General features: G+C 31.3%; 2 protein-coding genes across 3 annotated transcripts; both read left to right on the top strand.

The window, feature by feature from the left end:
- Positions 1–38,934: 38,934 nt before the first annotated feature.
- LOC130448685 (lipopolysaccharide-induced tumor necrosis factor-alpha factor homolog) lies at positions 38,935–87,938 on the top strand. Its single transcript, XM_056786158.1, has 4 exons — positions 38,935–39,067; positions 68,270–68,421; positions 73,288–73,438; positions 84,376–87,938. Exons 1-4 carry the CDS (start codon positions 38,991–38,993, stop codon positions 84,476–84,478), a joined length of 483 nt encoding a protein of 160 aa, XP_056642136.1. The 5' UTR covers positions 38,935–38,990; the 3' UTR covers positions 84,479–87,938.
- Positions 87,939–88,028: 90 nt separating this feature from the next.
- LOC130448684 (E3 ubiquitin-protein ligase RNF216-like) lies at positions 88,029–106,191 on the top strand. 2 transcript variants are annotated; one of them, XM_056786157.1, is made up of 8 exons: positions 88,029–89,557; positions 89,759–90,020; positions 90,414–90,606; positions 91,738–92,077; positions 94,515–94,799; positions 97,431–97,720; positions 97,779–97,928; positions 100,438–106,191. In XM_056786157.1, exons 2-8 carry the CDS (start codon positions 89,816–89,818, stop codon positions 100,571–100,573), a joined length of 1,599 nt encoding a protein of 532 aa, XP_056642135.1. In that variant the 5' UTR covers positions 88,029–89,557; positions 89,759–89,815; the 3' UTR covers positions 100,574–106,191. The 2 variants fall into 2 exon arrangements, with proteins under 2 accessions (XP_056642135.1, XP_056642134.1); XM_056786156.1 differs by having other exon boundaries at positions 88,112–89,557; positions 89,759–90,143.
- Positions 106,192–144,179: the final 37,988 nt, after the last annotated feature.

The raw sequence follows: 144,179 nt of genomic DNA, 5'->3' as shown, positions 1-144,179 counted from the left end.
TTTTGTTGTAGTAAGATATCGAACTTTGTTTATTGTGCTACCTCTCCACCACCCTCGACACTAAAACTAGCGCCCATAGTTGTTCAATGAAATATTACCTACTTTTGGATCTTTGTGTATATTTTGAATTTTCTATAATGAAATTGAGCTAGATCATAGATATATGATTTGATATTTTTTTTCTTCAAATTTATGATACGACAAACTAGAAACCATAATTGAATTAAATTTTACACTAAAATACTTTTCAATTTAAGAATGGTTAGGTTGGGTTGGGTTAGGTCAGGTTAGATTAGGTTAGGTTAAGAGACTATGACTATAATCGCATTGATACGAAAGTATTAACTCAAATTTCTTTTCTTTATTTACGCTCAATGCACCCTCCTATATAATCCTAACCAGTGAGTTTGAAATACAGAGATATCTAATTTTTTCCTTTTCCCCCATATATTTTGAATAATAGCAAATTGTTCTTGCATATAATTGACCCGACAGTAAGAAATTAACGTATGCTTATCTATATCATACACCGACTAACCCCTACTATGAAAAAAAATCTAGAGAAATTATGCACTGAATTTATTATAAAATGTCAGATTTTTATGTGGCTTTCCTGATAACACCCTGTACTTAATACATTTAAACTCTATAAAGCTTTTCTAGTTGTTGAATGGACTAAAAAATAAGCGTTCATTAACAACTTTTTCCCGGAGAACATTGATTTGACCCTGGGTAGTAGAAGAGATAACGAGCTCAATCTACGATAGTCACGGCTTTAACGTTTCTGGATAGTTTTCCGAAAAATTGCACCTAATGTGACCAATTACTTTTTCCTGGTTTATTTTGTACATAATAAAAATAATAGTTATTTTCGTAGTATGAGCTAATCATCAAGAACACGATGTAGGAATTTTGTTTGAAAAATTTCCTTCTTAAAAAAATGTGTACATTTTTCATCATAGTCTTATTTTACGTTTATATACGCTCTCATCTGATGGAAATCTCTCTTCTGCAAGTAAAGTTAAGAAACAGCAAAAAGTTACTGTTGGCCAGATCTGGTGAATATGGTGGCAGGTCAACCAATTCGCAGTGCAATTTTCATCAAGCAATGGTGCGCAATTAGAGGATTCGATCCCGGTCGATTTTTCTAGTCCCGGGATTTCGGGATTATCAACAGTTAATAGCGGGATTCCGGGAGTGTCCTGGGATTGTATTGGTAATAGAAAGTGGTAGCAAAAAGAAAGTAAAATATATCAAAATCAGCTTAAAATTTGTCAAAAGATATCAATGTTAAATCAAATAGACCAGAAACTATAATTTACTTATTTAAGCCACGAACATAAAATCTAAGAAATAACAACGCATCCAACGTCTCATCCGAAAGCATACTTCTTAATTTGTTGCACAAATATGAAGCAGCGGAAAACGCGCGTTCAGGCTCGATGGAAGTTGGCGGAATCGTCGATAAATTTTTATAAGCCTTCTCCAAATTATAACCTCGTGTGGAACTAGCCTCATAAAGATTCATTTCTTGCTTAATGATCTTAGAAACATCAGTTTCTTTATGTGGTTCAGGATTTATAGTTTTCATACTGTTTTCTATTTCGTTCTGAAGCTATTCTTTTAATTTTAAATCAGTTTTACTAGTTTGTCTATTTTCAATTTTCCCAGTTAACAGAATAATCTGTTTTTTATAGTCGTCTTGCTTGGACATGAAAATAACTCCTTTACATCACAATCAACCTCCAACTCGGTCTTTTCAGTATGAGGATTTTGTAGATAGTTTAATACTCCACTTAACTCATTTCGTTGACGATCTTTCAAGCGGTTCAATAAATGTGTCTTCAATTTAGAATTTGGAAAAGAAACTTGGGTGTCACATCCGCCGTGCACAAATTGGCATCAACGACAAAGTGCTTCTGACAGATAATTTAACTGGCGCCAATACCTTGATTATCTCACTAATGAGTTGAAAATCTGACTCTTCAAATGGTACAGGATTATTAAGATCAATAAGTGCTAGTTTTTAAATGATCAAATCGATCCAGCATTGTAAAGAGACTGTTTCAACCCGTTTTACAGTCGAGTATTAAATTAAGCTCTCTTCCATTTTTAACATATTTCTGAAGTATTGTATCATTTTTCCAGGATGCTTTTTTGAAAATGAGAACCACTTTACGAACTTTCTTTACTAATTCATTAATATTTCGATCATCGTAAGTCAAATCCCGACCATTTTCAGTTTCAATGACTAATCCTGAATCATTATCATCATCCGAGTCATCAATATCATTACATTTGGACCATCAGTTACTATTGCCACAATATCTGTAGCTATGAAACTCCAAATGCCGCTTTTTTGAAGTATGAACATAAGTTTCGGCGGTCAGCGATTTATAAATTCGAATAAGTCCCTAATTCCATTTTTTGTTTTCTGAATAAATATTTAAATTCATATATCTCTTATTAGAGGTAGAAGTCCATTCGTCAAAACTCAGACTAAATCGTTGTCCTTCTATTTTCAATGTAGATAGTTCAGCTGTAGTCTCGAAATCTGTTGCGGATTGTTGAAGCAGATTTAGGTAAGTTTGAGTATCCTTTTGCTTATAGTAACGATCTTAAATCGTTTGATGTCACAAATGCGCTAAAAGGAAAACCAACTAGCGCAGTCATACGGGCCAAAACATCGTCATTTTTCTGTTCAAGGGTGATCCTTCATTATTTTGGCTTGTTGAGGAAGATGCCGTAGCATCTACTTTTACGGATGAGTATGTAGATTTGGTTGATCCTCCTTAGGTTTTTAAAATAGCTAAACAACGCTTACATTGTGCTGAGCTACCCGTTTTGTCGACTAAAAAATGACTCCACACTGACGTAACGTCTTCATCTTTTTTATGTTGGGCATAAAAACTTTCTTTGGAGAGTGACATTGTTTACTTCTTAAACCTAAACAAAAAAGGAACATTTAAATCTATGTACAACATAAACATAAGCTCTTAGATCAACAGAAAAAACATTCGCTGTTTTTCATCTATATTTAGTCATACACATAAATGCATTGTTGTTCTTTTAATAAATTAATTGTTTATCACCAATTAACAAAATAAATATCAATACTTACACGATCTGAAGCGTAATATTTACACTATTTTACACACATACTTAATCCGACACCGTGTAAACAAGATGGCCGGCACCTACAGTTATGAATTGAGGCAAAGAATCCGCGTCATTTTGCTTAAACCTCATCAATATCATCTAATGTGCTTCTGGTGCAAAGATGAGCCCAAGTGGCACCTGACGGGCCGATAGCTTACGTATACATAATTCTTCAATCAATATATGCCAAAAGCGTTCTTTGGTTGTGTTAATAACCTCTTCCATCTCTCTAACATTACTATGGGGATTGTTCAGTCCATTTGTTTTTTTTTTCGTTTACAGCGCTGATTGTCGTAGCTTTTAGCTCTGACTCGTGAGTCAAGCAGAAGTTTGAAGAAGATAAACAGAGAAAGCCCTGGAGAAAAAATTCCAAATTGAAATAAACCGCGCTCTTAATCTGGTAATGGCGAAATTCATTTCAATATAATGTTTATTTTTTTCCCTCCCCCATTACTGCTTTATGCTTGTCAAAAATGAAACATATGCGTCCCTGAAATTTTTTGACCAAAAAATATGAACGGAAGCCGAACAGGGTCGATCTTAGAGACTCGCCCCTTCAAATTGACTCCACAATAGTATATGCAGCCATTCCCTTTCCCCGAATTTGGCCCGATTCTTGTGAGTAGGCCACCGATCTGAATAATACCGCCAATGTACAGAACCGACGTTAGGTACAAGTTTAATATAACTTTTGTATTATTTATCAATCTTTCTTGTTTATTATTCCCAAAAAACGATTTTATGAATCTTTTCAGGGAGAAACTTAGTTGGTTAAGGAAAACTAAACATAGAATTAACATAAAACTCATAAAAATTATTTCACTACACCTATACGACAAATAATTATTGCTTTGAAATTTTAAGAATTCACGAGTAAAATAATAGATGAAAGATTTTGATTTTGATAAAATGATTGAAGACACGCACTGCATATTTAATGAAATCGACGATGATGATGAAGAAACTATAAAAATTGTCTATGAACTTATGCAGTATTAACAGTATTAACAGGTGAAGAGGCTTTCGGCTAGTACAAGGTTTATTGTAGCAGCTGCCTTAATTTGCTTACGAAAATGTTTATTCTTCTATCATATTCATTATAGCATTTACATGACTCACCTGCAACAACTACTTCGCATCTGTCACTGAACCTATCACCTCTTGGATCTCCTCATCTATCGTAGTTTTATAAAAAAATTGTTTTCCAATCAAAACATTTTAGAAAGTTGTTTTTCAAATTATCCCATTTATTTTTTAAATTTATTGCGTTTCAATCGAAGGCATCATGATTTTTTAATGCTCATAATTAATTTTCCTTGTTAACTCCTCCCGATCTCTATAGTTTTTCATGGGTTCGGTTCTTTCTTTATATTTCTATCCAAGGTTGTCAAATAGTTAAAGAAGTATCATAGTTCTTGTTATTTGTTCATTATTGTTCATTCACATTTATATTGTCTTGAAACAATTAGAATATATTTCCGGACGAGTTACATCTGACAAAAAAAATGTCTGTTTGTAACCTGTAAAATAGAGCAACCTTGTTTTGACTTAAGCTAGAATTCAATCCGTAGCTTAAATTAAAATTAAATTAAATTGTGCCTAAACAAGACATGTCACCCACAACAACATAGCAGGTCTAATAGGCCTGTTTCTTGATGTCTCTACACTGGTTTTTTTCAATTCCTTTGGTTCACGCCAATTTGCTATCTGTCTTCCTTATATAGAGCAAGTCATATTCTACGTGGGTGCCCTCTTCCGTTCTGGCTATATACCCCAACCAATACACATTTCCCCCATATAACCTTTTCATTTCAGAATTCCTTTTCCTTCTCCATTCATTTCGCTCCACATTACTGCAATATAGACCAAAATCGTGCAAGGGTAGAAGCATCGCGTTCGATCTGTGCTCGATTTGAAATCGATGTAGACTTCTTAAACCGAATTGTTACTATGGATGAGACTTGGTTACATTTCCACGATCCAGAAACAAAGCAACAATCGATGGAATGGCGACACTCTGGTTCTCCAAGACCTAATAGGTTTTGTGTCCAAAAATCTGCTGAAAAAGTTCTTGCTTCAGTTTTTTGGGATTGCCATGGAGTAATCATGATTGATTTTTTGGATAAGGGTAGAACAATAACTGGAGATTACTATTTGACATTACTGACCACTCTACGTGGAAAAAATTAAAGAGAAAAGACGCAGAAAGCTATCCAAAGGTGTTTTGTTTTTGCAGGACAACGCCCCTGTACATAAATCTTGCCATGCGAAAAATTCATAATTTACGGTTGGAATTACTAGAACACCCCCCTTATTCACCAGATTTGGCTCCGTCTGATTATCATCTCTTGCCTCAACTGAAAAAAAGTTTAAAAGGTCGTAAATTTTCTTCCAACGAAGAGGTAATAAAAGCTTTGGAGGTCTGGTTTGCAGAGGAAGAAGAAACATTTTTTTGAAAGGTCTAGAGACGTTGCAGGTTGGCTGTAATAAATGTATCCAATTAAGAGGAGAATACATTGAGTAATAAAATATTTTGACATTGAAATTTTGTTTGGTTCTATAGTAGGCTAAGAATTCTTCAATATATCCTCGTAAATGTAGGTACGAGAAAAAGATGAGACTAGAAAATTCTCGAGCTCATATAAAACTATTAATTTAAATATCTAAAAAATATTTTTGTTAGTTCTCTCTATAAACGTATTGAGATTGCGACTCTCACTTATTGTTTTCTCTTACATGTACTTGTATCTGAAAGTTTCATTATTTATTTCTTGATATTGTATACTTTGTTTTGTTGTTTTGTTGTTTTGTTGTTTCTTAATTTGATTGTTTTGAATCCACAATCTCGTGACACAATTTTGATTTAGATTTTGAATTACTATCAAAAATACTTTTCTTTGTTATTAAATTCAAATTGTACAATCAATATTGAAGGTCCCATGTAGGAGCCTCCAGACTTGAAAGACGGGGCTTAGCTTGTACCAACGCTGGGAAACCCGGCCTTGGTAAACCGATAATGGCCCAAGTTTGGTTGAAGTCTAGGCCAAGCCGGGCTGAACTCTGGGTAACCCGACCTTGGCTATCCTAAAGTTTTGTTTAATATCTTATCCATAATAGATATCTTAACATTAAAAGTAATTTTTTATGAATAAAATTCTTTGGTGCATAAAGACAATAAATAGTATCATTTCTTTATATGTATAATTATTTAACTAATATTTTTATGTTCAATAATTAGGGGAGTGCATTAATACAAATTAGTCATAAAGCTAATTTTATTAACAATATATTAAAAATTTATTTTCACAAGCAACCAGCCTGGCATGGCATTCCAGAACCCCAAGTCTGGGCCAATAATGGCTTCCAAGCTAGGGCCAGATTTGTACATACTTGACTCAAGCCCGGGCCTATACTGGGCCCTTCATAAAATCCTATATGGGGTACTGATCCATTCGAGGTACTTGCTACTAACGAAGCAGTCTAATAATTTTTATATAGAATATATGTTATTGCATACTTATTACTTGATTATCTTGACTACGAGATAAAATTCCTTGAATAGTAATTCCGTCCAGAATTATCCTGTTTAATAATATAAAATCATCAATAACAAGTCACAATGTAAAATAACAGAAAAAGTGTTATTTATAAAGTGGTTAAATATTTTTTTGCTTTGCATAAATTTGTTTGGATTATACTATCTAATTTTTTTTTATTATCTGTTATCTGAAGAGTAAAGTAACCATGGAGAAACAGAAAATTAATTTTCAATTCTAAGTAAAATCTGAGCACACTATGACTGCTCCAATCCTGTTTCTCTAAAAGATTTATTTCGTTTCTGCTGCGGATTGCAGGATACGAAAACCTATTTCTAGAGCTTACTGATGCCATAAATTCGTTCTCATTTTAAATAGGTTAAATTTTTGTGTCTCTTAGATTTCTAATTTTCCAGTCCTCCGCATTTTAGGATAATTGCAGATTAGTGAAAGATCAAGTGTTAATCTGTTGTAAGTAGATGCTAAAATCTTTTAAATGTTTGTATAGAATATTGGCAAGGACATTGATGTATTTAACAAAGAAGAATGAGTCTTCAATAAGTATTGGAGCTGAAATATGGTCTTTAAGCGCCTTCTGAACGAAGTAATTCATGGGAGGGGCACTACTTTCGAACAATTATTTTAGAAGGACCGCACTGATCTATATTGCAGAAGAGATTATTACATTACTTTCAAATATGACCTACGGGATGGATCACAAATATTTGTCTTTTTGAAATTGCTCCGAAAACAAAAAACACATTGTATGCGAACCAATGTTCATTTGGAATAAAAAACATAAAATTGAAATTTATTTCTTATAAATGATATCGTCAAAGTAGTCGCCATCTCGCCGCTGGCATTCCTGAAACTAGGCCTTTAAATTTTCGAAATCTCTTCAACACATAGCACCGGGGTATGTTACCCATTTCTGGACTATTTTTCTTGGTTATATTGCCTTAACCATCAAATGATGTAAGTGTAGTTAAAAATAAATTTCGTAGCATTTTTACATATTCTGAGGTAACAGTTATTGAACTCCTTCTAACATATTGCCGCCAAAACTATCAGTTTTGGAGAATGTCAAGGTCTTTGATGTTTTAATTCAGGGCTTCTTCTACCCCATAATCTGCAACTCTGCTTTTGATCGAAAACTTTCGATAATTTCTATTATGATGCCGAGCCCCAGAGTTGCACTCCGTATGACCAGATTGGTTAGAGAATAACTTTATTTATAAAGACCTTGTTCTCAAGAGATAGCTTGGACTTTCGTCCGATAATGCAGTAGAGATTATGCAGCTTGAGGTCAAGAGAATTTTCCATGTTATTCTTCGGTCCAAGTAAATTAGGGGGGTATTTTACGTCTTCCCGTTGTGGTATTTCCTTGCCGTTTAGACTCACGGGTGGGCAATTTACTCTTCAATTGGTGAATGTTGTATGTACCGATTTTGTTTTATTGACTTTTATTCTGCACAATTTTAGTCATACTTGTAGACTATCCAGGTTTAATTGTAAAAGTTGGGATGCTATTTAAGGGACTTGGTGCGAAGATAAATCGACAGTATCGTCGACAAATGTGACCGTTAAGGCGTTGCTAGAAGTAGGCAAGTCTGACATGTATAGTGTTTTTTTTTTAATTTTATTATTCATCTCTTGGACACTTGTTGAAAGTTGAGGGTCATCATATAAAAAAACTGTTGTTGTGACTGTGTTTGAATGTAAATTTATTATTGTCGTCTCTATATTCTCAACATTTTCAAATATCAAATTATTTATAATTGTCTGAGGTTCAGTTGACAAAATGGAGGGTTTGTCGACGGCTCAGCTACTTCAGTGACTTGAGAAGGCATATATTCTTCAGGAAAAATATCTGGATCAAACGGACTAATTCCAATAACTTGAAACTTCTTAATAACTTCTCTAGAGTAGCAATCCTTATAAAGGCTTTACCAAATATTTCTACAATATAATAGAATGTAATTTTTGGAGAAAGGCGGTATGCTAGCCACAAATCACACTCTCGGACATACTGACTTTTTAATGAACTATTACTACAAGTCAACGTTTGTAATCGATGACTGGTGTGTGGAGGTTATGTGTTTTAATACCTCCTGTAAGTATTTTCTATAAATAATTACAATTTATGATAATTTTCTTCAGAATGTCCCTTTATGGCAAACGGTTTCCTTGGTATCTAAAAATCTACTGATCTCCTAAACTATTAATTTTGTCGAGTTAAATAAATTGTACCTGTTTGTTAAATAATCTAACGAAAAATTTATTTTCGCTATTCTTAATTGTACAGGTTGTCCTTGCATAAGTTTCGAATTAATCCTTATAAAGGCTTTACCAAATATTTCTACAATATAATAGAATGTAATTTTTGGAGAAAGGTGGTATGCTAGCCATAAATCACACTCTCGGACATACTGACTTTTTAATGAACTATTACTACAAGTCAACGGTTGTAATCGATGACTGGTGTGTGGAGGTTATGTGTTTTAATACCTCCTGTAAGTATTTTCAATAAATAATTACAATTTATGATAATTTTCTTCAGAATGTCTCTTTATGGCAAACGGTTTCCTTGGTATCTAAAAATCTACTGATCTCCTAAACTATTAATTTTGTCGAGTTAAATAAATTGTACCTGTTTGTTAAATAATCTAACGAAAAATTTATTTTCGCTATTCTTAATTGTACAGGTTGTCCTTGCATAAGTTTCGAATTAATCCTTATAAAGGCTTTACCAAATATTTCTACAATATAATAGAATGTAATTTTTGGAGAAAGGTGGTATGCTAGCCATAAATCACACTCTCGGACATACTGACTTTTTAATGAACTATTACTACAAGTCAACGTTTGTAATCGATGACTGGTGTGTGGAGGTTATGTGTTTTAATACCTCCTGTAAGTATTTTCTATAAATAATTACAATTTATGATAATTTTCTTCAGAATGTCCCTTTATGGCAAACGGTTTCCTTGGTATCTAAAAATCTACTGATCTCCTAAACTATTAATTTTGTCGAGTTAAATAAATTGTACCTGTTTGTTAAATAATCTAACGAAAAATTTATTTTCGCTATTCTTAATTGTACAGGTTGTCCTTGCATAAGTTTCGAATTAATCCTTATAAAGGCTTTACCAAATATTTCTACAATATAATAGAATGTAATTTTTGGAGAAAGGTGGTATGCTAGCCATAAATCACACTCTCGGACATACTGACTTTTTAATGAACTATTACTACAAGTCAACGGTTGTAACCAATGACTGGTGTGTGGAGGTTATGTGTTTTAATACCTTCTGTAAGTATTTTCTATAAATAATTACAATTTATGATAATTTTCTTCAGAATGTCCCTTTATGGCAAATTTTGTCGAGTTAAATAAATTGTACCTGTTTGTTAAATAATCTAACGAAAAATTTATTTTCGCTATTCTTAATTGTACAGGTTGTCCTTGTAAAAGTTACGAATTGTTAACTATTGGGCATGAGCTGTCTCTGGCCCTCAGATAGTAGCGTAGAATTATTTATTTTGTTAAACATACAACATGGACATACGTAATGATCCATTAAATTTTTTTTATTTTCGGAGATGTATAATTTAAAAGATATAGTCAAATATATGATTTAGCAACTTTGAAGGCATGAAATTCGAGTTAATAACAAGAATATTTTTTTTTATGTCACAGCATTATTTTTACATCTATTCACTTCTAAATTTTTTATCAAGTCCTGGAAATGTTTGCCAAATTTGACCAATTTTTCTTTAAATACAGTTTGTTAATGAATTTAACTGATAACTTTGATGAAAATAATATAAAATTAGAGAAATATAGAAAGTATTGCTAGTATTTGAAAACGTGTTCAAAATAAGAAAGTCTAGAATATATTAGACAAAAGAAATGAGTACGGCGTTAATGTAGTTGAAAAATGACTGCTAGTTAAGAGAATAACTAAAAAAAAATAATTTATTACCGACTGATATAATTGTCTATAAAATATTTATTGGTCGATGTCATGTTTTTAGAACTAATTCCTAAACACTATGATGAAATATACTATAAATGAACATTTAATCGACTTATATGGCACCTGTAACGTAAAAGACATTCAATAATTTATTTCAAAACGTCGAGTGCTCTTCATTGATTAGCTACTACCTATTAGGGCTTTTGTTCGATGTTATGTACTAACTGAAAGCCCATCAAGAATAAGACACAACGGCACTTTGTGGCGTTACTAAAAGTCACTGAACGCAGTATGGAGTGAAAGTGTGACAATGAAGGTAACGGTTGAGATACAAGAAAGTTCACTGACATCAAAGAGGTCGAAATACTGACCAAAAATAATAGGATCTTGGAACGTGCGTATAAATGAACTCTGAGTTAAAAGTTTGATCTGTATAAAATATAAATTATCTCAAGTAGAAAATCACGGTCTGTGAAAAAAATTGCCTTCAAAAAATATATAAAATAACGCCTATGTTTATATGTACAATATTTTTTAAATGACTTTAAAAATGATTAGGTGAACCCCAATAGCACATCACAAATTAGTCGCAGAAAATTTCTAAAGTAAAATGTTTAGCATTATTTAATATTCGGCTTTTTCCTTAAATATAGTGAAGTACTAATTCATTCTACTTCTTGTTTTCCAGACATTTTAATCAACAAAAAGTAAGTTTGTATCAATTTAAGAAGTTCTCAGCTTTTTTAGCAAGAAAAATATTTATAATCGTCAGTGATACAGATAGTAAATTATTTTAGTTATGAATTTGTATTTTATGATTAAAACACTCAAATAATCGGTAATATGAAGCTAAATAAACTAAATTATTCGTACAATAAAAATATAATCGTCTATCTATACTTTTGTGAATATAAAGGGTAATTTAACCGTGCATATGGAAACTTTAATAATAAATGACGTTCTTGTACATTTCTAAACATTTATTTCCGACCAATTCTGTAATAGTTTGAGATTAAAGGAACCATTACCTAAAGTTAACGTGAAAAACAAAAACTTTCCCATTGGCTGTTAACCAAAAAAAATTAGTAAGAGAAGAGGGATTAATTAAAAGGAGCTTTTGCAGTTATGGAAACAATAATAACGAAAATATAAAACCACTATGAACTATTATGGACTCACATGAAAATATATGTTGGAAGAAACAATATTTAAACTTAAATATGTTCGTCAACTATTATGTTACTCCATATAAAAAATTTCCCTGGACAAACATGATATTTTAATTAAGGATACAATTACAGTCGTAGATAAAACAAATTCTCCTGCTATAACATGAAGCTGGATAACTGGATAAAATAGCCTCAAAAAAAGCTGTAACACTTATTTATTTCAAATATTTTCTAGCTTTCGGTGTACCATAACTTTATTTCTAGCAATAACCTGCAACAAATATCAATTTTCTAGAATTTATCATCCCCTAAGATATTTTATACTAACCAAAAAAAGTATTTCCGAATCCAAATTAAAAAATCCTATAATAACCGTTTTATAAACAGGATTTTTTATTGCCTGAACAGATTGGAGATTACTCACCTATCCCCCATTTTGGTACGTTCAACAATCTACCGAACACCCTAAATAGTATACTATTTTTATAAAAATAAATGTGGGTAGGTGCTTAATATTCACATTATATTGATATTACAATCTTTTTCTTATTTTTCCTATTTTATTTAAAGTGGTGGGTGAATTTATTGACACTGTCTCTTATTCACTTAATTTATTCACACACTCACAATAAACTTACTCACTATTTATAACAATTAACTATTCACTACTTATATAATTTATTTAAATTTACCGGTTAATTTTCGCTATTTCTATTTGTCCAAATGACATTGAATTATGTTCTGACTTCTCGATGCTAAACAAGCACGTATTTATATCGAAAAGAAAAGGTCTTCTTAGAAATTGGTTCTATAAAACAATATAGTTGGACAAATCGACGTCGCGACAAAAACATTTAAAGCAAAACAATATCAAAGATCGCGATATTCACCAAATTTTAGACTCTTCCATCATAATCGTATAGGACCGACTCCACGGTCTATGCCTATACCAGTTCGTAACAATATTAGAGTAGAATTTTTCCTGACCCTGATATATGTGGATTATTCCTTACAGTATGCCCATTGATATTTCCGATGTATTCAAGTTTTCATAGAGTAGTCATAGAAAATCTAGTGAATATGAACATAACAAGGTATCAATATTCACTTTTTCTTCGCTTCACATTGTTTTTATACCTTTAATATAAAAACCGTGCTATTATTCCATTAGTCACAAAAGTTAACAGCCAGGTTACAATGTCTAAAAACCAAACCATAAAAAAATTTTTTCTACGACCGTGCGTTTTAACCCACTTTCCCGCACGCACTTTAGTTTTGAAAGTGTCACTTTCCGGCACTAGTGCGGGAAAGTGACATTCTTCAAAGGAGAAACAACTATCAAACCACCCGGGTTTGATATCAGTTGCTATGACAACCCAAGCGTGTAATTGTTACTAAAACGTCAAAGTTGTTCAAAACGTTTCGGAAGTGACCGAATAACAACAATCTTCTTCTAAATTAAACCACATTAAACCGGATCCGATACAATAATATTAATGGATTCATCCGTCGAAGAACTTCCCGAAGCCATTTTGAAGCAAATGAAGCTAATTCCGAGCTGTTACCTGCCAAATCTCATACCAGAAGGTATGAGAAGCAATACGACTATTTTGTTACATGGTGTAAGGAGAAAGGGGCCAAAACTTATAAGGAAGAGGTATTTTTGGCGTATTTTTCAGAACTAAGTAAGGTTTTGAAATCTAATGCATTATGGTCCTGCTATTCGATGGTAAAAAGTTTAGTAAAAATAAAACAAAATTTGGATATAGGAAACTTCCATAAGCTAACGACGTTTCTTAAACAAAAAAATATTGGTTTTCGAGCACAGAAAGCACAAGTTTATACCAAAGAAGATATATCCAGGGTTATGCTAGCTCCAGATGAGGTATACCTGATGATTAAAGTGAGTACCATTTTTGCACTGGCTGGCGCTCTCCCCAGATCCGAGCTTGTAAATATCACTGTCGACAACATTCAAGATAAAGGCAACCTAATTGTTGGAAAAATTTCTGATTCCAAAAATCATTCGTCAAGATCATTTGTTTTATCTGAAGAAATAAATGATGGAACCTATTTGACGCTGTACAGAAAGTACGCAGATTTACGACCACCTACCATTCCACACCTCCGATTTTTTATTCATTATAAGAATGGAAAATGCTCAGTTCAATGTGTTGGCGTAAACACTTTTGGTAAGATGCCAGCAGAGATTGCCGCATATTTACGCCTACATTATCCGGAATTTTATACAGGACACAGTTTCAGACGTTCTTCGACAACGTTCCTAGCAGACTCCGGCGAAGAAATAACCATCCTAAAGCGCCTGGGTGGCTGGAAGTCTACTACTATCGCTGAGGGCTATTTGGAGGACACCGAGAATCAGAAGAAAAAAATATCAAATAAAATTCTCTGTACTACAAATGACTTAAAACCGTTGCCGTCACCGTCATCGTCATCTTTATGCGACCTGCAACCGATGCCATCCTCACCAACGTCATTTACCTTCCAGTTGAAACCAAATAACTCCACTGGGCCGGAAATTCTTACTAGTCTACAGAATGAAACAAATTGTGTTTTCAATATTAATATTTATAATAATTAGTAGTTTTTAGTTATATTTTTGTAGTTTTGTACAAAGTTTGTATATTATTATGTTTGTTGGAATAAAATAATTTTGGAAAAATGGGTTGGTATACTTTTTTGTATATAGGGTCGTAAAAAAAATAATGTTCCTAACTCATGCGTAAAGTGTCTTTCCCGCACTTGACCGCTTGACAACTGCAGTCACGTGCGGGAAAGTATCACTTTCCGCACTTGTTAGGAAAATAACTATTACATTTCCCAATCAGGTTCGAACATGCGACCTTTTGACTAAAAGGCGACGACCTAACCACGCATTTTCGTTATAAATCGTTAATGTAGAATTAATACTAATATAATTACTCTGTTTTATCGTTTTCAATTTGATATCTAATGAATATCACTCTGAAATAAGAAGAAGAATATCTTTTGGTGGTACTATCAATTTACTTCTTTCTAAATATTTCAAGCGATAATGTTAAATATTTCCAATTTATTTATCGAATCGGGTATAATCAATAGGTTAATTAAAAATTAATTTAAGTTTGATTAGGAAATTAGATCTAAATAAATAAATAACAACAAACTAACCGCGTGAGTAAAAAATGGTTTCGTCTAATGCGGTGATAAAAATTAGGGTTCTCATCAATCTAATGTACATTATGATAGTTATGTAAACCATATAACATATATGGTCACTATGAAGTGAATTGTTTGATGCGATTTGGAAATTGTAATCAAAATATAGTAAACTATCGTAACTGACATTTTGTAAACTTAACAAGAGAGCAGTTTTAATGTTGAATTTTCCTTTTTATTGTTGTTCACTGTTTTCAATGATAATTAGAGGTCATCAACTTGTAATATTCCTTGCTCTTATTATTTTAACTAAATAGTAGTGAATATTACCATATGATTTCTCCCACCCAATTTGATGAGAGCAGTGACGAGTTTTTACCTCTAACAGCAAATAAAATTTTAAATGTCTTAAGCGCTTAAATATTAGAAGAAGGTTATAAAAACTCATTTAATTATAAGAAAACTGTACATACATAAAAATATAAAATCCTTAGTGTTAAGAATAATAATGCATTAATAATAATTTTCATATATCTGGGCAATCTGGGGCAGCCACAGAATAATATATGTTTTTATAAAAGTGCTAAAAATAAGAAGGAACCCATGTCAGTATTTTTTGTAAATCTTCAAATTTATTTTTGTTGATAAGCCATAACTGGTAGTTCTTGGTGGGACTCCTTCCTCTGCCGATTAAGCTCTAGGTCCATAATTTCATATTCTTCTTGGAAGTTGGTTTTATAGAAAAGCTTGTTTGGTTCAGATAATCTAAGTTGCATTCCTACTGCTTCACTTATTAAAAACTTCTCTCTATTGGTGTTAGATTTGTTGTTTTTAAGAGGTGCTTTGTTTTTTTCATAAAGTGACTCGGAGTTTTATAAGTCTTTGAGGGTCATGTCATACACCTCTATCAAATCTTTGAATCGGCACTGGCGAAAGAACAGTTGCCAGTCCCATGGCACCATGATTTGTGTCTGATCAAGCGGCTTTTTGGCCCTCTCAATCACGCAATGAACTCCATGTCCTTTTAATAAATATTTGTATTGTATTTAATGAAGGCATTGTTCTCAAAATCCACACGTAAGCTGACGTTATAAAATTTCGATTTTGAGCTGCGCAATTATCTGACTAAACTGTCAGTTCCACTATTTCAGCACTTAAATTTTCTTGTGTCCATTTAAAAATGCATGATGTGCAGTGGTTTTTTCACTTATTTTGAAAACAATAACTTAGCTGCTTTGTTACAAATATCAAACAAATAATAAATAAAGATTAAATAATGGAGTATAATTATTAATATTTAAAGCTATTTGTAAAACAAAACAGAAACACCATAAAACATGTAAACAAGAAAAGTAGTAGCAATACCTCCTATAACTGTCACTTTCTCGACATATGTCAGCTATTGACAGTGTTGTCTTTTTTCTCGGGGGATAAACTGTCTTAACACACTTGCATCTCCTTCACAATCAGTATTTAATAGGGGTATACAATGGTAACTCAAGTTACTTGAGTTTACGTCTATCGTAACATGACAGATACATTAAATTCACATTGGCTATGACGCCATTCATTAGCTGTGCAGATACGACAACTATCCACTAAAGAATATACACCTCGATAATGTAGTAACATCAATAACTCCAAAATGGGGAATTTTGTAGTTACGACTGTTTACCTCTCAGGTACAGATATATTTATAATGTCTACACAATAAAATAAAGTAAATAAACCACTTTAGAATGATAAATGAAAGATAAACTTATATATTTATTTAATAGATTCAAATTTAACAAAAGAAAACAACCTAAATTTCATATATCTATAATTATTTTACGTAATATTGAAGATGTAAAAGAACACTGAAGTAGACTATAATTTATGTCATACACTTTATATACGAGAATTGCATGAAATGTTATGCAAATCTGAAGTTCATGCTTCTTATTCACACATACATACTTACTAAAATGATACACGACTGATTATCTGGGAAATCCAGTCTCTTTTATCGCCGTTTCGCTTTCTTTTCGTCAGAAATTTCCCAGCATGACAAGCATCATTCTTATCTTTTATGCATTACGTTTCTGTGTTATGCATAATTTTAAATTTTCAGAAGTTTCATAGAAAATTCTCGACTTAGGTAAACCCAGTAGTCATAGAAAATTTTAATTTCAACCGAACGCAGACAATTAGAACTAGAGGGGGTGTATAAGATGAAAAAGTGAAAATTTTATGATTTCACCGTTCGGAATAAATTTCATTGTTCGGTATCGACGCACAGGAATTGCGCATGCTCGTTAATAGGCGACCTCCCGTTGAAATCCTGGAAAAAAGGATATTTCTGTAAATTTAGGTCAAGGCCTTCAATTCATTAGCGTAGATATTTTGAAGGTAAATAAACCTAAAAACATTGTTTTTCTAAATTGCCCCGATATAGTTGTATATTTTGTATATTGCTTTATAGTTTACTAAAATAGATAATCATCTGGTTGAGAATGTTTGCACCGCATTCAAATCATATTTTCTCACGATTTTTTTGATGTAATTAAAAAATTTTATGACAAATTTGATTTATAACACCGGATCTACTACGTTCTGAGCTACGTGAAGGACAGGGTCTACTTTGAATATCCGCACATAAACATATATTGACTAATGAGTGTAGAGATTCCTATCTTATAATCATATAGTCATATTTCTATACGATTTCTGCAAAATGTTGAGGAGCACTTAGGTCAAATCATTAGTTGTACGTTTTCTCAATGAAAATTTAGAGGCAAAATGAACCCAAAAATTGAAAATGTTTTTTAAAACCATAACATAATCCCACAATTATTATTAAACATAGGCTGATGAGTTAATTTCTTTGACACTTTGGATTTATTTGGCACTAAATTTAAGAGACATTATTTTAAATACTGATAATTTTATACATAGTTCGGTAATATTTGGCAGAAGTGCTTGTTGTATCTCTACAGTTTCTTATTCATTCCCCATTATCAGATGATCAATTTCATCATGAGATATCTCATTCCATGCCACATCTATGAGGAGGACGCTTTAAAATTTTCAACCTGATACTGAAGATGTCCTTGATATGTTCACTTGGTGACAATGTAGGAATTTTGAGGACCCAAGGTAAGAAATGAATGTGGGACTAGTGTAAGTAGTCCAACATAACTGAGATCTATCTCGCTGAAAAGTTGTATTTTGAAATAAACTGAGGTAAAGAATCAAATGAGTTACAAGTCTTGGATGTATCGGTGTATTCATATGATCCCAAATGAAGATTAAAGGTGACCTTGAGCCATAAGCCAAATTATAAATTTTGTCACCACAATACCCAAATAAACAGGTGAAAATAATAGAGAAGGGTAGGGATAATCACTGGGAACCTTTTTTGTTTATACAATATAAAAAACCCTGCTGTAACATACATTCAATTTAATTGGGATATGTAGATTTTTACCCAATAAAAACTTCTACATTGTGTTCAATTTTGATGATTTCTATTATTCCTGTCGATTTATTCCTCAACCTCTTTCACTTTTTATCGTTTTGTTGGATATTACTACAGCAGTTACTACTATTCCTGTATAAAGAAATCAATTATATAAAAAAGGAAAGTTTTCCAATGTAATAGATAATCAATAATAGCTCTTCCTTTATTTTTACTAATCTTTGATTAGTGTATGTTGTGGGTAATTTAAAAAGTTACATTTTTTGGTTTCACCTTTTCTACTTCTTCTCTTATATTTACAAAAGAAGTTTGATGGAAGAGTGACTTTTAAAGGTGGGCAACAATTTCGCTAAGGTGATTATATTGTTAATCAAATTATTTCCCTATCCCTCAGCTGAAATAGCTAATGAGAAAATATTTCAATCGAAAAGGTATGCAATATATGAAAGAATATGATAAAGTTTCATCTAAGGTGGGTGCCGCGATTGCTTGATGCTGAGCAAAAGCTCTCGCTATCATTATAAATTCAAACGAATGTTTAGGTATCTTTAAACGTAATCCAAGTGAATTTTTCCATCAATATGCTAGAGATGAAACTTGACTATTTTTCCGTCAATAGCACATGACTAAAGTGTTTTGTTGTTTATTATTAATTGATAAAAACGAGAAACGATAACCAGCCAATAATGCTCCCTCCGATTATTTTCTGTTACAAAACTTTAAAAAAATATCTTGGAGGAAAGGAATTCACACAAATGAATAATGGAATGTTTTATTATTAATTTTTACGTCCCGGATTTTTTATATGTTTCTCATTATGATTTCTGGTTTCTTTTGATAGAAAATAAGTTCAAAAAATAATAGGTGAACATTAGACGATTCGTCCTAAAATCAAGATAAATCATCCCGAAAAATATTATTATATTTATCTAGGAAAAATAATAATTTCATTGCAAAGTGACTCAGACTGGGTATTACGTATATATACAACAGCTTTATTTTCAATAACGTACCATTATTATATAGAAAAAACACATGCAAAGGCAATTTTATAATTTAATTTTATATTATGTAGAGTTTTAAAGCTAGATTGTTCGTTAGTATCAGGCTTAAGATGTCCTAAGCCTAAAAAACTGCAAAAAAAACATTGAGAAATAAAATCTGAAGAATAGATATGAGTGCCATCTAGCTTTGAAAGAGTTAACCAGCCATTAGGTTAAGACAGATTTCTATTTTAATAGTTACAATTTTTTCAAATTAGATAGAGTAATAGAAATTAATACATTAATCCCTTGAAATAGGAATCGAAATTAACAATAAAAGTATCTAGAATATAGAAAAGTCTAAATTAACCCTAATTTGATTCTCACGAAAATTAAACGAAAGTGAATACTATTGCCATCTAGGTTAGAAAACAATAGTTAACATGCCTCTAGCACGTTAGTCAGCGTAGATATCTTCAATATTTTATTAATGAAAAGATAGACCGGTTAGAATTGAGAAAACTTTATAAAAATAACTGTAACGATTATATTATAGCATATTATTTGATATGTTTACCTTATATAAAATATTCAAAGGATTGATAATTCATAATTGTAATTGTATATAATTGTATAAGTGTAGTAATAAGAAATTAGTGAAAACAATTAAATAAAGTGAAATAAGTGAGAATACTCATAAAGGGACAATTTCCAAGATAAAGAAGTTGGGAAAAGGAAAAGAACAGGAGTGGAACTACAGCGGAGTATCTGTTTATTCTGCAAGGCCGTAACAATTTCCAATTAAAAAAAAAAAAAAATTAAAAATACAACATAACAAACACTTGAGGTTCTGTTCTATTAAGTTTAAGTATTTCTTTTAGTATATAATATTCGAGTTCACATTTCCATATAATTTAGTTTTATGAGTGTAATTACGAGTATGAATGAATGAATGTATGTTTGTAAAATAAAATAATTGTAATAGCTAGTTAAGAAATTGTATATTTTGTTTATTTTATTCATTATAAAGAACAGACCCGGTCTTAAGACTATTATCATCTGACCTTATAACCATAACAATTTATCGCAATAAAATTTTTTAATTTGACCTCACAATATAATACCCTGAGAATAAAAAAAATAATAATAACATAATAAAATAAAGAAATTCAAATAATTAATAATGGCGCCCAACTTAAAATCTGATTTTATTTAAAAAAAAAAATTAAATATTAAAACATTAAAAACATTACACATTATCATACCATAACAATATATATACAATACAATACAATCTTTATTTGATTACTAAACTAAACATAATTTCAAATGAACTATTGAAATTCTAAAAAATTTTAACACACAGTTGACAGTGTTGAGTCAAATTTATTTTGTTTCAAAAGCTATTTCAATTTAGAAATTGTTTCATAAACCACGGTACGTTAACAACAGATATACGTCAAACACATTCATGTCGCTGACAGCTCAATGTTAATATTCAATGATTTCAAATTGGAGGTCACGGTGTCGAATGAACCATTAATCACTGCTGTCAGATGCTTTCTTGATTTAGCTATATTATGCTGCTTTCTAACTAAAAATCTATGAATTTATGAATTAATCATTTAAAATGATATTAAATATTTCCAATTTAGTTCTGTACACATAAAAAAAATAAAAAAAAATTTTCTTAGATTAGATTCCATACAGGAACCTCCATTTTGACGGCATAGAACTATAACACCGAGCTGTCAACGACAGGAATGTGTTTGACGTAAAACTGTTTCTTAACGTACCGTGGTTTATGAAACAAGTTATAAATTGTTGCCTAATCAAATTTATTGCAGAAAAAGGAAAGGAAAGTATATAATTTGGCATATGAATTTTGAACTGACAACAGGGACTATTAATAATTTTAAATAAATACCGTCATATTGTAAGATTAGATACCCAATATTTCTCAAACTAATACATAGATTTTTGTGTTGATTATTATGGAGATATTATATGATGATTAAAATTTTCGATAACTATGTACTATGTTTAAATGAACAATAAATAATATATTGTATGGAGTATTTGTTATTATAAAATAATAGTGCTTCTAATAAGGTAATAAAATTTCTCAATAAAAAAAAATCAGCAAAAACATTTTGTAGTCTGTGAACTTCATCTCGTGAATAATATGACATAACATTTGTATAAATATAATAAATATATCGGGTGTGCACTTATATTCTCACCTAATTAACCTGTTGACTTGTAAACAACTGAAGGTAAAAAGTGCAATTGTGAGAATATTGTGCCTTACTGGTTATAAAGGTTTCTTTATTTCTTCTGTTTTCAAAATATGATAGTGACACTGACAATTTGTTTATTTATTTTAATCAGTAGATCACTTTCATTATGAATACCAAAATAAGAATAAAATCAAAATAGACATTTGTTTTACTAAGAAAAATGAATTTTTCCTTAGTTCACATATGTAGCAGTAATCAATTAAATTCCTTGTAGTTTTATTAGAATTTATATTTATATTATGGTTCGTTATTACAGTCTATTTTTTTATCGTATTGATGACCTTTTCGTCTATTTTCTAAATATTTTCATCTATTTTCTGCCCTATGAAGACAGCGTCACAATCACTACAAGGCACTTGATATATAATATTACTTCATTCGTTTTTTAGTGTTTTAGATTATAATTTAGCGAAATATTTGCATAATGTATAATGTCTTTTATGACTTATACTAATATCATATTTATTCAAATAATTCGATAGGTGTTGGGAAAGTCCTTGTACATATGGTAAAGAAAAATGTTGTTTCGTTTCTGTTTTTCTTTTTAATTGATTGTAGTATCTGTTTATCCTTTTCGTGAATATATTATTTATCATTTTTTCTTTGAATGCAGTTTTTGCTTTTTGAATAGCTAAGCATCTAAATTCGGGATCTGATAATTGGATGGATCTATCTATCAGCCAAACTTATTACCACTGATCTTTTTTGTGACATAGGATGATATGAATTGAAGTTTAAATATCTTGAGGACCAAGTTGGTTTCGTATACCATTCTGTTCTTATGTTATTGCTAATTTTATATAATGTAACATTAAGAAAATCAATTTTATGATTTTGTTTAGTTTCGATTGTGAACAGAAGTTTTTTATGATAAGAATTTTTTATTTATATTTTCAATTTGATTTGTTGGTACGTCAGTAATGTAATATTTATATCAAGTTTGCTTGTGACAGTTTCTTCATATACAAATATTCCTATTTCCATTGTGAAGAATATATTAATAAAAAAATGGGAGAAAATTGAAGAATATACAAAAATACCTCAAAATGAATTTATAAAAGCTATAAAACTCACACTTACAACAATATATTTCAAATAAGTAAATAAAATATGAAAACAAATAAAGCTATGGGAGTTTCTATTTCAAGTGCTATAGCACAATTAGTAATGGAAGAATTTTGACAAAATAATTAAAACGAGTTTATTGAGAAGAAGTTTCGTTTAATATAAAAAAATATAAATAAAGAGGGTTATGTTAAATTTAGAATTAGGTTGTAAAATTATAGTTTGATTGTAATATTCACTAGGATCATATACTATGAATCAATGAAAATTATAAAGTATGTATTAAATAAAGTGAACCAAACATACTTATATTTTTTAAAAAACAGGAAAATCTATTATTGTATAAATATCTATCGTTTCTATAAAACATTAGATGGTTACAATTGGGAAAAAGACACGAATATATAAAATTGAAAGGAAAGTGAGGGAAAGTAAAAAGATTGTCGATTGGTTCCCAAGTTTTGAATTATATGGAGGAAAGCTGTTAGTGAAATTTAACTATTGGTACCAATAAAAAAAGAGCGATTATATTTGTGTATCGAGATGTTCATCAAAAAATTAAATCAAAATAATTAACCCTGTTAAATTTGAATGAATTTTCTTTTGTTTTTATTGTTATTAGCATTATATGGTTAAGTTAATTTCAAAATAATGTAATGTACCACTTTATATTTAAAAAACATTTATTAAAAATTACTTAATTATCATCCATTAAATGTAATACAAAATTATTTAGCAAATCTAGTTAATTTATAGTTATAACCAACATAAACGCCGAAACTCAAATAGAAACAGAATTTCATGCCACTGAATTAAATAAAATAGAACTAGCCGTAGTAATAATTAATAAAACTCATAAATTAACAGGGGTTGAACAAAATTGTTGTATTGTAAATAATAGTTTCATTATAAAAACTCACCAGAATGAGTAGAGCTAAGTTTTGGATTAGATTAAGTATAATTTTCAACAAATACGATGTGTGGTCAAAAAGTACGGTGATTTATTTTATTGAAGATAAAGTAGAAAAGTAATATAACATTTAAATTCGACTTATTTAAAGACTGCTCATTAGTTAAAGCAAATCTGTAAGGCTTCTTTCATTATGACCATTGTTGTAGCCTTCTCATTGTCGCGAATAGTATTCAAACGTTACTCTTTTGGTAATTTACCGAAAAACCAGAAGTGTATGGTATTAATTATTGCAATAATACGTCAAGCTACCCTGTATCGTAAGTTTTAAGGTTTCAATATGCTAATTAAAAAATGAGAGACCCTATTCATCTCGAAATGATCATCCCAACAAACCGAATACTTGTACTTGATAAAACTGTATTTCTTTTATTCTTCTTTTTCATTTTATCACACAATTTTTTCCGTAACTTTTCTCCCTAAAAGAATACTTCAAAATACTATATGGTGTAGTAATAGTGGTGTTGGTAAATTTTGGTACAATACAATGTTTATAACGAACCAAATGTCGATCCAGGCTACGACATCTTTATAAAAAATACAACTAATACGACGCGATACGATGGTAAAACAAAACAACGTAGTGTGGATGCTACTGTAGCTTATCAGCAGTGTTGCCACAATTTAAAAGCTGAATGTAAAAATTGAACTAGAAAATGTACTAGATTGTACCAACTTCAAACAAATTTAATAAAATTATAGAAAGATGTATAAACATAAGTTTAAATTAAATTTTTTTTCTAAAAATGTTATAGACTGTGTTTATTATTATATTAAGGATGAAAAATTTATATAAAGTTTGCCGATAAAATTAGCAATGCAGTACAAAAATCTCACGATCTAAATATAAATCAACTTGGCTCTGTTTTCTAATTATTGTTACAATCTAGTACAATTTCTAGTTTATTTTATTAAACGAAAATATAAGATAACTTTATATTTGCAGAAATCACCGTAAAGATAAAAGATAAGTAATGAAATAAAAAAATAAAATTTCAGACTCAAAAATAAAATGGTATTCTATTATAGAATAACTTATTGGATATCAACGCCTCTGGTATAGTACATGCTCCCAGTGGGAGAAATTGGGAGAAAACGAACGCAGGGAAAATGTATTAGAAAAAAGGAAAAATGTACTATCGTATAAAATACACTAAAATGTACTAAAATTGTACAATTGTACTAGCTCTGGCAACACTGCTTATCAGGCGAAACTCGATCGGCGCTGGTGACGTAAGCAAGCGATTGGCGCGTTTCAAGAAGAAATTAGGGAGGAGTATTAATATTACACTTTTGAAAATTTATATTAGCACTATTATGAATGCTAGAGACTTGCGATAAATTGCAAAATTTATGTTAGGGCGTGCCCAATCATTTAGAAATTTAAATCCGACATCGTTTTCAGGCCGGTTGTATCATTGAAACTAATTGACTGTTTCTATTTCGTCTTATTTTATGATAAAACTGAAATGCGAACGGAGCACGGATTTTTAATAAAAGCATATTTAATGAATAAAACATTGATTTAGTAAAATAGTAAAAAAATAATTCAAATTTGATTAGTTCAAAAAAGATTCTATTGTAATGCATCAAGTAGTATTTATAATGAGTTGAAAGGGTTAATCTTCATCAGACGCGATAAAGAACATGTGTAATAACTGGTTTAACTAGTTCATCACAAACATTGTCAACTTTCCACATAAAGATTCTTCTTCTATTACGTACTCGATACATTTTATTCAGATCTCACTTTTTACGCCACATTCACATTACAGTACGTTCAAACAATAGTTTTAGATCATTTACTAAACGATGTATTCTTCGCGAAACTGCGACCATGTTAATTCAAATGTATTTGAATACATTACTACGATGGCAGTCAAGGCAAACGATGTGCTACGTAAACTAACCATTTCATCCATAATATACATTTTAAATATGTTTAAGCACCAATTGAATAGAATTCAGGTTTTAGTGCGTCACTACTAAATGGTATTTTTTTGAATTTGAGTCAACCGTGGACAGTTCTTATTTACGTCAACTACTTGTTGGCAATGATTCCTTCAACTTTGATGATAAATTGATGTTGAAATAGAAGCATAGTAAGTGTTGTTATAAATATTAATTCATAGTATTTTATTATCACACCTTGTATTTTAAAGGCGACTTGATTGAACTTTTGTGACCAATGATTGAATTCTGAAATCATATTATTTATAAAGAGAAGAAATTGGCATAATTTTCTGAAACTGAACATTCCCAAGCTTTGGCTTTTCAGATATCAATGACTCCAGATTAAAATTTATATCGGAAGTATTATAAAGTTGTTTGACGTATTTGGAAACTTGGAAATAACTAATTATAATGTCAATAAAAATTCCAACCGTAGAAAATAGCAAATGTATAAATGGCCGGGCTTTTATATAATTTATTAACAAAAACTGGTTTAGTAAGAATATTTGAAACCAGTTCCTGAGACACGAAGATCAAGGCTAATTTAATAATAGCACGAGGGTGTTGAGAAAATATACTAAAAAATTAAAAGATTTTGCTTATTAACAATAACACCCGTGGGATATTCTTCCAGGGGAACAATCTGTTATTTTGTTCGGTGCGTTTGGAATACCAAAGTGTCAAAGTTATCTTTTCATTCTCTGAAAACAACTGAAATATATTTATCTAATGTTCCTACAACTTCTTAAGCAACTTTTGAACTGACAAAAAACAAAATACACAATAGGATTATCAATGAGAAGACTATGATTTATATATAATAATTTACATCACAAAAGTTTTGAAGAATATCAATTTCAAAAATATATATCATATTTAGAGAGACGATGTCTGATATATTAGAAATTGTTACATTTTTCATAGTGGTATTAAATTAGATTTCTTTGAACAGCTTCTCTAATTTCACTTTATAGTAAGATGTGCAAACAAAGAATGAAAATCGCACAATAAGTGAATATATGTACACTAATAGAAAAAATATAACCGAATCCATATTTACAAAACAAAATCCAAGAATAATAAACATAAAATAAAGAAGGTTAAAGAACTATTTGATATTTGTAGCTAAGAATGCTTCAAAATTTTATTACAACACTACTAAAATGTTCTTTACCAAAATAGTACTACATCATCAACAAGTGCTTTACACATTAAGTGTTTTCACGATTCCCATCTCAGCCTTATTCTTTCCTATGGTAATGTTCTAAAATATAGCAATGATCAATAAAGGGGTGCATATTCATATAAATAATGAATGTAGGGTAATAAATTAATGTTTAATAATGTAGAGAATATATTTTAAATTAAAATTCTTGCTAGTTATCTAAATATCAAAAATAATTATTCATATTGTAACTATCAATTATGGCAGTTGAAAAAAAAATTAATCTCTTAGCGCAATAGAGTGTACAATATTCTTGGTTAGTCCGTCTTTAGCCAACACAAACAAACTGGATGGTTTTCCCACGCGAGAACATGCTACATATAGTTGTCCATGGGAAAAGCATGGTGTTTCCAAATCTAAGCCACATACAGACAATGTCTGGCCTTGTGACTTATTGATCGTCATAGCGAATGCCAATCTAATTGGAAATTGAGTGCGTTTGAATTCAATTGGCACATCTGTCGGAATCATAGGGATTCGTGGCAGCAACACATTTTCGCCTTGAAACTTGCCATCAAGATGATGACTTCTATAATGTTTTTCATTAATGTTTTGATGACTAATCGTCTGCCATTACATAGCCGTGGTGGGTTTAAGTTACGAAGGAGAATAATCGGTGATCCAACACACAATTGTAAATTGTGTGGTGGCATGCCTGGCAAATCCAACGAATTTAAAAACTCAATTGGATAATTCACAGTCTCGTTGGTATCACAAACTGCATCGATAGATTTATATGACATCAAGTCCCCAGGTAACAACTATTGTATCTTTGAATTTAATCCATTGACGTCCACATTTTGACTTGCCAAAATCGCTCTTTCTGCCAGCCACTTATGAATGATGAATCTGATGTAAATGATCGAAGAACTTGTTGGCGTTGTTGGTCAATGCCTCTATGTCTTTTTACTATGAATATGCACGTTTCTTTTCGTTCTAATTGTCTTTGTTGATTTCGTTCATCTCGCGCCTCTTGCGATAGTGATTCACGTAACTGCGCCATGCTTGCACGCACATCTGTATTACTTTGGTGGATTTGTTCGCCAGACCTTCGTGCTCGTATATCTCGCATGACTGTTGAATTGGTTGTTCTACGACTCAAATTGGCTCCTTTATGTCTTTTTCGCATTACTGACTGTACTGAAATTTATTAAAATTTATTTTCTATTTTTGAGTTGGATTTTCTTTAAAGCGTGTTTTTTTTAGGTTTTTTAAACTATTATTTATATCTGGTAATAAATTATTATTATTATTATTATTATTATTATTATTATTATTATTATTATTATTATATTGTATTCATTTGTTTATTATTTGACTTACCTTTCACAATAATGAAAAAGATATATTTATTAAACTCGTACACGCTTATTAAAACTATTTTCAAAAAGCGTTAAGTACAATATATACAGGTACGGTAATGGCCGTTGTTGGCGGGAGATCACAACACGTGTTTATTTAATTAACTAATAGTTAAAACTGACTTTATCAGTTATTAATAAAATATGAAAAAATAATTATTGCACTGGAAATTAATAATAAACTCACGATGAGAGTAAAATTAACGTAATAGATGCACAGAAAAATTAAAATAATACATATAAGTCATTGCTACGATCGATACTATTATTATATATATATATATATATATATATATATATATATATATATATATATATATATATTTCTTAGACCTCTTGATTTATTAATGCATCTAAATGTTCTTGATTTTAGTTAGATTTAATTAAAATCATTATATTCTATTTTGCAAATTCTAATAAACCTACAAATAATTTAATTGATTACTGCTATATATTTGAGATGTAGGGACCAAGGAAAAATTAATTTTTCTTATTGAAACAAAGTTCTGAGTTGATTTTATCCTTATTTTGATATTCATATTGTAAGTGATCATTATAAATAAGCAAATTGTCAGTGACAATATCATATTTTGATAAAGAATTAAAGAAAAGGTCAAAACGTCAAAATTTATCTTTCTTTTAAAGATTATCAAAAAAAAACTAATTTTAAAACAAAAGAGACTTGATTGGTTAATTCAAAGCTAGTTGTATTTCCATACAGTATAATGTTTTTCATAGACTTAAGTTTATCCTGAACACACTCTTAGCAACCAATAGAGTAGAACTCACAATAACAATTATACTGTTTCGAAAACCAAGTTATTGGCATCAGACGGTTCCGGAAATTTGAACTCAACCAGAGGTTACACAATCAACTTTTTAGTCATTTGATGAGATCAAATTTATCTTTTGCAAAATGAAACCATCAGTTAATTTTTAAATGTTGCGATGTTTAAGACCAAAAGTTGTTTTGGAGTAAAAATTTTTTCAAGAAAAAACTTTTTCATTCAAATCCATAGTAACATTTGATCTACCAAGCATTTATGAACTATTGAACCACCTCATCATCAAGTGCTTTCACGATTCCCATCTCAGCCTTATTTTTTCCTATGGTTATTTTCTAAAATATAACAATAATCAATGAAACGGAGCATATTCATATAAATAATGAATATGTATATACATAAATAAGTATATACCCTAATCCCGCACTTGATTCGTTGATTGAAAGCTAGTTTTATTTCCATACAGTATAATCCTTTTCATATACTTAAGTTTATACTGAACACACTCTTAACAACCAATAGAGCAGAACTTACAATAAAAATTACACTGGTAACGGTTCCAGAAATTTCAACTCAACTAGAGGTTACACAATCAACTTTTTAGTCATTTGACGGGATTAAATTTATCTTTTAAAAATGAAACCGTCAGTTAATTTTTAAATGTTGCGATGTTCAAGACTAAAAATAGTTATAGAGTAAAAATTTTTTCAAAAATAAACTTTTTATTCAAATCCATAGTAACATTCGATCTACCAAGCATTTATGAATTATTGAAATATCAAAACTATTTCACATTAGAAGCCTCATTTGGCTGAATGCTGAATTTTACAAAAAAGCATCATGAAATTTGTAAAACCAAGTTAAATTAAATAAAAATGAATGATGAAAATGCAATATTGTATTTTTCCAGTCAGACTTAAGCCTGCGACCATTTGACTGCAAGATCATTCAATGTCAATCAATCAAAGAAATTTCAAATCGTTCCAATGTTATTAATATAATGTTTCTCATCATCTCCATTGTTTTAATGAATTACTTTGAAATTAATAAATCCATATCTTGGCAAAATTATAATTCCCTTTTGCTTCTTGTAGCGCTATATGTTGGTTAAGTTTGATTTAAAAGTTCGAAATCATTCTGTTTCAAACAAAAATTTAAGTCAATCATTCACGTGACACTATTAAATATATTACCATGATTTTTAGTGAATCATCCATTGCCATTAAAAACGAGGAAGTACGCGAAATGTAATTCAACAGGTTAATTGAATGTTACTGAAAATTAAATTGCATTCAAACTAACAGAATAAGTTTAACAAAATGTGGTAAATATCACCTTAGACCTGCAGTGGGTATGATCTTTACACTTCTCGCGTGTTTTTTCAATCAATATTATAGGTTCGTTCCAACCCCTTCAAAAAACCGTCCTCGGTACGGTGACGATTCTGCACAATAGAGATTACGGGCGATTCCAACCTCCTAGTCGGGACCGTTCTTGGAACGGTTATCGGAAGCGTTTGTAGATATATTCTGCGCAATCTCCGGCTATGCACGGTTCTTGAAACAGTACTTGCTATCAACCAAGTACAGAAAAGACCGTCCCTGAAACGGTTCACAAACGATACCTAAGTCGGTTGGAACGCGAAACAGAATCGTTCGTATAACGGTAACTGCCGGTAGTCTTTATTGCGCAGAATCGTCTAAAAAATTTTTGCGTAGGTAGATACACCTAGTCTAAACCCGCTCCTTCCAAAATGCATCCGTCAAAGAACTATGCATTACCATCCAGAACCCACATTTCCTTCGATAAGATCGTCAGTATACTTTACTGCTCCTACTTCCATGGGTTTAGTGGAAATGCCCGGATATCCTTATCTATTCTTCAGGATGATGTCATACACTTCACTCTTCTTCGGTTTCTTTCTATCTTCGGATTTGCAGGATTTCTAATAGGTGGACTATTTGTCTTCAATACTGGTCGAGTCTGCTTGTAGAAGCTTTCTTATTGAAGATGGTACTGGCTTAAAAGGATTGCTGCAGTAAACGGAGTGTCACAAATTTCATTTTGGACTTATCTTTATGCGTCGAATCGTTTTTTAAATTACCGGTGCAGAATGTAGAGCGCACAGTCATACATACCTCGGCGAAAGGTTAATACTGAATCCTTCACTATTCTACACTTAAAGACTAAAAAATTGTTGCGTAGGTAGATACACCTAGTCCAAACCCGCTTCTTCCAAAATGCATCCGTCAAAGAACTTTGCATTCCCATCCAGAACCCACATTTCCTTCGATAAGATCGTCAGTATACTTTACTGATCCTACTTCCATGGGTTTAGTGGAAACAGCCCGGATATCCTTATATATTCTTCAGGATGGTGCCATGCTCTTTACTCTTCTTCTATTTCTTTCTATCTTCGAATTTGCAGAATTTCTAATAGGTGGACTATTTGTCTTCAATACTGGTCGAGTCTATTTTTTTCCTTGGATGCCTGGTGTCCTTTGGGAAGATAAAGACTAGCTGGATTGTTTTTGGGTGGTATCGTGACATTTTCATCTAGGATGTAGTTTATTTCAGGAATGACCCTTTACCTTTGCAAGTCAGGGATTAGGGTGTTTTTGGAGGGTTTCGATGGCACTCGTTCACCGTGTGTGTGTGTGTGTTTGCTCACTATCGCACGTGAAATTTATTTTTAAAGTACAGCTGTGGCTGTATCATTGCTTGTCAATAGATATTTGTTCCGTTGAGAACGAAACGGGTCCCGTTTATATTACAACTAACTATAAATAGGAAGGTCAGATAGTGGGGTTAGTATTTCCAGGTCTGTAATGAGATTACATTTTTGAAACAATTTAAATAAAAAATAAATGATACATTTTATTATTTAATTATTTGTATGTTAATGAAAGTCAAATTTAATTACTATTTGATTCGAGAGATGATATGAGATTGTCATTTAAGTGATATTTAATGAATAATTAAGTGGAAGAATGTTATAATAAATGGTGATTCAGGATTTTCGTCTCAAGTAGGTATAACATCATTTTCAACACTGATGGATGATCAGATTTAAATCAATGAACCCTGCTTATTGGACTAGTAGAATAGAGTGCAGATTTTTTTTAGTAGTTACTATCTAACTTAACCTAACCTAACCTAAATACTGTTGATGTTTTTAATATCCATTATATTCAGTAATTTGAAATGGAAACGCTCAAACATACCAGCCATTATTCAATGTTTTATTTTTTACGAGAGGATGGCGAAAATCACTGACTTGTCACGTTCCAAGCAGCTGTACAAACTGAACGAACTTTCGTAAAGTTAGGGACTTTTATCACATTTCCCATTACTAATTACTATCCGGTAAATTTGATAAATATGAAATAATTTAACATATTTACCAAATTCAGTGGTGATTATGTATAATCACCGGTAATTTTATATAATCACCAAATTTATTACTTTCACCATACAAATGACTTTGTTTTGTGACATTGAGAAATTCACTTGGGATTATTTTGTTTAATTAACATTGTCTCATTAGGAGTTTTTAATAACGAGTTTTATACAAGACTGATTTTAATATTTGAATAACTACTTACTATTTATTATAAATTTTACTGACGTGTACCAAGAACGTACTCGTATATGACATCTACTAAAGCCGGTATTACACGATGATACTAACGTTTGCGCAAACATTCGAGCTCCAACGTACGGCTAAACGAAGGCTGAAACCTATATTTACTTAAAGAAATGAAAACGTGGTAAAAAAGTGATGAGCAACAGATATGAATTAGTTTAAAATAAACTTGATACTGGCAACTTTTGTTTTTTATATTAAACACGTATTAAACACGAAGCGCAAGAGAACAAGAAATGTGTGTAGTTGCTCAACAAGTGTTGGTTCCATGCTGGCGCGGTTCAAAAAACCGACTTTTCATGGCTTTTATTTAGACATTTAGACAACACGATGCGTTCGTTCAATCATACCAGCGTTGGAAGCATTGGGCTAATCGTTTAGTACCGGCTTCACAATGTTTATTTTCTATTATTTGTTTCTGATAAAAGTTATTTGGAATTTTAATATTAAATGCCAACACGAACCACTTTTCTGAAGTTTTCACTTCATTGTTATTCTTCAAGACATGGATTGAATTGTAAATATTGTAATACATATAAATTGTCGGACTACACTATCTGTAACTAGTTTTATGAATAGAATGTATCTATTCACACTATCGTGACCATGTTTAATTGACCTTAACTAGATGAGCTTTATTGAACTGGTGATTAAATTATAAAAAAATAATTGATAGATGGAACAAAACCACTATAATAATCATCATAAGAAGGTCATATTCCTGGGTTGTGCTAACTATAGCGCTGTATGAATAAATGAAAATTCGAGGGTACTATATTGTGCGAATATGATGGGTGGGCACTCTCACCTCAAGTCATTAATTTTTCCAAGGTTCGTTATACATAGTGTAGTCTTGCACTTTCGTATTTCCTCTGAGAATCGCCAGATTGGTTCACTCGATCCAATAAAGTTCTGCATTGAAGTTTTTTCCAGGTTTCGACACATATACTCCGCCAACCAGACGGAAGGCATTTTTAGCCATCAACAATCGGTTTGTGTGGATCGGTTGCATTTGTTCTTTTCCGTCATATTTAAGGAACCCAAGCACCTGTCAATTTTTTCCAATTTGCTGCAAATATTCTTGGATGATCGACCAATTCTGCTTAAGAGTATTGCAGAGTTTCTCGATTGTCTCACATGGATTTGCTTCCACTAATGCGTCTAATGATGTTGGTCTGAACATAGAGATTCATATTTGTCATTTATAAACGTCCAAAGCATAAATGGCGAAATATACTCTTCTGATATCACTAGATCACATGCTTATTTATATATTCCTAGTGCTTCGAAATGTGCTGGGATATTTGTACAATAATATTTCCTTTCTCTTTTGAAACATTGCGAGTAAACTTTACTACTACTACTTCTAAACTAGGTATCTTTCGTATCTGATTTTAACAAAGACCATTGTTGTAAACAAGATTCAAGAATTTTTGGATCAGATCTTGATAATTGTGAATACCCAATGATATCTTTCAATTCAGCTTGATTAATTAAATTAATTACATGTGGAGTGCTTTCTTGAAAAGATGAATCGCCCTAATTACTAGAAACCGATTTAACTGCAACATCTCTTTTATTGTCATCATCTAATATATTTTGACTGAAGTTACCGGAAGAAAAGTTTGATATTCAATTATTTAGAAGTGAGTATATTAAAAATGTCGTTGACACGACTTATAAGTACAAAATTAGCTGAGAAATGACAATAAAATACCGGCATTACTTTCCGGTCCTCCAAATATATAAAAATAACATTAATATGCAGAGAGAGCAGTAATTTGGAATGAATTCAGTATATCAATTAATATTTTTTACATACAATTATAATGTAACTGGGTGTCCCAATTCAGAAATATGATATCATCGTTGATTTTGTTAAATAGCAACAGATATTTTGATGGATATTTTTGTAGGATTTGAACAAATCCTAGTAACACTGTTAATAAAAACGAGTAATCATACTTTTAATGACATTTAGTTATTTCAAATACGAAAATGTTCATAATATCCATGATTATTTTACAAACTCCTCAAAGCTATAGAAATTCGTTGTCAACGTTTTTAATGACTTGAAGCTGAATAAATATCCATTTACTTCTATTCCGCCCTTGAACATTTGCCAGTTTGGTCTTTAAAATTAATCATAATACACAAAATCTAAGGTCTATATTAGACCCTCTACTCTACCTCTTTTGATTTTTCGTTTATTAGGCCACAGGCAAATCAGCAGCAAAATTACCAGATTTGTGTAAATATAAAAAAAAAAAAAATAAAAGCACCAAGAGCAGCCGGATGTCTGAACGACACTATAAGGAAAAACAAATACATAAGTATTGAAACCAAGTCAAGAACCTACAAAACTGTAATCAGACCCATAATGAAGTACACAGCAGAAACTCGGCCTGATACAGCAAAAACAAAAAGGTTCCTGGAAACAAGCGAAATCAAAGTTCTACGAAAAATTAATGGAAAAACGCTCCTTGACAGGAAATGTAGCGACGACATAAGGCAAAAATGCAGAGTGGAAAATATTCACGAATGGGTACTGAGCAGGAAGCTCTATTGGGACGAACACAGAATGAGCGAGGACAGAATAGTAAGGATAGCACGAGACAACTCACCACTGGGAAGAAAAAGTATGGGAAGACTACGAAAAAGATGGAGTGATAATGTTCCATCAATTGAGGCAATAGGCATGCTGCGAAGAATGAACAGGCAATCTGTCTAAAATAAAGTAGGAAGAAGAAGAAGAAAAATTTTACAAATAACTAGTTTTACATTGAATTATATAATTAATCTTTATATTGATAAATAAAAATTTTGTAAGTATTTGATAAAATTCTGTTGAAAAAAAAATTAAGAATTTTCAACAGGTTGACTGCGTTTCTAAAATATATAAGCCCTGCAACTGTGCATTAACGGTCCCCTGGGACCGGTGGTTTGACGCGCACATGGTGTGATATCGGTCTTCGGGGCCCGATAAAGATGTAATTAAAATTCCAATTTTTATAGTTCTATGATATAAATTATAAAAGGCTTAAGATCAATTATTAAAAGTAAAAACATGTAAGAACTTACTATTATCCGTTTTGTGATCAATTGTCGTGTTAAAGAGTTTTTATTATGTGAGGTAGCTTACTATTTTTTACAGTTTTAGATCAAACAATCAAACATCAAACAACATGAAACACTTCATAATGCTTTATTAATATGAATGCTATTTGTAAACTAAATCTATTGTTAGGAAAAACAATTACTAACTATTTTTTATGAATGCTATTAAAGCAAGATAAACACATTCCTGGTTGGAATGTGTTTCTCTTAATTTATCATAGCAAAGGTATGCAGAACTCTTTTGGATGTAGTTGTTTCTTCTTGTACTACTAGAGTAACAAGTAACTCCCGTACCAATCTTCGTTTAAACTATATTATAGACTATTTTGAAGAATTGCTGTTCCTATCAAAAATTCAAAGCATAATTTCGGTACCATTTCAAAGATTTTCTTAATACGGAATGATAAGAGCTCATCTGTTCGTTCAAATCTACTCCTTTTTTTGCTTTATTCTAATCAATAAATGTTTTTGGTTTAAGTATAGGCTCCTTTTGCCAGTTTCCCTTTCCTGTTTGTTTAAAAATGGTTGTATCCATTTTATAATACGTACGATGTTGTTCTGAGTACCACAAATTTATCCATTTTTCATTTTTTTAGGTAGTGTTTTGGGAGTGCAACTTCTGTTGGACCATAGGTTTCCACAATAAATTATTTGATTTTTTAACACTGATTTGGCTAAAGTTAAACTAGAATAATAATTATCAGCATATAAGAAGCGGTAGTAGCCACGTCCGAACTTAACACTATCAAATAAATCGTACACTAGGTATCTGTTCACTCAGTACACTGTGGTTAGTACATCCATCAACTGTACATAATTTATACAATTAATTACATATGCCCGAGTTTTATTGGGAAAATATTGTTTTATTTGGTGCCTCCCTTGTTAATGTACTATACTTTCATCGACTACCAAAATTCGTTCGGGAGTTAAAGCAGTTTGAAAATTTCTATTCAAAACTTCACCCAACTAATAGAGGCGATCATCTTCATTACACTGCTCATTATTACAAAAATGAATACAGCGCTTCAATAGGAAGAATCTGTCTCGTCCCATGGTATTCGTAATAAACTCATTCCTGAACATGGAATCTTTTGAACAATAAAAATTTATTGCGGGACAATCAGCTAATCCCATAACTATAAATAATTTCAGTTATGTCGCAGTCAATTCAAGAACATATACGTGATTTTGACTGACGTACATTTAATAACATTTACCTAGCAAACCTATTTGTTTCTTAAATTATAATTTGCAAAAGATCACCTGTTACAAATTACTTGTAAGCATCCAAAAGATTTTTTATGTCTTCAACATTAAAATTTAATATAGGCGAGTCTTGATATTGTTTCAACTCATCAGCCTCATTGTCACTCTTATCTATATCATGCCACTTATTTTCATCATCATTTGCAGATTCTGATTCACTCTCAAATCTATTTTCTGTCTCAATATTATCATCGAATAATAATCACTACCCGATTCACCTGAAGAAATTACTTAGTTTTTGTCCATAACTGAATTGTCGAGTCAAAAGGATCATCCAATTTATCTTCGAGATCATTTTCTCTTTCACTATCTGGCATCTCTGCCAATACATGGTCCCATGATTCAGTTGGACCTTGACACGCATTTACCACACTTGGATTATCTCCTTTATATTGTTTATTTCTAGCTGAAGTACAGGATTCGTTACAATCTACATTTTTTGTGTTATTTGTACTGGCTATTTGAATTATTTTTTTAATACATATACTTAACGTTTCCAGCGCAACAAAACACAACAAACACAAACGTGCAATTGGAATAAAACTATAATACTAAGCGACGATTCCCCCAGGGCCATTCCCGCACCAGATTAACAAATGGTAATGTCTGTGTATTACCGGTCCCCAAAGCCCGTTACTTTTATCCTTTTAAAAATGATCTCAATACTTAGTTACGTCTAATGCTATCTTTAGCATTCGAAACGAACCAATATTATCGAAAATACGCTTGTCGCAAATCTTAAACATTTGCAAGTTTCATATACCGCACTCTTTTCCCAGGTTCCCAGGGACCAATAACGAAGCCAACCTGTCAAAGTATTTTTTGTATAAAATATAAAATAAAAAAAGGAGCCTTTAACAACATTCTTAAAATATATGGTTTACCATTCAAAAAACCTATTAATTAATTGCGTTTACCGCAGAACTGAGTATTTTATTAAGTGATTCAGTCAACTTTCATTCAAAGTTTTTTCCCATAGTCAATAACATACGATAATAAACATATGGACCGTTATAATGGATAACCCTGTATATCATTTGCTGGTAAATTCTATGAAATTATGTATAATTATTATTTCTCTGTATCTAAGTAACTTATCAACTAATATTTTCCGATAAAAATTATTCACAATAAATTTATTAAAGATAAGAGCTGAATGCATATACATTGCGTCATTAAATATTGTTTGCCAGAGTCTCTACACTTCTACCCATCGCCGAGTTCATCACTTGAAAATCGAGGCCAAATAACAAACAAGCTCAGTTCGAAGCCAACCAACATTTTTAGTTCCGACATTGGTGTGTGCAGTGTGTTCATTTTGCGTTCAGTGAAGTTTTTTTAAAAATACAAGGTTAGTTCAAGTTTTCTTTTTATAAAGTGAATTAGATGATGTTCATTATATAACAATATTGACAGATTTATTAAATTAATAATTTGTTTAAAGTAATGCGAATTGTATAAAAAACTATAAATTTTTATATTATTAATCTCATTCCCACGTTAATGTTTTCTTAATGTTCGAAGTTTATCTACTTTTAATTTCGGATCTGTTGATTTGAGTATTTATTTGTTTTTGCTGTAAAGTATAACCTTCAAAAAAATTTTTGAGTTAGGATCAAAGCCGAATTTAGATTAGATTGTCTTCCTCCCTATATGTACATTATACGAGAGTTTCGAAAATATTTGCGATTGTAACTAACCTTAAATCAAAAATGTGGCTTGATGAATTATAAAAAGCGAGAACACTATTTGGTCATTTATTCGCAACGTTATATATATTTTCAATATTTAGTCAAACGAACACACCTGACATTTACAGAGAAGCAAAACAAAAACGATGAAAGTAAAATGGGATGTTAGTGGATCTGTTCGTTTCAATCTACACTATCAGCATTTTATTTAAACAAGAACAAACCAGATCTTATGTAAGGTACGTCAATATTTGCGTACTAATCAGTGAGGGTATAAACTATACTTTAGTACAATTAAGTATAAACCAAACAGAATAAGTCTAACGCATTATTCTTAAAAAATAGATTTTCGTTTGTTCAGATACAAAGAATCTCTCCTTATTTATTTTTTTACTTCACGGAAAATGAAGACAAAAAACAGACCGAAGTTTAGAAAAAGCCCTTTGATACATAAACCATTAAAAATATTACTCTGGGTCAAAGGTCACAACGAATGGATTTTCGTGATTAATATCTAGTTAACAATTATTAAAAAAATTGTGGTTATAAAATTACTAGCTTAAAAAATTGCCAACAAAGAATATTGTATCACTTTTTTCTAACAGTTTTTCATAAAATTTCATATACATACTTCAACACTAGTGCTGAAGGTATTCCATATTGTGTTAGACAAAGAAATATATACAGTCAAACTTTCTCGATTGTCATACGACCTTAACAAACATCTGCGTACCTTTCTTTTATTGAAGTAAAACTATTTTATACCTGCTCTATGTATTGGTCAATTTGCAATATATGAATAAACAAACGTTAACATTAAGTGATATTTCTTTGTGAACCGGCGTGCTTTCTTAAGATTTTAAGTTGATTTTTATTCATAAATTGTCTTATTTAAACATAGCAGAAGTGCTTTTTATTTGTGATAAATCTGTGTTGTGGTAAAACTGTTGTTGTGGAACGCGGACTGGGCACGTTGTTGAACGCACAAGTGTTGAACAGAATGGAACAGATGAATAATTACGAAACGCTGGCTCTCTGAAAATTCATGTACAATATGTACGTAGATATTGGAGTGACATATATTATGTGTCCCTCTTTCTTGCTGCAATACTCGAAAACCAGTGTTTACAGCTGATTTGTTAGTCCCACTCCTTTTAGGTTGAGAATGTAGAACGGTTGTAGCTGCCAGACAACTTCGTCTTCTATTTCATACGCTCCTAGATGTATGGCTCTGAAATTCCATAGTGCTTCACACTTTAAGAGAATGTCCTCTGCTGAATGTTGATACATTCAGCAGATCTTCTCTGCTTCTAGTTTCCCAGGATAGACTTTGCCTGTATCAGCTTCTGTAGGTTGTCCCAATAATTGGTTTTTCTCCTATATAGCTCCGATGCTTTTTCTATTCTTCTGTAGTTGATACCACAGAAGAGTTCAAGCTTCATAAAGGACTTGTCTGCCTCTGCCGGGAACTAAATATGAGAAAATCCAATGCATTGGCATCAAAAGTACTTCGAGATGCCAGCTAATTGACATCCACGAGGCCATCTGCCAAAGTGAGTATCAGTGAACTGCTCTTCTCATTCAAAAATCTCTGTACTCTGACTCTCCCTTCACCTGCTTCTGATATTCTATTAAAACACAATTTTTTCTAAATGCGCTAAAGAACGTTACTTGATTTGAGGTTGCAGAAAAGTTGGAGTATTCTGTTCACCACTTTTTGGAAATTATTTCGGTTAGGATTTTTTAAATGTATACCCGATACGTTTCTTCACGCTCATGATTACGGTCCTATTGAAGACGTATATCCATCGGATTTCTTAATTGAAGGGATGGAAATAGAGGAAACAGAAGATAATGAAGAAATGGGTATTGATGTGGAGTCGCATGGAGTACCAGAATTACAAATAAATAATAAACAAATATAAAATTTCATAATTTCTATATCAATAATAATTTTTCATTATTAATCTCAAAAAACTAAGAATATTAATCACAAATAGACGTAGATTATGCATTCTGGAGACTCTACTTTGAAAACTGCATCGTGTACTCTACCTCAAAGGTGTTAAAGAAGGCACTTTTGATGAGAAACATAAACATCCCAACTTGTGAAAAAAAATTTTCCAGAAAACTAATAGTTTTACGCACAAAAAGTGATGAAATATTTTTGTTGGCAATTTCTTGAGCTACAAATTTTATAACCACTATTATTTGAATCACGATAAATCATTCGTTGTGACTTTTGATCTAGAATTACATTTTTAACTGCACATGTAGCGATGGGGACTTTTAAAATTTTGTTTAGAGCCACAATGGGACGGTGCATATAAAAATTCAACTTTCCTCTGTTTTTTCCGAAGAAAAATTTTAGTTATAACATCAATAAATCATGTCATCTTCGAAATACGATTTCAACACTCAAAAAATTCACATTAGTACGCGGCGAAATGCAATCACTGTATATAAAGATTTTCTACGTCCCTCATTCACACTTTCCTCACTAGTGCTAAAAGTGTGTACCAAATATCAATGTGTCAACAGTAAGAAGATAAAATTTAAACTATTAAATTTTATAGAAATAAATAAAAAATTTATGAATAAATACACAAACAAACAAGCTAAATAAAATCGTTTTTAATAATAACGATACACCGGTTTCAGTTTCTCTTTCACCATCAGTTAAATTCTTTTCGTAGAAATAATAAGATGCTGACGTTGGAATTACGTAGATGGTTCGTCACAGAATGTTGTTGATACAATTAATAACATGCTTGGTGTTCGGTAGAATTTTGATTCATCAAAATAATAATCAGAATTTACTTATTGAGTACATCCACATGGAAATTCTTCTTGGAAATTTTCGGTACTTGTACTTGGAGTTTCAGTATTTCCTAGTAAAACCTAAAGTTTTTTTTATAAAAAAATAATATTAAATAAAATTCTGCCTAATCACAGTTGAGAGTACGGGCAGTAGTAGTCTTTGAAAAGAAATTTTCCAGTAAAAGTATTTTACTGTACTAACCAGAACTGTGATATAATTACGATAATTACAAATTTTCTACATTACAGTTGATCATGTTTTGGACCTTTTGACGTTGTTTCCCTCTTTCGTATCTTTTTTGTTTTGCAGAGATGAACATTTCACCTATTTTATAGCTAGGGTTCACGCCAGCGTGGCGACATAGCGACAATTGTCGCCAAATCATCAAGAAATGTCGCCAAAATCATACACATCGACGACAAATTTGTCGCCCAAATCATACACATCGACGACAAATTTGTCGCCCAAAATATTTTTAAAAAAACCTATGTTTTATATTTACTGTGCTGTTTTTGCATAAAAGAATTTATATATGCCGTAAAAATATGTATAAAAGTGTGTGTAGCATGCATATGTTAATTTTTTTACTTTTGTCTACCACGTTATATTTTTGGACCACTAAATCATAACTTAGGTGGTCCTTTTGGACCACTAAATTTTCATTGCTGGTGTGAACCCTATTTATAGTCCATCTTTAAACGTGGGACCTAATCAGTGTTTATTGTAACCTACGGTTTTCCTGATATAAATGAGGTTGAGGTTGGAATGTTGGATCTAACTAACATATATTAAAGAAAACACATTTCCTAGGTTGCATCCTTTCCAGGTCTACTCCCACAATTTATTACATCGCAAAATAAATCTTAAATAAGTTTATTGATTCAAATCAGGTGGGCAGTTGAACAGAAGTAAAATCTATTGATCACTTGACAGGAATTTCAGCTGCTCAACAGGATTTATTATAAAATGATACATATATATATATATATATATATATATATATATATATATATATATATATATATAATGTCCTTTCTAAATGGTAAATTTTAGAAATTTTCTATTGCAACAGAGCAGAAAAAGTTACATATAATTTAAATGATTTTCCACTGTGTAAGCTTGTGGCAATTAACCAGCCAAATATCGGTAAAGCCAACTTGAAAGAACTTGCCCCTAAAAGGAAATTTTGTCAACAAAAAAATTTACGGTATTTTAAAGAAAGTTTTGTGATTCCATTATTGACAATTAAAACACATTTGAATGAGTTTGAGGAAAATGTTTGATCGGTTGCCATCACCGCAAAAGATTCACAAACACTTTGAACAGTTACAAAACCATCAGGGAAACATGTGTAAATGCCGTCCATTTTGCGGCTCCTGTTGGAACAAATTTTTTCCCTTTTATTTTTTTTCTATTTTGATGAATAATGTATGTCGTAGACACGTGCCGTGGCGAAGGTCAGCGTTTGTCCTTCTCATATAAAGGTTATCTATGGTGATTGTAACCTTCCAACGTTTGTAATTCAGTTTTTAAATAAAAATTAAAGTTAAAAGTTTGTTATGTTTGTAATTATTAGAGCTATAAACATACATAAATTGTTACCTATAAGGTGAAGTATTTTGGTCCGTCTAAACCCACTTTTAGATGAGCTAAACTTGTGGAGAGAACGTACTCCTCCAACTATAAGATTTTATTCTAATTTTTTCTATGAATGGAAAGTCTACACGACGCATAGAGTAAATGTAAATACCGTCAAAATAGAATGACTTGTTTCATAATTAATAACTACTATTAACTAGCAACTACGTTACATTTTTATTTGCACCAAAAGTAAAAAAATAATCTTACGATCAGAAATACTGATTCTTCCTTATTGTTCTTGATCGCAGAAATGGCCTTATATCTTTACAGTAAACTAAATTACGGTAAATGCATAAAAAGAAACGTTTTTCATAATATTCGATTAAGCCCGATAATTAACTAAATTATAAATTTTGAATTCGAATTGTTTTTAGAATCGATAGGTAAAGCCGTTTAAAAGTTATTCCAAAAATAGCACATTTAAAAAAATTTCTTTCGTACTTTTTTGACATTTCTCACAATCTACCGGTCTCAATCGGTCCAAATTGTATTCAAAATCTAATTTTTGTCAAGCCCTTTCGTTGTAAACAAATCTGGTGTGCTATAATGACGTACATACGACCTAGTTTCCTGAGCGTATTCATGCATTTGTCGCGGACTTCCGACGTATGTTCTACATACATTCTGTTCATTTCCATCAGCATTCATGGTAGATGAATGTATTCTTTAGAACGCAGTTTTGCCTGGTTCAACCGGATAAAAGTCAATCGCCCAGTTTCAACTTTCATGTACATATCCGCAGCATATTGGTGGAATAGACCCCGATATTTTAAGATACGATTGTCCTCATTTTCCTGAACCATTAGTCTGTATGAATAATGATTCATTGAACCAACTTTTTTGTTAGTTTCGGAACTTGTAACTGGATTTAGCATCTTCATTGAAAAACGATATCCATCTTCACCTCACCAAAATAATATAGGATATTGCACTTGATTGCTACGCCGATATAAAACAATCTTTCGGTTTTCTAAATTTTCACCCACGACGACGATAGCGACCTATTGGTGCATTAAAACGTCTCGTGTGGTCTTCCGCTTGGCGTCTTATCAGCTTTTATGACAATTTTGTGATTATCAGACGGCATGCGGTCTAAAACGGTCGTGAATAATGTAACCAATTCGTTACGTTGACGAAAAAACGTTTGGAGTTGTTCCACCAATTGGTCTTTCACCGAATTATTATGTGCACAATGACTTGCCGACATGTCTTGCTGCATCGCCCATTAAATAAATTTGCAAGAATTTGTAGTCATTATTCGGCAATAATGAACCTGTTAAATGATATATTTAAGCCCGAATCTTGAAAGTTGCCATAAAATTTTCTTGAATAACTTTTGTGGCACCAATGACGTTATTTGAAAACAATTATTGTATTGCTGAATATGAGTCAAAAAATATTTAGAATCTAACCCATATCCGGAAACCAATAAATGTAATGGTTCTGGTGGCGTCAATTTGACTTAACCGCTCGCGCAACACAATCCATGACTTCATTTTTAAACCTAAATGTCTTACAATTTCTACGTTATAATTGAATGCAGCTCGATAGGGGTTAAATGCAACATTTCTGTTCGACTTCATTTCGCGTTTCGGGTTGACGCTGCGCTGTCTTGCAGCATTGCGAGTTCTGAGACTTTTTCAAAAACGAAAATTCAACTGTAAATTAAAGAAAACTATTGTACTCTCTGTTATAATCGAGAATATCACTTGTTGTGTTAGTAACGTTCATGGTAGTCTATCCAAACTTACCAAAACTCCATATTAAATTGAACTTTTAACATCAGGCGTAATTAGTCTGAACTAACCGTGATGTACACTAAAAAATTCAATTTTCTTACAACCTTTTTGTGGGAAATAATAAATTAATTATTTTACATGTATTTTTTATCAATAAAATAACTCCGATAGAAGCGTTTGTTTTAAACGACCTTCAGCTTTTTTTTAATTCTCTCTGATGATATTTGCAGCACGCAATTCTGTCAATTCTATGTCAAACGTTATAATGTTACATTAAAAAAGTTTATATTGTCCAAAGCGCTAAGCTTAGATTAGAAGTTAGTATTATTAAAAAAGTATTCTTAAATTTTCTAATTTCCATTCTAAATTTTTTCTTTCATAAAAACCTTCTCCTGACAATAACTAACACAACACTAAATAGTGAAATCGGTCCAGCCGTTCACGCGTGGTGGTGTGACCTAGAGAAATAGGGATTCATTTTTATATAAAATATATAGATTAATTTAAATAAATTTGGCCATTTAATATGACCACACAGAAAACCTGTATTTTATTATTGATAATACTAAAACTCGTTTTCAAATCGAGAGTCTAAATTTAATTGTTTTTTTTAATTGGCCAATCAATTTTAGAACATGACACTATTTAGATTATATGAATGTTATCTTTAAAACACATATTGCAATACTCGTATATCAAAAATTGTAATTGAATCTGTCCTCAGATATTAATTCTGTAGTGTTATTTATCTTTCATAATGTAATATTTTAAGACATGTACTGTAGGCTTATACTAGAGTGCATGAATACATGACTTTGTTAGTGATGGCTGAGAAGTCTACCTCGATTGGGTGCAAGGTCATTCGGGTAACTAGGGCACCAACGAGCCTCTCCAGATAACTATTAGCAAAATCTCAAGTAGCCATAGTGCCTATTCTAGGTGTAGAAATTACATCTCTAAGAAGTCTTCTCCTAAGGTTCACATAGTCGAGATTTCCGTCTTTGTTAGGCAGCTCAGTACTCACACGTGCGAGGTTCCAACGCAGTGACGTTATAAGGTTCAAGCCCAGGTACCTGATTAGATTTTCCAAGGACATAAGCCTTTGGTAGTTTTAAGTGTTACGACGTTTCTATCAGGAGGCTTTTTTGCCAACGGTTATCACCGCACAATATTATAACTATGAACGTTATTCTTCATAAACCCTATAATTTGTTTAATGCTTCTAATCATATATTTATTTACCAAATTCAACTCATTTAGCCAGTTTCACAATTTAGTTATATTAGTATCGATCGGTATCAGTATCGATCGGAGTCAACAAAGAAGAGCTAGGAAAATATTGGAGAAAAAAACATTGAATTACATTGAATTATTTATAGAAATGGAATAGAAACTTTGTTTTTATTACTTAGCATTTTCAATGTATTTCTTCATAAGTGATTCAATAAAGTATTAACATATGGTTACTTCACGTACCGAAATCTAAAAACACTTCACTTTAATACTTTATTGAATGACTTACGAAGAAATGTATTGAAAATGCTAAACAAAGTAGTAAAATCAAACTTTTTATACACAAACACATCAAAGTGTATATTTTATAAAATCTATTATCATTTATAAGAAATTGAATTCTACGTTTTCCACGTTTTACCAACACAACCACAATTATCAGTATTGCCATGTTTTCACTATATTTTGATATAAAGTTCTTGACCACAAATGGTAGATTTGTTACTTTTTTTTCATTTTGGATTATTGGATCTAGACTAATACTGCTAACAAAGAATAATTTTACTGGGTTTCTAAAGAAGAGAAAGGGTATATTGTAGCAATTTTAATATAACGTCGCAAATTAGTTATTTTTTTTGTTACTCTTGGATTGATGTGAAAAAATGTTTTCAAAATTTAATCAGAGTAAATAGAAATTTATCTCAATACAAAAGATCAATCACAAATGGTAATTGAAATTTAATAATTGAATATTACTTCGGAAATTAGTGTCAATAACTGCAGAAGTTCGGTTTCGGTTATAGTTCTTCCAATGTCAATTGCAGAGGAACAATCAATATTTCATAAATACGCACGGCACTCATACCAAATTAAGAAATGAAAAATGTTTACTCGCCGTATAAAATACTCTAACAACCGTAAGTCCACGTGTACTCCTCATCTCCACTGTTTACCATTGAAAACATCGAATCGTAAACATATATGTGCATTTCTATTAGCCGAAGCTGTCGGAAGTCGTATGTACAAAATTTTTTTGAAGCACTCCTGCTAGACAGTCTGCGAAAAGCAGTGGCGTGGGTATGTGAGATTTATTTAATTCACAAATTTCTCTAAATAAATAGAAATATGGTTTTTTAGATCATTGGCGAATGAAGACAATGAAATTGCACAGCGTAGTGGTAATAGTCTTTTATAAAAAAACATTTGTGAGAGAGAAATAACAATTGTCACGTTTTGTAGCAACTTCTTTATAAATTTTCAATTTTTGTTTTGTTAATCTACATTTTAACAATTACGAAAATATTAAATAGACTTTTTCCCATTGTTTGTACAAGTAAATAGTTGCTATATACTTGACTAATCATTTTTATTCACCTTTTGTTATTCTCGCAAATACTATAAATCTTAATCTATAAGTTAATATATTTTTGTTTTTTATGTCCTAATATTTCCTTAATGTTCAGAACTAACATACGTACTCATATTATCACCAATATTTCTAACACTAACTATTTAAACATTAATTATAAATATGCTTGTATTTCACATAAGTGAGAATTTAGTCCAATTAATACATACTCTAAACATCTGCTGTTAGCCTAAAAAATAACAGTAAATTTGCCTAAATTTTTACGAACTCTAATTGGAACTTCGTTTATTTAACCTTGATGTAAGTTTGTTTTAATCAGTTCGATGTCCCAACAATAAGCGCCAGTAATAAAAACATCGTTAAAGTAAGCCAAGCGCCGGGTAATTTTTTTTTGCAAATTTCTAGAGAATGTTTTTTTTTTGGAATATGTTTAGGGGTGTCTCTTGAATATAAATCCAAGTGCGCATGGTACGACTAAAATAGTGGAGATCATTTTTATAGAAAATAATTTTTGCCATCTTTTTTATTTGAAATTGTTTTTCTATAATGCAAAGGATCTTAATTATAGCGCTCAAAACTTTTTACATTATGGTTTTTGCTAAATATATATAAAAATGGTGGTAACTAAATTTGTAGTACATGAAATTTCCTATAAATTTTTTTCCGTAACGATTATAGGAATATATAACATTTCATAACGCGTGAAATGTCATAAATTTTGTTTGTGTTTTCTCTGTTTATTTTAATTAGGGAAGTGGGTAATTGGGGGGCGGGTGGGCACAGCTGCCGCTGCATTATTAACAATCCTATAGCAAGAATAAATGAATTAAGAGATAGGAATGCGGTCTTATTGAATATAATTGTCGACTGTATCGTTTAATGCTCTTTCCGGACTAAAAAAAATCTGTTTATAATGTTTACGTATACCAAGTTTACGTATTTTAGTTCATACAAAATTGCAAAAAATATCTTGGTGTTCTAAGTACTTCATTTCCTTCATACATACTTTCTGCTAGAGCTAATACTCATATATAGCAAAAAATAAATCTCGAGAAAACTCTTGTCAAAATGTTGAGACACACTTCTAGATAAGTTCTAGTGAAGGAAGCTTCTACAATAAGAAACAGATTGAAAATTTATTCCTTATAACCTGTTTAAATCAAATTTTTATATCGATTATGTTTCTCCCAATGCTTGCAACACGTGTTGATTAATCGATACATCGTAACATCGATGTATTATGATCTCGATCCATGCTGGACGCTTAACAGTTGTTTTCAACATTTAACGATACATTTTTCCAACGATAAATTTGCAGGATGTCTTAAGTAGAAATTTTGAAGTCCTGAGTGTATCTGAATCGATGTTCAAATTGGACAACATATGAATTGGTTTATGCCCACTAAACTAATTCACGAGTCGCACTCTAGAGGAAAGTACAAAATTCCGTTCGTTTTATATGTAATTAAAGGGCGTCCCAAAACCCAAATATAAAAAACAAAAAGTGAATTTTTATTTTTTTATTAAATTTTAAATTCCATATAATGGGGGCTTGTATGCATTTTTTTGTCTCTGATTCTTACCACAATAATATACATAAATATGGCTAAATTATGTCTTTGCTTTATTGAATTTTCTTATTTCAATTAGTTTATAAAAAATTCTCACTTGTAGAAAATAATATTTCCAAGAAATACAGTAATTGATTGTGGTTGTATATCATGTGACTCTTATTTGCTAAATATAACAATACTAGGTTATTCTATGTTTGTATTAGATTCATATGATCAAAAGTTGTCCAGTTAATTCAAGTCTATCAATACTCAATATCCAATTAAAAACATATTGCCTACTTAAGGTTAGATTAGACGTTATGTGTTAGTATACGTTTTGTGAGATATGACAAATCCTATTCAATAAAACGTTGCGCGGAAATAGTAAACGTACGTCTTGTTGAATCGAAATAATATTCTATCAAATTGAAGAACTGATGGGAGAAGCATTGTTTTGCGGGAACACAAAGAAACTGCAAATAAAGAGACACTAACAAAAAAAAAAAACTCGTTATAATCAAATTGAAACTGAGGAAAGGGAAAACACGTAATGTGTATTCACTGGACAAAACGTTTTGTATGCCCGCCAAAAAGTCGTAGCGTGTAAACCCGCTTTTAGGAACAATAAATTAGAATATTTTGCAATCAAAAAATCAGTACATCATGTTAGTTGATAAAATATTGTTAGTACATTTTTGAAGAGGTTTGTCTTACATATAACAAATTAAATTATAGAAAGTGTTTTAAATTTTTATATATGAAATATTTCAACGAATGTCTTGAGTTTATTTCCCCAAAAGTTATGGTGCAAATTCATCAAAACACTAAAGCGCTTTATTTTTATTTTTTTCTGAACTCCGAATCTACATACATTTCACCCTTTTCTTGATGTATGCTGTTGATAGTACGTTTATGTGTAAATCGTTAAAACAGTCATACTATGTTCTCCGCGTTTAACTATATCCAGTCACGGTATATATTGATCTATTCACTTTCACACACCCTTAAGGTGTGTACGTTATAAACAAATTAACCCAAATTCATCCATTTTGTACCAGGGTTGATTATTTCGGAAACTGTAGTTGAATATAATATTTTTCAAAATGTGACCTTTGAGGTAGCTTTTTACTATTTTTTAAGCCCCAAATGAAATCAATTTATATAAAAAAAATTCGTATTCATTGTATGTAGAATATAATTGTATATTTTTAAGTTTTAATTCAAAGTTTTTCGTCTTTTCGCTCTTTTTATTCTACATTCAGGTTTTATTAGCCAAAATTCCTCATATCGTATTCTGTTTGAGTTCATTTGAGACAGCAAGCTTCTGGCTTAAGGAAAGGAACTTTTGCTACGTTTCAATTGATTCACATTACATTAATAACAATTATTTAGTTATTTTTGATATAAAGAATTATATAGCTATAATTATGAGCCAAACTCAAACTAAGCATTGATAATTATCATCTAGACATGTTAATGATAAAAAGAAGTATCAAGTAGACTCCTTAGTTGATTTAATAAAAAAGAATAAAATCAGATCTTTCGATAATCTATCCCCTAATATTGTCAAGAGATGTCGGTTGTATTATGTTTAGAACAAAACAAAATCAATCGTTGGATTTAATATGTGAAAAAAAGAAACAACATTCAAAAAACTCACGAGTGTGTCGACCCGAATTTTCAAGACACGATATCCAAACACTAATACTCACACGCATCGTGTAAGGTCGTAGAACTGCAATTGGTATAAAATATTAGGAAAAATAACACATCGATCAATAAATTCCTGGTGTAGCAAACAAAAAACAAGCCAAATTTCATTCCCTCTATCAAAATATTTTCGCTTTTCCTTCTTTTCCATGCTTTTTATACAGTACGATGTTTTTTTGATCTCCAATAGAAACCTGTTTCAGCGATTTCTTCCCTACTTGATTGATAGTTCTTTTTTGAACCAATTAATCGAATTTGATCATAGTTTTTGCCGATATAGTCATTGCATTGACGACAGAGAATTTTCTTTGCTGCATATGGAGCCGTTTTTGTGAATTCCTTCCCAATTTAGTCCAATAGTTTATAGTAATACTCACTATTAATAATTTCAACCTTTTTCAAATAATCGATGGACAATGTACCGTATGCATCCTAAAATATATAACCTGTCTAGCGTTTTTGATCGTTTCGGGCGACTTTCAGCTGGTCCTGTACTCGAAGGCTAATCCTTTTGATCCATCTCTAACACAATTATAAATCAAAATGGTTATTTATTTTAATGTCACATTGTAACCTATTATCTATAGACTCAAGGTAGAAACTGTCAAGTCTGAACCTGTTGAAGAGTGCCCACAGTGGAAGCCGGAATTCGAGAAACACATCTCACTATCGAAAAGAGTAGTGTCGAGTAACACGTGGTGATTAAATAGTGATAGATGGATAAATAGTTGATTGAAGTGGTCTCTAATACCTCGTGGTACCTAATATGCCTACTGGACTGTAACGTAGCTTTAAAAATGCATATTGGAAACATCGAGGTTTTCCACCACTGAAAAAAATCAAGATTCAACTTTCAGAAGGGAAATTCATGTAAGTTATACGAGAATGAGGCTACATATTTTGAGATAAAAAAAAATCTCAAGTCTTTTTTGCAACAAGATTTTATGTATGTACTAATCCACAATTGAAAAGTTTAAGGTCAGTAATCTTTTGGAATGCTCTCAAAAAATTGATCAATTGCTTCATCTATCTAATTCTTAGTCTTTGAAACGTCGACCACAAGAACGTTTCTTTAGTTAAATAATAACTAGAATCACACATGGCCAAATTAGGCTTGTAAAGTGGATGTTCATGACTTTTACAGTATTTTTACAATGAAATTCAATTGCAGTACAGTGTGTAATGTGTTACAACATTCAGCTGCGAATATTAATTGAATTAATATTGTGGTACTCCAGTTTGCTCTAACTGTACGTTGATTTCAAGCTTAATTGCGCTCACTAATCCTGTACTACGAAAGAGAACTATGTACATAACTAGATTTTTTGCTTTTTCGCCATTGTTGGCGTTAGTGAATCTGCGTGAATCCACACACGGCTCTCCTGATGGTATGTAAGTTCCAACATATGTAACTATTTTAGAAAGAATACGATAACCACCATGACTAAACATCATATCATAAACATGATACCACATCCGGTCACAGATCACAGATTTTTTATTGCAAGTGGGTCTGAAGCAGAGCGAAGGAATCGGCCCTCGTAGAATATGTACAGAAAAAAAAACTTCAATCAAAAATTATCAGTTGGAGTATTGTTTTACCTGAATTAATGATAATCAATAATCTCATTCAATCAACAACAAGAGTATTGTTCTTTGCATTGATAAGATATTTTCAAGTATACCACCTCGTAAGTGGTTGCAGACTTGTTTATGTCTATATTATCTACATCCGTTTTTGTTCGATTATTGCCTTATCTAGGTAGTTTTAGGTATTTATGATGAAAATTGTTAATAAAACTAGAACCCTGATCATATCATGTATTATCATATTGAGGACTATATTAAGCTAATTTTCAGAAAAATACTTCTAAATGTGATAAATTTTATCAATTCAAATTATACTACTTAATAATCACATATGACTTTACATGATATGGTTCATAGAAATGAGATTGCTTAATAGTTTTCAAAAATATACTTGGTGTTATCTTAAGAATATAGGGTAATTGATTATTACATACTTGTTTCTATAACTCAGTACATTCAAATTTATGTTTAAAACTTTTAATATTAGAAGCTGTTCTGTCACAAACAATTTCATCCCATAAATGGTTTCCACTTAATAAAAAAAAGAGTTTTTGTTCATTTGCTAGTTATAATCAAGCCTATTTGTGAAGAATTCGTTACCAAACGGATACTTTTTGTATTTTTCGTTTTATAAATATTTTATTGCTCCAAGTAATTATAAGAATAGGAACAATACTGAATTATTTTTCGCTCACAGATATTTGATTGTATCAATTCCAAGTGAATAATTTTCAACACGAGAAGGATACTTACTAATAATGTCGTGACTCGCATTTTAGGTTTATCACGCTAATATTTCATCCCCAAAAGAGGTATTAGCTGAACCCGCACACTTAAAATAGATTTCTAACCAATGCAGGATCTCTAATTATGATTAATCTACAGAAATCGTTACCTACACCTGAATTATAAAATTCTCAAAATATTTTACTGGGTTAAACTTCGGACTTACAGTTCATGTTCCAACAGATCGAAAATATTTTTGTACGATGTGGTACCAGAATTAGCTAGTCGCGGCTGCAACAAAGTAGCTTCTAGCTTATTGAAATTTGGGAATTCCTCTGCTACTGACGAAATTGAGCAACTTGCAGCTTGGTCTAATAACTGTTTTTTCCAAAATCCAGACAAGACTACACTAAACGGAATGCTCCAACTAATTTTCCAAAATTAAACCTAATACGAGATAGCAACAAATCGATTTCTATAAAAAATTATACTACAAAAAATTATACTCTTCTCTTCTGGGATTCGCAAACGTTTCACATTTTTTAAAAAATCTTCCTTTGGCCATGATGGAAAGGAAAGCGATCAGCGGTGTTGTCTTTAGTGACATACCAAACTTCAATGTATTGTATAGATCGACCAACGTAGCTTTGCCTCCGAGATGCGCAAACGATAAACAGAGAGGGTTAGTGTGCGACAAAGACTGACTTCGCCCTTTCACCGGGAAGTACAATCGACAGAAGAATTTATTGTGTCAAGTTTTTTTCAATGTTTTTTTTCTACGTCCGTTAAAATATTCATGTGAAAAAAGTGCCGTAGCGGTTCATTTTTTCACGCGTTTGCGTTAAAAATATTTTCTGCCATTCGTTTCTCCCATAAACTGTCATACTTTTATTTCTTGATATTCGTTCAAAAAAATCCGTTTTGCGTCTAAGGATTATAGTATTATTATTAGTGATGGATCGTAATAGTGAAAAAAGTTTAAACTGCACACCAGAAGATGTTATTGATTCGGCAACTGCAGCGACTATGAATCTTCTCCCTGAGAGATCCAGGGAACAGTATCTAAAGGAATATAATTCTTTTATGGAGCGGCGTACTAAAAAAGGCATAAACATCTTCACAGAAAGAGTGTTACTAGCTTAATTTGAAACTAAATCCAAAATGTGGAAGTCTTGAAAACTTATTCAAAACTGAAAGGTACCCTAATGGTAAATAACGACGTAGACATCAGTAACGAAACTCATTGCATATTTGAAAAATAATTCAGTTGGCTATAGAAAAGTTTCTGTTGCAAGCTCCAGATGATCATTATCTCATGCATAAGGTATGACAGCAAAACTCAAGTTGGAGGTATCAATACCTTTTCAGAAATTCTCTCGCTTATCGCAACATATTTGAATTTCCCTGATACAAAAAACCATACTGGGCATACATTTCGACGCTCTTCGTCGTCCTATTAGTAGATTCCGGTTGTGATATAATTCAACTAAAGAAGCACGGTGGGTAGAAATCCAGCTCAGAGTCGGAGAGTTACGTAGACTACTCAATAAAAAACAAAATGAATTTCGCAGTGAAAATTTTAACGGGAACAACTAGTTCGACTTCAAGCAATATTATAAATGTTCACGATCCTACCAACAATCCAATAAGTACTAATACAACTATAGACGATAACTTCTTCTTCATTTCAAATTAATAATGCTCACAGAGGTACTTTGAATATTACTATTACAAAAAATAGAAATTGATAAAAGTTGTTGTATAAATAACTATTAAAATATTTTGTGTTGGAAATATGTGTCCAATTTTCTGACAGTTAATTTCATGTATGTTTTCTTACATCTCGTCTGTGTGTAGATGAAAAACAATATAAAATAAATACTTTTGAATAAAACCAAAAACAAATTTATTTACTTTTATTTTAGTAAAATAACATATTTCAGGTTTCATATTCTTGCTTTAAAATAATTCTCATGCCGATAGACTTATTTTGATATTAATCCATCAGTCTAGAGGAAAATTATTTTGAGTCCAGTTTTTTATCAAAAATAATTCGTTCGATAAAAGTTGTCCTTAGAATGATTAGTAAAATTCATATAATGCCGGGAAATCGATGTTCTAACTGACATTGTTTTAGAGGTGTAGCAAAAACTATTGTCAAAAAAAACTGAATATTTAACATTTTGGAGTTTACTTAGTTTGCCGTTAGCGTACATATACATACTTGAGATTTCAAACCGGATCAGTATTTTATTTTGCAGTGATTTAAGGACTAGTAAAAGTTTATCCACCGACTGTCTTCTTTTATATATTTTAGGATAACTAATACGTTGTACGCATGAGCAACCGAATCAATAACTGCTAAAACCATTTGGAATTATCTATAAAGAAAATGAATTATTGATATGACCCACGAATACAGAATTATTACTGGAAATTCTTAACTGAACGACAATTTTTAAAGTAAGCATGGGTCCTTGAACTTATTCGGTATCAGATCCGCGAACGAATCTATTATATTCAATATTTATATTTTAAAAATAATAGGAAATCCCATGTTGTGACGAATAAAAAGTTATGTTTTCGAGAATAAAACCTACTGACTGCGTTTATCTACATTGTTTCGAAAATGGGCTGCAAATATTATTCTTCAAGGTCATAGATTTACTTTATTATTCAATATTATTATTTTATGTATAAGTTGTTAATTCAAATAAGATACTGTTTTCTGTTAACGTTTTTATTGTACATTCAAAAACATTTACTACATAATTATCGAACAAGACCAATTAAATATACATAATCTAGGATACTCGGAGTTTTAAAAATTTTACTGCCTATTTTTGAACTTGACATTTCTCTTATCGTTAATGTTACGGACTACGTTTCTTCCTAATTAAAATGATTGAAATGCGCTAAAGCTGTCATAAATTCCGTTGTCACAATATGTTTTCCGTCGAAGTTTGCATTCCAGAATACTAATTTGATCTAATTCCGTCGGCCGTTCGTAGTCTCCATAGCAAAAAGAAAAACCGCTCAAATTAGTTTTCACTCGTTATATAATACTAAACATTTGGTGATTTTTTGTTTATCTCTTTGCGATTTATGTGGTTACAACGAGAGTGTGGTTGTTGCAGTATTGTTGTTTATTGAAATCTGTGAGTTCTACTATTAATGAGGATATTGAGCTACTTATATACATATCTGTCTCTATTCTGCCATAGGTCTTCTGTTAGTTTTCTCTCCTGCATTTCCTTATCTATGCCCTCGCTCCAGCTTTTGTGTGGTCTTCTTTTTCTTCTTTTCACTTGTAGTTTCCTCTATAATATCTGTTTAGGTATTCTGTTCTCTTACGTTCTTTGTACATGTCACCGATTAATATGTATCAGACTCTCACTATCTGCTTTATTCTGTCATTTCTTATCCTGGCATACTTTGCTAATATTTGTTATAATACTTTTAAGTATCGTGTTATATATTCGTTGTTTGGTCCCATAATATTTCATTCATCACATATATAGCTTTTTGGCACTGTATATTTCTGTTTCCAGTGTTCCATCTTGTGTTATTTTCATTCATAAGTAATTGTATTCCTTTCAGTGTTTTATTTCTGTTCCGTCCTCCAGGTAGATTTATTGTACTGTTGCTCCGATGCACATACATTCATAGAGGTATTCCCATACCCATGCATGTTCGCTTCCACATCTTGAGGGCCTGCTTCAAGTAGATCTTGAATAGCGTTAGCGAAAGGCAACACCCTTGTTTAAATTTTCGTTGCTGTAAACCCATCAGATAAATCTCGGTTTGCTTTAATTTTTGTATACTATTTTCGTAGGTTCGTTGGATTGCTGTTATTAACCTGTTTTTGATTTTAATTTGTTCTAGCGTTGTCTACAGTTTACTAAGAGGTACACTGTCATATGCCTTCTGAATATCCAAATATAATAAATGGATTTCTTGTCCTATTGGATTTTTTTTTTCAATAATTTGGTTAACACAGTATAGGTGGATCTGCCGGCCCTGAAACCAATCTGTTTTTCCGCCTCGAGGTCCTTACATTTTGCTATTGCACTAAGCACTGCAATGCTCGATATGTTTCGCATTTCTTGTGGATTTTCCATTCATACAATTCTGGTACAGTTTTATTATATGTTCGTATAGTGTCTTTGTTCCTGCTTTAATTAGTTCGGCAGAAATATCGCCTGGTCCAGGGGATTTCCCGTTTTTCAGGTACCTGTATATTTAATCGATTTCTTTTCGACTAACCCTTAGTGGAAACGAAACTATATTTATTCCGATATCCTCATCCACGTTTTGTTCCTACCTAACCTAACCTAACATAACTCATAAATCATTAAGTACTATGTTTGGATACTTATAACCACATCTGAAAGTGATTAATCACAATTTTTACACAATGGCACACAACCTGTTGGAAGAAGATCACTGATCATTTGGTCATTGATCGAGAACGAAAAAAGTTTGATGTTTTTTTGGTTAGGAATAAATGAGCTTGTGCGTAGATGTTTGTGCGTGTGTGGTTCGCATGTACAGAACGTATCTTATTGTGGTGAGATGTTTGGATGGCGAGTACAGCCGCGACTGCATTATTCCTTACCAACCAGGCTCCAGAAAACCCGCAAAAAAATATGCAACTTTCACGAAAAAAAAAATTGAGTTACTTTTATTTGAATAACCAGCTGGATTATGCATGTAATGACATGATTATGAATGTCCCACAGTAATCTGCAAGCCTGACAGTTGATAACCAAGATAATACCAAAGTTGAAATTTATTATTCGATCTTTACTTTGTCGCTTTAACGTGACTTCAAGTAATCTTCGTAGGTAGTACTGAATATCGTATTAATTTCATGTTAAATGTACATTTCGGAATGAATAAGTGCATTAATCTTCCCTTTTGAGGAAACTGAATTAATTGTATATCTAGTTTGAATTATAGTCAATCATTGATATGACTGCAAAATATTACACGAGACAATGATAGATATTTTGAAAAATAAATATTTTCTCTCAAATTCTCTCTTTAAATTGTAATTAAAACTCACTATAAGGCTTTTATTATTACTGGTTTTTTATATTTCATTAATATTTGGAGGTTTGTTCAACAACTTATGAGTTATTGTATACACCAGAATATTTCTAAAACTCGATTATGTTATTTGTACGTTGAGCTCAATATAATTGTTAATTATTAATCATTGTGTAATTTAAACTCCATAAAGTTTTAATAAATGTCTATTTTTATATTCAATGTGAAATTTAGATAACTTGTGATAACACATAACAAATCAATCAGACCTGTTTATTACAAACATGTTTATAATATTGAGCAATTCAGAAAAGTATTTGCAAATATGATTTAGATAATATAATTGTCACTGAAAACAAGACACCTTATTATTTTACTATTTATTTATATAAATAATTCCAATGGAAATATGAATAAATTTGATTAATAGTAGAAATATACAGTTTCTTTCGTTAATCTACTGGATATATTATATTCATTCTGTAACTAAAAGATATATGAAAAAACTGAATTGCAAAGTGAAAACTCTTTCATCTTGATTATTACTAGGATGTATTAATATCCAGTTAGCCTAGACCAGTTCCATGCATAAACAAAATATTGCGTTACCATAGCAACGAACAATAACTTATTAGAAGTGTCAGTGTAAAGTTTGAAGTCAAAAAAGTAAACCAGAGTTACGCAATAAATGAAAAGAAAAAAGTTGTCCACCGAAATTGTGAAAATGATTTTATCGGACCGCCGAATTGGGCCAAAACGGATATCTGAAGCACTGAATATTTCATACGAACGCGTTCATCATATAGTTCACGTCAATTGCTGCAAAATGGATCCCCAAATGTTTGAAGTTCACCAAAAGCGTGCAAGGGTAGAAGCATTGCGTTAGATCTGTGCTCGATTTGAAAGAAAGCAACAATCGATGGAATGGCAACACTCTGGTTCTCCAAGACCAAAGAAATTTCGTGTCCAAAAATCTGCTGGAAATGTTCTTGCTTCATTTTTTTGAAATTTCCATGGAGTAATCATGATTGATTTTTTTGATAAGGGTAGAACTAACTATTCGACATTACTGACCACTCTACGGGAAATAGAGAAAAGACGCGAAAGCTATCCAAAGGTGTTTGTTTTTGCAGGACAACGCCCCTGCACACAAATCTCATGTTGCCATGCAAAAAATTCGTGATTTAGGGTTTGAATTACTAGAACACCCCCTATATTCACCAGATTTGGCTCCGACCGACTATAATCTCTTTCCTCAACTGAAAAAAAGTTTAAAAGGTATTAAAATTTTCTTCCAACGAGGAAGTAATAAAAGCTGTGGAGGTCTGGTTTGCAGAGCAAGAAGAAACATTTTTTTGAAAGGTCTAGAGACGTTGCAGGTTCGTTGTAATAAATGTCTCCAATTAAGAAGAGAATATGTTGAGTAATGAAATATTTTGACATTGAAATTTTGTTTGGTTCAATAGTAGGCTAAGAATTTTTCAATATATCCTCGTAATATTTACTATTTTCAAAAAAGGGAATCCATTTTGCAATTCTTCGGTAAATTTACACACCTACTTTAGCGATACTATAAAAAAACACAGGACACATAGAGACAATTTATAGGTCATCGAAATCAATAACAGCGAGACTTTAAGTTACCGAATGGATTGTTTTCTCAGTTGAATAAACGTGCAGTGTAAATTAAAAATGTAATTTGTTTGAAATTTTTTTACCATTTTCAATAACAAGCTTAGTTTTTACATCCGTTTATTTTTCTATCATATTGAAGAATACTTAATCTGTTTTCTAAATAATGAGATGTCTGTCCTATATAATTATAATTAAAATTATTACAATGAACTTTTATATAAATTTACTTTTAATTCTTTGATTTTAGATTTTTGACAGCTGAAATATTTTGATAACGTATCATGATATTTATAACTCTCATGTACATTATAAATGATGTTGTTTTTAACAATTGTGATTCTGTTTATATATTACAGAAATCTTGTTATTTACAAAATATATTAAAATGACATTTTAACAAACCATGAAATACCAATGTTACAGCTGTTAAATAGACATACATTTAGAAAACATTAATTTGTTTTAAGTCTACTTACAATTAAGATAATATAAAAACATACAATAACTAATATTTAATAACCACATGGTTAATAAATATATAAAAAATGTTCAATAAATCAAGTCAACACAAATAAGAACAATAAAAAAGTGTTGCAGATATCATGCTCTATTTTTAGTCTTGGTAATTTTTCTAACTTTTGACCTTCAATAACTTACACACCAGAAATGTTGAGACTTTTTACACAATTTTCGGAAAGCCAAAATCCATTTATTATCCCTCGATTTATTATTCCTTATTTTTAAATTAACTGATTTTCCTATTCCAAAATGTGAACTAAATGTGAAGAATCTATCAAGAAATTTTTGTCAACAGTCATCAGCCGAATTTGATATAACTACGTTTTGCTAAAGGCTTATATTCACGCTTCTTAAAACAAGAAGAGGTAAGCTGCATAGTCCCCAGACAGGTAACTCACTTTGGAAAATCATTGCTATCTCACTAGTAAACAGCGGTCGGACGACACAATAGATTAATAATCTAATCTAATGAAGCAGCTATTATCTACTATACTATATACTATAGTATTTTAGACGATCAGTATTACTATCAAGTTGCCGTACCCGTTTCTCGTAAACGACGATCATTGGAAACAATTTTGTTTTTTATCTGGTGTGCTCCGATTGGGATATTTTTTCACCTAACACCTTGCAGCTACCGCTATATTACAGAAAATACCTTTAACGTTGTTTTTACCTAACCATACTTATCCAAGATGAATTACATATATTTCATTTATGCAAAAATGTAAATCAAATTAATAGAAAGTTAAATGTTTTATGTCATAAAATGCATAATAATTGTTGATTAGACTACTAAGTGATTTTTGAAGGATAAAATTTTGAAAAATTATGTATGAGGTCAATGTTCACAATACTAATTTATGTGTAAACAAGGAAACATTCGACATGGTTTTATTTACTGCACATAGTTTGACTATACATAGTTTGCGCTTTTGTTAGAAAAATATTTCACAATAAGAAAGCCATGCGGTCTATCTAATATTTTTTCAAGGAGGGTTAAGCTAAAGATCATAAATACTTTCCATTTGAATAAGCTATTCTGGCCCTGGAAGAAATGCCTTACAATTGAGCTAGCTAATGAAATAAATTACTGTGTTGTTTTTTATTGATTATTTTTGGGTTGTAATATATAGTGTTATTTTGTTTATAAAATGATAAAATAAAGAAAAGGCAGAGTGGCGGATTATAGAGGTTAAATGTCTAGAAACCCTGGTAAACGATTTTTAATAACATCCTGTACAACATTAGTAAATGTTACAACATTACAAAACTATGTAGTGCTTTCCGTTTATAAGATAAGGTTAAATATAACGTTCATATCGGCTGTACACACTAATTGATGATAAAGTAGATAAGATGAAGGTTAATATTATCACATTTGATTATGCAAACAATAAAATACTTTTTTGTAGTACAATCTAACGTAAATATAAGGAAACATCTATTATTGAAGAAACAGGAAATAAAAATATACCTTTTCAATACCCAACATAAAACAGTACAGTTTTTCCTATTCTACTTTTAATTTGAACCAAAATCTGTCACTAGATAGGGGCTGCAAGACTGTTGAGGGAAAAGTGATATATCGAGACAAAAACCAACAATCTAATTAGATAGCCAATCAGCGTTGAAATCAATAGCATCAAAAATAACAAAATTAAAAGTGATAATAAGCTGACGCGAGGCAGTCTCTTGCATTCCATTATCTATACCAGTACCCAATCTTTTGGGTATTCAACATGGCGACCACAATCTTTGTGGTAGCGACAAGAATGTCACTAACGACGTCATGATTTACGCTCACGACGGCCCATGTCAAGATATGTGTCGTTTTGTTTTGCCATTTGTTATTATTCACATCCCGTTCTTCACATCTAACTTGGGTAAGGTCACATGCGATACCTTTTACGTAAATTTCACTTTGATTTGTTGACTAAAATGTATGAATCGTTCAATAACTAGTATTTATTTTGGTTTTTCAACCCAACCCAAACGAATTTCCAATACTACAATCGGTAGGTTAAATAATCGGTTCTATAGGAGTCTACTAAAACAAACAAAAAGAATCTCTGGAGGTAGTAGCTATAGAAACAATCCTAAGCTTGGAGCCTATGAAATTTTTCATAAAAGACTCAAAAGGCGCCCTCTGATTGAGAGAGAGAACAAAAATTTTTAACAAATATACTGTAGGAAATGATCTAATAATTTCGAACACGTACTATATGATCACAAAACAGGCTCCAAGTTAAGGTATAAAATTAAACATCGCTATAAGAGGAGGATGGGATGAAAAATTCATTATAACAAAAGAAGAAATTTTCACAAGTGGCTCGATAACAAACGAAAAGGACCTCGCAACACGCCTGTGGGAAAATGGGTTTCCCTTGATTTGGCTGCGTTTTAGATACGTAGGTCATAAGATAGGGCCAGCTGAAGTCAGTATAACAGGATACCAGTGCAGTACTCTTTTTTACTCTTCTTAGTAATGTAGCTTCCGTAAATGTATCCTAATTTTTGAAATAAAAATGTATATTAATACCTCCTTTAAATATATTCCCAGATTTTAGAGAATTACATATAGACTAGTAAGATCCAAATCATTTTATCCTAACATTGTTAAACTGGGCAGTTTCTCAAAACTTACCAGTTTCTCATTCATTTGATGAAAATTTTATTTAAACACCGCTCAAGATTTATCCTATTTACGGAATGGTCGCATTCAATGGACGAAACCGTTGTTGTAAACCCTAGCGGAATCGTTCACTGGCACATACGCTACAAACACAACATGTTCTGGAGCGCACACCATGTTCCGGAACGCTATTAATTTGTGCTAGGTAACGGAACTAAAATGTGATAAAAGTAAATAAAAATTGATACAGAGCCTGACCAGAAATTTTTTAAATCAAGTGTGTTCTGTGATCAAACTTTAAGTTGTAACTTCTTAGAAAAAAATGAATGAATTTGGCCACGGGGATGAGGAAAAAGAATTGGAGCTCCATGAATGATTTTCCATGATTTCGTTTTGAATTATAATGTCAGTTTATATATACATAGAAAAGTGAGTGAGTGTTGGATACACATCGTAGTTCTTTAAAAAGAAAGTAGACAAAGTACCACTACATAATGTAACACTCGTATTCGTTTGAATGAACTAAACAAAAAGTAATTAATTCAGCGTCTATATAAAAAAACCGGCCGGCCAGCGAACGGTCAATACGTTTCCGATCACTACCGCTATCGCTAGGTAGCAGAAGCGCTAATCGCTACTTCAGATGAAAGAGATGATTGTATGTGAAAATAAGGATATTTGTCTTTACTTTTTAAAGAATAAATTATGTGTACGAAGATATATTGAAAAATTCTTAGCGTACTATAGAACCAAACAAAATTTCAATGTCAAAATATTTTATTACTCAACATATTCGCCTCTTAATTGGATACATTTATTACAGCCAACCTGCAACGTCTCTAGACCTTTAAAAAAAATGTTTCTTTTTGCTCTGCAAACCGGAAGAAAATTTACGACCTTTTAAACTTAAACGAATGTTTTGAATGGCAACATGAGATTTGTGTGCAAATGTTCTGCAAAAACAAAACACCTTTGGATAGCTTCCGCGTCTTTTCTCTTTAATTTTTTCCGTAGAGTGATCAGTAATGTCGAATAGTAATCTCCAGTTATTGTTATACTCTTTCCAAAAAAGTCAATCATGATTATTCCATGGCAATCTCAAAAAACTGAAACAAGAACTTTTACAGCAGATTTTTGGACACGAAATTTCTTTGGTCTTGGAGAACCAGAGTATCGCCATTCCATCGATTGTTGCTTTGTTTATGGATCATAGAAATGTATCCAAGTGTTTCATCCATAGTAACAATTCGGTTTAAGAAGTCTACATCGGTTTCAAATCGAGCACAAATCAAACGCGATGCTTCTACCCTTTCACGCTTTTGGTCAACATTCAAACATTTGGGGATCCATTTTGCAGCAATTTTTTTCATGTCCAAATTGACGAAAAATATATGATGAACGCGTTCGTATGAAATAATCAGTGCTTCAGATATCCGTTTTAACCCAATTCGACGGTCCAATAAAATCATGTCACGAAATGCATCGAGGAATGACACAGAAACTGGCCTTCCCGATCGGTCATCATCTTCAATGGAAAATTTACCTCTTTTGAAGCTTGCAGTCCAATTTTTTACGATCGCATACGAAGGACATTGATCAGCAAGGGTATTAAGCATAACTTCGTAAATCTGCTTACCTCTTAACCCTTTTAAATACTTGATGATGGCTCGATACTCCCAATTTTCGATTTTCACAATCTTTCTTCTTTTAATTTATTACGTAACTCTGGTTTACTTTTTTGGCGTCAAACTTTACACTTACACTTCTAATAAGTTATTGTTCGTTGCTTTGGTAACGCAATATTTTGGTTAACCATGGACCTGGTCTAGGCTAACCAGATATCAATACATCCTCGTATTTGCCAAGGTTTTAAAAGAAAACGCCTTCATGTACTTGAATGTGCCCCATTAAAATAACTGGTAAATCTATCTCTCCTTTAATGACAGCAGTCTTCCCATATTTGTATTCTTTGACAATTATTTGAATGATAAAATCAACCCAATCTTTCACGCTTGTTTTATTATAATATTCACATTTTCGACCTTTGGTATCTTGACTGACGGAGTTTGAATTCTCACCTGAGGTGTAAATATAGGGGTTAGTCTTCCCAGTTATAAGTATAGACAGGTATTCACGGTTGTTCTCGCACTCTTATACTTATGGTTGAAAGATACGCAGACATAGTCTTAAATTTCGAGAACCATAGTATGAAAAATTACTTACTTTGAATAAAACTTGTTGCAAATTTCATGTTCTATAATTTTTATGACATAATTGAAGCAATACAAAGTGGAATAATTGCAAAAAGTTTTTTTACCTTTGACCTTCAATAACTTTTATAAGACAACCAAAAGGAATATGTAGACTAAAGGTGAGTGTATTATCTGGAATTCCAAGTTAATATCTAAATTGACTGGACTAATTATCATTGAAACCTACACATAAAGGTAAATAAATTCCGTTGTGTGGTTTCAATATAAATTTCCATGTTTGTTATTTTTTCAACATTTTGATAAGAATTTATATAAATAAATTAATTTAGTTTCAATCTTATTTTGAGGTTAATTTTATATAATCAGAATTATACGTACTTGGAGGAATTCTGGACATAATCCAATCATCTAACAGACTCGACTATTGTTATTGGTGAGTAGCCAAGCATTCTCAGACTCATCGTTAGTAATAAAAATCTTGTTTTAAAATGTGTAAAATGTGAATTCATATCATTTAAAGTGGAAATGGACGGCGCCAGTCTAAACATTAGTCGAGTTAGCATAAACAATTTATTTAGTTATCTTCAAGCTGTAAATGAAATTATCAGACATGAACTGAAGATGGATATCGATAAATACACAATTTTTTGTGGTTAATTTTGATAATCCACTATATTCGGTCAAAATGATTTTAATGAATTTGTATGCTTTAAATTATATTTTCTAAATATGAGGGCTACTCCGAACATAATAAGCTGATGAAATTAAAGAGAAGAACATAATAAAAAATATTATGTACGTCTATTAGAACGATAACAATCCTACTTTTCTGCATAGTCACCAAATAAATTGAGGCACATATCACAAGCTTGGTCTAAATGTTGTGCCCACTACGATTTCCGCCATCCGTAGCTACTCTTCTTCAAAACAATGTGATGTTATTCAATTTATTCTTATAAACAAGTAAAGAGATTTCTATTCAAAATCAACATAGCTGCAAAAAGTTTAAAAATGAAGATATCTGCAGCAAAAACGAAATGCATCACTACCTCAAAACATCTATCAGATACAAACTGGTTGTAGATGATGAAATTATACAACAAAATATGGAATTCAAATATTTAGGCATAGAAATATCAGGATACGGTGATATCGAAGTGGAGGTGAGAAACCAACCGGCAAAAGCAGCACGAACCTCAGCTTACCTGAACGATACAATCTTCCGAAACAAATATATCGGAATCGAGACCAAATCTACAAGGCCGTCATCCTGCTTATATTAACATACACAGCAGAAACCAGATCAGACACATCGAACACAAAGAGAATATTAGAAACCACCGGAATTAAAATAGTACGTAGGATTGCTAGGAAAACAGGGAGAGAAGTGAGGACATTATAAGAACATGTAAAATTGACAACGTGAACGAATGGATATTGGGAGAAGCACGAGAGAGGGGAACGAACACATAGATCGAATGAATGACGACAAAATTATCAAAATAGCTAGAGAGAAGCGGCCCTTAGGGCGGCGAAGCGATGGAAGACACCGCAATAGATGGAGCGACAAGTTCTCTAATAATTAAACGGCAGAGGATACGAGGAAAAACAAGCATTTTGCTAACATCAAAGAAACAAGAAGAAGAAGAAACAAGTAAAAATCACTAGCTTCGAGATTGGGACTAAAGAGAGAATGATGCATAAACTCCAATTAGAATCTGAGGTGCCGTTTGACTGGTGAGATCCGATACTGTCATGCAAAAACAAAATTTTGAACATAAACTTTCTTCGTCACATGTTTGGACTCCTCTACTTAGTTTGTGGAAAGTTTGAATGTAGAGATTAGACTTTATTAGAAAGACATAATCATCGTTATTTTATGTATCTATCGATAATAATTTTAATTGGAATACACGTCATTACTCTGATTAATTTTATTGTTCTGCTAAATCCATTACTTTAATTGCAAAAAGTATGGATATTTTTAGAAATTCAGTTTATTGAGCATCAAATGAAGAGGTGCTCCTACATCTAAAAATAACGTAATGAGTTTGAAAATACGAGAGCCGTTTGATGGAATTAAACTCTGTTCTTCAAGAAATGCGGCTTTTTCGGCATCAAAACGTGCCTGAAAATCAGCACAATATTGGTACACCATTATATTTAGATAGAAGTATATTCCTTTGAGACAGAAAACTTTATGACCATGACCTTATTGGCTGAAAAAACGGTTTCTGGGTACCCAAATTCATTTGTGTTACAAGAGCTTGCACTTTTAAAAGCACAGAACCATAAATATAAATAGAACACTTTCAGGTTAATATTTATATAACTTTATCGCGGTTTCTTCAATTCCATTACTCGAAGTTCTTTTTCTCTATTATTATCCAACAACGAATAGAAAATTGAAACTAATATTTTTCTTAGATTTATGTGTTGTTTTCGTTGATAATACCTGGTACATGGAAATAAAAACAGTCTCCAGTCCAACTGCTCGCTTATGTGAATAAAGCAGATATTTATAATGTTTTAACATAAATAGAATATTCTATATAATTAATTCTGTATTTTCCCATAGCTATATAGATTTAATCATTTCTTTCTTAAAATCCAATTATAGTTTTACTCACTACCGGACTCATATGGGAGTGGTTTCTCAATAAGCATGTAACCTTAAATATTATATTAGTGTTACAAAAATAAAAGATATTCTTTTTAACAGTGGTGACAATATTTTTAACATAAGGGTAGTTTATATGAATTTTTAGAAGTACTTAAAGGTTAGCCTCAGTCTACATTTGTTAAATCGGTTAGTGACAATTCTATTGAGTTTCAACTATACTTTATTGTATAGCACTAATCTCATTTATTCAACCCTCTACATAAAAAAATGTTTCTAATACTGAAATATTTCACGATATGAATAGTTTAACCTGATTGTTTGAAATTATTTTGTTTAATTCGTTGGCAATGAGTTATTATTATAACACGATTTTTTTTTACAGAATGGAAAAATCCCAAAATCCTCCACCTTATTCTCCTCCTCAACCTGGATTCCAGCCTCCTCCACCTCAACCTGGTTTCCAACCTCCTCCTCAAGGTGGATATCAAGGTCCCCCTCAAAGTGGATTCCGTCCTCAACAAGATACACAAACAGGTGAATATGAAACTAAAAATATCATTACAAAAATGAGTAAATTTTATAGTATTATGTTTTATACCATTCCTATATTAATTTATTAGAATGAACGAACTCCATCAATTTTAAAGCATATTGGTCTCTATTTTTTTTGTGGATTGGAACTAGCAATTCTTCCCCCATCCTTGTGATATTGTTTCTGACCTTTCCCATATCCATGTTTTACTTTCTTCTGTCGTAAGAACTGCTACGCTCGCTTTGTTAATTTTGATTCTCCGTATTGCCTCTTTGGCTCCTGCACAGATGATTTCTTGCACATTTGTATTTTCCTAAGTTTTTCTTAACTCATTAATGCTCCATATTAAAAATATTTCCTTTTCGCATTTGTATCTAGATGAAAATTGTTACATTGAGTAGTTCCAAAAAGCAAAATATTGTTGGTGGTTTGGTTCATTCACGTGATATTTTAGGATTCTGGGTAAAATCTTGTGATTTAGCTGGGTTCGATCATTAGTTCTCTTTCAGCTGCATGTTTGAAACGTGTGTATTAGTGGTGCTTGTCACAAAAATAGGAAGCCTCGAGAAAAGCGTCGCGATAAAATTTTGTGCGAAATGGGCGAAACCTACGGAAGAGTGTTTAAAGTGTTTGGTGATGATTCTATGATCCATTCGGGTACCTTCAGGCAAATTGTAACTCAAGATGTCACGATGAGAAAGCTCTGTGCAAAAATTATCCCGAGAAACAATTAAGAAGAGCCAAACCAAATCGATTGTCAGCCATAGAAGACAGTTTAGATCCCGAAAAAAGCGCCAGGAAAAAGATGATAAAGTTCAGAACAAAAATGGTTCCAAGAAACAATTAAGAAGATCAAAACCAAATCGATTGTCAATTATAAGAGACTATTTGGAAACCGGAATAAAACACCAGGTAAAAGATGATAAAGCAGTGGCTGTAACCAAATGATTCATGATAATAAATATCTGGCGTGAGCAAGACGAAAGTGGAAATTATGCTAATCTGCCGGGGAGTGGTCATTAAGGAGTTTGTTCCAACTGGACAGATCGCGAATTGATTATTCTATCACGAAGTAATTGATAGTGAATCAAGTAATTAGTTGCTGCATCACGACAATGCACCCTGTTAAGTGTGACGCAGTTTTTAACTTCCAGAAATATTCCAGTGCTACTACAGCCACTCTAATCTTCGGATCTATCGGATATGTTTCAGTCAAAGACTTTCAGAATTACTATAAAGCCTGGAAAAATCTCTGGAATCGAGTTTATTCTTCTGGAAGATAATAAATAGTGAATAATTAGATATGATGAATTATAGAAAAAACGCACTACACGAAAGAATACTGATAATAACAATATTAGTTCTATAGAATACAGCATATGAAAACTTGCATTCGTTAATAAAATACAGATACTTCGTAACTTAGAATAATACCAATTTATAACGGTGAATGAACTAGTGTTTCACTTTTGAATCATTTATGGAAGGCGATTTCTGAAAAAACTGAAATCTCTTGAAACGTGTAAATGAGTAACTCAACTGATATACTGATGAGACAATCAGCAATTACTTATAGGATAAAAACAAGTTGAAGCAGAAGAAATCAATAAAATGAATATGGAAATGGAAATATGTTGTTAATGATTATAATTGTATTGATTTTGTGAAAATACTAAGTCCTGAGAGAGACAAACAACAATGCGAAAAAATATATAGATCGAAAGAAAAAATAACAGCAACAAATCATTGCTGTTATTTTTCTCTCTTTTCCGTATATTTTGGCGGGTATAGAATGTCCAGAAGGACAAATGTATGCAAAAGAACGACCACGAGAAGATATCTCTAACGATATTAACACGTTCGAGTTGAACTTTTTGTGTTTTTTGAAATACAGCTTTCTTTGATAATTTCCAAACCTTTGGCGGAGGAAAACTCGTTTTCAATGAAACTTCTAAGTTCTGATTTTTGTTCTATTTGTTGTTTCTCAGAATATTTGCGTGCCGATTATCTTGATAACAAATCCCATACAGATGTGCGGTCGAATTCAGCAGCCAAAGACATCTTTTGTTTACATACATACAAATATCAGATGGTGAGCACCTGAGTACGTTTCAGAGTTCAGTTTCAAATTGATATTCCTAGTAGCAGCTACGTTTAGCAATCTTTTTAATGAGTATAGCATCCAAAGTAAAGGCGGAAATCATTACGGAAATTGAAGAAAAATGGTGCAAATAATGCTGATATGTGTGAAGAATATAATACAAAACCTCAAAAACAAAAATAAAAACGCAAATCGATGAATCAAGATGTCAAAAAAGTTCTTGTGTGTTTCAAAGTCCAAAGAAGAGAAAACGAATCTTGGAGCGGTCGTTTGCTGCAAGAAAAGACTAATCATTCAGCCAGATTGTTCAAGAATGGATTTCGCGCATTTGGAAAGCTGAATAAGTCAATTTATGAGTCATGATATTGTTTCTGTACAAGCCTCAGTGTATCATAAAGTGATGAATTGAGTTTATACTGTTAGCCAAATATGGGACGTAGACAGACACTGAACATCAACAAGCGAATAAAAAAACTATTGGCGAAAATCACGTATTACTAGAAGGACGCTGAATTTGGCTACTATAGCGGTGAACAACAATACAATCTCTAAGGGTGTTGCTGTTTAATTATTTTATGGGAACAAATAGTTGTGTTTTAAAATTGGTCTAAAAATGACGAAAATTGAAATTACCCTTTTTAATATCACCACTAATAGAAAGTGAATCGGTTTTTAAAGCGGGACATATAGTATTATATGGCCTAGAAGGAACATATTCAAAAACCATAAAAAGTTTGTGTCTTCAGACAACAGTTCTGTAACTTCCCAGCCTCCTCAGATAATAATTAATATGATTGAAGTAGTTAAAGATTAGAAAAGCATTTATTCATGTAAGTACGGGAGGAAGAGACTTGAATATCTACACGAAACTACCAAAAAGGTACACAAGAGATTCATTGGCCACTAGAATAGGATTTTAAAAACTAGTACAGCTCTTTCAATATCAATTGCAGATTATAAAAACCCTTGCCGATAATTATTTTGTTTGATCTACCATAGGCGTAGGTATCTCATTTTATAAATTTATTATTTTTATAAATACTTTTAAAAGATGTATATCTTATGCGAGAAAGTATTCGTTAACTGGAATCGAATCATTAAAAATTGGACGGCGTTATACGCCGTTATTTAGAAAAATGCACTCAATTGTAGTCCTACTTGAAACTTGGAAAAAAATCATTATTATACCTCGTTAAGCTGCTACAACTGAATATTAAATTAAAAAACGTAAATAGACGAGTAAAATGTATCTGCTTGTAAGGGAGTTTGGTTAAAAGAGTACCAGATGTGAACTGAGTGCCGTGCATATTTATGAAATATTGATTGTTGGATATTGGAAGAACTATACCTAAATTTGTAACACTACAACTTTTAACATGTTTTTATTGTTTTCCAAGTGCACCTTATGGATGTGTGGTTAGGTTATTTTATATATTATTTTACTATTTAGACTAAACTTTCAAATAAAACTAGTTCGTATTATGGCTTTGTTGCTCACCTCTATTGAGGTTTAAAAGAAAATCAACATATGTCGCCCACTAATTTTTGTGAATAGAAGCGTAATAAAATCAAATAATACTCATCAAGAAAGAATTGTTGTTTCTGTGTTAGATATGACACAAATTGTTCAAGACGTGAAGACTTTTCAGTCTCCACTCCATGTCGTAATAGACATTTATTGTGTTATTCCAAAAGGTTTTCCCCATATTCTCATATTTATACGATATACTGAGAATCTGTGAGTCTGTGTACAATGAAAGTCAAAGCAGCGCCATTGAAATCATTCTACAATGGAGTAGTTTACGAGAAAATTCATTCTTTCCTTTATATTAAGCTTATGATCACCTTCAAGGCATAAATAAGATACTTTCAACAACGTTGATCAGATATTGTTTCAATATCTCTAAACGACAATCAACCAGCCCGAGGATTGCGAGAAATCTTGAAAATATTGAGCAGTAACGTGGAATTTTCGCATTTCGTCAGGAAAATGCATTCTATACTCGTATATGTTGACAATATACTGATAAATTACTGTTTAAAATTTCGATAGTATCTTATTCAGAGATGAGACGCATTTTTATCTATACGGCTTTGTGAATAAGCAAAACTGCTGTTACTGATTCTCTGAGAACCCAGAAGGAAAACATCACAGACAAGTGAACTTTTCCAAAGTGTTAGTATAGGCTGCAATAAATGTTTTCCCATTTATTTTTTCAAAATGATAACAGTACTGTATGTACGATTACTGCTTCTCGATAGAGAGGACTTGTTGAATAACTACCTAAAATCAAATCGCAATAATTTTGCTGGAAAAGATACTTGATTGCGGTAGAATGATGCCACCTTACATACTACAAACCAATAAAAGTCTCCAGCACCATTTAGATGATCTCTAAATGGGGTAGTAACAACTAGCCGCCCAGAAGTCCTGAATGAACCCTTGATTTTTTTCTTAAAAGTTACCTTGTGGAAAACTTATGAATTACTATCCCTAAAAATTGAGTTAAGACAGAGAATCCTTGAAAAAATTATACATTTCTCGTTTTGTTTCAAATTAATACAGCAGCGTGAAGGAAAACATCTTTATAATGGTATTATCCATAAAACAAATGTATAACTTTTTCTTTGTTGAAATATAGTATCAAAATGAGGAAAAACTTTGTTTTATCACGAGCGTATCATAATGTTTCAGAAAAAATACAATTAAAAATATTCTATAATGTGTTTGTCTCTATTTATTTATCGATTTCTTGTTATTTTTCAGTAATTGTGACTCACACAGTGGCGCACGTACCGGTTGGACCATCTCCAACTTCTACAACATGTCCATCTTGCCATGCTCAGATAGTTACATCCGTTGAAACTGAAACGACTACAAAAACACATTTGTTTGCTTTACTGTTATGTCTTTTCGGGTAAGTCTAGAACTCACCGGCATTACAATGATTTCATTGCATTGTTGCACTGTTTTAGGAATTCCAAATACTTCATGAGTAATTAATTTAAATGGACTCTATCTGTATACATCCTTACTCATATTTTGTTGTAATTAGTCCTTAATTTGCAATATTCCGTCAAAATATTAGTTAATACTATTTCCATTAAATATGAATATATTATTGGTTGGCGACAAAGTAATTTCGGTTTTGCAGTATAAAGTAAAACACTTTTTTTGAAAAAAGAATAGTTTTGAATCAATTATATACTTTCCATTTTGCTCATTGACCTTTTGCCATATTTCTTCATGATTCCGCGCTCATTAAATTTCTGGTCCTTATCAGCAAAAAACTGAACCAGGTGCGATTGAAGGTCATCGTCATTTGTGAAAGTTTGACCTTTCAAAGCAAACATCGAAATAAATGGTAATCAAATGGTGCCAGAACAGGGCTGTATGGGGGCTGTGATATCACTTCCTAGCCAAGCAGTTTCCCACGAGTTGCTAAAGATGTCTCAGGCCTTGCATTATCACGGTGGAACACTTAACCTTTCCGATTTGACAACTTTTCTTTCATTGCTTCATCCAGTTTCATCAATTGTTGACAGTAAACATCAAAATTTATCGTGTGGTTCCTTGAAAGCAGCTCCAAAAACACACCACCTTTGTAATCCCACTAAACTGACAGCATGAGTTTTTTTTTGTTTTTCAGCTTTCGATGTGGTTCATCATCATCACGATCGTTTTCCAACTATGTTACTGTACAGGACCCATTTTTCATCACCAGTGATGATTCTTTACCAGAAAGGATCGGTTTTATTTCGATTAAGGTGCATATCGCAAATGTTGATTCTTTGTGTTAAATGAATTTCTTTCAATTCGTAAGATACCCGAATATCAAGCTTCTTAACTAGCCCAAGACATTTTAAGTGTTTTGCAATTGTTGTGTGCAACCTCTCGAACAGTTATATGACGATTTTCTTCAATTATGACTTTGATTTGGTCATCATCAACTTCATTAGACCGACCAGAACGTTGCTTATCTTTAAGGGAAAAATAACCAGAACGGAATTTTTTATGCTAATTCTGATACGTGCGTTCTATTAAGCAATCATCACCATAAACTTCACATATTTCTTTGTGAGCCGCAGCAGCTTTCTTTCCTTTACGGAAATAAAAAAAGTAAAATATGCCGAAAATGTTTGTTTCTTCACTCTATTTAAAATGAACCCACAACTAAAAGTTTTAATAAAAATCACGCTCTACTTGCTTCTAAACCTAAAGTAACGTCAATGTGAACAGTATCACGTGACAAACAAAAAATAAAGCAACGCTATCCATCAGTAAAAAGCGAAAGTACTTAGTTGACAAACTTATATTTTAATTGAGCTTCCTTGTAACTGAACAGTTTTTATCTCATAGATATAGCTAAAATGATATATATTTGCTACTATGAAAATATCTTTTATAATAAAGTTTATTCAACTTAATTTAAACAAGTACTCATCCAAATTCTATTTTACTAAATGATTAGGTTGTAATTTTGCAGGTGTTAATAAGTAAACATAATACATCCTTTTTGAAACGGTCATAATTTAACACCGATTTGGATTATTTATAAATGCCGAACTGCTTTTCGTTATAGCTTACTCATTTGTTATTCTTTAGGCGAAATATGCCGAATTGTTGAATTTTTCTAGTGTCTCAATATCATAAATTTGAATGTTTCATTATCTTCATTTTTTATTTATGATTATAATGGTATTTAATTCTCAACAACACTGTAGAGTTCTCAGTACTCTGACATCACCATTCAGGCATCTTATCGTCGACAACGTACGTTATCAAATAGGTTCTAAAGTTCATATTCTGTTTTAAACCAAACGCAAAATCCATAAAATGGTTGCGATAGTTATTAGTTATTTATTATAATTATAAATCCACGGATATGTCTATGTATATAAGGAACTTACTTTTCACAATATCCTAGTTCATATTATAGTGATAAACGTCGATTTTTCATTATACACGCCAAATTTTGTTTTGAATGTTTTCTGTTTTCGTTGAAGAAGCTTCATAAAAATAATATCCAACTGTTTTTTCGATAACGAGGAGTAGATTACTAGAAATAATTTCGAGCAAATTGTTTATTTAAATTACAGCAATGGGCAACTATGAAATGTTGTAGGTATATTGATAATAACTGTGTTATAACGCAGTAAATACTGATACTGATTAGAGGTTTTCTCTACGTAACAAAACTGCACGTTGCACTCTGCTAAACATACACAATGCCCCGACAAGGACGCGTTTTTTACCGTGGTTTTCCCTGTAAGTCTGCTTCACTAATTGTCATGACAATTTTAGGATAATTTAAGGAAATAGTACCCGTCAAGTTCTGATATTAGCTTATTATTGATATTACTATTGATCATTGGGTTAACTATTGTTTTGATTGTTTTACATATTTCAATTAAATTTATACTCTGGAAAGTCTATTTCAACAGTCAGGTCTTCTTTGATTTCTTCTACTTCTTCTTGTTGGATGTTCATAAATTATTCAAGTGTGGCTGGGTCATTGGTCTCTATTGTACTCAACTGGACATTTGGGAAAGACTGATCTTAACAATTGGTATACGCTGGAGAACACAGCAACCTGACTTTTTTCAGCCACATTTAGCACTACAACCTTTTTTGCAATTGCAAAAAATATTGTCGAGGAGTTTTTCTGTAGAAGGTGGGAGTAAAGTTATAATCGGTTCCAGAGTATTATCTACCAATTTCCAAACCCAGTCTCCTGGGTTCAGTTGATTGCCTAGCCATGTTTGAACTTGAAAGTCTACTCGATACATGTGGTGAATAGCAGATGCCGATGTTGAAGGAAGACATGATAGCTGTACTTGTTTCTTTTTTCGCGTATTTTTTACGGCATTTATCATAGTAAGTAATTTTTTTAGAGCTCCATAAATCCCAAGAAGCAAGCAAATTCCTTCCGTAATTATTGTTTGAAATGTTGGATCAATTTCTGTAAATACTTTAGCGTAGTCACTCAAATATTTTTTTTGAATAATTTAAATACTGACTTTTTCCCACTTCTGTAAATTGCTGACGAACTGAGCCATTTTTCCGAGCTATAAAATAGCACAAATAAGTGCCTGATATGTATATGTGCATATCATGTATAATGTGGCTCTTAGAATCACGATATCTCAGGAATGGTAAGTCTTAGAAAAAAGCATGCAGACAATTTTTGTACAGAATTTCAAGATCTACAGCTTTGGTTTGATGAGGTTTTTATTTTGATAAAACTTACCATTACCGAGAAAAATCCAAAAAACCTAAAATTTTAACTTTTGACAACGAATAACTTTTGCAGCACACATAAGATCGATGGAGATTTTTAAAACTTTATTTGTAATGGTAAACTCCAGCCCTCCACTAATATTTGGCTTTCCGGAAACTCCGGAAAAATTGACCAGACTATATTCGTATATTGAATTATTTAGATGAGATTTTCTTATCAAATTTTCACTAAATCTCTTGGAATTTCATATTGTTGGCATTCAATAATGATATTTTTGATATTTTGGACCAAATTGAAATTTGTGAAATAAATCATGGCCTGTCGCCAAATAGAGTTTCAAGTTTAAAATATCTTGGTTGATTGAATGATTCGTGAACACGGCTTACAAGCCTATGGCTGGTAAATCGAATTATATTCCGGAGGCGAATAATTTTTTTATAAAATTTTGTATATATTCACAAAAATATACACTGATAAAGTGAAATAGCATATTGTACAGAAATGTAAAGGAAAGTTGGTTATATAGAAATGATTATTTTCTAATAATTAGCTGAAAACTTTACTATTGAGTAAAGTTAAAATTCATTGTCATCTTATATATTAAAAAAATTGATGATTTCCATTCCGAGTCCGTTCAGGCGTTTTACCCAACCGATTTGCTTAATTTTTTTTTTTCAATGAAAGGTATTGATGCACAGATCAGCCATCAACCATCGGATTTCATCTAATTTTCACCATTCTCAAGTTATACTCAAATGCGATTTCCTCCTGTACATTACTTATGGGAGTTTTTCACATACACACGTTCTATCCTCAATATCTCAGGTTCTATTCAAGATAGAGACTTCGTTTTTGTTTAAGAACACTCGCTGAATCACCTTCTTTCTTTTGAGTTTCTGAACACTTAAATCGGTTGAGCTAGGCGCGGACATTCAATGTGGAGTTATGGATTTTTGTAGGTTTTTGGCAATTTTTCTACATTCAAAGATCTATATCTCAGGTTCTAATATAACTACAGAGTTCGTTCTTTTCTATTATAATGATTTCTGATACTTATTTAATGGATTCCATGCGAGCGAAGCCGCGGGTAAAAGCTAGTAGACACTATTGTACAATGTGATAAATTTAAAATTATTAAAGAAAGATTGTAATGTGTGAAATAATAGTATTTTAACAATTATTATATTCAGATGTTGGAGCAACTTCATTTTTAGAGTTATTGAAACTATTTATTATGTCAGAAGACAGATTATGAAACAAGGAATAAAATTACTGAAGTCAACTATTGTCTTCAATGTTTGGGGAAGCTGCAGAATTTGGGAGAAAGGAAGTTATTGTTCTATGACAAGTTTTTCACGATTAGGCAACACAAAATAGAATTTGTTGCTTCCACATAGAAGTCCTAGTTACACAGAAATATCTCTTTACATTCTAGTTTCGCCTTAAAACGAAAATATTAACTTCTTTAGCAACAGTGATCGATATAACCGCTCGTAGGAAAAAATAGTTGAAGATTTGATGAACATGTAATATCATAAAGTGTGGGAGTTTGATGTGAGTTACTTCTGGAGCAATGGAAAAAGTTAAAGCGCCCACACTTCATTATATTAGTATTGTTCATTTATACTTCTATTTTTTCACACATTACAACGATTTTTTAATATATAATATAACAATGAATTTTAACTTTACTCAATAGCGAATTTTTTAGTTGATTATTATAAGGTAATAATTCCTATATGACCAGCTTTGCTCTAATTTCTATAACTATATGTTCACAATATACTTATTTAAATTATTTTTGAATACTAATTGCGTCAATATTTACACCAAAACCTATAGTGCTTTTCAAATAGAGTTTAGTTTTCAAGCCTTTTTTATTCAATTTTAATTACAATTTTAATTTAAAAAAAAAACCATTTGGAAAAATTGTTTCCAAAAGAATTTTATACAAATTGTAAATTCCACTTTTTATGTGTTATTATTATTATTAGCTATAAAAATCTATAGTATAATACTACGATTACTATTTCCTTACTATTTCAAGGTTATTATTAGTAAACAAGATAATCAAATATAATTGTCTGTAATGAGGTATCAAGAAAATTATCCTTTTTTTTGGACATTCCACATTCATATTTCTTTACAGTTGTGTGGCTAATTCGTTCATTGGTTGCACTATTTTTTTGAAACAATAGAGTAGCCTTGACTTAATCGCGTAGCAGGGTTATTATTGTTAATATATTCAGTCTCTTCAGTAACCTCGTAAACAGATATTTGTTTAGCTTATCGTCTCAGCGAATATAACCTTGGACGCCCCGATTATTTTCAGGGGGGTGCCTAATTTTATATAAATCTTCATTTTGTGAGGAAGTTCCACCAATTGAACAATAGTCAGTCAATAAGGATTAAAATTAATGTAGCTATTACTGAAAGCCTGTTTTTTATCATTATTATTGATTTTGGCATACCTACATTAAAAGAATTTATTATTGAAAAATGTTAAATTTTATTCATTCATTACGTATTTGGAAACATATGAAAACATGAAAGTCTATGAGAAATTTGAAACTAAATATGTTGAGATTAAAATTTTGTTCATCTGGGCATATCAAATTTTTGATAATAATTTGAAAATTGTGAATCTGCAGAAAAAATTGAAAATTTCGTAAAACTATTTAAAAAACAAAATAAAGTAGAATTGACTATCTGGCTTAGCAATACGCTTAAACGAAGAAGAATTAGTTGCAAAAATTAATAAAAATTGTTAATAGAGGAATTCAATGAAATAAGAAGCAAAAAACTATCACTTTTTCAAAAAATCAAATCACTAATGTGACAGAATAAAACTCTTTTTTCAATTCAATATGCTTTTCAATGTTCTCCCTCTGCGCATTTATATTTTCTCACTACCATGAGTTGATATGTCGTATCAAAGTATGTTTGGTAAAATTTAAATATCTACTTACTATCAGTGCTACCTGGGGATGATATAAATAGCAAAAATGTATAAAAACCCCGTTTCTTTTTGTTACTGCACACCCAAATGTCATCCAACTTCTAATGAACAGTACTTATATTTGTCTGAATTGAAGTAAAATATTTTTGATAGCAAATACCCACATATATTCATTGTTTTACATTTAGAATTTGACGCAATTTTGATATTGTAAAACTTATGTATGTATGCGGGGAAATAAATGACTTCTAAAAATATCATAAAAAAGATGAAAATAAGGACATAAACATTATGTATTCAAATTCCTTTAGCCTAATTTTTACGGATCTAGTTACAAAATCAATCGTTATTACTTAATTTCATTTTAATCCAATCGCAACCGTTAATAATAAAATATTAAGGTCATGATTATACAAGTTACGAAAGATTATAAGAAATGAGTGTTGAATGACACTCAAGAAATTTGTACTAGGAACTTAATAGGTAGTAAAAGAAACAATGACCTCAAGTTTAAATAATTTTTATTAAAAATAAAAAAATCAAACAGATTTTAAAAAAACTACACCTCATTTAGAAGCACAAAAAAATACAAAATAAAATTTTTGGCATCACTCTTGCTACAATTGGTCTTCAAGAATTATTTAAATGATAGATAATAATGATTTGATGCTTGAAAAAGTGATCATTGTGAGCATATATGTACCTACAGGAATGTTGCTTTTATATGAATTATTCCTTTCTAATAACTAGCTCAAAAATCCGCTATTGAGTAAAGTTGAAATTCATTGTCATGAATTCTAACGTAGGTACACTATTAAACAATGGTTGTAATGTGTAAAAAACAGTTAAAGTGTAAATGAACGTAGTAATATCATGAATCGTGAGCGTTTTAAATATCCGTACTTACTGTATACATCGAACGCCCTCAGAAAAAGAGAGAAATGCTTTATTGTCAAAAAATTGTTACAATTTGTAGACAAAAGCTGATAAAAACTAAATCAATATATAATAAATATATAAATCGTATATGAGTCCATAGCAAAAATTAGAACAGTGTTCCCGGAATTGAATATTATTGTTAGAATAGTCGCTTACAGAATAAAAGGCACTTTCCACTGTTTCCAGCAAATATGTCCTCAAATTATCGCGAAATGCAGGAAAAGATGATATCGTTTTGATTTCAATTGGCAAGTGATTATGCATTTTTTGCACTGTAAAATATGGAGTCCTTAACTAATTCGGAACGTGGAGTAGGTAGATAAAGGTCAAGATCAGCGTTCCTAAGTGGATAGTCATGTAACGACCTTTCTGAAATTGGAGAAGCTTGCTTACGAATTAGGCAAACGGATTAAAAGATGAATAAGGAAGGAAGATTCAGAATTTTTAATCTTTTAAAGAAGTCCCTGCAGTGAGTCCTGCTGTTTAGTTTAATTTTTTAGATAAGGCTGCAATATATAACAAGTCTTATAAATTTTACAAATTCAACGACCTCAATGGTGGGGCTATTTAATAAAAAAGATAAAAAAGGCTCCAATGTGTTTTTATATGATAAAACTTTGGTTTTAAAAACGTTGAGATAGAGAAGATTAGAATCGCACCATGATTTAATGGTGATTAGGTCACTAGATATGGTCGAGAAACAAGTGTCGTCTGCAAAAAGACATTTTTTACCACTGATGTCTAGATAGGCGATGTCGTTTATAAACAGAAGAAACAAAATAGAGCCTAGAAGTGAGCCCTGAGGCATTCTATTGGCTTGCAAGAAGACATCGTTGTATCAGCCATTACAAGCTGACTTTTGTTGGTAAGGTATGACTTGAACCTTGCGAGAGGTGTTCCCTTGAAACCGTAGTACAGCAATTTGTTGATTAAAATATTATGATTAACACAATCGAAAGCATTAGAAAAATTACAAAAATTTGTTGCAGTGATGCCTGCTTAGGCTAGAGTACACATTATTTAGAGGGACATTATAGCATGATTTCTGCATTTGTTACTTAAAAACCCAAATTGATGGGTAGTAAGTATTTTATATTTAAACACAAATGATAAAAGCCTCTTTTTGACCAATCTTTCTATGATCTTAGATAATGTGGCAAGTGCAATTGGACGATAATTCGATGCCTTGATTTTTATCTCCTTTATGCAGATTGCAGAGGTAAAATTATAGCCGTCTAAGGCAATTGGGAAAAATGCCATTTTGAAATGAAACTTTAATTAAAATGGTAAGGTGATTTGATTTGTAATCGTGCAGACTCGAATTTTTGATGTCATTAATTGCATTGTGAAGCTCTGCTAAAACTACGAGCATAAAGAAGAAACTGTGTAAGTTAGTATTTACATCAGTAAGATATGAAAGCGAATCATGAGAAGGGGTTATAGAATTTGATGAATTTTTGGCTACATTCACAAAGTAAAAAGCACTGGGGCACCCACCCACAGTCCACTGGATAGAATTTTCTTGAAATAGCAAGAATATTGCCAAATATCAGTGTATTCATAATATATTTTATAAAATAATTATACCTAAAACTGTTTTTGAATATTTCTAGATATAAAAATATACTACTAGTATCTTTGTTTGTTTGGAAACATATTGGTACACCGTTTCTTTAAAGATTGCTTCTTGCCGTTTGCTGTGATGATAATTAATCATATTTCCGTTCCAAAACGTGATAGTGGTCAGCGTTATTGTCGACTAATACATACACTTTGTCTTGGAACGACATTATTTAAATCACATATTTTGTATAGATAAACAGAACATAATTTATCTTAGTTCTAGTTTATTATATTCTTTTCTTCACTTTGTTTCGTTATTTGTTTGTTTTTGAGTGAATCCATAATCTTGCCGACTCAATTTTGATTTGAAATAAACACCTCGAATCTTTTTAAAACTAAAACACCTTAAATAGATGTATATAGTGCGATCCATGAGTTTTTTGCCTCATATTGTAGAGTGCGTTCGCAGAAATCTTATGTACGCGTTAGTAACAAGTCTCAACAAGCTTTACACAAAGTTTCAAAATGCTGCTTCGATCCATTATAGTAGGGCTCGAACGAACACTAGGTCAAGTTGTTTTGAAAAATTTTTTAAATTAAGTTTCGCCTTCTTTGGCTAAGAAGGATTAACACCAACACAAATCAAAAACGGAATAGAGGCTATTTACGGTGACTTATGTCCATCCTTGTTAACAATTAATAATTGGTTTAAGTTGTTTCGTTCTAATTAACCGGTGCAAAAACAAAAGAAATGTCAGCACTGACCAGAATTTCTAAAACAAGTTTTCTAAGGTTCTAAGGCAAAAGTGCAAAGCAACATCGAGTAGAATATAGTGAAAAATTTTTAGAGCTTTTTTGCGAGAACCAAGAAAGTGTAATCCAATCTATTGTAACAGTCTTTTGCTATATGCGACATCCAAAAGAGATTCCATGGAGTAGCATAGGAAAGGAGATCCTGTGCCAAAAAAGGAAAGGTCACGAAGACCATCAAAAAATTGATGGCTACAATATTTTTCGACTGCGAAAGTATCCTTTTTAAGAAATCAAATACAACCGTGAACGCGATATATTACTCTGACTTACTAAGGTAGTTGCGCCAAAAAATTATCTAAAATTGCGTGGCAAAATCAGCCGAGGTTTGCGCTTGGCCCATGACAATGATCCAGTCCACACTGCTTCGCTTTCCAAAGCTACTGCACAAGAATGTGGCTCCCAGAGATGCAGCACCCACATATAGCTCTAATCTGACTATTTTTTGTTCGCAAAACTGAAGGCCGAATTAAGGGTAAAACATTTTAACAGCTACGATAAAACTAAATAGGCGGTTTGAGAATACTCACTTTAGACACAAATTTTTGAGACTTGATATTAAGCCTTTTACATTTGACACTTGATATATATCATATCATATTCAGGATTAATTAGATACATTGTTACCTTTTCTTTCCACTAAATTTAATTAATTTAGAATGAATAATTCAGTTGTATGCAATAGCATACTTATCACCTGATATTTTAGTTTCGATAGAATATTAATTACTTCAACAGTAATTATGTTTTTACTAGAATGATTTTGTTTAATAATACGGATTTCTCATAAATTTCCTAACAATATAAAAGGATAATTTAATTTATTTGATTCAGGCATTTGAAGGAAAAAATGGTTAAAAATCTGGACCATTTATTGAACGATTACTTAATACCTTTTCATATAAACGAAGCCGTGTTTAATACAAAGTGATACTCGTATTTCTATGAAAAAGTTTCTAAAAGGAGATATGAAATAATTGAAACCACTATAATAAATTATAATGTACAAAATTTGTGGTATTGAAGAGATCTCAATTCCCCTATAATACTTTTTATGATTGCAATTTATATTTAATTATTTCTGCCCTGTTCTCCCTCTGTCAATTTTTAAAAAAATTCTCGAAATATTTCAGGATATCACTTTGCATTTAGTAAATGCAAATCATCCTTCGAGTTTGCCGATGTTTCGACACAAATGCTGTACTTATATAATTATAAGTTGATTCCAACGTTTATGCTTATATTTTTATCTTTAATTAATTTTCGGTATCATCATTATTTCAAATTCAGGATTGATTATGTTTAAATTTTATTGATTATTATACAATTATTTCTTTTTCAGGTGTTGGCCATGCTGCTGCATTCCGTATTGTATGGATTCATGCCAAGCCAAAACCCATTATTGTCCAAACTGTAGAGCATACATAGGAAAATATGAAAATTAAAAATTTTATTATGTTTAATTCAAAACTTTGAATATATAGTACTTCCGCTTTAAGATTACAATGCCAATGTACATAGGCGTTACGTTCTATAATATTTCAGGGAGATTTTAAAATTGATTGTTTTTATGCTTATCAAAGTTTTGTAATAAAAAATACATTTATATAAATAAATATTCACCTCAATATTTTATGCTTAAACAGTATAATTTTTTCGTATACTTTATAGTATTTAAATCAATTTGTACTATATACCAATTATATACCAAAATTTGGCGATTTTCATAAGAAACAATTTCTTAATTTTTGGTCGCTCAAATTTTATTTCTTAATAATTTTTTTGTTAGTAATTTTAACTTAAAATGATAAGTAATTGATCAGCTAATTAGAACAGACTATATGCAATGAAATACTAATTTATTTTGTCATATAAATTAACAGATTTCCATATACGGGATTGAGGAAAAAATTAAGAAGGTTTTTGATTAAAGTCGCATGTTTCATTTAACTTCATTCTATTCTTTAAAACTATTTATACTAAGACCTTCAAAAAATTCTATTGTGTTTGCGATACTTATATAATAGATATTAAGTAATTACTAAACCAAAAAAGTTCTTCACTTCCAAGAAGAAGCGTTGTAGTGATTCTAAAAACATTCTAGTTACTCTAGAATTATTACTAATGCTTGAGTAGATTACAGACTTGATTTTGTATTAATCTGTTAATTATATTACAATTAGGTGATTTTATTTTGAAGAAATTTGTGATTTTAATAGGGGTTTATTTTTAAATAATAACCTTGTTATAAGTGCCTTTGTTTTTCACATCAAGAATACCCTATGAACATTCCATGGATTCCTTGAACGTATAAGTATTACCAGCAAATTCTTAGTTCATTATATGTCTTCCTAGGGAAGTATATAAACGACATTGATTGAGCATCCTTCCCTATTCTTTGTAAAATTCAATTTTGTAAGATAGCTTCTGTCATGACTCTTTTTCAAAAGCTACTAATAAAGTTTTTAGTAAAAACGTTGAATAAATCTTTTTGGACATGTGTAATATTTATATTGCCATCATTAGGATACTTTATTTCATTGAAAAAATATTAACACAAAACTTGAGTGCATGTTTATACGACTTTAAGGTATATTCAATTCATCCTTGGTTATTTAATAAACACTATGAGTGTTCTGTATGTTATATTGCGAACAATCTAGATATTATGGTTCACATAATAAATACAGGTTTATGTTACATACCAAAAATGTGTCATTTAATTCATTTGTAATTTTTAGTTTCTAATAATATTTTGTTGAGTAATGTTATAATTTTATCTACCTAAATTTAATTACATGCTATTTACTTACAGTGTATACAAAAGTATAGATAAGATAAAAATATTGATCCTTTTGAGATATATCTATTTTAATATTTGTATGTTTTATACAGTTAAGAATATTGTAGTCACCAATTCACATTAAAAGAAATTATTTTGCAGATATGTTGTTTTCTATTTATTATCTTAATTCTCAACCTTTTGATAGTCAAATAACATGGATGAGGTCAATAAATACCATAAATCATTATATTAGAAAGGGTTAGTTTAAATAAGAACCAAAGTGGCCTCCAAATAAAAAAATTAGTGAAATAAATGATGTCACACATACTCTTTGAAGTTAATCCACCCTCAATATTAATAATTCCTTTTATCTTTAGTTCATTACCAAATTTATCGAATACAAGGAGTATTAAGTGATAAATGTATAGAACATGCGAAATACATATAGAATGTGGGATGGTTGTCATTGCCAGAGATGTTCGTCTTCTATTTCAAGTGCTCCCAGGTGTAGTGCTCTGGAGTTCCTTAGCGTTTCACAGGCTTCCCTATTAAGCTCCTTTTCCAGTTCCGTTTGTTGTTTTTAATCTGTCTGAATACCATTTGATGGCATTTCTGTTCATTTCTTGTATGGTGTTTTGGTACCACTTACTTTTACAGTTTATTATTGAGGTAAAGTTTTTCTCAAACCTAAACTTTTTCGATGCAATGTCTTTAGTCATGTCCCAGGGCTGGTCATTATTTAGGAAAGGGCCTTTCTTTGATGATTCCGTCTCTGAACATTCTAAGTAATGATACGTTTTTCATTACTATGTGGAGAGGTGGGAGATTTAGAATCAAAACTATTGCAGTTGTTGGGCAAGATTTCATAGCTTTAATTGCCCATAAGCAAGCCAATCTTTGTACTTTGGAGATATTGTTCCTCGTGGTATTCAGACTAGTTCTAGTACCGCAAACCACTGGCCCATATGTGATTATTGGTCTCATAATTGCCATGTACATCCACCTTAGGATCTTAGGATCTCTCTGCAAGGTTTCTGTACACCATCAGAGCTGTTGTGGCTTTTGGTGATTACTTGCCGGTCTAGCTTGATGGGCTTGAGGTTGAGTTTTTTCTTCCTAGTGAAGGAAATTAGGTAGGTCTGGTTCGGATTGACGTTTAGCTCCACCGATCGACACCACCTTTTTGTATAGCTGGGTCCTCTGAACTATGTCACAAAGTGTATTCTCAAAGCATCCTTTTGCGTAGATGGCTATATCGTCTGTATATCCTTGACAGGGTATGCCAAGCTCAGTCAGCCCACGTAAGAGCTTGTTTACTACTAAGCTCCCTATAAGTAAGAACGCGACTCCCCCTTGTGGGCATCCTCTGTTTGCAGTGACTGAATGGTGTCTTGTCCTACTTTCATTTCTGCTGTTCTAGTAGATAGTAGTTGTGTAAAGATCCAGAATAGAACCATATCATTTAACTAGCATGTAAGTTTTCTTTATCCAAAAGCCTAAACGGATAAATACCAAATGCAAATAAATGCAAATTTTGAGATAAGGAAGTTCTGGATGCTTCAGATTTACTTTTATCTTCGAATTAAGAATTCCATACATCCTGAATTCGCAATATACATTAAAATTACTCAGAGAAGGGCTCATATTTTACATAACGATATGTACCAATTATGTTTATTTTGTTGTATTCAGAATAATCAAAGCACCTAAGACTAATGAAAGTTATCTAACTGCTTGCATTATTTTCACATTGTTAGTATATGTCATGTTAATGTTTAGTCCACCTTTTTGATTCCACTATAAAGATTTTTCTGTATAAATCAATGACTTAAGTTAGTAAATGTTTTTGTTATAGAGCAAATATTAATTTAAATTCATATTACGTAAAAACTCTATTTAAAACTAAACTACCCTATTCCCCTTCACAAATCTTCTAAATTATTCCAAATAGTACTTTGGATTCATTACTAATTATGCTGATTAGTATAATAATCGCCTTACAATTTATAATTAGGTTTCTTAATTATTGGTAATAAAATGGATATCATCGAATACACCTTCTGTTAGTTTACAATCAACAAGTTGTTATTTGATGAAAATATATTGTTTGTGTTTGTTCTCTGCAGCATCTGTTTTTCTATTTCTGTTTATAATTTTTATAAAAAAGGATTGGACATACAATTTGTGAATGGTGAACGTTGCCAAATTCCATTGAGACACAATAAAACAATGAATACCTTTTTTCATAGATCTACAGAAAACTACCAGTATTTTCGAAAACATTTCCACAAATACTGTAAACACTTATTAATTAAATTCATTAGTAACTCGTTTTTATAATATCTCACATCATATAATTTAAATGGCAATTGCAAAAAATTAAGGCACGTGAACATAAATTCAGCATGTTTCTCATACTGATGACAGGAATCGCTTGATGTAATATGTAGAAGTTATCGATGTCGAAATATTTTATTTTGTTTTTGTTTCAATATTTACATCATAAAATGCATTTGAAAACTTTAAGTAATATAAGTTGGACGATAACCAAGTTATCATCTTCAGAAAGTAAACTGTTTACTGATCCAAGGGTGAGAGGCCCAGTAGGACTTTAAGGCCCCTAATTGGGGCCGTACGCATGAGACACACGAGGCGCCGAACTCTGTCCAGTCGCACTTTTGTTTTCACTTTCTCCGTACAGGGCTATCACACGATGACCCCGTATGTGAGAAGAGATTTGATCATTGAGGTATAAATTCCGTGGAGGATCTTGGGTGAAAACCCTCATGTACAACCGATTGCCCTTCCGCATGTTCAGGGGGTGCAGGTGGCCTTTTTATTTAGTTGTCTACGTGTTCGTACTAGAACAGTTTTGTATCCAGGGTTACACCCAGGTACTTTACGGCTCTAGAGTACGTAAGATTTACGTCTCCCAACGTTATATTTGGGGGCGTGCCATTGTTGCGCCTCCTAGTAAAAAGAAGGTTCTCTTTGTTTATCCTCAGCCCTTATTACATTGTTTAATTCCGCCGACACTCGGCGTTATGAGAGCATTGCCCTTATCCATATTACGAGACAGAGTTCGACGCTACGTTTCTCGAGTACTCAGTAGATAACTTCCAATGCCGTCGAATGCCCCTTCAATATCAAAAAATACCGCAATTCTGACTTCCGACTCTCCATTGCTTTCAGGAAGGTACGATGCAGTCGTTTCTTCCTGATTTTGGAATAAATACTGCCTTAACCTCTTTCACTTGTTCGGGAATATAGCCCTGAGCGAAGCAGGATCTGAAGATCCTTACCAGATAAGGAGCCAATATTTCCAGTGCCTGTTGTAGGTGACATGAATATATACCATTCCAACTATGACAGAAAAAATGTATGTTTAGCTGTGACCACTGAAATAGAACAATCTTGGTTTAAACTAGAGCTCAAACCATATTGAAACTTCAATTTTGTCTTCAATTTTACCCTAGGTTGTAAACTGGTCCTAAATGGTATGAAATGTAATGTGTGCTGCCTATCACTTACAACCAAATGTGCATTTCATTTATTGCAGTAGAATAGTAGCTGTGGCAACTATGCTCTAAATATCTGATAGTGATAATTGTCGCTTTATCTCAGTTTTGTGTTGATACCAATACAAAAATAGGTGCATAAAGTAGTTGGTCGGTGTTTCCCACATTTCATCATTAATTATGTTTAGATGAGATTAGTATTCAGTATTACTTTATAACAGGTAAATCATCTAAATATATATATATAATAAAAGGGAAACTAATTTAGTAAGAAATGACAAAAATTTTTATTCATTTATACCTAAATATTGGTATTTCCAAGCGATTAAGTCGTGATTTTGACTACTTTACTTTCATTAATTTGATTGTCATGTTAATTTGATAAACTACCATAAACATTTCAAAATACTCCATTTTTTTAGGTTACAAAAGTTCACAGGCTTTGGATATGTGACAATATATTAAGATTAATATTCACCATGTTTCAACCTTATCAGGTCAATTATCTACACACACTAAGGGATATGTTTCCCAGAACAAATGAAGATGTTCTTAATGATGTCATTGAATTAGTACTGGAAAATAGTCCGGAAGATTCATTTGAGCAGAAAATTGAAAATATGATAAATATGTTGACTGCTGAAGGAGCTCAAGGACCAATACCTAATGTATCAACACCTCATAGTGAGTTGTTTACAAATCTGGCTTCTATATATGAAGATGTAGATGAAAGTTATTTGCGAAGATATGCTGAAGGCAAACCTGATCATTTCAATATTGAGGATGCACTTGATGAGCTATCCCTTTGTATGTACATGTTGCATTATTACAATTTCAGTCAACAATTTGATAACATTTCATTTCTAAATGCACCCTGTAATACTAATTAATTCTCCAATTATTCCATCTCACTATTGTAAAATATTTATAATCAGCCATTAACTCACTATTTAATTATAATATCTCGTTGTTGATTTTACTTAGGTTTTCTCAACATGAGCTAGCCATCATATTTTACTTTATCATCTTCATCAAGCACCTGGTGTGTATGCTTCATAGTCTTTTTGTATTTGATAGGCAATTTACCAAAAAAAATGAATGATCCAACAAGGATTTGGGAACAACTCAAGTCTGTTTTACCAAATGCTGATCCTTCCTATTTAAAAAAACAAGCCAATAAATTTGCTTCACTTCCCACTACTGAGCTGAATGTTTTTCTACAAAATGCTATTGAAAACAATAACTACCCTTCAATGCAAGAATATCTTGAGTAAGTATTCATTTCGTATTAAAAAGAGGATTTCAATGAAAACTAGTCACAGTATTTATATTTTACAAATTTTTCCAAAAAAAAAATGGAAAGAATAGGTGTATTAAAGAGGAATTGCTTTTTGCTGATATGTACTTCTTATAACTTAATCATTCCCTCTTTATGGTTAGTGGCATAGCTAGGCATGTAGATTTTCCCTTATGGCCTCACATTTGTATGGTGTAGCTCTAGGACCACTTAAATATGATATTATTAGGTTTAACATCTATCTACTAATTACTTTTATTCCCAAAAAAAGGTTACAAATTTATAAGCGTATAAATCAACTTATGCGACTTCACCAACGTCTACATTATTCCATGTTCTTCCTCAGTCTATGGTTATAGTTTTGGATTCTCTTATAGAAGGAACTTTTAAACATTCACAGTACCTAAAGTAAAAAGTTTGGAAATAACAGTAAAGTTAATTTATTAATAGGAACAGTACAACAATTTCTAACAAATCAGCATAACAATAGCAAACTATTTTATAAGGGGTTCAAATTGATTCTAATTGGTTTCTGTAGAACAATAAAAGCTGAATTTAAAACATCTAAATGTCAACAAAGTAGATTAACTCATTGCAAATACCTGTTTTACACATTATTAGACAAATTCACTTCAAGTTACACAGAATTTGGGCTTATTATAATTTGTAACACATTCAAATAAATGAGTGGATTAGAAAAGCCAACAGATCATTCTTGAACAATTTAAGGTGTGTTTTTATCTTAAGAAGTTGAAAAGAAAATATTAACAGTTGCCCACATACATGCATAGAATTTATAAAAAAGAAATATAAACTCAAATTGCTTAGATAATTTTTATCATTCAAACATACCCCATTTCTATGCATTTAAACTTTTTCTAAAATTTCTCTCCCTGCTTTTTATTCTGTTACAAGAATTATCATATTTTTATAATTAGTTACTTGTTATATGTCGCAGGTTTTCAATTTCAAAGAAGATAATATTAATTTTAAGTTTACTAATGATCGTTTTCTCAATATCTGACATCATTAATTGAGATAATAATGTCCTATAAATTTAATTGCATTTTATAATCCTGATAACATTGACTCCCCCTGTTTTAGGAACAAAAAACATGATGATGAAGTAGCAAAGTACACAGAAAATTTTGATATAGATAAATTTTTGGAAACTATTCCCAATCCAATAGAAAAATTTAGTGATCCAAATAGATTGTTGATTTTGAATGATAATTCCGATCAAAATGATGAAGAATATGCGTTGCAATTTTTGTACAATCAATTTAGATTTATAAGACGAAAATACATAGATTTATTATTTAAGTGGAAAAAGAAAAATTTGGTGGCTGTATGTGATGAATTAGAAAATTTGGGTAATAGTTTAATAACTCCAAGACCTGTTGTGAACGAGGTAGATTCCAAAAATATTCAATTATTGCAAGTGGTGAGTATCAGCAAATCAATAACAGTTCAACTTTGGTGTAAAATGTTCATAGCCCGGTCACATTAACCCAAAAAATAGACACGCAAAGAATACCACTCTAAGGAAATCCTGAAAAGTCCTCTTTGATCCCGTGTGTGTCCAATAATTTTACTAAATGCCAAAGCAATGTTTGCAAAATTGGTTTTTTTGGATTTTTTGAAAAAAGGGTTAGTTTTATAATAAAATTATCTCAGAATAAAATTGTAAATCAGATATATGTCTACTAAAATTATTTCTATACCTTCTCTGTAAGATTTACAATCAAGAAAAAGTTATTGGAAAATGAGCTGGTGCTGTATTCTTCATAAAAAAACACACTTCCATACCAACTATGAGATCGTTTTTTCCGGTAGGCATAGGCAAGTTTTTGTGGTAAAACAGGTCTTATTATGCTTGATCTTCCTCTTCATTATTTTTTCTTCCATACATATCTTCTTCCCCTGTCATTACTGCAGTTTTTCTGTAATCTGTTGAATGATTTTGTGCCAGAAGTCTGTTTTTCGTGTAAGGTATTAAGAAACAAGAAATTTTATAAAATTTAAGAATACAATATTTTCTTGGATCTCATATCTTTGTTTTTATGGATATTGAATTCTGAAATTTTATACTTTTGTTTGATTAGGTTTGTTTTGTCATTGTGGAGTTGAATAAATAACAAATTTATAATTTAGTAGAAAAATCTACTATCTTTCATTATCAACACCTAGCCTGAAAAATTGAAAAACATACACCTATAATTAGGTTAGGCATTAATTTTAACATAAAAAATATCTTTTATTTCAAGCATTGAAAAAGTCTGTGATTTTTTTTCCAGTCTTCGCACCAGCATATTAAAATATTTGCTGCTGGTACAGCTTCGTCATAGCTGATAGAATGTTAGTATTCGGAAGCTCCTCGAATGGTTTATCTTCATTAGATGTGATTTCTTTTACTATCTCTTCATGTGTAAAGTCGGAGTTCCAAGTTATATTCTATAATCCATCTTCTAAGGTCTTCTGAAGATTCTAAAGAAGCGTTAATTTTAATCACAAAGTGTGAGAGTGTCATTTTTAACTTTTTAGCCAAATATTTTTCCAGAATTTAATAAGAGTTGACAGTTTCATTGTTGCCATACAAATGCAGCATTAATAACTGTATATTTAATGCTCAATTTCTTCGAAAGTGACGTTATGTCTGCGTCTGGTTGGCACACAATATCTATCAGTAGCCGTTAAGCGTTATCTAGCAGTAAAAAGCCTTTTATTGGCAGTTTTTTGTTTTTCAATTGCACAAATAGATTGAAAAACCAGTCATTGAACACTTTTTGTGTTAACCACGCCCGCCTCTATTTCTTAGAAACAACGGGAAGGTTTTGAATTTTTGTGTTTTTGAATGCTCAGGGATTTTTGGATTTATCCACAACTAGCAGTTTTAGTATATGACTTCCAGCTCCACTTGCACACACCATAAACGTGTTTCTTTCTTTTTTCATTTTTCGACCAGAAACGTTTGGTTCAAACTATGTTACAACTGTTTTCGTTGACGTTTATGCCAATTCAAGCCAGTTCATTGGCATTGTACACTTGTTCTAGACTTCTGACTAATCAACAGATAATTTCTTACCACTCATCTGTATGAAACCATTGCGTTCGAAAAAATTTTCGAACCATTCAATACAAGAAATTGGGGCATGTCTCTTTCTCTGTTGTTGGAGCTATGCATAGAAGGCTTCTTCAACTTGAGGATTTTCGCTTGTCTTGAGAGTTTTTCTTTTAGAATCGCTTGCAACAGATCTCTATTTTTCAAAATCAATCGTAAACCATAGCTTTTTCAATGCAATATATTCCAGATATAGCTGCAGGAGTTTCACCATGATCATATCTCTCAACTATTTCCCATTTTCACGAAGAGTTAAGGTTTCATGTTTGCATTTTATGATAGCACTTTTGCCTGACATTACAAAAAATAAAAAAAGCTATCGAACTGAAACACTTCTCAAAACTAATGAAACGCAAATGTTTGCTATTGTAAATACATAACAAGAAATTAACGGTATAACAGACTAACAACCGTCCATATGTCGCTATTTTCGTTTCATTTCTTCGAATTATTTGTTATATTTACAACTACTTAGAATGAAGAAACACACATAAAAAACAAAAAACCCCGAATTTTGACTCGATTGGCGTGCGTCGGATTACTGAGTGTGACAGACCAACGAGTTATCGAATTATCAAATGTCAACTGTATCAATATAACTTCCTTCCCTTATTTATTGTACCTACAAAATATTCATCGATTCTGTTATAGATGTAAAAGTATTTTCCTATTAAGTTTCCAATGATTAATCACATACTTTGTTCGAGGTAAAGCTGATTAAATGTTGCGAGATCTTCATAAATTTTTTTTCTATTTTTAGGTAGCTTACCTGCAACATCGCAAGTTGATTAAAAGAGAACTGAAATCTAAAGATGAACAATATTTGAAAGCCAAAGAAGAAGCAAGGAAGTATGGTTTATTAGAAACCTGCCAATGTTGTTTTGATGATGAATTAATACCCGAAGAATGTTACTTCTGTATGAAAGGATGTGTTTTTTGTAAAAGTTGTGTCCAAAAAGGTGTCGAGGTCGGAGTAGGAAAAGGGCATATAAAATTTCCTTGTATGGATAATTGCAATTCTGAGTTTGATTTACAGACTCTGCAGGTAGGTTCATTAGATTTTTCATTAAAATTTCACTTATCATTATTTTTACGTAATTTATATTGGTATTCCATTGAAATTAGTTTTTGCTTTTTGGATGGAATTAGTGATCTTTGAAGTTTCAAATCTAGCCTTGTATTCCTGTATTCAAATGGCACATCAACCCCAATATTTCAACTAAATTCAACCAGCTCAAGAACAATCAAATAATTATAAGTTGGTTGACAATTCATTTCCAAGTTGTTCGAAGTGTTGTCCCAAGACACCCAAATGAAGAATAAAAGAAGAAACATCCAATCTATTCTTGAAAGGCACTCTAAGGCTTTACAATCATCTTAATAATATCGCAAAAGAGATTAGATTTAGAGATGCATGTCAACAATTGAATGGCATTAGGCTGGTAAACATGATGTGCCATTAAAGCTCAACCTTGGGGCACCTTGATCTTCTATGAGATCCCTGTTAGGATCCACATTATGGTACACGCGGAAATGTAAAATGAAATATCAATAATAATCTTGTAACAAGATGAAGTTAAGATCAGATACCTGATACCTGTTCGGTAGTAGATATAATAAGACTACTGTGAACTTGGTGTTCAGTTTAAACCCAATAGTCCAGTTGGGGATAAAAAATTGCTGTTAAGGAAAAAAAGTGATAATAAGTATGGTTTGAAACCAATAAAAATTGGAATAAAAAAATTAAGCCACAATTATGTAGCTAAACGAGTTTTGCCAGCCTGGGTAAGTGTTGGGATCTGAACTGAGTAGGTGCCTAGCGAAACTGAACGGGACGTGGAATTCGTCCTGATAAAAATATATAGGACAATATGGAAATAATAAAAGGAATGTCTTTACAGATGAAAGATAGTCTGAAGAGCATGAAAGAAAAAATAGACAGAAATGCATATATTATAGATGAATTGAAACAAGAGAATCAAATCAAATAGCCGAACAAAAAGAAAGACTGGAAAATGTAGAAAGAGAAGTAACGTGCAATTATATAATAATTCAAGAAATCGAAGATGGGGAAAATGAAAGTCAACAAAAAAATAAAGGAAAAGGTCCAAATCTTAATGAGGAAAATAGAGTCGATCTGGAATTTGATTTAATAGAATGCAACAGAATTATAGTTAAAATAAAAAATGGAAAAAAAATTATGAAACAAGCTAAAAAACTGAAAGGTACCAATATAAGGATTAATGAAGATTACTCAAAAAAAGTGCAAATAGAAAGAAAAAAGTTTTTATCTCAGGTAATATAAGTAATAGCATATGTTGATGATTTAATTCTATTAGCGAGGGACCGAAAGAATCTTGAGAGCACATTAGACAAAATTGTTAGAGAGGCAGGAAAAAGAGGATTGAAAATAATTCAGAAAAAGACAATATATATGGAAATTGAAAGAAAGAAGTTTACAAACAAGAAACAGTAAAGATAAATCACCTCATCTTCGAAGTAGTATTTAGGAACAATGATAAGCAATATAAATGACACAAAAAATGAGACAAGACAAATAATTCTTGCAGGATATAGGGCATATAAAAAGTACAAAATTATAATGCAAAGCAAGAGAATAAGCCGAGCAAGCAAATTAAGAACCTACAACAATGCGATAAAACCAGTAGTTACATACGTCACTGAAACTATGAGACTAACAAATATGGACGAAGAAAAACTAAGGATATATGAGAGGAGAATAATTAGGAGAATTCATGAACCAGTGGAAGTTGGAAATAATGAGTATATAGAAATCATGAAATTAAAAATACATTAGAAAATGAAGATATAGTAAAAACAATTAGAGCACAAATAATACAATGGTACTGACACATTAAAAGAATGGAACGCTAAGGTACAAGGAAAATTACCGAATGGAGACCGAACAAGAAAAGATTACTTGGTAGACCAAAAAATAGATGGGAAGATTAAATTGTACAAGATATGCAGAATTTGGGAGTACGTTACTGGAACAAATAGATACAGGACAGAAAGAAATGGAGAAGAATAGTTGATGCTTAAAAAATAACCTAACTTAACCACCCACAAAAATTCAGGGTTAAGTAGTTTGTATAAGATTTAGGTTTTTACAATGAAAGCGAAAAGTTTATTAATCGTTAATTACGTAAAATTATTGTTGTATGGAATACATAATTGAACAAGTTGTTGTTGTTATTAGATTGTTATTTTTAAATAAAGTTGCTCAGTAACACGGTTTGAGATAATAATACATGAGTTTAATAAATAGGTTGGAAACTTGTGTCTGGTGTATAGCTATTCCAAGGCAATGATCCTAAGTTAGGAACAATGTAATTAGGCTAGAACTTGACAGATGAGAATTTAGAAAAAACATTAAACAAAAAGTTATAACTTCGATTTCCTTTAAAATCATTGATTTCTGGAACGATTAATTCTGGTGTAAAATAGAATCACTTAACAGAGTTGAAAAAAAGAACTTTAAAGTGTTGGCAATGGAATTATGATATTATTCTTATAAGGAAGATATCAGCTTAATTAGGACTCAAGTTTTGGTTTTATCTTTTACTTACACACATATAAGTAAAGTATTTTACTTTAAGTGTTTTTATTGATTAATATTATCTATTTTCCAATTATAACAAATTTCCGTTTTTAGATGGTTTTGCCAAAAAGAATGTTTGAACGGCTTGCTCAAAGAATCGCTAGTGAAGAAATTAAAAAAGCCAAGGTTGACGGCTTAGAAACCTGCCCGTTTTGCGATTTTGCCATGATTTTACCTGAACATGAAAAGATATTCAAATGTATCAATGAGGAATGTTTGATAGAATCTTGTAGACAATGTCGTCATAAATCGCATATTCCTTTGAGATGTAATGAGATTGAATATGATGAGGATGTTAGAAGACGGACTTATATAGAAAATAAAATGACTGAAGCATTGACTCGGTATTTATGAATATTTCTATTAATAAGGTATTCTTTTCTAGCTCTATATTTTTTACAGAATTTGCTACAAGTGCAAAAAATCTTTCATAAAATCAACTGGTTGTAACAAGATGTCATGTGTGTGTGGAGCCAAGCTATGTTACTTATGTGGTAAACCTGTCATTGATTATTCTCATTTTAAAAATGAAGCAATGCCCAATGATCCAAGGTGATGATATAGAATATTTTTTAATTAACAAATTTTCAATTTCTTATTTCCTTTTGATATATTAATGCATCTAAATGTTCTTGATTTTAGGTCTCTTCTGTTTAAAAATTAGTTTTTATATATTTTGATAAAGACTTAAAGAAAAGTCCAAACGTCAGAATTTTCTTTTAAAAACTATCAAAAAAACTAATTTTGAAACAGAAGAGACCTAAAATCAACATTTATATATATATATATATATATATATATATATATATATATATATCCATTTCATTTTTCTTACGTAGAAGATTTATTTTCTTGAATAAATGGATTTAATCCTCACTTAATTTTAATAGGAAATTTTTTTATAGAAATTATTTTTTATGTTTTGATCTTGATCAAAATATTCCCTGACTTCTACAATCGGGACTAAGAATTAATTGATCACATACTAAAAGAATATCAAAATAAAATCTGTACTAATTCATCATTTCAAATTTAAAAAAAATCAAAAATTAATTCTAAGAACATACTGAATCATTTTTTTTTTCATTTTTTTCTAAAAATTAGGAAAAAAATAAAAACTAGTAACCTAATAATAAAACAAAAATCTATTAATGGAGATACAATAAAACAGAATCAGAATGGATCAAAAATATGAAATGAATGTCTATTTTAGGCTCACAAAAAGTAGATTTTTAACTACAAAAAAATTCCTTATAATAAATATCTTATGCAATATTGAATGCAGCACCAGTTTGAATCAGCAACAAAAAATAGAAAAAGATCTGATGCTTGCAATATTATCCCAAAATATAAGGTTAGCAACTAAGAACTTTAGTTTTTTACAGATAGAGAGCCTTGATTCCCATCTCTTAAAAAAGATCAGTTTGGATAATAGTTCAGGCTACCAAGGTTTTCAGCTCCGATTTCCATAAACCTGTCGATTTTAATGTAATTTTGACAGCTTGTAAGGAATACCTCAAAAAGCAAAATCTACTCTCCAACTAAGGGGGAAGTTTTTTTTGTTGGAAATAACCGCGAAAATTTTGATTTTTTCAGAAAAAGGGTTAGAAACAAAAATGAAACTTATGAAAAAACAAAGAGATTGGTTTATTTTGAATTTGCTCTAGGCATAATACAAACCGACTCGTGATTTATTGAAGATTGAATTTTTTTAATTGAACGAAAATTTTTAATTAATTAAATCTTTTTCAAGGTACTTTTAAGAAGCTTTAAAATGAGAAATAGTAGAACTTTCTAGAATAAAAACTAAGAATGTTGTCGTCGAAATAAAATCGATTTATAATTTTTTTGTAGAAGAAAACCCCAATTTCACTCCTAGCAATAGTACCCAAATTGCGATAAAAATATGATCCAGTGATGATTTACTTTATTTACATACTAATAATGATTTCTGGAAGTTTTAACGATTTAGAATGAAAAATTTCGAAAAATCTTTTTCTAAAAAATTCTGAAAATCTATAGAATATACATAAAAATTGATAGAAAACAAAGAGTCAGTATATTTTGCCCTTTCGAATTTTTTGTAACTTCTAAAATAACTGAGATATGACCTTACAATTGTACTATATGACTGATACCATTTTCGAAACTTTTCACCTCTAAAAGGTAAAAAAATGTCAATTTGAAATAAATAACTAAAAAAATTGTATAAGTACGTCTGTAAATATTTTTCCGAAATAAGGGAGGGATGATTAATAGGGATCAAAAATTATAAATATAAATTTTCAAGTCAAAACAGATAAAAAGATGTTAATTCAAAATAAATGAATCATCAAAAAGAATAAATAATACGTCTATAAATGTTTTTTTTTTAATTTTTCTCGAAATGAGGGATGATTTATAAGGGTTGAACATTTGGGATGCAAAATATTTGAGTTGAACACTAATAAAAAGTCAATTTAATATAATTAAGCTACGTCTAAATAATTGTTATAGTTATAAGCACGTATCGGCATATGGTAGATTTTCAAGATAAGGACACCGGAGGAAATACCTCATATCGACCTTGGTAGCCTGGACTAAAATATTATAAGAACTTGAAATTACGTGTTACAATCCTTTAACTGTATTAAGGGAGAACAATTATTCCATAAATGACAAATAATATATTCAAAAGAAAAATAAATATAAATTTTAATTGATCAACAAACAAAACCGATCTGTATTATCAAAAAGTAAATCTTTTCTATATTCACAAGGACATTCTTGATTATCTTAATAAACATAAAATTAGAATGAATCAATAAATGAATAAAATATAAAACACATTATCAAAATATTTCAGTAGCGTGGAATCTAACAAATCAAAAAATAAAAGAAGTTATATTAAATATGAGGATTCTTGTAATAATTGTGATGCTGCTTACAAAGGATTCATTATTTGGAAAATAGATTCAGAAGTCATTAATATTATAGAAAAATAAAATATTTTTACAGTAATTTCGTATTATAACTTCAACCTTTACAAATAACATTAACAACATATTTTTTTCGTTCATAGATGTCCATTATTCAGTAATGATGTTGAAGTGAATCTACAAAGGGTATTGAAAGGTGCGCAAGAAGCAAAAAATGAATTGGGAAATGTCGAAATCAAATTTGATCCTACTGCCAATATTCAAGAATATTTTCGGTAGATTCTATGTGATAATATCAAAGTGCCAATTTTGTATGTAAAAAGTTATTATTTGTACAGTTTTATTTACATAATACTGTTCTATATCAACCTGTGAGAGAAAAATACTGATAGTTTTTATAAGTAAATCTATTATTCCAAAAGTATATATTTCACTAATTTTATTAGTATATCTTTTGAATTATTTAAATGTTTTTTTATCAAATGATTTTGTGTAATGATTCGATTTGTATTTTAGATAATATTGACTAATTCACAAGTAAAAAACAGACAGAAAACACTAGAGATGAAGGTAGTAAAAATATTTGCGATAGCTCGATACTGAGTGATGTCTGAAAAAATTTATTGAAACTGTTTTCCGGTATATAAGAATTTTAAAACCTTTCAACTTATATTCAATGCCCCAAAAGATATTTTATTGGAAACTTTATCTTTGAATTTTCTTTAAAAATTGTTTGTTTTTTTTTAAATATTCCGATAAAACTAAATATATTTTTATTTCTTCATACATTGTGCAATTTTTCATGCCCTGAAAAACGTTTCAATATATTTTTGTAAACCAAGTGATACGTAAATGTTTGTCATTCATCTGAATCTTTTAATTTTTTGTGATGCTTTTTTCTTATTTGTTTTAAAGACAAAATCGACTGAAGCATATTTGAAGTATTGAAATAAGTTCTTTTAAATTATACTAATAATCATCTTCAAATAACGTCGTCGATTGCAGGATGTTAAGGTCTCCTATTTATAAAACTAATCTATGACAAGACCTGATCGTATTTGTTGTTCAGTGTTACTTTATAGATTTTAATACTCATACATTTTCTATATTCATACATGTATATGTACACACCATCCAAAAGTTTAACGCGTTTTACGTGAAATGATGCGAAACAAAATTATCTCATTATATCTATATTGATATAAAATTCTATATAACTCTTTATGTCTTTTCGAGACCTAGAGTACTGGGGTTTTAGTTTTCACTCTCTTTTCACCCATTTTTTCCACTCTTTCTGGTCCTTTGTAATTTCATTTGTTTGTTACATTGTTTTCCGTTTTGTTTTAATTAAATTTTCCTTGATCCTTTTTTTCTTCGATTCTTTTGTTTTTTTGTTTCTGTCACTTTTCTTATTAGACTGGTATTTTTTTCTGTATATAATGTAAAAATTCAGTTAAAAATCTTTTTATTTTGCTTCTTTTTTTGTTAAAATCTTAAATTATTAAAAAGTTACCTATATGCATCCAACTCTTATTTATGTTTATAATAATTTTCTATAATCAATGGCAAAATTTTATAGCCTTATGTTTTGCTTCCAGAAAAAAGTATTTTCAAAAATTTGGATGGTGATGTATGTAATATGAATTCTCTAATTTGTGACTGATTTTAAACCAACTATATAAATTGAAAATCAATTCTTTCCACATTTGAAGACTCGTCACTTTCTTTAGACCAGATACTTCCAATTCTGAAATTATCAACACTCCCGTTTATAGCTTTTTAACACTATTCCTACCGACTTCTCTGATTATCTATTTTAAATAGAGAGAAAACTCAAAATTATTATTCAAAATGGGAAAAAATACAGACATTACTTTTTTGAGATCAAAATTATTAAATTAATGTTTCATTGTATCTAAACGCATCCAATACAAATTGTTGTACTCGTATGTACATTTTCCACATACATATTTTTTACATATTTTGTTAATTTTATTTTTGGCGTAATTTCTGTATATGTGAAGCTGTCTCTACATATGTCACAAATACTAATCTTTTTTTAGCTATTTTTTATATTCTGAGGCAAGTGTTTTGCCAATTGAAATAAAAATTGTTTTCTTTTAACCTGTGGTTTCTCAGTATATAATATATAAATTTACCCCCAGTCCAAAATGTTAATAAATCCCTGCTTTGGTCATCGATACCTTGAATTTACAGTTTAATTTCTAGGTATTAGTTCTATATGTTTACGCCAAATTTTGTTCTATTGCATGGACAAATTGCCTCTAGTATATGGCTGTTATTTTCCTTAATGTCCAAGGAATTATGCATAAAGTTGAAAATCAGTACTTTTTCATTTGATTTAGCTTTGTAAAAAATAGTCAAGCTGCAAGTATCTGAACGATATAATTTTATTGAACAGCATGTTATATGAGCGCTTGACTATATACAAAGTGTAGCCAAGCTTCAGAAAAAGATTTATCAAAAAATTTAGAAAGAAATACAGGGCATTTTTCATGCGATTTAAAATAAGATTAAAAGGGCGCAAACATTTGTAGTACACTTTCAATGGCTGGCAGTAATGCTACCCACCTTGTTTGAGAGTAGCCCAATAACAATGAAAAATCTGTTTTAACAAAGCCTTAAAAATGTTTTAGAGTTTCCACTCGTAACAGTGGAAGACTTGAAATATAAATATAATTTCGAAACAATTAATTCAACGTCATTCCGTGAAATATCGGCAGCTGTTTTAACAGTATTGTGGAAAATATGACCCTCACACCCAATTCCTATTAAATTATGGTACAGCTTCTGCTGCAATTTGATAAAAACATTGTTCCCTTTCCTATTCGCTCCGCCAAAATTAGAATTTGTATTGTCTGCAACAAATCTAACAACTTTTTCTTTTAAATTATTTTTTATTATGCAATCAGCAACATAATTACTAACTGTATCGGACGTTTCGTTTGGCAATGAGTTCAGTTCCAAAATTTTTACTTTAATTCCAGTTTTCTAGTCAAAATATCTTACTAACACTGGAAATAGCTGTTAGTTATAATTGCTACCGCTTTAGTGCCTGTACACGAAAATTTAAATTCTAGAGTTGTTTATAACAATTTGGCTGTGCAATATATAAATCTAAAATTATGATTGTGACAAACAGTATGGTGCACAAAAGTGCCTTCGATTGCGGCTAACAGTTCTTTTTTAGAACTCATTTTTTCATATTTTAAAAAGTTTGTTACAGATGAGGTCGATGCAACAACAGAAGCTGATTTTCAATGTTTCCTACTGTTGAAATGAGCTTTAATTATGTCCACCATGACTGATTGAAAAATTTACAACGTATATGTTGTACCTGACATCAGAATCACTAATCGTTTTGTTTTATACAAAGACATTCTTTTTATAACTCTTTATTGAATGTACATTTTCTTTTTTTAGAACTCATTTCCATGAAAAATAATTCACTAGTTTATTTATGAATAAAAAAATCAATTGAATATCTTGCCCCACAACAAAAGCAAATAAAAATCACAAACTGAATCTTAACTTAACCTTAAACTTACAAACTTAAACTGAAAAAAACCTGACGGCTAAGGATATCTCTCCATAATGTCAAACTACCACGAGTCTGCGTTTCCTCTTCCATCGAACGTTCAGATACACGATGTGTAACGAAACACTGGTACCTACGCTATATATCTTGTTTCTGAGCGTTAAGGTACGTCCACACTGGAGCAACATGTGGCAACTTGTAGCAATTTTATGTTGCAACAAGTTGCTAAATGCTTAAATCCATTGACATAAAACAAACTGTCCTCACTAGTGCAACAATGTTAATGAATGTTTGCACTCGAATCTCAAATTCAGTTGAGTACAACAATCTGTCCACACTGCTGTAGTTTTGTGACATGATGGATTAACTGCTACCGTGTGCTTTCTAATTTTGTGTGGTGTTTCACGAAAACGGAAGCGTAAATGCTGGGTCCGTCCAAATTTGAAGAAAAGGGAATTATTATTGGATTTAAAGAAAGATGACGTTTTATTAGAACTTGGAAGGATCGTGGAGAAGAGAAACTCAGAGTAATACGTTTACTCCATACAAAAAAGTTGCACGCAATACAGCAACTGAAGCAAAATGTATTCGACAAGAGTTTGCTGATTTTTTCGTTACATCTTTGGGGATGGCGCAGTGGCAGAATAATTTTTGAATTATAATTCATGTATAACTTGAAATTGCCTATTTATTTGTTTGAATAATTAATAATAGAAAATTTAATATCTAAAAACATTGTGTGTTTACTTACCACGTTCTCGACTTCACTTTCCTTGCATGGGCGGACTTTGTTTTTGTCTCGAAGAAATACTATTGCATCGTAGGCAAACCACTTGGAATGAAAGTGACCGCCTGCTCCAGAATTTTCCATGCTACGATATTTTTTTCGCTCTCTATTAAACTGAGCCACCAAGTTACGGATTTATTCTTCTCTGCATTTATATTTAATATTTTTAGGATTCCAAATACATGGATATTGTCTATAATTCTCAATTAAATTTAAACAATTCTCCGAAGTCCACTTAAACGCCATCACGCGGTAGTCTGTCTACTGTCTACTTACTCAAATTGCAACAGGTCTCAACTCGCAACAATCCATCCATATCGAAGCAATGTTGAAAATGTTTTACTTTGTTTCATATTATCCTTTGATCTTTACCGCTAAAAATGGATTTATGCAATTTATACTACAACTAATGTTGAATTGCAACACCAACTTTATGCAACGCAACACAACATATTCCAACAAATATAAACATTTTATGTTATAACAAGTTTTTGTTGTATTATGTTGGAAAATGTTGCTCCAGGGTGGATGCGCCTTTAGGTGGAAGAGTATTCCAAGTTCATTGTATGCTTCAAATGGTTTAAAGCGTGCCGTGTCGCGTATTATGATATGCACAAGTTTTTCGGTTCAAATTTTGCAAAAATAATTCTAGTTGAAATATATTTAAAGTAAATATTGAAAATCAGAACACAGGATAATCCGGGACAAAAAACCTGATTCCGGGATAAATATTGCTTCTAGAAAAATTTGAGACAAATGGTGGAAATTCTCTATTTCTATTTTTCTTGTGTCAAATCTTCTGCAATTGAGTTTTATGAGATATTTAAGGCGCTTTATTTAGACTTTCTGAACTTTAATATACTGAACTTCTTACATTTTGATTTAATATAATCTAAAATGTAACAAAAACTTTATTCCTTGTATCCAGAAATAAAGGTGATATTATTTTGTTTGTTTATTTTTTTTGAGGAATTGATACTTTCCAAATTGCAACTTTTTTCCTAATTTCCAAATTTTTCATTGCATAATTTATTATGTTCTGTTATTGTAGTAGAAAAGGCGAATAAATTATCAAGTTCTGTAAGTTATTCATCAAGTTGTCTAGTTTAATTCTTAAATACCTGGTTTAAAATTATAAACTATTAATTTGTTGTAATTACAATAATAAACATCTCACTGTGATAAGGATTAACCTCAAAGCATCAATAATCTTGACTTTATTGTACTTTTTACAATTTTGATTTAATCCCATTAATATAATATGGACAGTTATAATATTTTCACAAAATTCTCTAATGTTTGGATCAAATTTTTGACATTTTTGTTATAGATGTAAAATATTTTTGAAATGATATTTGCTATATAATAGATATAATCAATAAAAATGTGATCATTATTTTCTTATGGTTAGGTTTTTATAATTATGGGTGATACATTTTAGATGAGTTTGAATCTTATTTTAATACTCATCCCATTATTGTTCTTATTATGGTATTAGTTTGAATGTATTGGTTTCTTAATTTTATACAGTACAGGGTAAATATATTACTGTTATAAGATTGGAGTTTTATTGACGTACTTAGCAGAACTTACCTAAAATTTAATATTTTATTTTCCTTGGATGGAAGGAAAATAGAAATCAATTTGGCAGTAATCATAGGCAACTAAATATGTTCAGGTTAGTTAAGCATTAAGACAGCTTGACATAGAGTAAGGCAACGAGCAAGAAAGTGCATGTAATTTTTTCCAAAGTCAAACTATTTCAATATTGCATGTCTTTTGACATTAAGGCCGCTTGACATGATGCGAGACAACATGCAAGAAATTGCATGCAAAAAAGTCAGATTTTCCTGGCGAAGTAAGCGAAGATCTCGAACGTCTAGCATACAGGAGAAATTTCATGTAAGACTAAATTTAACTTTTTTTGAGAGAAATTAAAAAATTTGTGAAACAGATGGGGCATCATGGCATACACGAATTTTTAACTTTCTGTCTCGAAATGCAAAAGTTGTGTACTTTCGACAGAGGTATAAAGAAAAGTATTTTCTTGCATTTTTGTTGTGCAGATTTTGTCTCTTCTCATAATTTCAACTGTATTCATTTTAGTGCAGATACAGTTATCTGTCTATTCAATTAACCTGATTTAGTACTGTTTAGTGCACGAGTCCCGTCTCATTTCAGTTGGCCCATTTAGAAAAATTCGAACTTATTAAACTTTATTTTAAAATGCCAAAAAATAGCTGTTAGTAAAATGTTTGAAATTTTTAGTTTTACGTCTAAAATAGGTTTCAGATGAATATTGTCAAATATTTTGAATGATATTTAATACGGTGGAAATAAATAGGTCTTGTTGATAATAATTTTTTATGTATATACAAGGGTTCATTGTTTCCAAAATTGTGTTCAAAGTTTCATTAGGTCTAAAATACGCAAATAATGAAGTAGGCTGTATAAGTCATATTTTCACAAAATATTTTTTTTAAGTGACATAGATTTTTGAGGTAATGTGAGTATAATTTTTAAAATGGGTAGAGGAAAAGTTATTGATGAAAAATTCGATAAATCATAATAAACTTATTGAAAAATGGGGAAAAAGAACTCAGAAATCGCGAAAGTTGTAAAAATATCAAAATAGGGTGTTCGAAATATATTTCGCTTGAATAAAGCAAAGCAAATGGTTCGATTGTCCCTAAACGTTGAGCGTTGAAAAGAATAATTCAACAAAACCGACGTGCTAACTATGGTCAACTAAGTGTACTTTGGAGTAATGCAGTGGGTAGGCGGGTTTCAAGATCCACATGTCACAGAGAGGCTCAAAAATTAGGATTTCGGACATACAAGGTGAATTTAGTAACACCTTAGTTTAATGCTTATTTTTCTAACTTTAAATTTTCTTTACATGGGCCAAGGAAAATCCATTATTGACTCAAAGTAAAAGAAAAATAGACTTAAATGGGCCAAAGAGCATAAAAATTGGAATTCTGAACAGTGGAGCTGTATACATTGGAGTGAAGAGTCTCGTTTTGAAGTTTGCGTGGGTGACGATCGAAGTAGAGTTATTCGGCAACAAAATGAAGCTTTTCATGATTGTTTGAAGCGGAAAGTAAAATTTCCGGCATCTGGGATGGTGTGGAGCTCGATATCTGGGAAAACTGCTTTTCATAAACGGAATTGTCAATACTGAAAAGTACGTGGATATTTCAGAAGAATCATTGTTGCCAACAAGAGAAGTATCTTTAACCGCTGGGAAAGCCTTTATTTTTCAGCAAGTTGGAGCAGCATGCCATAAGTCAAAAATGGCCTTAAAATGGTTCTCAGACAACAATATTCCACTTTTAGAGTGGGTTTCAAGTAGTACAGATTTATCACCAATAGAAACACTTTGGCATGAAATGAAAAAGCAGTTGCGTGCAAATCCAGCTAGAAATGTCATGGAATTAAAAGAAATTTGGGATGATTTTACTCCCGAATACTGCCTGAATTTAATAAACATCATGCCTCAAAGAATTACGGCTGTTATTAAAAATAAAGGGGATGTTACGCAATGGTAACTTTTAAAAGTATGTTTAATATTTAAGATTTTCTGATTACATTTAGTTTTTGTTTCTTTTTTGGTAATTATAACATATAATAAGACTTGTAACTCCTGTAAAAGTATCTAAAATATTTATAGAAAATATAAAGTGCTCAAAACGAAACAATTTGCCGGTTTTTAGTAGCTGAAAAAGCAATAATTAGTAATTTTTTTCAATTGGGCCAACTGAAATAGGATGGGGTTTGTAGTTAAACGCGCTAGTTGCGAAACTCTAAATATTGTATAAAAGGGGGAATTACCACTAACCTAGAAATTATGACAGGTGACAAAGTGGAAAGGTTAACAATGGAACAGAGCTTAGCCAGAAAACGAGTGACCTCTGTACGAGGTTACGAGGATCCTTCTCGTAGAGCCAAAAATATCGTTTGTAATTTGTAAATTTTAAAAAGCCATAAAAAACATGTGTAAAGTAAATTTATTGTTAGAAAATAGCAATCTGAATAAAAATAAAATAAATAGTGAAGATATAATTGTGAAACCTAATAGTAGATAGCGGTATAGACTCTAAATTCAAAACTAATGTTTTTGTAATTTTAAAAAAGATGTAGGTTTTTATCTCAAGATATACTAACAGCAAGTTTTTAAAAGATATGTTTGAAGTTAAAGGTGAAATACCAATTTTCAATTATTGTTATTGGATTTATTCAATAAAAGTAAAGTAGTTTCTATATACAAGTGCTGGTGATTTTATTTGGATGCTGACCTATATAAAATAAAATCTTAACATTTATAATTTATTGTTTACTGATTAAGCATATAGGTCGGTCATTACTGCTAGCACTATAGCACGGTTCAATAAGTCGCTAATACGAAACGGGTCAAACTATTTCTCTATGTATTCCTAGAGATGCAAATAGATCTTTTCTAGTGGTACAAATGAAAATAAAGCCATATTGTTTTCTTATTATAATCTAATTTTTTTCAGTTAGGATTATAATCTTTTAGAATGCACTTTACTTTTGTTTTTTTCGCTTTATCTGAGGGTGCAAATTAGTTAGTCCAAATGAAAACAAAGCGAATCGCTTGTAATTTTTTTTAAATTGAATTAATTTTCTGCTAGAATCAGGATTTCCTACCGCACAGAAGGTACGACCATTTGAGCAACTGATCCGCCTTTAAAAATACAGGGGTGCAAATATAAAATTTTACATATTTACATGGTACAAATTAAAAGAAAGCTATTTATTTATTGATTTGATGAAATTTTTCCATTATTCTGCCATAAATATACGTATTCCAATAGTACGGTATTTACTTATTTTCTCTGCTTTGTTTGGGGTTACAAATTACTTAATAGTAGCTAACCATGTGCGATCTTTCTGTGAAATAAATCATTAATCTGCCAGGGTCTTTCTTATGTCTATCAGTGTTGGAAGGATCTTATCATATGACTACAACTCTATTAACTCGATCAGTTTCCGAACACAAAGAACGTGATTCGAGATAGTTTACGAAAATTCAGTTCATAATCGGGTTTACCCGATCATAGTTTCCGAAAAGTCCTTACGTGTCTAAATGTCCATTTGACAGTAGTCCTCGGCATCCAAGATATAACGCTTTTGGTTTACAATAATCATTTTGGTTTAATTTGAAAGACCGATTTTAGTTGAAGAACTTGAAATATTATTGATAAGTTTTTGCTATTATCTGTCCTGTTGACAAGTAAAGTTACTATCCAATATATTTACGTTTCTACTTAACTCTGCTTCGTTGAATAGAAATTTCCTATCTGGTATCTTGAGGAGAACAAAAGTCTTCACTGAAAGCAGCATATTCATTAGACAGTTTCATTGTATTTAGTACCAATTTTTATACATGATGTGAACAATGAATTTTCATTAATAACAAGATTAATTGTACTGAATATAGTATGATATCTATTTTATCTACTCCCAACGCATAAAGCAATCGAATAACATCTTGAGACGTTTATAAGTTGCTAAATAGATTCAATTGACGTTACGGAACTAAGAGTAACCTTCATTATGGGTTTGAGACATGTCTCAACGTCCATCTCAGCATCTCAGAAAGTTTTCAGACTTGTAAACATACCTTGCTACAAGCTTCGTGAATGATTTGGATATTCAACCTTCTGTATATTCCTATCAGATCAGGGCTACCTTCAAGGAGATTACGTCCTCATATCTAGTATGTATCATTTTTTGGATATGTTTGTAATGACGAGAAATACTAGAACTAGGTGAACCGTAGTTTTATCATCCTCCCCACGAAATCCATAGTCGTCAGTTTCTGCTGAATTTATTCTTAACAAGTTCTTCTTGTAAGAACCCTAGTGGGGAAGTTTAACTTGTTGGTACCGAGAACCAGGTAAATCTTAGTTTGATCTTCCTCCCCCCGGAATCTATACTCATCAGATTTTGCTTAACTTATTCTCATCTTATTTTTGTGCTGAAATCCAAGCATCCCCAGAGGACTTTTGTCGGTTTCCTTTTTAGCCTATATTACGGAAAAGCTAGAAAAAGCATTCATGTTTCTTTGGATTCCTCAAGTTGTCGTGTTTGTTTTAAATATCCGGTTCAATTGTTTTGACTAAAGCATTCTTTTTGTTTCTTTTCTGATAAAAACAGATATTTGCCTGATAAATTATTTATTTTTAGAACTAATTTGGCAATAACACTTTTAGTTCATTGAAGAATTAATATCGTAATAATTACATATAGAGGTTTGTTTTCTTATCTTAGATAATATCGTGTTTTACCAACCTCTACAGAAGACTCAATATGACTTTTGCGTTTTAAAACGTGATACAACGAACTTTTTCTTGTATTATAAATATCATGCGTATCAATCTCAGCTGACAATTTATCTTCAGTAGCAAAGCTTCAAAAATTTTCACAGTAATCGTATTATGTCCATCACTTCTCCGAATTAGTCACTCGAAAATAAATTATTTTATCTCAAATGCCGTTCTGGTTTATTAGACAATTTTATAACATACACATTTTTCATATGCCTTCACGCCTCTTTTGATATGTTTCGTAACTACGCGAATTGATTAATCAGTACATATAACACTCATATAGAACTGTCCTGTTGCAGTCGCGTTTTGCGAAGAATTATTCGTTCGAATATGAAAAAATAGCGTCTACCTCAAGATCATCCACGCCTACACTTAGACGTTTACCTACACCATGTAAAAGGTTATGGAAGACTTGGGGTTATACGTGATATAGGTTTTGGATGGCGCAAAATAGAAATTAACTACAAGCTACGGATAAAAAAAAATAAAATAAGAAAACTGTGGATAATAGGATTAATACAATAATGCGAGGAAGATCGATTCATAATTTAGGTGGTCGAAACATACTCCCCTCCCCTCGCCACACACCTTTCCATATGTTTTTTCATTGATTGGAGCAGTGCTGGAAGTCTTCTTTGGTGAGTGCCTTTAGGAGCTCTGCCGTTTTTTGCTTTACAGGTTCCATCGACTCAAATCGGGTCCCTTTTAAAGTAGATCTTTTTCTAACTTTTCAAGGAAATCTGAGCAGACCCGTTGACGAAAGAGCTTTTGGTCAGGAGTCAGATTTTTTGGCACCAACTTCGCACAGACTTTTGTCATGTGTAATTCCTTGTGTATAATTTTTCTATCTTTCGTTTCTTTATCGGTGTTTACAGCATCGGCAATTATCCGGATATCTCATTCGACGATCTGCACGCAGAATTTGGTTGATTTTGTTCACTGTTTCTAGAATTAAAACAATCACGGGGCGACCTGGGCACTGGTCATCTTCAGTGTTCTCTCGGCCCTCAACTAAAACGCTTACACCATTCAAAAACACGCACACGAGATAGATAATTGCCCCCATAGGCCTCTTGCAATAATTTATAACACTCAGTCGGAGTTTTTTTCAATTTAACTAGAAATTTGAGATTGATAGCTCCTCCTGTTTTTGGTCACACATGGTTTTCGACAAGAGAAAGGTGTTTCGGGACGTGTATAGACAAGATATCTACTCCACCCGTCTAGGGCGCCCTCTAGGCGTGCAGTCTCGTTATTTAATAGCTAGACCTCGTATACTCAACATACTTCCAAATGTCAATTTTCGAAATTGACAATTTGTGAGATAGTAGCTCAATCCGTCCATCTGAAGTGCTTCAAATTATGTTAAGTTTTGAAGGCGAAGCTTTAAAAAAAGACTGATTTTTATAATCAGAAATATCGATTCCCCAGAATTAACATATCAACGTTATATATCGATTATTTTCCGATCTTTTGATATATCGTAATTTCAACCAATCCTAACTCAGGCAATAAACATAGAATATCCATTCCTTTTGGAGTTCTGTGAAAGCACGATAAGGAATTAAAAAAAATTAATTAGATAAAATTTGTTTTGGTCTGCAAAGGTAGCTTTCTGTTGAATGTTTTTATTTACTATTAGCGATAGTGGGAGTTTTGATTTGACAGCATAAACGACAAAATGATTTTAAAATTTGTCAAGTGTATCTGTTCATTATCTCTTCACCAGAAAATATATCAAGAAAATGTCTCGATTAGGTAAATCTTTTCGAGACTTTTGTATGAAATTTTAATGGATCGTAATTTAAAATGTCAACTTTGTGGTAAAAAACTTCGGGTTAGTCCCGATTGTCCATGTACACTGGGTGAACATCTTTTAGCCCAACATCCCGATGTCGACCTTACGTTTTATTCTAGTTTGGAAGACCTATCCTATTGGAAATCTTATCCAAAGAAAAAAAGAGGTAAATAAATTTTATTATTCAAAGTGTTATTTATTGCAATGGAATAGAACATATTTTTAAGATACAGCACAGTTTCCACTTTCCTACAAAAGTAGATTAGTTGAAGGGTGGCTCAAACATAATACACTTTGTTATCTGTAGATGAAGCAAAAAATTTCTTTCTCAGAAATCTTAATTTTTATTTACGATAGAAAGATATAAGATTTAGTTATGTAGGAAACAAAATGTCGACCACATGTCCAGCTCCATAATATTAATGTCTACCTACAAAACGTCCATTACCACCACCTCACGTTAAGAGTTTGACCGACTTATTATCAAAAATATATTAAGAAAGTCGAAACGTCAATACGTCAATAATTTTAAAACAGAAGAGACCTAAAATCAAGAACATTTAGATGCATTAACAAAGTCATTAACAACACCAAACAGTTACCCTTTGGATGCATCGGCTTTTCAACAATCACTCGTAGATTCTGATTTGGCCAAATGCTTTAAATCGCCGTCAATTCTGTCTGTTCAACCAACCATTCGGCTTATTGACGACGCTTGAATTGATCAGTAGCCTTTATTGATGTCCGTGAGTTGTTGTTGAGCACCACACTATAGCGAACAGCAGCCATGTTTTCTTCAGAATGAACTAGACGAGCATGAAAATCTATACACTTTTATAAACTAACACTTTGCTTAATTGGATACATTTCCGTCGATGAATTTGTCATTGACTGAAACAAAAAACGTCAAATAATGTTGGGAAAAAAATGTTATTCTTAATTCCTCAAATAAGAATGATAACTGCCCATTATTTGTTAGTTAATTTGATAATGGATATCTTGGATTAAGTTCTAAGATGAAATCTTCTACGGGGATGGTCCCAAAAGTACCTGGGCTGACTGAGATGGCGGAAGTTGCACGAAAAATACCACTGTATTAGAAAGTAGACGATCTGTACAGCATATGTTTCAAGTTTGAAGGCGCCACATTGCAACGTGGCTTCCGAACAAATACTAAACAACGCGATGTTCGGCAGCCATGAATAGTGAACGTTATCACTGAATTTGTAAACATGAGAAAAATTGATTATGTGTTACAATACTTTTATTTAAAAGGCATTAGCCCAACCAATATAAAAGCTGAACTAGATTCTATTCTGGGTGACACTGCTCCTCCGTTATAAACGGTAAAATATTGGGGAGCTGGGTTTAAACGAGGTGAATTTCATAAAAAAGAGGATTTTTGCGATGATTATAAACCCATAAAATATGCCCATCGATATCGGACATTTGTTTGGGAGTGACTTTAGATACGAAGATTTCTTTCTGGTCCGACATACGGAAGGCAGCTCAAAAGGCGGCCGATAGGACAGCATCTTTGAGCCGCTTAATGGCAAATATTAATGGACCACGGCCGGAGAAACGAAGGCTGTTGATGGCGACGACTCACTCAATTCTTCTGTATGGGATAGAGATATAGTTAGACGCCCTGAGAATAAATAAATACTGCAAAGTGATGATGGTACTGATACAAGGTGCACGGAGAATCGCCAGCTTCTACCGGACTGTTTGGTGTATAATCCGCGTGGATCTTCTGGCTTTCGAGCATAAGAAAATATACAGAAGCAGCTCAGCAATAGCACGACAGGATGCGACAATCATCGAACACAATAGAATAATACAGATGTGGCAACAACGGTGAATAAAAGACAAATCAGGTAAATGGATGCGACGACTAATAAAAGACCTTTGATTGTGGACCGAATAGAAATTGGGAGATGTGAACTTCTAAATTACACAGCTTGCGATGGAACACGATTTCTTGCGACGTTACGTTCACAAAAAGAAAGTATACGTATATATGTGATATATATGATACGTATATACGTATACGTATATACGTATCGTGAACAGGATTCAGATTATGTCGAACACATGTTTTTCGTGTGTAACCACTGGAAGGGTTTGAGAGAGGAAGTAGAAAAGACTGTCGGCAGCATAAATCCTGATAATATTGTCCAGGTGATGCTGCACAAGGTAGAAGAGTGGCAGCTACCTACATAGAAAGAATTCTTATGCAAAAGAATATAGACGGCGGTCTGGTATGATGATATCATAGAAGCGTAATATATGGAACAACATACACGGACAGACACACTCCTAACCAGAAGTAATATCACAATAGTTCCTGGTTGGACGTAGATGACTGAAGATGGGTGTTTAGTGGGTATGCTACGGAAGTGCCACATATCCATCAGCTCTCCTGGTAGAATCCATGACTCCGCATCTTCTTAAACAAATAGATTATAAAATTCTTTATTTTTTATTGTTACTATCTGATGAATCATTTGTCGTATCTAAATTCGTTTTCTCTAGAGATCCCATAACGAAGTTGATTTAAAGGCTTAGAGAATAATTCGTAGACTGTTATAATATACACAGTCAAAAATTCATATATATATTATATATATTTATATACTTCTATAACAACACCTGTTTCTATTTTTCTGTTTTCCCTGTATATTTGGAATATTTTTATTTCATCGTTATCTATTTTCATAGTTAGAATACTCAAATTAATTGCATTTTTTTAGATGGGAGAAGCAAAGTTTTAAGCTGCCGTAAAAAATCCTCGTTAAAGGTAACCAAGAATGCGAGTAATGGAATTTACAAAACAACAGGTACTAAGGTCTGTTTCCTAGATGAAATTGTCAAAATAAAATGAAATAATCAACATTTCTCTACAATTTATTGAATGGCACACTTGTCCAGTCAAACATAACAAAAACGTCTGATAAAGAACTGGAGCATATTATGTAGTATTTATTTTTTCCACTCAACTTAGCGATATAATTTAAGTTTAACAATAAATTTATTTTTCGTAATTTCAATTGTCTATTTTATTGCACATTGGTAGATCTAGCGGAACAGACTTTAAGATACATGTGTTATTTGTAACTGCAAGTATCACACTTTCTCTCTTTTCAAGTTGAAACATGGAATCCATCCCAAATGAAAATGGAGTGTCCAAGATGCCAAAAACAGGATAAACCATGTATAAGAAGCAACAAAAATATGGTAAAACAATTTCTTCCTTATAAAACAACAATAAATTATCATTTTCAAATAATATTGATTAAAATTTGTCTGGACTTCAACTCAGAAATACCAAATTTGGTATATTGTATGATTTTTGGTATATTGAAGGTTTTAAGTAATCGTATGTAAAATGCGAAGTTTTTCATCTGTCAGTTGATTTAAGAAATTTGATTTTTAAGCAATGAGTAATAAAACTTTTTTTACTCTTGGTAATTTATCATAAAACTTTGTCATTTTCAAGGGAAATTTGAATAACCAAAGACATGTTTTCAACAATACTATTTATAAAGTTACAAAAAGGTCAAGAGTTGGTTATGAATGTATATATCAATTTTGAAAATTTGCGATGCAGCTCTTGTGGCAATTATTAATTTTTTTCTCTTAGACATAAACTTATTCTTCGTCGAAAATTAAGTTCTACTCTAGTCAGTAGCTGATGGTCATTTATATAATTCTAAAATTCTTCTGAGCAATCAACTGGAGTAGAATAGACAGACTTTAATGTCATCTAAAGAAATTAATCACATATAATGAGGTCCGATGAGCGATGAAGCCTTTCTTGTTATATTAAACGCTTCCTGTTGTGGGGAATCTTTGAACCTTTATGGCTGCCTCTATTTATGGAATTATTTGCTTATTTATTGCAAAATTAATGGTTGAATATAAAACTTTTGAATTATGATTGATTCCAGGCATCAAGAAACTATTTGAAAGCATTATGTATGTTAAGTTGCTGGCCAGTATGTTTTCTTCCGTTTGCAGCGAAAAGAAACAATGTCGTTGAACTATATTGTAAATATTGTCGATGTGTTATTGCCGAATACAACAGAGCTACAGGTGCACTATTGTTTAAATGAAAACATTAAAATACTTATGACTAACATTTGTGACTTTGATGTGCTTTAGCCCTGTATGTAATTAATCTGTAATTAAAATGTATGATTCATTCTGTTGTTTGAAATATTACCAATATGGAAAAAATAGTTAATGTAAATACTCGTCTTGAATGCTTTTTTCGACGTTCAAGCGACTGAAAACGGTTCCCTTAATGTATATAGTTGAGTTTTGTGGCTGATTTAGCATTATTGTTAGTTCAGTTTAACCGCGAGGGGTTAACTCTAGCAATAAAAAGTTTTAATCACAATAATAAAGAAGAAATTTACTCAATTTAATCTATTGGCTGAAAACTGTTGCATTATATGCATTTACTCTTGAGTTATTGACCAGACTACTTACTACTAATTAAAAGTAATTAGTTCTCTCCACAACCTTTCTCGGTGTACTCAATACAATTTCAAATGGATGTTATATAAGTATTTTAACCCAGCATTTGCAATTGAAATCATACTTCAACTTCAAACCAATAATCAAATAAGAGAACCGTTTTTTTCCAACCTCTGATCGCTCCGTGCAGAAGCTACGCGAGCATGCGCTGTAGGTGACTGCTAAGTTCTCGCACTACACACTCCGCCAATGTTGACATTCAGGCGTCAGTCGGCGTTGTGCTACAACCACGTAAACATGTCAGCTATTATTGATGCTCCCGCCAAGTGTGAATTGCGAAGTATGATTCGTATTCTCATGCTGAAGGTAATACTGCAGCAGAAATCCATCGAAGAATAAGTCGTGTATATGGGAAAAAATTCATGAGTGATGGTGTTGTGCGTGAATGGTGTCGAAAGTTTAAAGATGGCCGTAATGATGAAGAGAGCCAAGGACGCAAATCTGTTGTTTCAGACGATCTGGTTCAAAGAGTTCAAAGAATCGTTAAAGAAAACCGCAGATTCATCATTACTGCTTTGTCTACGAAATTTCTAGAAGTTTCGAAATCTGTTTTGTATTCTACTTGAATCCATTGGCGGCAACTTTGTTTGAAGAGGGTATTGAGAAGCTTATCTCAATCTCTTCGATGATTATGTTGAAAAGTAACCAATCTTATGATAATAAAATAATTGTTTTATATGAACTTGTCTTTTATTTATAGCATATCGGAGGTTGAAAAAAAACGGCCCTCGTATTTACACTAATGCAAAAAATTAGAATACCAATTTAAATTATTCGAAACTAAATATTTCTAACTGTAATTCAAAGGCGCAAGTCTCCAGTTCAAAATTTTCTACGAGTCGGTGAATTTTTCCATCAGAAAGCTGTCTCTAACTACAATATTTTGCTCTGCAAACGCCTGACTATCAGCAGTTATGAATATTCGTTCTGTGAACGCCAAAAGACGAGTGCTCATGCGTTGAATAGTTTGTGATAGTTTCTGACTGCTCTGCGAACTAATCTAATAATAAATTTTATCTTAATGTGTCAAAAAACATTTTATTCTGATAGTGAAAATTCATTTTTGAAAAGTGGAAAAAAATAATGAAGAGGTAGTGGCTAAAGTAGTAGAAAGTTACGTTACGGTCATCATCAGCTCGGTAAAAAACTGAGCAAATGAAACGTCTTATGGAAGTTAATTTTCAGCCAAGTTAATATGTTAGCTCCAATAAAAGTGAAAAATAATAGAAATATTTGAACTACAGCTCATAAATATTAATACATGCCATCAATGATGATATCGTTATCAACTTTGTTACTGATGGTGCACTTTCAATACTATAATCAATCCTTCGTTTTATATAATTTCGAATATTTAAGATTTGTTATATTTTATTTAACTTTGTTTAGAGTTGAAAAAAGCCTCAAGTACGAGAATTCTTCATTTCTAGTATTTTCTTCAATAAAGTCAACATTACATTCATTCTTTAATTATGCCGTACAATCTTTTGGATAATTGCTAGCGCTTTGTGCAACTTCAAATCCCTTATTAGGGTGGATTTCTGCCCTTGTTTATTTTGTTATAGTTTTTTGTTGGTCTTGGCTACGTTTATCAGCTTTCACCATTCTTTTCTGTTTTGTCCATTTTGCTTTCCAACCTACTATTTCTAGGATTAAAGTATCTTCTTCAATATGGTTTCACCAGGTATTTCTGGGTCTGCTTCTAGGGCATAGAGTTATCCGTTGTGTTATCCTCCTCAGCCATTCTGTAGGCTTCCTTCTCATGATGTATCCTGTCCAATTTAGTCTTTACGATTTATTTATTTTATTATATGTTCAACCCCCAATGCATCGTCTATTTCTTTATTTGCCTTCAATATTCTCCCTCTATCTCATTCTAATATTTCTATAGTTCTCGGTATTAGTGTTCGCAGCTATCTTATTTTAGCTTTCGTATTTTGTAACATATCTTCTATTAATATATTTACCTTTGTGGGTTCTAAATCTTCAATCTTTTTACTTGTTGAGTTAAATTCACTTTTAAAATCTATAAAGATTATGTGTAGGTCTCTATTGTATTTTTTGGTCTATTGTGTGGATTGCATTGACTGTAGATCACTCTGGTCTGTACCCATTTTGGTAGTCTCCCATTATGCTTTCTGCGTATGATTTGAGATTTCTATTTATTAAGATGGCGAATATTTTATGTTATATTAAGAAGTGATATGGCTCTATAGGTTTTACAGTCCTCTTTATCGTTTTTTTTTGTGTATCGACATACTCGTAATTACACCAGTGTTCAATTCCACTGGGATCTTGTTTTGTCTCCAAGAGTTGATGAATTTGTTTTTTAATTTGTTTTCCTCCGTATTTTAACAGCTTAGCCTCTATTCCATCTTCACCAGTTGCTTTCCCATCACGCAATCTTTTATTTCAGTTTTCGTTGGGCAATTTGCTTCTTTCTCTTCGCTATTTGTCATTTCTGAAATTTCCTCTATTATGTTTTTGTCATCATTGTATAATTTATCTTCAAAGTACTCTTTCCATTCGTTCTTTTTTCTTTCACATGTTATATTTGCTATATTTGTTGGCATCTCATTATTGGCATGTTTTTTTGTTTTTTTGTTTTTTGGCTTTTTCACACTCTTCCTCATTTCAGTATTTGTTTGTATTCATGTATCACCACATAAATAAACTTTTAATGGTGGCTTAAAACTGTAATGTCGGAAAAGTGAGAATGTACTAATAAGAAGAGTTGCCGAAATTATGAAGCTGAATATGTCTAGTATTTACCGGGTTATCAAAGAAGTTGTAGATCATTATACGAAGAGAAAAGTTCAGTAAAAATAACCATATTATCAGCAAGGAATCGCCATTGAGGGATTAAGGAATTTCGTATATCAAAATGATTTAATTAGGAGCGATGAGTGAGTTTCCCAATTCATTTATTCATTAATTGTTATGAATAAAAAGTTTAACATATCAAAATTTATAGCTTCCGAACCCCATAAACAGACAATTTATTGAAATTATTAAATAATTCTGTATAGGATACTATAACTAGAAGTATAAACTTCAAAAAAACTTAAGTTATAACAAATACAAAATAAGACATCACTCTCAATATAGGAAAAAGAAAAGGAAAAGGAAAAGGAAAAGGAGAGGAAAAGGAAAAGGAAAAGAAAAAGGAAAAGGAAAAGGAAAAGGAAAAGGAAAAGGAAAAAGAAAAGGAAAACAAAATAGAACAAACTGAATATCAAAATATATAATTTGTGCTAGCCGTCTTTAAAATTATTTCTAGTTTTGAATAATTTGAAAACATGGTCTGTTACTCCTCAAAGGAGAAACACAATAACTTCTATGGCTAATACCGCGACACATATTGAATTACATCTACTCCGAAGAACGTCACGTCGATCGACCTTTCTGTCGATACCCCAAATGTCTCGCAACGAAGAGAGACGTAACTGCTGATCTATTTCGATGTTATTGCGTCTCATTAGAGCACTGCAACAATTTCAGGTTCGGAGTCTATAATCATCATTTGAAATCTAGCCATAGTCACCGATGATATGGAATAAATTTGATGATGACATACGGGGTGCGTACAATCATAATTCGAAATAATTTCAGAAGTGACTAGTAGAAAATATATATTCTTATATATAGGACGTACCTCGGATCTTAAAGGTGATACTTACAAATTAATGGAGGAACAGAGATTAGATAAATTCTAGATATAAAATTGATAAATAGAAAAAGGAATAAGTGGATGGGAACAGAAAAATAGTAAGATACGTTAAAGAAGACATAACAAAATTAAATTAGAAATTTGTTGGTCATAGTATCATAAAAGATGAAACAAAATAATTATAAATTGTGGCTCCTACGAATACAAAAGAGAGAGGCAGATAACTTAAAAACAAGCGGAATCAAGAAAAAAGGATATGGCGAAAAACATAGAATTTAAAAAGCTGAGTGAGGCCTGTGTTCCAATTAACAAATTAAAAGGTAGGGATTATAATATGTATAGTATATTTTTAAATAGTGAATAAAGGTAATTTATAAACCACATAATTTTCGTATGAAACTTGTTGTTTCTATTTATTTTTTTATATCATGAATTTGTTAAGGTGTAGAAAATTTTCCCTGTGAAAAAGCAAAACATTGACCTGTTCGATCTGGTGGCTGAATTTAATGAGAAAGTTACAAAGTTCAAACCAACTGATAATGAGATGAAAATAGGAAAAGTGAAGTACTGTTGGTTCATCGCATAAATGCTTAGATAGTGAGTTAATAAAAGTCGATTACTTTCAAAGTTTCGTTAGAGTTTGTAAAGTTCAATTTCAATTAATTCTCTTTGTTTGTTTGGTTATTATAGATAAGAACATTGAACCCGATTTTTCGCAACAATGAGATTCATTCTAACTATGAAAAATCACAAATTTAGCTATGGAAACTTGAAAGTTATTTTTTAAATTTTCGAATTGATAATGTAGTTTGCGAGAATTTGACTTTTTTTCGCAAGGGATGAAACATGTGAATTGGGGTACCAATCAACAGAAAAGAGGAACTAATATCAATAACGCTAGGAAATAGAGAAACATCGAAGTCACGAACAAAGCTACATTGAGCATCGCAATTTTATTACCGTCAGTTTAGTTTTCAATGTCACTGTCGAAATCCTAACTATCACTGTAATGATTGAACTAATATAAACATATCTTGAAACTAATTATAAACATTTACTTTTATATATTTTGAATTATTTCAATCAACATAATAAAATTCTTCTTTGAAAATTATTAGTTTTTGATAAGTTAAAATTATATTATTTATATTCTAAAATCTGTGCTAGCACCTCTTATGAATACAGATCAATGAATGAATTTTGAAATTTACGTTGAACACAATTTCGTCTAAATTTTTTAAACCAGGGTTGATTGAATAAGGAAATTTTCTCGTGGTATCACAAGTGCCAATAATTTTAATCGTAGTGTACCAACCAAACATAAGTTCACAATTGACAGCTTCCGGATAGTAGTAATGGAACGAAATGGTTTAGCATTACTTCTCCATCTACGAAAGCCATTTTGTGACTCCTCTAACTGGTTTACTGTTATTTGTTTAAGCTTTCTGAGATTCTATCGTATAATTTTAGCATTATATTCAGTAATGTCACGACTCTTTAGATTTTACATTCTGTTTTGTATTTTTTTTAAATCTTTCTTAAAAGCTTTTGATTTCTTTTGATATCTCTAGATATCCGCTAAATTCCTACCATGTTTCTTTTTTTGTTGGTGTGATTACTGTATCTTAAAAATTCTCCTTTTTTTGTGTAGATATTTTCCTCATTGCTGTTTCTTAAATTTAGTTTATCCTCATATCTCTTTCGAAAATTTATTATCTTTAGTTGCCACAGGACCTGCGAACGCCTCATAGTCCTCTTAATCTTTCTTATATTATATGAAAACTTGATTTTATTTGATGAAACATAATGGTCATGATGAACAAATACATAAGTATCAAAACCAAAGTAAACACAAATTCATTCACTGTAGTATTTATCATGTCCAAAATTGACATGAACTATATGATGAACGCATTCGTATGAAATATTTAGTTCCTCATATATTCGTTTTAGCCTAATTCGACGGTCTGATAAAAGCATGTCATGAACTGCATCGATATTTTCGGGGACTGACACAGAAACTGACCTTCCCGATCGGTCATCATCTTGAATGGAAAATTTACCTCTTTTGAAGCTTGCAGTCCAATTTTTCACGGTCGCATACGAAGGTCATTGATCACCAAGGGTATTAAACATATCTTCGTAAAATATGTTTACCTCTTAACCCTTTTAAATACAGGTACATGATGGTGGCTCGATACTCCAATCTTTCGATTTTCACAATTTCGGTGGATCTTTTTTCTTTTACTTCACACTAACACTTATTGTTCGTTGCTTGTAGTTTATTCTAATTTCTTGCTAAAACTGTAATTGATGGTTTGATATCGATTTTTGTGCACAGGTGGTTTTAATCTCCTATCAACAATAAACAACTCGCACCACTGTATATATATATATATATATATATATATATATATATATATATATATATAATTTATATCCAAAATCACTCGCACAATTTTCATGAATAATACATTAAATTCCGTATGTATGAGAAATGAAACACCGAATATATCACACAGAAGTGTCAAATGTCAATGCAGATAAATCTAGAAAAATATTTGTTTTCATGAGGGTTTTTTTTGGATTGGCAAAGAGTAGACAGTTAATCACCAATATCTTGGGGTAAAATGTATTCGACTACAATACTGGTTCTTGGATCGATATTGGGTGTAAACAAAAAATACACATAGTTTAGTAATTCACTGAAAATCAAATAAGATACGAGGTCTGGCTATTAAATAACGAGACGGCGCGCCTTGAGGGTGCCCTAAACGGGTTTCGAATGACTAGTTTTTAAATGGGAATGTAGTATAGGTTTGTTATATGTCGTTTCAAAGGTCTTATTCCTTCAGTCTTTGAAACGCGCGTCACAGTGTGATTGTGGGTGTGTTCCGTTTGAATATCACCGACGGTTCCTGAAATTCCAACTTAATCCTAAATTAGAGTGGAAAATAGCAATCCCCATGCCAAAAAGAAAACTTAATATTGCCAATTTTCAAATAAAAATTGTGAAATAAAAAGTTTCCTGATTAAAAATACATATTAAAATTTTCCAACACTCGGTATTTCACAAACTTGCTTAAGGCATATTGTAACAAATCAAATTTGGTGGAATTTACAGTATAGAAAATGGATATTCTTAATGGAAAATTTCATAAAAAAGAATTCTATCTTCTTCCTATTCCGAGTTGACAGAATGTTTAGTACACGCTTGATGGTAATATCAGTTTACGGCTGAGATGTTACAAAAAATGTGTTTTAAGCTTAATGCTCTTAGAACGATATATTGACTCTTTATCTCTAAAATAAAATAAGATTAAGAACTAAAGTTTTCCATTTCCACGTTTATGGTTATACAGAAATCGTAAACATTTTTTGAATTAAATGAAAAGTAAGAAAGCAAGTTTTCTCTTATTGATAATTTCTGTAAAGAAATTCGAACTAAAATTTGCTGATTTCATTAATTATTGCTTTCCAATATTTGAAAAAATTCATACAACACACTGCAAATTTGAAGAAATAGACAATTTTATTGCTGAAAATGTAGTATTAGAAATGAAAATAATTAGCGAGCGTTTATAAAGGCGGTTTAGTTCAGTTGAGTAGTGTCAAATTGAACAATGTCAAGATAAATTATTTGAGCCAACATTCGTTCAACTCAAATAAGCTAAATGAGAAATATTTCACTTGATTTAACGAATCCCCGCTTATAATAGAAATATACAAATTATCCTGTTGAAATGCGTCATTTATTTTTATTTTCTAATTATATTCTAACTATTTATATAAAAAAAATTCAATACATTCTAGATTTTTCCAGATATACATACAGATACTTTATTTTCATTTATTAATATGATCTTTGGTATAGATCTTTCTTAAATATTGAAATGCGTGATGTGCGTCCAAAAATATTTAACAGACTTCCACTTACTGTTGAAATATCGGTTATCTGGTGATAGGTGTGATAATAATTTCATTCACAAGAAGATATGAACGATAAGTACATGAGTACTTATTTCTATCTATAATAGGAATGTTCATTAAATACATGTAATCATAAATATGAATGTTGAATTAAAATAAAGCGTAAATAGATATACAAATATAAATATGAACATAAATGAAATATACTGATACTGATAAATGATCTACAATTCCAAAAAAATGTACAATAATTTAACGTGAAATGTGAACAGCAAGCTCGATGATAAAACTTTGAAAATACTCTAGATAGTATGCCCCAAAGAACTTTTGGGTCTTACAAAGAGCAGCAATGAATATATTATTTTCAAATTTTTTGATCAAATTAAAATCGAATATTCCATGTTATGTAATTACACTTGTAGATAAAGATAATTTCTTCCTCTAATACAGGGTTTTTTGTTCCTTTACAGGTTTTTATTACGTTGTGGATCGATTATATATGTTTAATTGACGCAACAAAGATTTTTTTATTATTGCAATTTGTAGACAAAAGCTTGTAAAAACTAAAAAACAAACATAAAACTAAATAAAGATAAAGAAAATAAAATAAAATTTCAAAATACAGAGGAAAACCCCAATAAGTAACAAAATTATAGGTAATAGTAATACGTAATAATTAGTACATAGCAAAAATTAAACAAGTATGCAGCATGCCCGGAATGAAAATTATTGGTATAGAAGTCGTTTACGGAGTAGAAGGCAGTTTCCAATAAATATGCCCTCAATTGCTGAATGCGGGAAAAGATGATATCGATTTGATATCAATTGGTAAGTGATTGTGCATTTTTTTGCATTGTAAAATATTGAACCGTCAACTAATTCTGAACGTGGGGTAGGTAGGTAAAGGTCGTGCCCTAAGTGGATAGCAGTGTCCTTTCTGAAATTAGAGAAGCGTGCTTACGAATTATACAAACAGATTCATCGAAAAAACCATCAGTTATCTGCCATGGCTGGAATATCTTGGCCCTCGGTACCGAATTTCCATTATTCTGATATCTTGAAAAAACATTTAACACTGTTCGTATCTGATAACTCCAAAATTTTCAGAAAAAACTCCTCTACATATTCTTAGTTTGTATCAATATTGTTGACCAAAAATCCCTTCACTACACTTACGAATCAGTTCCAAGACGTAAATTCTTATATGGTTCGCTTTTCTATAAAATTAGAATTTATTCATAGCATTTATAAAGTTTTTTATTAGACCAAGTTTAATGTAAAGTGTTTTTGGGAAGAGACACCTACTAAAAATTTTGAGATCCCGGTTGAAATACGGATCTTTCTAACCAAATTTGCTTCATATCGTGTTCATTCGCTGCAAGATTGTCCTACAAATAAAAGTGAGACGTGAATCAAGAAGTTCTAATTGTTCCTTCGACAATCCCAAGTCACGCACTAAATTATTAAGCTTCTTTTGAACAATTAAATGTGTTTTGCCGGTTTTGGTAAATCTGCATTGTGAGGAACAAATCTCATGGCAGATTGTAAATTTGAATAATTGATCAAACGTTTCTGTTTTTTGGAATAATCTTGAGTCTTTGCAATCATCAAAATGATTGGTGTGCTCTCGCTCTACCATCGAAACTGCAACTGAACATACTGTTTACACTACCAAGGTAAAGAGTTGTTTACTTTCAGTCTTTAATCTTTAAAGACGATGATTTGGTTATGCAAACAAATGTGTAGTTGTGAGTGTTGGTGTTGTGGTAGTGTAAACAGTTAGCGGCTCCAAAATTCCAACTTAGGTATCCTACATCTCTTCTTTTTTATCCACTGAATCAATGACCCTACATCTGACACAGTACACGTGGGGATCTCATTATTTGTCTTGATTTCCAATTATGAAACCAAAATACATAAGCCTTATTCAAATTTTTACAAAATGGTATTTAATGACTTTACCATTAATTTTGCAGCTGTGGCGCGTACGAGTCTTTTTAACCATTTTTGTGATTTTTCTTAAGCACACTCACTTTAGAACTCAAATGTAAACTTAATAAAAAACTAAATAACCCACTCTACAAAATATCTCTACTAATAAATAGATGCCAATTTAATAACCCTTCATAGTAACAGCGAACAAAAGAAGGATCTTTTTTATATTATTATTTGGAAGGTGTTAGCATTATAAAAAAAGTGTTCGAACTGTGTTGTATGAGGTTGCCCACTAAGTACTTTGGTTTTTTACTGATAGAGAGCGTTGCTTTAGTTTTTTAATAACTTATGTTAGTGCAGTACTTTGCCGTTTGTCACGTGATACTGTTCACATTGATGTAACTTTAGAATCAAGTAGTGATTGATTTTTATTAAAGCTATTAGTTGTGGATTGATTTTTAATAGAGTGCAGAAACAAACATTTTCGGCATATTTGACTTTTTTATTAGCAAAGGTGTTGCGGCTCACAAATAAATATGAGATTTATAGTGCTGATTGCTTAATAGAGCGCACATATTAGAATTGGTATAAAAAATTCCGTTTTTGACATTTTTCCCTTAAAGATGAGCAACGTTCTGGTCGGTCTAATGAAGTTGATGATGACCAAATTAAAGTCATAATCGAAGAGGATCGTCATATAACTGTTCGAGATATTGCACACAACAATTCACAAACACTTAAAATGTCTTGGGCTAGTTAAGAAAAATGGGTCCTGTACAGTAGCATAGTTCGAAAACGATCGTGGAGCAAACACGATGAACCAGCAAAAACCACATCGAAAGCTGCAAAGTTGTTTGAGCTGCTTCCAAAGAACCAAACGATCAATTCTGATATTTACTGTCAACAATTAATGAAACTGGATGAAGCAATCAAAGAAAAACGGCCAGAAGTGTCAAATTGGAAAGGTTAAGAGTTCCAATAATGCAAGACATCTTTGGCAACTCGTGGGAAACTATTGTAGCTTGGAGAGATGCCACATTCCCCATACATCCTGATCTGGCACTATCTGATTACTGTTTATTTCAAAGTTTGTAGAATTTTTTGAATGATCAAACTTTCATAAATAACGATGTCCTTCAATTACACCTGTTTCACTTTTTTGCTGACGAGGATAAGAAATTTTATGCTTTATTTTATACCACAAAACTGAAACTAGTTTGTGGCCAACCATAATAATTTTTTCTCTTTTAATAACAACTACAGTGTTTTTTGATTTTTTATATTTTTTCTCCCTACATGTTTTTTACGTGGTTGGTTTATTTGGATCATTTATGTAGTTCAATGCTAGTCGCTTTGTATACAAAATTGTATATTCTCGCTATTTAAAAAAAAAAAAAATTAAAAAAATATAACTGTCCTTGCAGGATGTATTAAAGATCAGGTCGAAGTTGGATCTATTATTCATACAAAAGGATCTTATAAGTGAACTTCCTAATTATTTTTATGATACACTTAACGTAATATGGAATTTGAGGTTTGTGATGCAATCAGAGGACGAAATCGCAATGAAATTGTGAAATTGAGCAAAAAAATATTTTCAGTAAAATAATTTTCTCATAGATAAATTTGCCAATTATCTTTGTGTATATTTTTAATAATAATAGAATCCAATGATCGAAGTATTAAATGCGAATACCGTATTTGTATCTAATACAGGTAAGTGTTGAAGTTTGTTTCATATTTATATTATTCGGAGAAATTAATGAAGGAAGGTTATTTTTTCTGAATTGAGATATTATAGCATTTACAATATTGTACTAAGCAATCTAAATGCAAAAAGTTGTCTAAAATCTAAAGCAGAAGCCTGTTTTCACGAAACTCTTTTCAGTTATACTGAAGTTTGGAAAATCATCAACGCATTTCCGAAAAGTTTGTTTGTCATTTCATATTTAGGTAAGGGAGGAAATGGGAAAATGTAACTGTCGAATATAGAATTTTACAAAGGAAATTTGAACAGAAAGGGCAAGTGGCTGTCTACTTCATCAGAAAATTAAAGATTCATTAAATTTTTCTGTCACTTTTTCTTATATTTCTAATATAATTCATGGTATTTTCTTTGATACCTAGTATATATTCACTTTTTAGAAGCCTATAGAATCTGAATCTATTTTTTTAATAGTAAATTTCACACATTACATCTGTAGTGACCCTTTCAAAATCATCCAAGTACGTTCTTTTGAGAAGTAGTGGGAACAGACGCTGGATTCGGACGCTGTACGAAGATATCAGTTGCGTCGTGTCGCTTTTAGAGTGCGTCGCATGTTTTTCGCTAATTAAACTCCGGTTTAGTACGCGGACAACAGGTTATTTGTAACGGCGATAGTTGAGGTTTGGTTAAACGAAAACATATGGTGATTAAAAGTTGTTTTTCCAAAAGTTTTGTATCACCAACAAGCAAAATTAGTTGGAAAAGGATTAAATCGATTCGGTAAGTTATTTCATCGGAATTTATAAATGGGGATGTATAAATAAAACTAAATAAAAACTAACAATTTATCTCATAATGACGTAAGTCAATTGAAAAAAATATTTAACAGAAATTTTTTTATGAATAAAAATCGTGAAAAATTTGTATATGAAAAAATTACTGGAAATAACTTTAATCTTTGTTTAATAAATATGGATGTGGATTGGTATAGCCTGTTCATTTGCCTTATACACAAGAGTTCCTCTGGTTTTCATATTTGTTCAAGCTTTTCATTGGGGAAAATATTAATAAAATTACCAATTTTGAATGCGACGCTTATTTTTAGTAATTTCATATAATTTGCTCTGGATCTGAATATATTCTTCCAATTTAGTGTAATAAATGAATTTCTCACAAAGCTACAATATAAGAAATAGATTATGAAGAAGTTTTGCTTCTAAAATCGTTTGACATTAACAGAAGCACAAGTAGAAAATGCTTGGATAACTACTTTAATTTTTTGCTTTGTTTTATTGTTCTGATTCTGAAATACAAACTCTTTAACGAATGAAATACTAATTTCAGATTTTTACATACAGACAGAAGAAATTTACTTTTCTCATTACTCAAATTGAGGAAAGAACTGAAATTAAACAAAACCAATGTAACTTATGAACGCTCTTCATTATTGTAACCCTAACTAATCAATTGAATGTTATTATTTAAATAAACGAGTAATATAGAATTAAATATTAATGAAAAACCAAAGTATTTGAGTCCAGAGTTACTTCAAAACAGGTGTGTGAGGTAATTATGATACAATTTAAATAAAATATAATTCAATATTGAGCCCATTTGAGGTATTTTCACAAATTGTACATTTTCGTGAGCCCATAAATTATGTTTGTAACATTTTATCTAGTCTTCATTATTTGGATCGATATTATGTAAATCACAAATAAGACGATTTTGAGTACAAAAACCCTTTCCTGTTTTGCTAATGCAATTCAAAGCTTTCTTGAAAAGTTCAACCACATCATACTATAAAACTGCTCGGCCTGCTACGTTTAAATCGCACACTCTATTGTATAGTTCAAAATTCGATAAGATGTGTGTAGTGTAACAGTTAGCCATATTATTTCATTCCATTGACAAATTATATGGTAAGCACATTACGGATCATCAAGAATAAGTTGGTTTGGATTTGGAGTAGTTGCCTTAGCGAGAGGTATGCAGTGATGTTACCAATCTACGAATAAGCTCTCGTTGATATAACTAGAATCGCTTAAGACTACTATCTCATCAGCTTGCTTTGGACTTTGAATCTGCATTTTGGACTGCATCTTTTTAACATACAGTTAGTGCAAGAATTCAAAGAAAATCTTCGAGCGTTTCAACAACTTTAATGACATTTTGTTCTACAACGATGTCCACTTCCACTCCATTAAAAATCCAACAAACAAAAGTGCAGAAAACCCAACCAAAAACGTTTATATTTTTCTAAGGGCCTATACTATACTATACTTTTTTGAAAATGCACGTGGTAGTTTAGACACTGTTTCCTCTGCAGAACAGATCTCGCACAGGGGATATTTTTCCATTGCCTCCCTACAACCAAATTATTTCCTTTAAGCGAGTTTTTTTAAAAGTTGAGTCTACGTGAATAAACCAAGTCCAATTCTAATAAAATTAGAACATTTGTCAAGAAATGGGTAACATACCGGGCGCTATATGTTTTCGAAAATTTAAGTTTCACGTATAAAGCGGCGAAATTTTTTAAGAAATAATAAAAAATAAATTTTTTATATGACAATTTCAAAAGTGAAAAGCTTTATGGTCCCTATATGATGAAGTGAATTTGTCGAAATCAATACAACTGGGATTCCTTTTTGTTAGCTATCAGAAGGGTGTTTGATTTCTTTCAGATCCTTTATTTTTCCGTATATAAAGGTAGGAATGAAGATAATACGATTCCATCGTCAATATACGTCTGAACACCATAAAGCTGTGAATGTGCCGTGTAAAATGGCATTCAGTTGAATTCTAAAAATTTATGTAGGATTTGTCATACAGTTCTTATGTATACGTTTGTTAGTGGTAAGAACAAGAGGCACTGAATTTCATCAATTACAAGTTTTCTAGATATATTTGTGTAAGCTTTACAATAAGACCTCAAATAGCAATGAGAATATTTACTTCAAAACTGCTGCGTAAATATACATAAATCAGAGAGTATGGAGACAGAAAATGAATCTGATGAAACCAATATACCAATATCATGAACTTGTAAAATATTTTAACAACCAAGCATAAAAGTAAAGAACGAGTAGTGAAGGATAAAGTGGAAGAGTATTAACCATCAACAGCCTCATTCAATTAAAGAATTACTACAAAACTACTACAGAACACCTAGAAAATGAGATAGTGTGAAATATAATGTAATTTCCAGACCACAAGAGGCTCTTTGTAACCAATGGTTTGATTATGCGTGAGGAAATCTTAAAAATTGACAATGGATTGTTCGTTTCTATGAGAACACACATTTTGAGCACAAGTGAGCTTTCACCGTGGAACTTTTAATCACATTCAATGACGTATTAAATACGTCTATAGTTATTCACTTGTTTCCTTAAATTTCGTAGTTATCATAACTATCTTTATATTATACATTTTCAGATAAAATTGCCTGGCGTGTACTGTTGCACCCAATGTGTTTACTTTTCGTATACAAATTTATCCCATTGCTTTCCATTTAGACACTGTACTTGCTTCAATCCACGTACTACTTCCCATCCCTACAATATCTCCAACTGTATTATTTGCTTGACCAGGAGGATTCGCGAAGTATCTAGAATGTTAGACTTAGATTTGAAAGGTCACATTGCCAATATAAACAGCGCAACGTTGTGAGAATTGATACTTTGGAACACTTCACTTCAGTTATTAGTTGTTAATATTAATTAGGTTAAGTGAGAATAAATACACAACTTTTTAAATAGAATTATAACATTATAATTAGATCCTTGAAAAAACGATGAGAGTACGACCAAGGAAGACTTAGCAATTCCGTGTTTTCTCTCCTTTTAACTGAAAGAGCAACACAACTTTTATCAAAAGCTATAAGACTCTTGTCAACATTGGAATTATTGTGTTTGGCAGATATTGCTAGCAGGCTATCTCGTGAATTGGAGAAAAAATTTTGAAAAAAAAATCATATATAAAAATAGGTTTAAGCTTGATAAAATTCTATTATCATTTTCAATCGTACAAAAAATTGTTTACTGAGTAAGTTGCAGAATGTTCTGAACGCCGAGATGTAAACTTAAAACATTTCAAAAAATTATTACATGGTGTTTGAGGATCAAAGATTTATAGTGAAGGAGATTATGGTAGACATCGCATATGTCTTAGAAGTTTCAGTTTGGAATGGGAAATTATTCGACACTTGTATAATATATCCTCGGAGTTATCAATGATAGTTGAGCATATTCGTTGTATTAAAACATCAAAACTACTTTTATAAAACAATAAGTAGTTAAACGTGTCTGTTTACAGACCTCCCTTAAATACTGAAAAATTATATAAAAGGTTATAATTATTTTATAAGTATGGTCGTTAAGGCACATATATACAAAATAATGTACGTAATTTGATACCATGGAACTCAAGTGCTCAAGGGACACCCGGGAATCAATCATCTATGATAAATGTCCCTATGAAGACCGTGTACCATGAATCTTAATGAATACAATAAACCTTGAGTTCAAGTAGCTAAATTTATGATTCTTCACAGACTTCACAGAAATTTGGTAATCCGAAAGGATACGTTAAAGTAGAGTAAAAATAAGGATCTAAATGGGTAACAGATTTACACACAAGAGATTATATCTTTGCCTGGGTTACATTTGCGCAATGTTTTTCAATTTAAATAATTTTAAATGGGAAATTATTATATCAAAACAGCTTGCTCACAATCGACCACGAACACAACCATTGACAGGAGTTTTTGGCTTTGGTAAACTCAAGGAGGTCAAGTTTCTGCGTCATTTCGTAACCGTAAGTAAAACGTGAATCCAATAGAGTACAACATAAACTAAACAACAACCAAAACAGTGGGAATCGGTGATAAAGGAATATGAAGTAGGTTTATTAGCCAATAAATTGATGGCGACGATATAATTCACATTGGTACCTTAAAAAAGATGAAACAACTATTTTCAAAAATCATATCAACTCATTAGGTCGATTTTATGAGAATTTGAAAAAAAGTATGTTCCCTTATTAGCTTTTTTCTCCGGATTTAGCCCCGAGTAACTATTTTTTGTTTCCAAATTAACAATGAAACTTTGATGACGTCAATAAACTTTATTGTTTGGAAGTTATGAAAAGACTGTAATGATCACACGATGTTGGGTGTATACAGCTCGAAACACAATAATTTGATAAACAATATAATTATTTTTGTTTTAAAAAAGCATATTTAGAAAGTGACGGATTTATTGAATCGCCCCCTCGGGTTTATCAAGTTTTTTACATCGAAAGAGAAAAAGTTCCAATTTATTCCAAAACAAAATGCTCTTTTTGACGCTGAAGTATTCAAGTATTTGCATATACTAACCTGGTTTTCTGTAGGAATAATTTCAATATTTATTCTTTAGAAAAAATTTCTTTCGTTTAAGTTCAAAGTTCTGAAAGTGATAATTCTGATATCGTTATTCCCATTTCTCTCTAGTTAATAAAAGGGAAGTAAAAATTCAAAGAATGTGAAATTTCAATTCAACAGTAACGTTAATTTCCTTTTTCTTTCAAGAAGTGAATATATTCAGTTGTATCAATTATCTCTTTTTTTTTTCTTTGGTTCTTCTGAGAAATGTTTTACTAATAGTGTGAAATTTTAATAAATGCTATATTTACTTTGATATTAAAAATTGCGCAAGGTTTTCCTTTGATTGAACTTCGATATACACAAATACAAAAAAAGCGGGAAAACAAATGATCGCATGATATCAAAATAAGAAAACGAAAGAATTACAAAGTTTGAGATGCCACGAAACTAGAAGAGTTAGACCTGGGAGCACATTTTTTAAATACCACCCACCTTAAGTAGTAATAGTGGTACATACGATTTGCCATCTACTATGATTTCAAAGTCGGTTCAAGTGAACATATTCGGTACTGATAGTTCTTGTCCTTCAGCTGCTGTTTGCTAACATCGAGAAAGAAGATGCACCTATCAAACGATTTAGACAACTCGTGGTGTTGGATTTGTAACAGCAGAATCAGTTTCACCATCTTCAGGGGAAAAGTTGTATTACTTATTGAGTGCCTCATACGCTAAATGGTAGTCAAAAAGCAGCGAAAATAAGAATTGATCGATGTTCATCTGTATTTCTAAGAAGCAAAAACTGGTACCAATAATGAAAATTAGTTGTTAGTGAATCTTAATAACTTTTTATTCTTCTTGTTCGTTTTTGATTGATTTGAAATAATAAAACGAAAACCACTTATCATAAAAATCCAAACAAATTCACTTTCCAATATTATAATATTCGATAGATTCACATCAACAATCACGACCCCGCGCCGTGCCTGTTTACTCATTCCTAGAGTTGCGTACGTAGACAAACAGAAGTGAACAGATTGATAGTGCAGCAACGTATGTAATTAAGGATAACGAACTGGAAATCTTCTTTTTAGAGCAATATATTTCAGAAATTGATCTATAGTTCAAAGATAAAAATAAGATGTCTGAAAGCAGATTAGCATGCAGCTGAATAAGGAAATAAATGAACTAAAGAGTCAGGATTTGGTTAGAAAAAGCTCGATTCAATGGTATTTTTTATGTAATTATTAAATGTTGTCACAGCAAACAAACATTTAATCTGAATGTTTGAAAACAATCTTTACAATTACAATGAACTTTTTATTTTCAACGTTCAACAGGAAAAAATATTTTAAGAAATTTAACGCTTTTATTATAGTGGTGATATGTTATTTTATTACTCATCGTTGGCTTTTTGTCATATTATTTAACTCAAATGCGGGGTGTGGAAGTTGTGCCTAGTACTACCGGCGTAGTGGAGCTCCTTAAATTGAAATCGATCTTATTATTTGCTTGGAAAATATCATAGTTTTTTGTCTTTTCTTGCTTATTGTTGATTATACATATGTGCTACCAAATGAAAAGTATCTGTTACACTCTCCGAAAAGTGTTTGTTTCCCCATCCCAACGAAACTTTCTATCGCGTTAGCGTTTGTATCTTATGCACTATGTCCCTCAGGTATCTTCTTTGAATTATGTTAAGGGTAATCGTTGATACAAAGCTGCGAAATATGGAAAAATAGTGTTGGGATTCTTTGTCGATGCTACAGAACAACTGTCTTTAGCGTTACCTCGTTACCACAGCTCTTTTTTTGGGGACGGAGACGTAACTTGTGTGGGAGAAGAGGGTATAACAAAGTTTAAAATATGTATTAATTCTTGTGATACTCCGGCTTGAATGGGAAAGGAGCCCGTGTTCGCTTCATTGATTTTGATTGGGAAAATTCCTCTTTGTTTGTTCATATTAAACCCCAGAGCCATAGCTTCTTGCATATTGATTGCGATTATAACTGATTTATTTTTGTCTCTGAAGCCTTCTCTTACTGAGCGGACTCTTTAATACTACCACCATTTCGACACACCAGCAATTATACTATCTTACACAAGCTATCAGCTTCAGAGTCATCTTTAATGAGTTTAAAAATGTTTGTTATTTTATTTACTCATCGTTGGCTCTTTTGTCATATTATTATTTGCTTGAATATCACTTTGTTTTTTGCTATGAAGTTTACCATTTCCTTGTATGAGAGGATATAATCTGCACATTGTAATCTTAGCTTTCTGCACGTTTTGTAATTTGTGTAATCCGTTCGATATGTGGATTATATTTAACTGACTTTATCTTTATCTCTGAAGCCTTCTCTTCCTGAACACAATCTTTACTCCTACCACTATTCCGACACACCAGCAATTATACTATATGACACAAGTTGTCAGTTTCACAGTCAGAATTCCACTACGAAATTGCTCATTATCTACCTGGTAAAGACTTCATTCCAAATCACTTATATGCAAGGTGTTTTTACATTCATGCAGCAAAATTTTGGAGATGATTGCTCGTATAAAATGAAGATGGGTTTTTCCTATGACAAAATTTCCTCAGCCCACCTCTTTCCGAGATGTCACCCTTAAAAGGTGGTGAGTTTTTATTTTTTTTTAAATTTCAGTAAAGGTAGAAACTTGAAATTCTGTAATTTTTTGTAAACTCATGAAGGACTAACCACGGGTCATTTCCAGCATTTTACATCTATATTGCTTTTCACTCAGTTTATTACAAAAAATTATAAATTATGGTTTTTGTTTTGTTCTCTGCAGATATTAGTTTTGGGGAAAAATTCAAGAGTACAAAATATTTTTTAATAAAACAAATAATTTTATTTCATGAAGTTTGAAAAAACGTTTCGATATAAAATAGAGTAGGGGTATGGCCGTATAATGTAACAAGAATATTGGAAAAATACCCGTAGTTAGTCTTTTGCGAGTGCAAGAAAATTACAGAATTCCATATTTCTTTAATTTCTTATTTTTTAGACCTTTTCATATGTTTATGCTTCTAAATGTTTTTGATTTAGGTTTCTTTTGATTTAAACTTAGTTTCTTCTATAATTTTTTAAAGACAAATTTGACATTTCGACCTCTCTTAGCCTTTATCAAAATACGATATTGACACTGACAATATGCGTATTTATTTTAATCAATCATATATATCAAAATAAGAATAAAATCAAATTAGAAATTGGTTGTAACAAGAAAGATTAATTTCCTCTTAGGTTTTACATATCAAATACGTAGCAGTCGCCAATGAAATTATTTGTAGTGGTATTAGAATTTACAAAATAGTGCTATAAATTTTTTTATCATTTGTAGCTTTTTCGTTTTTTAAATATTCGTGTATTAGATTCCGTTTCCAGAATTTTTGAATCTTGAATTTATGTTTTTTGATATTTCGTGATTCGTTAATGCAGTTATGTTTTTTCTCGTATTGATTAAATATCAAAAAAAGTTAAATTCAATTATAAAGATTCAAAATTATTGGAACGTAGGTGATCTATTGAAGTAATATTGGAAAATATGAATTTTACACAAAAGATTGTTGCTTTATTAACAGGCTTTTATTATCTTCACTTGTCGACTTTCAAGCACTTGAAACGTCCGATTAATTTGAAATTTTTTTATGTTCATTTTTGGACCGATGACAAAACAATATTTTTTTAAACTTGCATCACAATCCTTGCCAAGATCACCAGAATAGCATAGCATGCTAACAAACTGAAGTCAGGAATCAATAACGTTGCACTAATCAAGCAAATTTGTCTTCCGTTAGTTTTATCAGATTAACGTCTTCTTTCACAAAATTTCGTATGAAAAACCGACGTTAATATACCAGCAGCATGAAAAATCAGATCTTTTCCGTATACTACTATCAAAATTCAACTTATAATCCAGAGAGGCTCCTCCATGTATCCATTATTGTAACAAAAGAAAACTTTCACAAATCTCTACTGGTGTGTGTGTGTGGCTTTCCAATTTTAATAGGGTTGCGTTGTAGATTGTCCGCACATATTTCTTGCATATAGTTAGACCGATCGACTGTAGTGTTGCGATTGATTTCCACTTCATGTTCGCAAACTCTAGTGTTGTTAGTTTCATCAATTAACTTTAACGAAATTGAGAACCATATCTATCATGACCTCGGATACATTTTTGAACATTATGTAAAATATTGTGACAGAACAGTCAACTGACGGCGTCGGTTATAAGTAAATATATCTAACTATTCTCTGTAGGAATAAAACAAATAAATAACATAAACACTTTTCCAAAATTTCTCGTAATCAGTCCTCATCTGGTATGGTACTGAGTAAGTATTTTTGTATAAATACCGTATGCTTAAGAACGCTAATTTTGTAACAGACACGTACGAGACTTTTTCTAAATTGTGGCCTGAGAAATATTCTTTTTGAGTTTATTTGATTATAATAAATGAAACGTACAACAATTAGTAGAGCGTTTAATTTTTTAACACAAACAGTATAGAGAAGAGGTGATTCACTAAGATACATGACGAGCGATAGAAGACAATCTGGGCAGTATAAAGTATAATAACAATTACGAAATTATTAATAGTGTTGTAATGAACGTGGTTATTGTAGTTTAATAAAGTGTTAATAAATTAACTTGTTCAATTTTATCGACAAACCTTAAATCGAGAAAAATATTCGGTCAGTTACTGTACTGAAAATTAGACTCAGATCTATTGGTTACAAAACAAAATAAAAAGTAAAGACACACCAAGAAACCTGATGTATTGATGGTTAAATCTCGATTTTCGAAAACTGTTTTGTGTTCGGGTTGGTAGCGTGTGAAAAGTCAGTTATAAACAAGCTTACAAATGTACGGGTGATAGTGATAAAAACGTGTTAAAAATGTACGAAGCACCCTAAGCTGTATGATTGATATTTCATCTTTTTAGTTTGTTAACTATACAAGCGTGATATTAATTTTTTGTTAAACTGAATAACTCAAATCACCAAAAACGCCCTTTTAAAGCACACCAAACTAAAAAGTGGAAAATAACAACTATATTTATTTTTCACTTCCTAGTTTCAAAGTTTATGAAAGCATATTTTTTTACACTATATTTATTTAATTGATATCAGCCTTGTATAATCGCTTCGCTGCTAGTATATTTACATTTGGTTGAAGCTTGTACCAAGCCATAACGGTGTTGTTGGTAAGGTTGTCGAAGTGCTCAATTTTAAGCACGCATATCGGAGGTTCGTATCCTCTATCGAACGAAATGTTTATTATATAAACCATATACTCTTCTTCCAAAGGAAAGTTCAAACAAACACACCCACGTATAGGTGAAGGTAATATAAGCGTGTTAATACAAGTGATTCATATTTTCCCACAATTTTCATATTAATATTTGTTGGTTGTATTTCAAGTTTCTGTCTGCCTGTGGGCAAATAAAGTATTCTTATACATCAAGTTTCAGCAGATTTGAGAGTGTACGACGAAAATATTCAATTTTCATTGAAGCTAATTATAGACATGGGTTCAAATCATATGGAGTATAGAATCCTCCAGTAGTAAGTCCTATCTCACATTGAAAATGATGGAATAGGTGCTTACTAGTTACAAAATTAAAAAAAAAGAATGACTGATATAAAGTACTACATCATCGTTTATATTACAACATTCTGAAAATTAATCTCGTAGATATAAGTATATAAAAATTAGAATTTTTATGTTTTGAAAGTTTTCGCTCCGAAAGAAATTATCGTTCGCAATCGAAACGGTCATATGAAAAATATTCTCCACGAATTCAGGCTGAAAGAATTGAATCCATATTTCATATTCAAATCGTCAGAGACCTTTTTTTTATTTGAATTTAAGTTCATTCTTTCATTCTACGCACCGTTAGAAATATATGTATTTATCGAAAAGTATAAATTTTACTACTATTGCATTTTCGCATGAACAAAAGGTCTGCTAATGTTATTACTTTTGCCAAATGGCTATTGACCCATATGAAGATATAACAAAATTTCACATTTGAATCTCTAAAATTTTTTCTCTCAGTTTTTATAGCATTTATTTTATTCTACCTGTTTTAACGTCAAAGCAACTACCTCCATGGCTATTTTTAAAAAAATTTATTAACAAAAAAACATTTTACAATTTTACAAATGTTGAATGAACTGAATTCATTTCACAGATTGAATTAACAAAATTCATTAAAATAGTACTTACAATATCCTATTTATATTGAAATAAATGCTGATTAAGTATTTATAATTCATTCAATTTATTTAATAATAAATTATTAACATATCGTGAATTGAGTCGTATTTTTGCAAATAGAAATATTTCAGACTTTTGTAGAAAGATTTCATAAAAGAGGCTCCTTCGTAAAAATCTCCGAATTTTTTACATGGTATCTTGTTAACTGTCTCATCAGCCAGTCTAAAAGCATAATGTACTTGATATTGACATTTTTGCGCACGCAACATTGAATATGTAGTCCACAATGTCTACGCCTTTATAGTTATTTACGATATAAGTCCGGGAAGTGAATTAGTACGGTACGAGATAGATGTTTATGGACGAGGCGACGAAGGAGCCGAGTCAAGAATATCTAATCGAGTACCGTAATAATAATTTCACGGACGTATATCGTAATATGTTTTTTCTTCATACTGTTTTCGGTTTTAAATAAAAAACAAAATTATATTGAAATGTAAAATGTCAGATTTGTTAATTTTACTGAAATAAAGCTCCTTTGATTATTCTGTTATTATTTGAAAAAATAAAAATTAACATTGTCACTAAGTTACTAAGTCACTAAGGTAACATTGTAAACAAAAGCAGATATATTGAATTGGGGTTGGAAGAATTTAAGAGTACTGATAAGTTTTTACTTGATTTTTCAGGTATTAAGCTACCGACTGCAGCATTTGCAGACTTCTAATGGAATGTCTGATTTGCTAGTAGTTACTTCCGACTTGTTTTGACTTATTTTAAAAAATCGTTCTTTGTCATCACAGTAAAAATGCTCCCATAGAAACAATAATTCTAACACCATTTGATTCCACATTAATATTTTCATTACAATTGAAGATTCTATTAAATATATATATATATATATATATATATATATATATATATATATATATATATATATATATATATATATATATATATATATATATATATAAATAAATGCGCGGAATTAGATAAAACGTTGTACGTAACCAAGTTATGAAAAGTTATAAAGTTCAACACGCTGGAGCTCGTTTTGGAAAATATTATGCTTGTTGAACAATACCGCTCTTTTCATTACAAATAACTATTTAACACGCTTCCACATAAACAATAACACAGTTAACTGTCATTAAAAGTGGCAAAGTGTATAGCCTGTTTTCAAATGCTTTTCTAATTTTTAGCAATCTCGTGATCTCCTGACACATTATTTATTTGAATTTTGAGGTACAGCTCAAATCATATTGAAATATAAAACAATTACTTAAAATGGATACAGGTTTTATTCCTATTATTTTATTTTTATTAAAAAGCGCACTTTAACCACAATAAATGGTTAGAATAATATAATTTCGATGTAAAAATGAATATTTTTTCACACTTTCCTATACTTTTGACGAATGAAATCAAACCTTTCACATTTGATGTACGCCAAATGTTCAGGATTAATTTCACTTAATAAATATTTCACAATAAACAATAATGGCAGAAACTGACAAGAAGGCTGTCAGTTTTTGCTGCCAATTCAAATAATCTCGGATAGCTATAAAACTTAAATCATTATCATTAAATCAATCAAATCATTAAAACTTGGCTCACTGATATTTTGAAGTAACCTGATTAAAAGTTTCCATGGGTTTGAAACCCCCCCAACTCCGTTAAAACTATCCTTAAAGTATCCGAAGTTACAATCGAAAGAAGGGAATTGGTTTTGATCAATTGTTTTGAAACTTGGCACAATCATAGATTAAGATGCAATTCCAGATTTTCCTAAAAAAGGGGAAATAATTATAGATGGGACCGAAATGTTCCAAAGAAGAGGAGAGCGTTTCAAAGAAACATCAAACGCAGAAAACGAAGGTGGACAATGGAAGGAGCTTACAACACAAAATTGGAATAATATATTTCTACCAACAAAGGAGAAAATACTAGAATGGTACCAATACACAAGAAATAAAAAAAAATCAATACAGAAACTACAGAGATATAACGCTACTGGATACAGCCTATAATATTTTGAGTAAAGCCATATATAAAAGTTTGATATGGAAAAAACTTGATCGGAGACTACCAATGCGGGCTAGATCTGGAAGATCAGTCACAGATCACGTTTGCACTTTGAGGCAAACGCAAAGAATGGTGTATGAATACGATCTGCCAATTTAATCAGTCTTCTTAAATTTACAAAAAACTTACGATACTATGGACAGAAACTATTTGTACTCACAACATTATGTTATGAACAATCTTAGTACTCCAAAAAACTTATAAGTCTTACGAAAATGACACTCAAACATACAATAACGAAGGTAAAGGCAAATAAAAGAATATCCAATTATTTCCAGACCAACATCCAATACACTGTTCAATATAGTATAGTATAGTACGTGGAATCGGTTTTAACAGAACAGGGACAATAAAAACAAGAACAGCGTAACTACTGGCATACGCAGACTCAACATCGGAAAACAAGCTTAAGAAAGCTTGCAGAGCCTTCATAGAAATGGCAGAGACAGTGAATCTACGACTCAACGAAAATAACCAAAAGTTCATGATGATGACAACAAAGAACCCAATGAACTTAGAACAAGTTTAAAGTTGTATATCTTAGGGTGGTTATCAAGGACGAAGGTAACGAGGGAGAAAATCTGAAAGCGAGGATGACGAGGGGAAGTAAACAGTTGGGAGCGCTGAACGCGATAATAAAATCCCAGAAAGGCGGAGCTACATCTATACAAAACAATAATGATACCAACAGTTTATTTCTGTGAAATACTGCCAAATACTGGACGGAAACATCTTCACGACGACGATTTGTTCAATTGTAAACAATCGCGGCACCCATCATCGCGCAAAACTGTCTCATGTCTGAATTTTCAGCTAATATGTGATGCCTCGCACTTTTTGAAATGCCTGCTATGTCTGCTAGCTCGCGCATTTTCAGTCGATGATCATACAGTCCCGCTTTATGGATTTTATTCAACATTTCTGGAGTCGTAACCTCATTTGGTCGATTCAGCTACTCACATTAGAAATTTTAGAGAACTTCACAGTTAAGGTGTATTAGTTAGGATTAGCCTATCATATGTTCAAGACAAGATTGCAAAAGATGAAGAAGACAGTTTTCAATTTAACCAAAGACTAAGTGAACCAGTATTCATACGAATGATCAGACGCTATTTGAGATTTTCAAGGAGTACTTAACATCAGCTATGTATAACTTATGCAGCAAAAGCTGAAGATGAAGAAATAGGTGTCAAAGATAAAAGGATATTAAGTTATTTCTATACGTGATTCATTCATCAACAACCCTTCTTAGTTACATAAAAAATAGCCGGGACTATTTAATCTTGCTTTAATTGACTGGACTTGTCAACTTGCCTTATGTGGCTGGGTCTCTTCAACTTGCCTTCAAGTTGCCGGGACTATTTGATCTTGCCTAAATCAGCTGGATTGCTAAGCTTTGTCTCAAGTAGTCGGGACTTTTCAACCTTGCTTTAAATGACCACGACTATTTCATCTTTCATCTCAATTGACTCATGAATATTTATTGTTATTTTCGTAACTTATCTACTGCATTGACAACCCAGTGAGATTTTTAATCAGCTTGCCTCAAAGTATTTTTGTGCCAAGTTTCCGAAAAATTAGGCGAAAACCAGTTTCCATAAGGATTAAACGGGGTCTTCTAGTTTCTGGTAAACAACAATCAAAACATTCCGGATTTAGTTCGAGCAAGCGTGATTATTCCTTGAAGTTTTAGTTTGCATAGAAGATTAATTCCTTTAGCAATAATTCTGTTTAAACTGGGACTAAAAGTATTCTGTTTAATAATACAGTATCATTAATAAACATTTTAATAATGTAAAAGGCGGATTATATTTATCTAACTGACGTATTGAAACAAATTTTTGAAAGTTAGTATTTACTAACTTCACATATTGTAAATAACATCCGGGAACATAAAAAATGAA

This window comes from Diorhabda sublineata, chromosome 9 (genome assembly GCF_026230105.1).
Source record: "Diorhabda sublineata isolate icDioSubl1.1 chromosome 9, icDioSubl1.1, whole genome shotgun sequence".
NCBI lineage: Eukaryota > Metazoa > Arthropoda > Insecta > Coleoptera > Chrysomelidae > Diorhabda > Diorhabda sublineata.
The sequence above is the reverse complement of the archived record's forward strand: the minus strand, read 5'-3'. Positions and strand labels throughout refer to the sequence as shown.

Excerpts from the sequence above, each read along its gene's own strand:
- LOC130448684 (XM_056786156.1), top strand. The coding sequence starts at position 89,816 with ATGTTTCAACCTTATCAGGTCAATTATCTACACACACTAAGGGATATG. Across the intron at positions 97,721-97,778 it reads ATGACTGAAGCATTGACTCG|AATTTGCTACAAGTGCAAAA; the intron begins GTATTTATGAAT and ends TATTTTTTACAG. Across the intron at positions 97,929-100,437 it reads GCAATGCCCAATGATCCAAG|ATGTCCATTATTCAGTAATG; the intron begins GTGATGATATAG and ends TTTCGTTCATAG.
- LOC130448685 (XM_056786158.1), top strand. The coding sequence starts at position 38,991 with ATGTTAGTGGATCTGTTCGTTTCAATCTACACTATCAGCATTTTATTT. Across the intron at positions 68,422-73,287 it reads TCAACAAGATACACAAACAG|TAATTGTGACTCACACAGTG; the intron begins GTGAATATGAAA and ends GTTATTTTTCAG. Across the intron at positions 73,439-84,375 it reads TTACTGTTATGTCTTTTCGG|GTGTTGGCCATGCTGCTGCA; the intron begins GTAAGTCTAGAA and ends TTTCTTTTTCAG.